The sequence below is a fragment of the Stegodyphus dumicola genome, chromosome 3 (genome assembly GCF_044657685.1).
Source record: "Stegodyphus dumicola isolate Sdum_Otavi_A_Nest chromosome 3, ASM4465768v1".
NCBI lineage: Eukaryota > Metazoa > Arthropoda > Arachnida > Araneae > Eresidae > Stegodyphus > Stegodyphus dumicola.
This window is the reverse complement of record NC_140770.1, coordinates 4,227,102-4,359,149: the sequence shown is the minus strand read 5'-3', so window position 1 is coordinate 4,359,149 and position 132,048 is coordinate 4,227,102. Positions and strand designations below refer to the sequence as shown.

Genomic DNA, 132,048 nt, shown 5'->3' with positions numbered 1-132,048 from the left:
GATGTGAAGTATTAGCAACATCTTTGGCCAACTGCATATAATGAAGAAATTTATTTCTTAACCTCTTTGATAATGCAAAGTTTTCCCTTGTAGAAAACATTTGGAAGTAGTCCACTTTTAATTTTATTTTCTGTCGACAATGTCTCTTTGAACTTTTTGACAACACTTCTAACAGTTCTAACACTTCTCACGTCCAGTTGTATTCTTGGTGAATCTTTACATTATGGTAACTTGGCGATTTTTTGGCGAAAATTTTGCGACCAACCCTGCTACAGCATTTTTCTAGTTTTTTTGACGCCATTTTGTTTTCACAAAGTAAAGGCATTTTTTTTAACTCAACATTTTTATCCAACAATCTACTAGCCGAATTACGCTTATACTAGAACTTTTATGGAACAAAAATGCTTAATCATGACGAAGATTAGGTGCGAAATTGAGAGATAGTGAAGAATAGCAAACTGCTTGCCGCGTATTTAAGAATTGCACATACACAGTATCCATGTACACGTCGACCTATTTTCACTTAAAAAAATCCCAGAATCGCACAAAAATGGCATTGCGCACACACTTGACTTTATCTATCGTCCTATTTTCACTTAAAAAGTCAAAGAAAATTGACAAAAATCCAATTCTTACTCTTGTAAAAAGCGCCAAACAAATAAGTGGGCGATCCTGCACTTTAGCAGCAAAATTGTTTCTAAGTATTATTAGCTAAGAAATCACGACCGGAATTTTCCGGAAAAAGTCACGTTACATGTCTCATGATCTTTCATTTCTCTGAGACAAAATAATTTGTGATTCGAACTGTGTAATCCTCAGATTATTGCTAAACTCCTAGCTAGTAAGCTTTATCGCCTTACCAAAATATAGCCAAACTACCTGTTACCATATTCTTAAGATTAGCCAAAAAATTGCCCCAACAGGATTGGGAATGGTAAAAAAATAGCCCCAACTGGGGTGGGAAAAAATTGACCCAACTGGGGTGGGAAGAAATTTGATCCAACTCACGTGGGAAAAAATTGCCACAACTGGGGTGGGAAAAAAATTGCCCCAACTAGGGTGGGAACAAATTGCCCCAAATAAGGTGGAAAAAAATTCCCCTAACTGGGGTGGGAAAAAAATTGCCCCAACTAGGGTGGGAAAAAATTGCCCCAACTAGGGTGGGAAAAAATAGGCCCAACTGGGGTGGGGAAAAAATTGAACCAAATGGGGTGGGAAAAAATTGCCCTAACCGGGGTGGGAAAAAATTGCCCCAACTGGGGTGGGAAAAAATTGCCCCAACTAGGATGGGAAAAATTGCCCCAACTAGGGTGGGAAAAAATAGCCCCAACTAGGGTGGGAAAAAATAGCCCTAACTGGGGTGGGAAAAAAAGTGCCCCAACTAAGGTGGGAAAAAAATTGCCACAACTACTTTTCCCCCTTCGCAATAAAGGAAATGCTTAATAATTTTAGCTGGTCATAAGGAACACAAGAGATAATAAACATGCAAATCTAGTCAAACTTTCGTTTTAATATGCCTTTCACAAAATATACAACAAAATCGTAAATTTGGATGTCAAAAATGTATTGCCAAAGATCATACAACAAAATGAGGAAACAAAATTTAATATTTTGTGTTTATACCTTTTGCACTCATAACTTTCTCATAGAGAAAACCGAAGTTCTGCTTGTTGAGAAGGTTCTATTGGGAAAAAACCAAATTCCTGATGGAAATTCTGTGACACTCGTGCAGGAGTACCACTCCTCATTATACAAGTTCATTATTACGAAATTTATGATTACTGACTTCTAGGTCCAATTTGTGCCATAAATTTTAAATAGAATTTATGTCGGACGATTCAGGTGGTATCTTTAACTCGCGAGTAACGATTGCCAAGTTAAGTTCACTATACCTTTAGGGTCCCCCCGGGGGTCGACGTAAAGAACTCTGCGAAGCTACTGGCTAGGATCTGTACCTAGGCAGTCTCGGCCACGGGGGTATATCATTTTTGAACTTGGCGGTTCCAGAACCCCTGAGGGAAGACTGTTTGTACGGTTGGACCAAAGGGGGGAAAGGCTATAGGCCACTGGGCAGGTGGCGTCGCTTGCGAGCCATGGTATTGGTAGCGGTAATGTGGTGGCTATTCGACTACGACTCTGGTATTCCATGTCAAACCTTCTGCTTAGTGGACTGCCAGGTAGTACTGGTAGGGGCGCAACCGACCGGTAGAGCGGCCAAGATTATAGGACCACACCTCATGGTGGTCTCGGTTCGCGGGAGTGGTGACCCCCGTTGACCCGTTCAGACGTGAGAAATGAGAGCAACTTTTTGATCCGTCGCCCGTAAGTGTGGGACGAGGGGGCGGTGTATCGTTACATTTCTAAGCTCTTCCTGGGCACTTTAGTCTGTTAAACCACCTCCCGCCTGATACGGAGACATTGAGGGTGACAGACCCGGTAGTACGCTTGGAAGGCGACTGTGGAACCGGTAAATTTAAATACCTTTAGGGTCACCATCCAAAATTCGTCTGATAAATTAACATGAATGAGGTTTAACAAAATCTAATCACTTTCTCCTATTTATTTCTGAAATGAAAGGTTTCTTTCTAGCTGCCCTTACGTAATAACTTCCTCCATGTCAGCCATTCCGTAGAGTCTGTACACTAAAAGTGTGATGTGAAGTATTAGCAACATCTTTGGCCAACTGCATATAATGAAGAAATTTATTTCTTAACCTCTTTGATAATGCAAAGTTTTCCCTTGTAGAAAACATTTGGAAGTAGTCCACTTTTAATTTTATTTTCTGTCGACAATGTCCCTTTGAACTTTTTGACAACACTTCTAACAGTTCTAACACTTCTCACGTCCAGTTGTATTCTTGGTGAATCTTTACATTATGGTAACTTGGCGATTTTTTGGCGAAAATTTTGCGACCAACCCTGCTACAGCAATTTTCTAGTTTTTTTGACGCCATTTTGTTTTCACGAAGTAAAGGCATTTTTTTTAACTCAACATTTTTTTCCAACAATCTACTAGCCGAATTACGCTTATACTAGAACTTTTATGGAACAAAAATGCTTAATCATGACGAAGATTAGGTGCGAAATTGGGAGATAGTGAAGAATAGCAAACTGCTTGCCGCGTATTTAAGAATTGCACATACACAGTATCCATGTACACGTCGACCTAATTTCACTTAAAAAAACATCCCAGAATCGCACAAAAATGGCATTGCGCACACACTTGACTTTATCTATCGACCTATTTTCACTTAAAAAGTCAAAGAAAATTGACAAAAATCCAATTCTTCTTACTCTTGTAAAAAGCGCCAAACAAATAAGTGGGCGATCCTGCACTTTAGCAGCAAAATTGTTTCTAAGTATTATTAGCTATAAAATCACGACCGGAATTTTCCGGAAAAAGTCACGTTACATGTCTCATGATCTTTCATTTCTCTGAGACAAAATAATCTGTGATTCGAACTGTGTAATCCTCAGATTATTGCTAAACTCCTAGCTAGTAAGCTTTATCGCCTTACCAAAATATAGCCAAACTACCTGTTACCATATTCTTAAGATTAGCCAAAAAATTGCCCCAACAGGATTGGGAATGGGAAAAAAATTGCACCAACTGGGGTGGGAAAAAATTGACCCAACTGGGGTGGGAAAAAATTGATCCAACTCACGTGGGAAAAATTGCCACAACTGCGGTGGGAAAAAAATTGCCCCAAATAGGGTGGGAAAAATTGCCCCAACTAAGGTGGGGAAAAAATTGCCCTAACTGGGGTGGGAAAAAAATTGCCCCAACTAGGGTGGGGAAAAATTGCCGCAACTAGTGTGGGAAAAATTGCCCCAACTGGGGTGGGAAAAATTGCCCCAACTGGGGTTGGGAAAAAGTGCCCCAACTAGGGTGGGAAAAAATTGCCCTAACTGGGGTGGGAAAAAAATTGCCCCAACTAGGGTGGGAAAAAATTGCCCCAACTGGGGTGGGAAAAGAATTGCCCCAACTGGGGTGGGAAAAAATTGCCCCAACTAGGGTGGGAAAAATAGCCCCAACTAGGGTGGGAAAAAATAGCCCCAACTAGGGTGGGAAAAAATAGCCCTAACTGGGGTGGGAAAAAAGTGCCCCAACTAAGGTGGGAAAAAAATTGCCACAACTACTTTTCCCCCTTCGCAATAAAGGAAATGCTTAATAATTTTAGCTGGTCATAAGGAACACAAGAGATAATAAACATGCAAATCTAGTCAAACTTTCGTTTTAATATGCCTTTCACAAAATGTACAACAAAATCGTAAATTTGGATGTCAAAAATGTATTGCCAAAGATCATACAACAAAATGAGGAAACAAAATTTAATATTTTGTGTTTATACCTTTTGCACTCATAACTTTCTCATAGAGAAAACCGAAGTTCTGCTTGTTGAGAAGGTTCTATTGGGAAAAAACCAAATTCCTGATGGAAATTCTGTGACACTCGTGCAGGAGTACCACTCCTCATTATACAAGTTCATTATTACGAAATTTATGATTACTGACTTCTAGGTCCAATTTGTGCCATAAATTTTAAATAGAATTTATATCGGACGATTCAGGTGGTATCTTTAACTCGCGAGTAACGATTGCCAGGTTAAGTTCACTATACCTTTAGGGTCCCTCCGGGGGTCGACGTAAAGAACTCTGCGAAGCTACTGGCTAGGATCTGTACCTAGGCAGTCTCGGCCACGGGGGTATATCATTTTTGAACTTGGCGGTTCCAGAACCCCTGACGGAAGACTGTTTGTACGGTTGGACAAAAGGGGGGAAAGGCTATAGGCCACTGGGCAGGTGGCGTCGCTTGCGAGCCATGGTATTGGTAGCGGTAATGTGGTGGCTATTCGACAACGACTCTGGTATTCCATGTCAAACCTTCTGCTTAGTGGACTGCCAGGTAGTACTGGTAGGGGCGCAACCGACCGGTAGAGCGGCCAAGATTATAGGACCACACCTCATGGTGGTCTCGGTTCGCGGGGAGTGGTGACCCCCGTTGACCCGTTCAGACGTGAGAAATGAGTGCAACTTTTTGATCCGTCGCCCGTAAGTGTGGGACGAGGGGGCGGTGTATCGTTACATTTCTAAGCTCTTCCTGGGCACTTTAGTCTGTTAAACCACCTCCCGCCTGATACGGAGACATTGAGGGTGACAGACCCGGTAGTACGGTTGGAAGGCGACTGTGGAACCGGTAAATTTAAATACCTTTAAGGTCACCATCCAAAATTCGTCTGATAAATTAACATGAATGAGGTTTAACAAAATCTAATCACTTTCTCCTATTTATTTCTGAAATGAAAGGTTTCTTTCTAGCTGCCCTTACGTAATAACTTCCTCCATGTCAGCCATTCCGTAGAGTCTGTACACTAAAAGTGTGATGTGAAGTATTAGCAACATCTTTGGCCAACTGCATATAATGAAGAAATTTATTTCTTAACCTCTTTGATAATGCAAAGTTTTCCCTTGTAGAAAACATTTGGAAGTAGTCCACTTTTAATTTTATTTTCTGTCGACAATGTCCCTTTGAACTTTTTGACAACACTTCTAACAGTTCTAACACTTCTCACGTCCAGTTGTATTCTTGGTGAATCTTTACATTATGGTAACTTGGCGATTTTTTGGCGAAAATTTTGCGACCAACCCTGCTACAGCAATTTTCTAGTTTTTTTGACGCCATTTTGTTTTCACGAAGTAAAGGCATTTTTTTTAACTCAACATTTTTTTCCAACAATCTACTAGCCGAATTACGCTTATACTAGAACTTTTATGGAACAAAAATGCTTAATCATGACGAAGATTAGGTGCGAAATTGGGAGATAGTGAAGAATAGCAAACTGCTTGCCGCGTATTTAAGAATTGCACATACACAGTATCCATGTACACGTCGACCTAATTTCACTTAAAAAAACATCCCAGAATCGCACAAAAATGGCATTGCGCACACACTTGACTTTATCTATCGACCTATTTTCACTTAAAAAGTCAAAGAAAATTGACAAAAATCCAATTCTTCTTACTCTTGTAAAAAGCGCCAAACAAATAAGTGGGCGATCCTGCACTTTAGCAGCAAAATTGTTTCTAAGTATTATTAGCTAAAAAATCACGACCGGAATTTTGCGGAAAAAGTCATGTTACATGTCTCATGATCTTTCATTTCTATGAGACAAAATAATCTGTGATTCGAACTGTGTAATCCTCAGATTATTGCTAAACTCCTAGCTAGTAAGCTTTATCGCCTTACCAAAATATAGCCAAACTACCTGTTACCATATTCTTAAGATTAGCCAAAAAATTGCCCCAACAGGATTGGGAATGGGAAAAAAATTGCCCCAACTGGGGTGGGAAAAAATTGATCCAACTCACGTGGGAAAAATTGCCACAACTGCGGTGGGAAAAAAATTGCCCTAACTGGGGTGGGAAAAAAATTGCCCCAACTAGGGTGGGGAAAAATTGCCCCAACTGGGGTGGGAAAAATTGCCCCAACTGGGGTTGGGAAAAAGTGCCCCAACTAGGGTGGGAAAAAATTGCCCTAACTGGGGTGGGAAAAAATTGCCCCAACTGGGGTGGGAAAAAATTGCCCCAACTGGGGTGGGAAAAGAATTGCCCCAACTAGGGTGGGAAAAATAGCCCCAACTGCGGTGGGAAAAAAATTGCCCCAAATGGGGTGGGAAAAAATTCCCCAACTGGCGTGGGGAAAAATTGCCCCAACTAAGGTGGGAAAAAATTGCCCTAACTGGGGTGGGAAAAAATTTCCCCAAATACTTTTTCCCCTTCGCAATAAAGGAAATGCTTGATAATTTTATCTGGTCATAACGAACACAAGAGATAATAAACATGCAAATCTAATAAAACTTTCGTTTTAATATGCCTTTCACAAAATATACAACAAAATCGTAAATTTGGATGTCAAAAATGTATTGCCAAAGATCATACAACAAAATGAGGAAACAAAATTTAATATTTTGTGTTTATACCTTTTGCACTCATAACGGCTTGTATTCTATTTCTCATTGAGAAAACCGAAGTTCTGGTTGTTCTGAAGGTTCTATTGGGAAAAACCAAAGTCCTGATGGAAATTCTGTGACACTCCTCATTATACAAGTTCACTATTACGAAATTTTATGTTTACTGACTTCTACCCAGGCAGCATGCATTCGTAAATTGCACGAGAAAAATACGTGCAATTTACGAATGGCCTTTCGTATAAAAAACGTTCAAGTTGAACGTAAAAATATCATAAAAAGTGTCCAGTGGCAATTACTAAATATTTACGTATATTTTTACGTTTTACTATACGTAACTTTTACGTAAAATTTAGGTATATTTACGCGAGAGACTACTGTTCATTCGCATCTTTTACGTATAATATACGTAAATTTCAGGGATTTACGTATATTTTTAGTAAAAATTTACGTATATTTATCGAATATACGTAAATCTCAAATTTTTGCTTCACGTATGCGTATATATTTAGTAAAAATTTACGTAAATTTCCCCGATTTTTTACTGTATATAAACGTATATATTAGGTAAAAATTAAGGTAGATATTCCCCGTATTTTACGGTACAAAAACGTATATATTTGATAGAAATTAACGTACATATTTCCCGTAATTTACGGTACAAAAACGCATATATTTGATAGTAATTGACCTAAATCTTCCCTGTTTTCTTTGCATATGCGAATGACTGGTAAAAATTTAATCCGATGTATTCTCCACTTTACTGTGTATAAATGCACATTTTTTGGCAAAAAATTTGCATAAATCTCGAATTACCTTTTCACTGCATTTTTCATAAAATGTACTTATTTTAATCTCATATTTTTTATATAAATCTAGGAAAAATTTTCTGTATGCTATGATTAAAAGGTAAAATAATTTTTATATCAAATTCTTACATATCTGCCTTTTAGTTATGTACAGCTATACGGAATATATATAACTGGAAAATTTAAATGCACTAGTAAATGCAAAAAAAAAAATAAATAAATAAATAAATTTCTATTAAAAAATTACGTAACACTTAAAGGCTGAAAATGACTTTTAATATTTCATTTCAAAGTGACTACAAAATATGCAATAAATTTAGTAAACATCAATTCTGTGTTTTAAATCAATTAATGCCATCGTTCATTTGCATTCAAAAATGTATTGCCAAAGATCATACAACAAAATGAGGAAACAAAATTTAATATTTTGTGTTTATACCTTTTGCACTCATAACGGCTTGTAATCTATTTCTCATAGAGAAAACCGAAGTTCTGGTTGTTCTGAAGGTTCTATTGGGAAAAACCAAAGTCCTGATGGAAATTCTGTGACACTCCTCATTATACAAGTTCATTATTACGAAATTTTATGTTTACTGACTTCTACCCAGGCAGCATGCATTCGTAAATTGCACGAGAAAAATACGTGCAATTTACGAATGGCCTTTCGTATAAAAAACGTTCAAGTTGAACGTAAAAATATCATAAAAAGTGTCCAGTGGCAATTACTAAATATTTACGTATATTTTTACGTTTTACTATACGTAAAATTTAGGTATATTTACGCGAGAGACTACTGTTCATTCGCAACTTTTACGTATAATATACGTAAATTTCAGGGATTTACGTATATTTTTAGTAAAAATTTACGTATATTTATCGAATATACGTAAATCTCAAATTTTTGCTTCACGTATGCGTATATATTTAGTAAAAATTTACGTAAATTTCCCCGATTTTTTACTGTATATAAACGTATATATTAGGTAAAAATTAAGGTAGATATTCCCCGTAATTTCATAATTTTAAATTTAGTAAAAAACTGTAGCAAACAGTTGTTTACTAAATAACACTTTAAATAAATTATTTGCTTTTCTGAAGGACATTTTCTTATGCCATGTAAATGAACAATAGCATTAATTGATTTAAAACATAGAACTCAGGTTTACAAAATTTATTGCATATTTTGTAGTCACTTTAAAATGAAATATTAAAAGTGATTTTCAGCCTTTTAGTGTTATGTAATTTTTGAATAGAAATTAATTTTTTTGCATTTAAATTTTCCAGTTATATATATTCCATATTGCTGTACATACCTAAAAGGTGGATATGTAAAAATTTGATATTAATTTTATCTTTTAATCATAATATGCAGAACATTTTTGCATAGATTTATATAAAAAAATAAGAGATTAAAATAAGCACATTTTACGAAAAATGCAGTAAATAGGTAATTGGAGATTTATGCAAATTTTTTACCAAAAATGTGCACTTATACACAGTAAAGAGGAGAAGACATCGGACTAAATTTTTACCAAAGTCATTCGTATATGCAAAGAAAACAGGGAAGATTTAGGTCAATTATTATCAAATATATAAGTTTTTGTACCGTAAAATACAGGGAATATCTACGTTAATTTCTATCTAAAGTACAATATAGTTAATTAACAAATTCAGTAAACGAATGTAGCACAAAAGAAAACATCATACGTTTAGATTATTTGAATGAGTGTGCTAAATTTTAAAATTGTTAAATATAGACCAGGAAATTGTAGAAAACTTACCTTTTCCAATAGTTTACCAAGTTGACTTTGTTATTTTCCTTGAAGATGAATGTTTAATGTCACAAATATTTCATTCATATCTTCAGATAATACACAAATCTATACATATTTATTTATGAAAATTCAGTTTATCCCAAACATGTTAAAGAAAATATTAATTTGCATGCAAGTTAATCGAGTAACTTCTGTTTTAATTACACACATAATTATGATATGTAAAAATTTTGCATTTATCAGTCAATCTTGCAATGTATTGTAATCTATTATTGTTGTCTTTTTCAGTTTAAAATCTTATAAATATATTAGATCAGTACTAAAAGTTCACCTCTACAAAAGAAATGCTTTACTGAGGTATTTTTAAAAAGTTCCCTTTTACAATGTATCTGTTAATTTCATAAATAAGTTCATAAAATTATGCAAATTCAAAATTACCTAAATATGTTCTTTATTTTATCTTATATACCAGATAAAATTTTAAAAAGTTAATTTGTTTAAGAATATTTAAGTTTTTAAATATTTATCTCGTGACTTTTTCTATAACATCTTTATAAATATACATGTTGATGTGCACATACCAATTATTTTTTTTTCATCAAATAACTTTATGGTATTAAATGATTTAAAAAGAGGTAACTGGATAAAAGAAAGCAATTAGAAGTTGGCTAATTTTTTATTAATTTGTTGTCAAATGCTGTGCATTTTAGATTATGCTCATATGATGACAATGAGTTATTTAAATTATAAATTTATTATGAACATATCCCACATAAATTAACAAGTCTAAAATTTCAAGTTGTTTGAAGTATTATGAACTGTAATACTTGCAAAAGAAATACACATGAAATTAATTTAAGAATTAGGTTTATTTTACAGGTATTCGAAAACTGCAATTACTGTTAAACAATAAAAACTAACATTAAATCTGAAGAGCATATTTTTTTCAATAATAAAATTCCACATAGACTTCATGTAGCTTCGCCATATTTTTTCTATAGTTCGCTGTCTTTAATATCCTGCTCGATTTTTGTAAAAGTGAATTCTTTGTCACCCAATGTTTTGAGAACAGCTCCTAAACAAGAAAAAGAAAAATCTGTAATAATTTCACACTTCAGATGTTTTCAGTTTTTAAATATAGTTGAAGTATTAAAAGATGCATATAAAATGCACTGAGTATTTCATATTTAAAAATTTACATTTCAGTAATTAAAAATTTAATTTCATACTATCACACAGTAAGCTTCAATTATATACCTTACACAATGCCTATAATTTCAAGTAAAAAATACTTAAGATTTGTTTAGAACTGCAAGGTTGAGAAAGTCTTTAGTATTTAAGTACATGACTTACTTAATTTTGTATTAATTATATTGCATTAGCCTTTTCAATTTTACTCCTACATATAGTAAAGAATATTCGTTTTCTTACAGATAACTTTTTCTTAAATAAAGAGTAAGCAGAAAACTAATCACAACACTATATACATATAACAGAATACTTCATAAACATATACATGTCATTAACATACGTATATGCATTAACAGGCTATTTTACACATTTCAATAAACCGGAAACCAATACGCAATCAAAAGTATTATCAGTAAATTCCTCCAAAATCAGAGCAAAAATCTTTATGATAACAATGGCATCTCAGTTTGCAATATAAAATATTTCAAGTCTACATTCATGTGCATTCTAAGCAAACAGAAAGCTGAATAACAATAAAATTATAAATACCATAAAAAAGTTAAGAGCCACGTAGAATGATAGCAAGACTAAATGAAGTCTTCCTTCAAAAATCAATTTAAATTCAAAAATTTGCTTTCCTGTTTAACATCTCAAAATAGAGTTACTGCTTACACTAACTAAATTTTGTCACTTCTGTTGCAGGAAATATTTGCTGCAAACTTTGTATGCAAATAATCCAGTGAAAAACTTTTAACTGTGGCTTGAATATTTTCTTTATTAAATAAATGAAAAATTCCCACATAATATTAATTTATGATCCACATGAAGCTTTTTACCTCTACCATATCATGCAGCTATTTTAAGATATATACTCTCATATAAAAGCCACAGAATTTTTTTACCAATATTAATATAGTATAAATCATTAATAAATCTTCTAAAAACAGCCCCAAAATTTCTGAATTTGATACCCAAAACATAATTCTACGTAACTGTTAATGTATGCATTTGCTTGCACATACTTAAAATGAATTATACACACAAAAACTTAACATATTAACTTTAAATTCTTAATTAGCAGGATGACTCAATTAAGGCAAAATATGAAAGAAATCTACCTGATGGAATAGTTGTAAAAGATATATTAAAAAAAAGCTAATATTGTTTACCTTACACATGGCAGAAATTGAGTAAACTGTATGCAGATGGATTATTTATTAGGAATAGAAGTTAGATCAAAGTACCAAAGTCACAATAGGGCTTTAACCATTTGGGTGCAAAGAAGCATCTCAATTTAAAAAAGAATAATTTTAAAAAGCTAATAGAATTTTATAACTTTTACAATCTAGTACAAATATTAGACACATAAACCACACTAAATGCCATTATTTACTTGCATATTTTCCTTCTTTGTGTACTTTACTCCTTAATTTTTCAGGATATGATTTAGAAACAGAGTTATGGTAAAAATGTATACTGGTAAAAAAAAATATTGCTGAAACTGATAAGTCCTTTGAATTATATACTATAGTGCAAAGAGGGATGGAATATGTGACTAAATATGATAAATCAGATTACAATAACATTAAACAAATAACATGAAAAACTGAAAAAAGAAATTTTATTTGAAATTATTTTTTAACTCATGGAAAGACAGACAGTATTTCCAACTTATTAAATTCAATTATATTTTACCTTCGTCAAACCAATATTGGTAAGAGAGTTGTACTTAAAATCGGTGCTAAGCTAAAGCTGCTTTCTTGCCTAATTTTATACTATTGAAAATACCGGTAATTGTCAAAGTTATTCGTACTCAATATGTGTAAGATTATTAATGAGCTGCCAAACCGCAGTTAACCATCTAATATACTACATTCAACGTTATTATTTTTCTTTTTGAATGTCAGGTTTTCATTATTTCTGCCAATATATCTGTAACAGGACATAAAGATTGAGTTAATGTAGAATAGAAAATTACCTTGCAAGTTAGCACCTTTACCTTAGTGGCAGTACTTCATTCTCTAGAAAAAACATTTTAAATTATTATACTTAAACAAAAAATTCATATTTGTTACAGCAAAACATCATTAACACAATAAACCAGAGTTGAATGCAAATCTAGTTTAACTTCATTCTTGAAAACTAGTTTATTACTTTCAATTTAATTTAAAAATAATAAAAAGTAAGGTACGTATTATGATGACTACCTAGATATCTCACCTAAACTGGCAATCCTTGTAGGTTATACAGGTTAACCCTAACATAGGTTATAGAGGGCACTAAGATAGAGAGTATTAATCCCACACTAGGGACTCTAACATTTGGTAGGAACAGTTTGAACAGTTATACGTGTTTGTGCACTTGTAAGTTAATTGTTTTGACATTTAACGTGAAAATAATTATTTCAAGATGCCTCGCAAGAAGATTGTTGCCTCAGATAGTGCTGCAAAGAAAAATAAGGAGGCCATGACCGCTGATATCAAGAAAGAAATCATAGATAAACATAAGCATGGTGACGGAATTGGCAAAGACTTGCGGCCTTTCAACATCGAAAATCTATACTATTCTGAAGAAGCAGGAAGAAATTAAGAAACCTGATGCAGCCAAAGGAATTATCGTTTCTTCCAAGCACTATAAAAGTACTACTAGATGTTGAGAAGCTGTTGTTGGTGTGGATTAATGAGAAGGAGTTAAAATGTTGGTAACAAAGTTAAACTATTGTTATATTATTTACCAGTGTTATTTATTAGGAAAAATTGACTTGATTTTAAAATGTTGATATTTTTTGGGGTGTGGAACGGGTTAACTGAATTTCCATTATTTTCAATGGGGAAGCTTGTTTCTAGATACGAGAAATTCGCCATACCAGTTGAATGCTGGAACGAATTAAACTCATATCTCGGGGTTCCACTGTAGATATGTAAGCATGTGTATATGCATGTATGCGCATATATGTGTAAAGTATACACATACATACATAAAGAATATATACATGCACACACGAGCACCTACATTTAAAAATGCATGCATATAAACACACATTTCTGAATCTGGTCCTGATAACAGAAGAATACCTACATGAATCATAGGATTTACATTAATCAGTTTTATTAGAATTCTTAAATGCAGAGGATTTACATTAATCAGTTTTATTAGAATTTTTAAATGCAGAGGATTTACATTAATCAGTTTTATTAAAATTCTTAAATGAAATCTTCACTATCCGAAAATTCAGTTTCATTTCCGGCTGAAACTGTATCAGGACAATCTCATTTATATTATTTCCCTCTAATAACTGAACATTTTGAAAACCTTTTCTATTCCATGGAAAACTAATGCTAAATTAAACATACATTTTCTAAATCTGAAAATTTTAAGTTAGCTTAGAAACTGTAATCATTCTTTAAAAAGTTTGATTTATGCAGATGTTAGATCAATAAAATTACTTTCCTGTGGAAAAGTAATATGGCATTGAACAACACGATTTTACACATCAAGATATACTGAGTGAAAATACCTGAAATGTTTTATTTCTTGGTATCTCTGCAAGAATTGTATAAATAAGACTACCTCCCTTTTAACAAAAAATTTTTTAGTAAATACTATGAAGAAAATTGGTTACATTATTTACAGTTCATAATTAATAGAAAATAAATCATTTCTTAGCTTATCAGAATTTATTTTTATCACATTCATAAACAGTACTAATTTAAACAAACATACCATTATGATTTCAATAACTATGAAATAGAAAATCCAAATCTGCATCTTTGATGGTCTAGTAGATTGGACGTCCCGTTTACTACAATTCAGCAGGGTGCTGACTCCCCAGACTGTAATATATATATATAATTAATTTACAAGGGAAAAAGCAACAAAAATATAAACAATTTCTTGGTTTTATATAAGCATTTCTGCACATTTACAATTTTAATTTTTTTAACTAGCTAGTTATATCAAAATACATGATTTAGTAAAATATAATTCAAATAATTTAAGGTATTTTAGATCAAATACTAATTTTTTCATGCAAGTCTAATAATCAACATAACTATCAAGTTTTTACTTCGAAAATTATGTTTAGAGCACCTTGAAGCTGCAGTAAATAGTAATAAATTTATTCAAAACTGAAAGTAAAGCATTCCTCCTACTTGATCGGAGCGTAGGTAAATAAATAATAGTGTTAAATGCGAATTAAAACCGATAATTATAAATAAATAATAATGTTAAATGCGAATTAAAACCGATAATTATAAATAAATAATAATGTTAAATGCGAATTAAAACTGATAATTATAAATAAATAATAATGTTAAATGCGAATTAAAACCGATAATTATAAATAAATAATAATGCATAAATGCGAATTAATGCGAATTAAAACCGATAATTATAAATAAATAATAATGTTAAATGCGAATTAAAACCGATAATTATAAATAAATAATAATGTTAAATGCGAATTAAAACCGATAATTATAAATAAATAATAATGCATAAATGCGAATTAATGCGAATTAAAACTGATAATTATAAATAAATAATAATGGTAAATATGAATTAAAACCGATAATTATAAATAAATAATAATGTTAAATGCGAATTAAAACCGATAATAATGTTAAATGCGAATTAAAACCGATAATAATGTTAAATGGGAATTAAAACCGATAATTATAAATAAATAATAATGTAATTAATTATTATTTTTATATGTTTTTTTCCCTTTTGCTTTTCATTTCTTACATATATACGGATAATTAAATATAATAAGAAGATTAATTATTATTTTTATGTTTTTCCCTTTTGCTTTTCATTTTTTACATATATTGTTCGTAATTGGAGTTTCAATAAAAAAAATTTAAATTCCCTTTTGCTTTTCATTTTTATTTTTAGAATTAAAACGGATAATTAAATAAATGATAAATTATTAATGTAAATAATAAATTAATGTATGTAAATTCGGTGTCTCCTACTTGATCGGAGCGTACGCAAATAAAAAGGCGACCCACCCTTTAAGGAAATGTTCCTCTTTTTGCAATCACAACTCGAAAATTATAAATCAGAGAAGTAACTAGGCAGGATTCTGATACTTAATTTGGAATGAACTTTGCAAGTCATTCCGTAGCGTTTAATTTTTTTCATATCTTGAATCTCTTACTATCATTAAATAAGGAAGAAATTGCAGGTTTAAATGTATAGTTCTCACAATGTAATAAACGACAGTACTTGCAACCTGTGCAGTCGCACGAAGAGGCATGGTTAGGGACAGAAAAAGTTTGGATTTAGAAGTACGATTGACATTACCAAACGGCAAAGTTAAAGGCAGATAGATTTTTTCTCTGTTATTTACACTAATAAGCGGGAGGGCAAGAACGCCTTTCTAATTGTTATTTGAAATTAAATTTTACAATTTACTTTACTTTTGCTTTTAATTTACTTTCTACAGCATTCAGTACGTGAAACCGTCAATAATAATATAATAATGATAATAAAAATGGTATCACACAACTAAAAGTATATACTACTTCGTAAATTTCGATAAATTAATTACTGAAAATATTAAGCATATCAATGGCAGCGTTGGACCTAATAGTTTTAAGTTGCATTTCAACATTTGAAAGAACGCGAATTACATTGCTATTTTCACCACACAAACGAATGGAATATTTCAGAAAAGAATTCTCCCCCGTTATTACAATATTTCAATAATTTTCGCAAATTAAAAAATTTATTTAATACGTTTTAATAATAAATGAAGTGATTTTCACTCATATAATCCCTTTGTACATTACTATCTTTCATTTCAGAACCACTGCATAACTTTTCTAAGACATAAATAGCTTCCGTTAATATATGTTCCCATACATTATATTTATTTTTTTTATATTTTTGTCTTTAATAAATTAATGATAGATAGATAAAAAAATTGATACTGCTTAATTTATAAGCAGCGTAAAAACTGGAAATCTGAGGTCATTAATTTCCAAGACATTAACAGTTTTTCAAGATGCAAATAAAGCAGATAACAATAATCATAAATATTAATGCTCCTAAAATATATCCGCATTTCCTAACTGATTTTTGCTTTTTGATCCACCACAAACCTATTTTCATTAAATGAAGTTTTGCGCATTTCTCTGCAAAGTACGCAAAACTTGTTTCATACAACTTTATTTTAACTAAACGTTATACTTGTTTAGGAAAGTATAAAACAAGTATTTATGTGTACTACTTTTAAAATCCATGTGACAGAGTGTGAGTTCTCATCTTGAAATATACGTTGTGTCGATGAGCTTAACTACAAATTATTAAACATTTCTGGCAAAATGCCAAAAATTAAAAACAAAATTTTTTAAACACGTCCTGCGCTCTATCTGCAGGATCTATCAATCAATCAATCGACACGACAATCGAAAATCAATCGACTTGAATGGAGCTCACCAACATGTAAAAAGCCGTTCTATTAATATGCAAGATATGAGAAAGAAGTTTGAAGACATTATGAAAGAAGCAGAGTTTTGAATATACAATTCTTGTATATTCACAAAAATACAAATATACAAATTTTTGTGTATAAAATAAATGGGACATAGAAACTAAATTTGAAAAATAGAAGAAAATATTGATGAGTTATGTGAGGATAACAGGCTTGAAAATTCCGAAATGTCTTTTAAAGTAACAGTTTTTTATGCTGCTCTCGACATTTTAAATACTCAGTTAAAATACAGAATGACTGGAATAACAAAAATCGCAATGATGTTTTCATTTTTGGAACTTAAATTTCCGTATTTGTCATTGTTAACAAATACGGAAATTATTAATAACTAGCGGGCAAGCCCGCTTTTAATTGTTGACGTGTATAAGAGTTCCTATGTTAAATATCACCGTTATGCCATAGTTGGACCGAACTACCAGGGTTCAGCGGTTTTGCGCGGGTTCCCCCTGCTTTATTCCCGTGCGCATCCAGAAGATACTGCATACACGTCACACATGCGTAAAATCACGAAAACACCTAAGCAGGCAGCCCGCTCGCCGGGATTCGAACTTTGGACCGAACTACCTGTGTTCAGCGGATTTGCGCGCGCTTTATTCACTTGTGCATCCAGAAGATACTGCATTCCCAATACACATGCGGAAAATCACTGAAACACATATAGAGTCAGCCTGTTGGCCGGGATTCAAAAGTTGGACCGAACTACCAGCGTTTAACGGTTTTGACCGGGTTACGCCTGCTTTATTCACGTATTCACCCAGAAGATACTCCGCACACAATACACATGCGTAAAATCACGAAAACACCCATGCAGCCAACCCGCTAGCCGGTATTCGTAAGTTGGACCGAATAACCAGCGTTCAACGGTTTTTCGCGGGATTCATCCGCTTTATTCACCTATGCATCCAGAAGATACTGCATACACGGTACACATACGTAAAATCACCCAAACACCCATGGACCCAGTCTGTTTTCCGGGATTCGAAAGTTGGACCGAACTACCAGCGTTAAACGGTTTTGCGCGAGCTGCACCCGCTTTATTCACGCATGCATCCAGAAGATACTGCAAACATCATACACATGCGGAAAATCAAGAAAACACGCATTCAGCCAGCCCGTTAGCCGGGATTTGAACGTTGGACCGAATTACCAGTGTTCAGCGGTATAAGCGGGCTGTGCCCGCTTTATTCACATATGCATCCACAACATACTTCATAAACGTTACACATGCGGAAAATCACGAATATTTGTCATTGTTAACAAATACGGAAATTATTAATAATGTTTCAAAAATACAGAAAAAAATATAAAGAAGACTTTGCTAATGTACTGGAAGTACAACTTTTATTATTTATAAATACTTTCAGAACAGATATCCAAAATTTGAAATCCGTTAAGGATTTAGCTAAATTAGCAATGGTAAAATACTATGACATGACAAGCAGTTAATCGGGAGTGCAATTAACTTATATTGTATTTATCATTCATTATCTGTAACCAAAGCCACGAGCGAGAGGTCATTTTCAATAATAAAAACATATTTAAGAAACACTATGATACAAGATCGGTTGTTAAACCTATCACTATTGAGCGTTGAAGTTGACATGGCTGTGAAAATGGACGTCCAGGTATTGATAAATAATTTTGCGGAAATGAAGGTTAGGAGACGCAAATTTTAATAAAAAAGATTTTTGTCTTTATGATGAATTTCGGTCACCAGTGTTATAATTACACTTATTGAGGGGGGGGAATTAGAGAAGAACAGCAGTACGGGCTGAGGGAAAATTAAAAAGAAACAGGAAAAATCTTTAGCATTCATGTTTTTTTATAAAAATGTATTCAAGTAATTAAGTGTACCAAAAGGATTTTTAAAAGGACAGCAAAAATATTACATATTTTCTACTAAAATTGTATATTCAAATAGTTCTCTTTATGAAGTTTATGATAAATATGTTTTATATTTAACAAATGTACTTGTATATTATTGCATAAATTATGTTCGTAAGTTGAGTAAAATCACAGAGTACTATCTATTGATGTAATATTTTTTCTGTAAGTTTATCAATTATCTTGTCTGTCAATATCAATTATCTATCACTCACACGCACGCACACAAAAAGTCTTAAATTACAGAATTAAAATCATCTGACGTCAAATACCCAGACTAAAGCAAATTTGCATTTCACCAGTTAGCAAAGGGGAAATATTTTCCTTTTTATTCTTTCTTCATATTACATAACTTTCAAATGGTTCCCTGAGAACGTGCTTTTATTTTTTAACAATTAATCCAGATGTGATAAAAATCATGAAAACATTGGCTCCAGGAATCCTTGATTTTTTTTTTTTTTTTTTACTTTTCACGTTTTTTTTCTTTAGTTTAATTTTTATTTTTAAGCACATTAAATTTATTGGTTTAGGGACCCAGGAAATTATTTTGCATACGGGACCAAGAATTCTAGTTACACCACTGTCTATAATGTATATATGCGTAGCTAGTATATGTGTAATGAGATGAACTACAAGTGCTCACACACTTTACCGCCAGGCCGCTGCTGAACCCTTCATTAATTAATGACATAATCACACAAAGCCACGCATTTACACACAATTCGTGAACATAACAAGCAACCAGCGCATTAGCGGGATTCGAACTTCGGATAGAACTACCAGTGCTCACACACTTTACCGCCAGGCCGCTGCTGAAATCTTCATTAATTAATTACATAATCACACAAAGCCACGCATTTACACACAACTCGTGAACATAACAACCAACCCAATTATTCTACACTTATATAATAATTATATAATTATTCACATTATTTAAGTGATATGATTCATTAGTGTAATTGTACTGGCTCGTATACACACGAGGAAAACCACGAAATTTCCAATGCAGCCAGGGCAATATGAAAGACAAAAAAATGTAACAAATAACCAACAATTAAAGGTTACCAATAATAGTGTACAACAGAGATGTATACCTCTCGCCAACTGAAAACAATTGTTAAATTCAATGGAAATGAATTTTCAAAATCAACAGACATGCGGTCTTTAAATTTTGTACATCCGAATTGTCTTCTCTCTTAAGCAGCAATATGACAAAACATTTAAAAGAAGAGCATATCTTTAGAATTTCCGATAGACAGTCTTGCGCCGAACAGTGTTGCCATTGCTCGCTTAGAAATCATCGAGTTTCTTAATCAAAAACACATAAATGCTTTACAAAATGTTAAATAGTTAATAAAACAAATTACAAATTTGAGCTTTCAGATGCCCATATTCGGGTGGTGACGTACATATTCAAAATTTCATAGCTGTAGGTACCGTTGTTTTATCACAGTATCTGCATAAATGTTATGTACGTTAAACATACGTATTTTTATGCTGATTCTTTATTATTAAATATCTTTAAATATAACACACAGCGATAATATTCGGTAGAAACAGTTCAACGCAAAATGCGAAAACGAAATTAATAGCCCTTCTGGGCTAACGCGCTTTGGGATAAAAACGCAAAAATAGAACATAACAGCTTTCATTGTCAGTGCTTTAAAAAAAAAAAAAAAAAAAAAAAAAAAATCGATAGGCCTTATTTAATTTAATAAAATCGAAAAGTTGAGCAAGTTGCATATTTTTGAGAGGATAAATATGCCACGAAACCTTCAAAATCATTTTTTAGTTCATCACGCACGCATATCTGCACACAAAAATAACAATACCTATTATTCTTCTGCATCTCTGTTTAAAAATGTTTTAAAAAAACATATGTACCGAAAAACATTTATTTGTAAAGTAAAATATTTTTTTTTCCGAAAATATTTTAAATAAATTTAAAAAAGAAGATTTTTCGCGATCATATTTTGCCGCGGTTAAGCCCGTGCAGCTGTCTGTCTGGTACTGATTACTTACGTGAAAACGTGGTTTGGACTTTGCCAAAGTTAAGTTTACTTTTAATCTATTTTCATCCATTACATTTTTTAATATTATTTTTCACTTGAAATTTGTTTTAATACTTTGTTTTCATAGATACATATCATTACTATTATTTTTATTTTCCTTTTTTTTTTTTTTTTTTTTTTGTAACAGTACTTTCTAGTTTGAACTTTTCACTTCTCTATCTTCCTATAATGAACTAATATTGTTTAATTAAACTTATAATTACTTTTCATCTTTATTAAACTTTTTTATTTCTGATAATTTTGACTTTTGCATAATTGCCAAGTTTCTGAAATTTCTAACAATAAATTTCATTAAACTATTTCTGTCACTGTACTGACTTTTTTGAATATGGCTTCTTTGCATGAAAAACTGAAATATTTCTGTTTAATTACTGACATGCATTTAATTAATACAGAGGCAGCTGCACTCGAGTTTGCCACCGATGCTGGACTTCTTCCCAGAGAGGATGAGGCACCACCTTGCCCCAAGTGCCAGGCACCAATGAGAAGCAACAAGAGAAAGGAATCAAAGCTGGGATGGCGTTGGGTCTGCAGCCTGAGAAATCGCAACAACTGCTCTGGCATGATTAACCCCATTGAAAACACCTTTTTTGAAGGTACAAAAATCCCAATAAGGGAAGCTTTAGTCATAACTGTGTACTTTGTTCTAGATCACAGTTTTAGCTACATAAATCAGCAGCTAAAGCTATGGAGGGAAAAGCAAAAATTACCAGTAATTGCAAATGAGACTATTGTTGACTTTTTATCATATTGTCCTGAGGTATGCGAAATGAAAATCTATATTAATTGATGAAACATTTTTGACCCGCCGCAAGTACAACCGCGGCAGGGTAACCAAAAATATGACCATCGTAGTTTTAGGCATCTACTGTCGAGAAGACAAAGAAGGATTATTTTTCAAGGTTAAAGGAAAAAGCAAAAGGCATTTGTGGCCTTACATTAAACGTCATGTTCACCCAGAAACCACCTTCATATACACTGACTCTGCTCCACAATATAAAAGGATAGAAAATTTATTTCCGGCAGCAACACATAAAACTACCAATCACAAGAAAGGTAAATATGTGTCTTTTTTTTTAATGAGTGACATTTTGTTTTTCATCCTTAACATTCATTAATCCTTTATTTACAGGCGTATTCGTAGATCCCGATGATAAACAGAACACTATAAATGATCTTGAGGGTGAAAACAAACTTTTTAAGAGGTCTATAAAGAGCAAGAGAACAGATGATATTTGCACGCAGTACATGGCTGTACATTATTACAGGCGGTTCCGCTTGAAGCCCTTTACTTATGATGGAGAAAGACTTGCTCAGTTTCTACAGGACATTAAAGCTGTGTATCCAGGCCATGGAAAAGTCGGCCTTGAACTTAAAATGTTGGACGAACCAACATCAGAAAGCGAAGGAATTGAGGACCTGATTGATGCCTCCAAAGAAATCAGCCCGACAAGATGATGATATACCATTCATTCAGGAAGATGATGATAAATGGGGTAAAACCAACAAATATAACTTTATTTTTGACATTATTTATTTACATATATATACATACAAAAATTGCATTTAAATATTAAATTACATACCATTATAATCTATATGCTTATTTTTCAGAGTAAGGGAACACAGACCAAGTTTTAAAACTGGAATAAATGATAAGAAAAGCATACAAGTAAATTGTTTACTATAATTTGTGTAAATGTTCAGATGGTCCACAAATTTTGATTTAATACCTTTTTGTTTTTCACTACATGAAATTGTTATTTTTTATTTCCTTTTAGAATTCAACCAAAAAACAGAGCCCAGAAAACAAAAGGATGGAAATGTTGCGAATGTTGCATATCTTTTACAGAAAGAGGTAAATGTGTATTTCAGTTATTCTCAACTTTTATTTTGACGTGAGAGCTATTCTTTATATATTTTGTTATTCCTTCATTAAAATAAACTTTCTTTCACAGCTGCAGATCCAAAATGTCATGAAATACTATGACAGAGGTAAGACAAAATTTTAACCATTCACAGCTTATGTTTCAAATTAGTGCTTCACTTTATTTTAATACTACTTCTTCAGTAAAAGCAACTGTAAAATTTATTTAGTTATTATTAGTATAAGTTTACCTACTTATTTTTCAGTAAAAAAAACTTTATTGCAAATTAGGTAATCCAAAAAAATAAATAAAAGAAAGAAGAAAATTAATTTTGACAGATAAATTGACAAACATAGAGGTGAGTTGATTAATTTAAAGGTTTCCAGCCTACTTCTTACCAGAAAACATTTTATTGTTAAGGATAATTTATCACCCCTTTCAGGTAAAGAATATTGCAGAAATGAGAAATGAATCATGGAAAGAAATGAATCTTCAGTCAGAAAATATACAGGTGAATTCATTACTTTTAATGTTTCCAGCCTGTTTATTTTAATTATGTATTTTCATACTACGTTTATTATTTTAAATTTACCGTTTATTTATTATTTTAAATATAAGGATTCAATCTTACATTATTAACTTCTTAAACTTGCCACCCTTTTGTGGTAATTCTGTATTTTTGTACTATGTTCAATTATTATTTTCTAGTTAAAAAGAGTATGTAGTTAACAAAAGATTAAAACTAAACAACAGAAAGAACACTTTTAGAAAAAATATTAAAACATTTAATAAAAGTGTTTATATATACGCTAACTTATGTTTTCATTATCGTAACCTTGTTTAGTTATCTTTTATTATGAATATGCATAATATGGATATTTTGTTTAGGGACTTCAAAAATAACATTTTGCTGCCACTTAGACGAGGGAAGAAGCAAATGGAGAAATCAACTCGGATGACAAACCCAGTGCCTGGGGGTATAGCCAGGTTTTTCTTTCAAGAAACACATCCGAGTTGAAACGACTGATGCGGGCCACACCTGAAAGCGAAGGAACTGAGCAACTGCTGCCACCGCAGGAAATCTCGACGATCATGAAATTTAAAATCTTGTTTACTTATCTTGTATTTTGAATATGCATAATATGGATATTTTGTTTAGGGACTTCAAAAATAACATTTTGCTGCTACTTAGACGAGGGAAGAAGCAGATGGAGAAATCAACTCGGATGACAAACCCAGTGCCTGGGGGTATAGCCAGGTTTTTCTTTCAAGAAACACATCCGAGTTGAAACGACTGATGCGGGCCACACCTGAAAGCGAAGGAACTGAGCAACTGCTGCCACCGCAGGAAATCTCGACGATCATGAAATTTAAAATCTTGTTTACTTATCTTGTATTTTGAATATGCATAATATGGATATTTTGTTTAGGGACTTCAAAAATAACATTTTGCTGCTACTTAGACGAGGGAAGAAGCAGATGGAGAAATCAACTCGGATGACAAACCCAGTGCCTGGGGGTATAGCCAGGTTTTTCTTTCAAGAAACACATCCGAGTTGAAACGACTGATGCGGGCCACACCTGAAAGCGAAGGAACTGAGCAACTGCTGCCACCACAGGAAATCTCGACGATCATGAAATTTAAAATCTTGTTTATTTATTTTGTATTCTGAACATATACAACATGGATATTTTCTCTACAAAAAACTCCAAATAGTGAACTGCCAAGTAATACTGCTGAAAACTGCAAAATGTGGTGCTGAATGGTAAGTAATATAAAATATATGTGTGCACATTAAAATTAGAGGATTATGGCTCCTGGCGAAACCTCGTAAAAAAAAACGCATCAGGATTCCTACCTCCTAGTCTTACACGTACTAGCTTAAAAATTGGGATTATTTGTAACTATTTTGTTTCACTAATATCATTAATCACATTTCTTACTGTTTCTATTTTTTTTATCAAATTTATATTTAATTAAAAATCACTTTAACCTGCATGTAACGTCATGTAATGTGAAAATAGTGCCTATTTTTTAAATGAAATTATATGATAATACCCGCATAAATATTTTTTATAAATAATTGATTTAAATATAATTATAAAAACTCTAATTTACAAAATTTGGTAATGATTCAATTAAAATGAATAGTCAAAAAGCAGAAGAAAAGATTTTTCTTTTTTTAAGTACGTGTAAGTTTTAAGGTGATGTGGAAATGGAATCATTTCTAATTTCAAAATGCAAAATGCTTGTAAAAATTGTTCTTTTTCAGATCTGATGAACAGGCCTCGATCTATAAGAGTGGAGTTCAGTGAAACGAAGTATTGGATTTTAACAAGGAATGAATCAATAACAGTTTTTCTTGTGAAAAAATGAAATTTTATAAGTTATCAGCAGAGTCATAGTTACTGTTTTCAGCGCCCAGGGAAAACTGAAGATTTTGTGCCCCTCCCGACTACTGGCCAAAAATGGAAAACATTCAACTCTAAAAATTCGTAACATCATTTTGGCCTTCCTTGGATGATGTGCCCACGGACATATGCCCCCTTTCTAGCCCTGGTTATCATATACACAGTTTCTTGTGAACTTGTTGACTGTGAGAACCTGGATACATATTTTCTTGCAAAACTGTGAGAAACTAGATAAAAATTTTCTTGTGAAAAGATGAAACTGTGAGAACCTGGATAAAAATATTCTTGTGAAAAGGTGAAACTGTGAGAACCTGGATAAAAATTTTCTTGTGAAAAAGTGAAATTTTTATATAAATATAAATAACATAATTTTAGAAGACAAAGATTGTACAAGCAATGTCATCTAGGGGTAAGTACCTTCATTTTGCAATATATGTTTACATTGATAAATTAAAAAATATGAAATTCTAGCATATTGAAACATAAGTTAAGAAATATTTGTTTAAATTTATTAATTAAAAAAGGTGAAATTCTTACATATTGAAACAAAAGTTAAGAAATATATGTTTAAATTGATTAATTAAAAAGAGTTGAAATTCTTGCATATTGAAAAATAAGTTAAGAAATGTATGTTTAAATTGATTAATTAAAAAAAAGTTGAAATTCTAACATAGGGAAAAATAGAAAATATATGTTCAAATTGATTAATTAATAAAAAAAAATGAGTGCTATATACTGAAAAATAAGTTTCTTAAAAAGAACTTAGCATATATTACAAATACCTTAATAAATGTTCTAATTTTTCATTTCTCATCCATATATATCATGTTTAACTATCATACACTTACCTGCATAACATAATTAATTTAAATATAAATTCATTATTAATTTAAATGTCAAATAATATAATGCCGAAATTACATGCAAGTCAAATTTTTAGGTTGGAAGCTTTCTTTTAAATCGATTGTTTACAGTTTGAGCGTAAGTACTTCTTCGCCCTATAGCGTTTCATGCAAAACATTTCACTCGTTAAAGTACACGTTAATTAAAATTTCTTGTTCTATTACTTTAGACTGAATTACAATTAGTAAGTTATCATATCATGCTTAGTAATATAACATTAACTATGTTGTACAACATTGAAGAAATAGGGAATGTCAGGCGTCATCATGTCAACATGAACAAGGGTAAGTTCAATTTTTCCTTTTGGCAGTTCAGAATTGTTTTCCCTGTCCACTTCACTCGGATAGGGAAAACAATATTTGGCCGCCATCTTGGATTTCGAAATGCGCTTTTTGGCGCATTTCTGAAATCCAAGATGGCGGCCAAAAACTCGCCAAATTCAGCCAAGAGCCGGGTATCCGAAATGAGCCGCAAATCTTTTAAAACAACAAAATCAAACAAACAAAAAAGAAATGCATTCATGAAAGGACTTCGGACTTATTTATTATTCATGAAAGGATATATTTCAGTAATTACAAGTGCATAAAAATTCAGTATATATATAAAAAAAAAATGAACACAGATTTGGAACAAAGTACCTGTGTTTCTATGGCATAAAATTTCCTTTTTTAATAGCACAATATCTTTGAGTTAAAGATTATATATTAAAGCAAATTTATAAAACTAAATTCAAAAATAAGAAATTAAATTATTTTTAGGGAAAACACTAAGCAAATAAAAAATTTTGAATTTCATAAATAAATGAAAGTTACATGCTTTATTTTTTGGCATAAGGTAGATAACATTTCCATAACAGATTTCTGAACAATTAGTCATGTTAATATTGCCTTTCTTTTTCCATTAAAAGCTATTTCCTGCTTAATTACAATATGCTTTAAGATAAAAATTAAAACGTTGGAGTATAAATAATATAACTATAAAAAGGTGAGACACATACAAAAAGGAGTGACACAAACAGTAAGAAACAGACTAGTGCAAAATTTAACAGTACCAAATCCTGAAAATGAATCATTAGGCACGTACACAAAAGAACAACACATGGAAAATCACATTTCCTACACAGACGTTATTTATAAAATTTTATATAGGTGAAGAAAGTACAAGTATTAAACACTGAAAATATAAAATATTCACTTACTTTCTTCAAATAATTAGTAACTTCGATGGATTCAGTCACAAACGCCAATCCACGAACAAACAGTATTCTTTGCGACTTTACCATTCTTTTCGACCGCCATTGCTGAGTGCTGACTTCACAAATATCCCGCCACAACCGGAAGTAGAAAGTGTCTGCTTTGCCATTGGTCAGTGAACAAGAATTGCAACGCTTTTTTTTTTTCTTTATAATTAAACATATTAAGAAAGTCTCTAAATTAGCATATGAAATAAACTTACTTTTGCATTATATAAATTTATATTCACAGCATCTCTGTATTAAGGTAATAATTAAATTTTTCTACGAAAAATAGAAATGTCTGTGTATGCGCATGCTCAGTGTATAATCGTAAATCCGGTTAATTTTTAAAAGTTAGCGTAAAATTAACTATGCAAATTTTGAGTTCATTTAACTGGACCCTTGTACTTATTCTGTAGATCTCCATATTAAGAATGTCTTTAACTGTTTCAGGAAAAATATAAAATATAATATAATTATTTATTTACATTATTTATTAATTTTTTCCTCATATAAAAATTACTAAAATCGCTATATCATTTTTTCCGTACATTAAACAAAATAAAAAAAAATTAGCCTCATATGATTTTTATAACAAAGATTAAAGGAACTGAAATATATGTAAAATATCAGGATTCAGCTTGCAATTTCGTAGAGTTATTATTATTATTATTAAATAAAAATATTAGTATATCTTTGATTATAATTAATAATCCTTTGGTCTACATTAAACTATTGTTCAAGAAGTTAAACGTTTTCGAGCATCTTCTGCTGTATTTATTATTCTATTCCTCGACATGAAAGATTTGCTAGTCTTATTCCAATTTAATTGCCCACATTTGCTAAATAAAATAAGGCGAGTATTATACCAAACTCAGTAAGTACACAAATTTAATATACAGCTTATTCCAGTTAAATGGTTAATAGGATTTTCATAAAAGAAATTAAATTGTGTAAATTAATGTAAGTGTTGATATGAAGAAAAATAACAAATTTGATATAAGAAAATAAATAAGTTATTTTGAAGATGTTTGAATTAAGAAAATATAATTTTTTGTAAAAATGCACGTAAAGATTTAGCTCACATGTTAAAATTTATAGAAAAATTTTAGCCTCATATATGAATGCCCCTTTTTTCATGTTCGTGGACAAGGAAAACAAAGTGAAATGCCAGAAATACACTAAATATTTTGAATTAATAAACTTCATTTTCAATCTTTTTAGACTTCGTATAATATCCGTAAAAGTGGCGAATGAAATATACCATAAAGGCAGTAGTTTCTTTCAGAACATTCGGATTCGTATAATATGCGTAAAAGTGAAGAATAAAATATACCATCATGGCGGTAGTTTTATCAGTACATTCGGATTCGTATAATTTTCGTAAAAATAACGTGTGGAAAATAACGATCAAGAGTCAACAGTAACTTCAGCCTTTTTCATTCGTATAAATTTCGTAAAAGTAACGTGCAAAAAATACCATACCCTTATTTCACCAAAATTATACGTATATTTTTGGAGACGTGCTGCCTGGGTAGGTCCAATTTGTGCCATAAATTTTAAATTGAATTTATGTCGGTCGATTCAAGTAGTATCTTTAACTCGCGAGTAACGATTGCCAGGTGAAGTTCACTATACCTTTAGATACACCATCCAAAATTCGTCTGATAAATTAAAATGAATGAGGTTTAACAAAATCGAATCTCTTTCTCCTATTTATTTCTGAAATGAAAGGTTTCTTTCTAGCTGCCCTTACGTAATAACTTCCTCCATGTCAGCCATTCCGTAGAGTCTGTACACTAAAAGTTTGATGTGAAGTATTAGCAACATCTTTGGCCAACTGCATATAATGAAGAAATTAATTTCTTAACTTCTTTGATAATGTAACGTTTTCCCTTGGAGAAAACATTTGGAAGTCGTCCACTTTTAATTTTATTTTCTGTCGATAATGTCTCTCTGAACTTTTTGACAACACTTCTAACAGTTCTAACACTTCTCACGTCCAGTTGTATTCCTGGTGAATCTTTCCATGATGGTAACTTGGCGATTTTTTGGCGAAAATTTGGCGATTAACCCTGCTACGGCAACCTCCTAGTTTTTCTTTGGACGGCATTTTGTTTTCACGAAGTAAAGGCATTTTTTTTAACTCAACATTTTTTCCAACAATCTACTAGCCGAATTACGCTTATACTAGAACTTTTATGGAACAAAAATGCTTAATCATGATAAAGATTACTACCTAGGAGTTTAGCAATAATCTGAGAAGTGCACAATTCGAATCACAGATTATTTTGTCTCAGAGAAATGAAAGATCATGAGACATGTAATGTGACATTTTCCGGAAAATTCCGGTCGTGATTTTTTAACTAATAATACTTAGAAACAATTTTGCTGCTAAAGTGCAGGATCGCCCACATATTTGTTTGGCGCTTTTTAGAAGAGTAAGAAGAATTGGATTTTTGTCAATTTTCTTTGACTTTTTAAGTGAAAATAGGTCGATAGATAAAGTCAAGTGTGTGCGCAATGCCATTTTTGTGCGATTCTGGGATGTTTTTTTAAGTGAAAATAGATCGACGTGTACATGGATACTGTGTATGTGCAATTCTTAAAAACGCCGCAAGCAGTTTGCGATTCTTCACTATCTCCCAATTTCGCACCTAATCTTCGTCATGATTAAGCATTTTTGTTCCATAAAAGTTTAAAAAGTCAAAGAAACTTGACAAAAATTCAGTTCTTTATACTCTTGTAAAAAGCGCCAAACAAATAAGTGGGCGATACTGCACTTTAGCAGCAAAATTGTTTCTAAGTATTATTAGCTAAAAAATCACGACCGGAATTTTCCTCAAAAAGTCACGTTACATGTCTCATGATCTTTCGTTTCTCTGAGAGAAAATAATCTGTGATTCGAACTCTGTAATCCTCAGATTATTGCTAAAATCCTAGCTAGTAAGCTTTATCGCCTTACCAAAATATAGCCAAACTACCTGTTACCATATTCTTAAGATTAGCCAAAAAATTGCCGCAACAGAATTGGGAATGGTATAAAAATTGCCCCAACTGGGATGGGAAAAAAATGATCGAACCCACGTGGGGAAAAATTGCCACAACTGGGGTGGGAAAAAAATTGCTCCAACTAGGGTGGGGAAAAATTGCCCCAACTAAGGTGGGAAAAAATTGCCTTAACTGGGTTGGGAAAAGTAGCCCTAAGTGGGGTGGGAAAAAATTGCCCCAAATGGGGTGGGAAAAAAATTGCCCCAACTAGGGTGGGAAAAACCCAACTGGGGTGGGAAAAAAATTGACCCAACTAAGGTGGGAAAAAATTGACCCAACTACGGTGGGAAAAAATTGCCCCTACTAAGGTGGGAAAAAAATTGCCCCAAATGGAGTGGGAAAAAATTGCCCTAACTGGGGAGGGAACTGGGGTGGCCCTAACTGGAGTGGTGGCTATTCGACTACGACTCTGGTATTCCATGTCAAACCTTCTGCTTAGTGGACTGCCCGGTAGTACTGGTAGGGGCGCAACCGACCGGTAGAGCGGCCAAGATTATAGGACCACACCTCATGGTGGTCTCGGTTCGCGGGGAGTGGTGACCCCCGTTGACCCGTTCAGACGTGAGGAATGAGAGCAACTTTTTGATCCGTCGCCCGTAAGTGTGGGACGAGGAAGCGGTGTATCGTTACATTTCTAAGCTCTTCGTGGGCACTTTAGTCGGTTAAACCATTTCCCGCCTGATACGGAGACATTGAGGGTGACAGACCCGGTAGTACGGTTGGAAGGCGACTGTGGAACCGGTAAATTTAAATACCTTTAGGGTCACCATCCAAAATTCGTCTGATAAATTAACATGAATGAGGTTTAACAAAATCTAATCACTTTCTCCTATTTATTTCTGTAATGAAAGGTTTCTTTCTAGCTGCCCTTACGTAATAACTTCCTTCATGTCAGCCATTCCGTAGAGTCTGTACACTAAAAGTTTGATGTGAAGTATTAGCAACATCTTTGGCCAACTGCATATAATGAAAGAATTTCTTTCTTAACCTCTTTGATAATGCAAAGTTTTCCCTTGTAGAAAATATTTGGAAGTCGTCCACTTTTAATTTTATTTTCTGTCGATAATGTCTCTTTGAACTTTTTGACAACACTTCTAACAGTTCTAACACTTCTCACGTCCAGTTTTATTCTCGGTGAATCTTTACATTATGGTAACTTGGCGGTTTTTTGGCGAAAATTTGGCGACCAACCCTGCTACAGCAACCTTCTAGTTTATTGACGCCATTTTGTTTTCACGAAGTAAAGGCATTTTTTTAACTCAACATTTTTTTCCAACAATCTACTAACCGAATTACGCTTATACTAGAAGTTTTATGGAACAAAAATGCTTAATCATGACGAAGATTAGGTGCGAAATTGGGAGATAGTGAAGAATAGCAAACTACTTGCCGCGTATTTAAGAATTGCACATACACAGTATCCATGTACACGTCGACCTATTTTCACTTAAAAAAACATCCCAGAATCGCACAAAAATGGCATTGCGCACACACTTGACTTTATCTATCGACATATTTTCACTTAAAAAGTCAAAGAAAATTGACAAAAATCCAATTCTTCTTACTCTTGTAAAAAGCGCCAAACAAATAAGTTGGCGATCCTGCACTTTAGCAGAAAAATTGTTTCTAAGTACTATTAGCTAAAAAATCACGACCGGAATTTTCCGGAAAAAGTCACGTTACATGTCTCATGATCTTTCATTTCTCTGAGACAAAATAATCTGTGATTCGAACTGTGTAATCCTCAGATTATTGCTAAACTCCAACTAGTAAGCTTTATCGCCTTACCAAAATATAGCCAAACTACCTGTTCCCATATTCTTAAGATTAGCCAAAAAATTGCCCCAAGAGAATTGGGAATGGTATAAAAATTGCCCCAACTGTGGTGGGAAAAAATTGACCCAAATGGGGTGGGAAAAATTGATCCAACTCACGTGGAAAAGAATTGCCACAACTGGGGTGGGAAAAAATTGCCACAACTGGGGTGGGAAAAAATTGCCACAACTGGGGTGGGAAAAAATTGCCACAACTGGGGTGGGAAAAAAATTGCCCCAACTAGGGTGGGGAAAAATTGCCCCAACTAGGGTGGGAAAAAATTGCCCCAACTAGGGTGGGAAAAAATTGCCCTAACTGGGGTGGAAAAAATTGCCCAACTGGGGTGGGAAAAAATTGCCCCAACTGGGGTGGGAGAAAAATTGCCCCAACTGGGGTGGGAGAAAAATTGCCCTAACTGGGGTGGGAGAAAAATTGCCCTAACTGGGGTGGGAAAAAATTGCCCCAACTGGGGTGGGAAAAAAATAGCCCCAACTGGGGTGGGAAAAATTGTTCCAACTGGGGTGGGAAAAAATTGCCCCAAATGGATTGGGAAAAAAATTGCCCCAACTGGGGTGAGAAAAAAATTGCCCCAACTAAGGTGGGAAAAAAATTGCCCCAACTAGGGTGGGAAAAAATTGCCCCAAATAGGGTGGGAAAAAATTGCCCCAAATGGAGTGGGAAAAAATTGCCCTAACTGGGGTGGGAACTGGGGTGGCCCTAACTGGCGTGGTGGCTATTCGACAACGACTCTGGTATTCTATGTCAAACCTTCTGCTTAGTGGACTGCCCGGTAGTACTGGTAGGGGCGCAACCGACCGGTAGAGCGGCCAAGATTATAGGACCACACCTCATGGTGGTCTCGGTTCGCGGGGAGTGGTGACCCCCGTTGACCCGTTCAGACGTGAGGAATGAGAGCAACTTTTTGATCCGTCGCCCGTAAGTGTGGGACGAGGGGGCGGTGTATCGTTACATTTCTAAGCTCTTCGTGGGCACTTTAGTCTGTTAAACCACCTCCCGCCTGATACGGAGACATTGAGGGTGACAGACCCGGTAGTACGGTTGGAATTCGACTATGGACCCGGTAAATTGAAATACCTTTAGGGTCACCATCCAAAATTCGTCTGGTAAATTAACATGAACGAGGTTTAACGAAATCTAATCACTTTCTCCTATTTATTTCTGAAATGAAAGGTGTCTTTCTAGCTGCCCTTACGTAATAACTTCCTCCATGTCAGCCATTCCGTAGAGTCTGTACACTAAAAGTTTGATGTGAAGTATTAGCAACATCTTTGGCCAACTGCATATAATGAAGGAATTTCTTTCTTAACCTCTTTGATAATGCAAAGTTTTCCCTTCTAGAAAACATTTGGAAGTCGTCCACTTTTAATTTTATTTTCTGTCGATAATGTCTCTTTGAACTTTTTGACAGCACTTCTAACAGTTCTAACACTTCTCACGTCGAGTTTTATTCTCGGTGAATCTTTACATTAAGGTAACTTGGCGATTTTTTCGCGAAAATTTGGCGACCAACCCTGCTACAGCAACCTTCTAGTTTTTTGACGCCATTTTGTTTTCACTAAGTAAAGGCATTTTTTTTAACTCAACATTTTTTTCCAACAATCTAATAACCGAATTACGCTTATACTAGAAATTTTATGGAACAAAAATGCTTAATCATGACGAAGATTAGGTGCGAAATTGGGAGATAGTGAAGAACAGCAAACTGCTTGCCGCGTATTTAGGAATTGCACATACACAGTATCGATGTACACGTCGACCTATTTTCACTTAAAGAAACATCCCAGAATCGCACAAAAATGGCATTGCGCACACACTTGACTCTATCTATCGACTATTTTCACTTAAAAAGTAAAAGAAAATTGACAAAAATCCAATTCTTCTTACTCTTGTAAAAAGCGCCAAACAAATAAGTGGGCGATCCTGCACTTTAGCAGCAAAATTGTTTCTAAGTATTATTAGCTAAAAAATCACGACCGGAATTTTCCGGAAAAAGTCACGTTACATGTCTCATGATCTTTCATTTCTCTGAGACAAAATAATCTGTGATTCGAACTGTGTAATCCTCAGATTATTGCTAAACTCCTAGCTAGTAAGCTTTATCGCCTTACCAAAATATAGCCAAACTACCTGTTACCATATTCTTAAGATTAGCATAAAATTGCCCCAACAGAATTGGGAATGGTATAAAAATTGCCCCAACTGGTGTGGGAAAAAATTGACCCAACTGGGGTGGGAAAAAATTGATCCAACTCACGTGGGAAAAATTGCCACAACTGGGGTGGGAAAAAAATTGCCCCAACTGTGGTGGGAAAAAAATTGATCCAACTCACGTGGGAAAAAATTGCCACAACTGGGGTGGGAAAAAATTGCCCCAACTAGGGTGGGAAAAAATTGCCCCAACTAGGGTGGGAAAAAATTGCGCTAACTGGGGTGGGAAAAAATTGCCCAACTGGGGTGGGAAAAATTGCCCTAACTGGGGTGGGAAAAAATTGCCCAACTGGGGTGGGACAAATTGCCCTAACTGGGGTGGGAAAAAATTGCCCCAACTGGGGTGGGAGAAAAATTGCCCCAACTGGGGTGGGAAAAATTGCCCCAACTGGGGTGGGAAAAATTGCCCCAAGTGGGGTGGGAAAAATTGCCCCAACTGGGGTGGGAAAAATTGCCCCTGTGGGGTGGAAAAAATTGCCCCAACTAGTGTGGAAAAAAATTGCCCCAACTGGGGTGGGAAAAAATTGCCCCAACTGGGGTGGGAAAAAATTGCCCCAAATGGATTGGGAAAAAAATTGCCCCAAATGGGGTGGGAAAAAATTGCCCCAAATGGAGTGGGAAAAAATTGCCCTAACTGGGGTGGGAACTGCGGTGGCCCTAACTGGCGTGGTGGCTATTCGTCAACGACTCTGTTATTCTATGTCAAACCTTCTGCTTAGTGGACTGCCCGGTAGTACTGGTAGGGGCGCAACCAAACGGTGGAGCGGCAAAGATTATAGGACCACACCTCATGGTGGTCTCGGTTCGCGGGGAGTGGTGACCCCCGTTGACCCGTTCAGACGTGAGGAATGAGAGCAACTTTTTGATCCGTCGCCCGTAAGTGTGGGACGAGGGGGCGGTGTATCGTTACATTTCTAAGCTCTTCGTGGGCACTTTAGTCTGTTAAACCACCTCCCGCCTGATACGGAGACATTGAGGGTGACAGACCCGGTAGTACGGTTGGAAGGCGACTGTGGACCCGGTAAATTTAAATACCTTTAGGGTCACCATCCAAAATTCGTCTGATAAAATTAACATGAATGAGGTTTAACAAAATCTAATCACTTTCTCCTATTTATTTCTGAAATGAAAGGTTTCTTTCTAGCTGCCCTTACGTAATAACTTCCTCCATGTCAGCCATTCCGTAGAGTCTGTACACTAAAAGTTTGATGTGAAGTATTAGCAACATCTTTGCCCAACTGCATATAATGAAGAAATTTATTTCTTAACCTCTTTGATAATAATTAATGCAAAGTTTTCCCTTGTAGAAAACATTTGGAAGTCGTCCACTTTTAATTTTATTTTCTGTCGATAATGTCACTTTGAACTTTTTCACAACACTTCTAACAGTTCTAACACTTCTCACGTCCAGTTGTATTCTTGGTGAATCTTTACATTATGGTAACTTGGCGATTTTTTGGCGAAAATTTGGCGACCAACCCTGCTACAGCAACCTTTTAGTTTTTTGACGCCATTTTGTTTTCACGAGGTAAAGGCATTTTTTTTAACTCAACATTTTTTTCCGACAATCTACTAGCCGAATTACGCTTATACTAGAACTTTTATGGAACAAAAATGCTTAATCATGACGAAGATTAGGTGCGAAATTGGGAGATAGTGAAGAATAGCAAACTCCTTGCCGCGTATTTAAGAAGTGCACATACACAGTATCCATGTACACGTCGACCTATTTTCACTTAAAAAACATCCCAGAATAGCACAAAAATGGCATTGCGCACACACTTGACTTTATCTATCGACCTATTTTCACTTAAAAAGTCAAAGAAAATTGACAAAAATCCAATTCTTCTTACTCTTGTAAAAAGCGCCAAACAAATAAGTGGGCGATCCTGCACTTTAGCAGCAAAATTGTTTCTAAGTATTATTAGCTAAAAAATCACGACCGGAATTTTCCGGAAAAAGTCACGTTACATGTCTCATGATCTTTCATTTCTCTGAGACAAAATAATCTGTGATTCGAATTGTGCACTTCTCAGATTATTGCTAAACTCCTAGCTAGTAAGCTTTATCGCCTCTTGTAAAAAGCGCCAAACAAATAAGTGGGCGATACTGCACTTTAGCAGCAAAATTGTTTCTAAGTATTATTAGCTAAAAAATCACGACCGGAATTTTCCGGAAAATGTCACATTACATGTCTTATGATCTTTCATTTCTCTGAGACAAAATAATCTGTGATTCGAACTGTGTAATTCTCAGATTATTGCTAAACTCCTAGCTAGTAAGCTTTATAGCCTTACCAAAATATAGCCAAGCTACCTGTTACCATATTCTTAAGATTAGCCAAAAAATTGCCCCAACTGGATTGGGAATGGGAAAAAAATTGCCCCAACTGGGGGTGGGAAAAAAATTGCCCCAACTCACGTGGGAAAAATATTGCACCAACTAGGGTGGGAAAAAATTGCCCCAACTAAGGTGGGAAAAAATTTGCCCTAACTGGGGTGGGAAAAAAATTGCCCAAATACTTTTCCTCCTTCGCAATAAAGGAATGCTTGATAATTTTAGCTGGTCATAACGAACACAAGAGATACATGCAAATCTAATAAAACTTTCGTTTTAATATGCTTTTCACAAAATATACAACAAAATCGTAAATTTGGATGTCAAAAATGTATTGCCAAAGATCATACAACAAAATGAGGAAACGAAATTTAATATTTTGTGTTTATACCTTTTGCACTCATAACGGCTTGTAATCTATTTCTCATAGAGAAAACCGAAGTTCTGGTGGTTGTGAAGGTTCTATTGGGAAAAACCAAAGTCCAGATGGAAATTCTGTGACACTGGTGCAGGAGTACCACTCCTCATTCTACAAGTTCATTATTACGAAATTTTATGTTTACTGACTTCTAGGTCCAATTGGTGCCATAAATTTTAAATTGAATTTATGTCGGACGATTCAGGTAAGTATCTTTAACTCGCGAGTAACGACTGCCAGGTGAAGTTCACTATACCTTTAGGGTCACCATCCAAAATTCGTCTGATAAATTAACATGAATGAGGTTTAACAAAATCGAATCTCTTTCTCCTATTTATTTCTGAAATGAAAGGTTTCTTTCTAGCTGCCCTTACGTAATAACTTCCTCCATGTCAGCCATTCCGTAGAGTCTGTACACTAAAAGTTTGATGTGAAGTATTAGCAACATCTTTGGCCAACTGCATATAATGAAGAAATTAATTTCTGAACCCATCAACGAGCGCGCCTCTCGGAACGACATGCTTCGAAAACGGTCGCGTTGTCAGACAACAAACGCATCCAAAAAAAATCGCTTTCGTTTTCTGAAATCTCTCTAAGATGGCCCAGCCTAAGGCAGTATGTTTGCTTCCCCTTAGTGTGATGGATAAGCCATAAAATTGCCTCCCCGCTATTGAATGCCAAGAAGAAGTTGTTCCGTTTAGTTTCGTCTCCCTCCTCTTTCTTTGTACTAGTAGCCTGTAGACTTGTTTCTTTTAACATGTGACTGCCGAATTTTCCGAAATCTTTTTAGAATTTTAGCTTCCAAGCTTGTGAACATTCAATTATTCGAGATGTTTTATTGGGCACTATTTTAAGAAAGATCATTATTTATTTTGTTACACAATTTTTTTTACTATTTACTTATCTATTTTATTTAGTTTTAGTAAACCAATTTATTTTGAGAAATTAAATTTTAACCCCCCGAGCGTTACGGGTTTTTTCAGGAAACGACGTAAAATAATCGTGTTTTCTTACCAGGTCTGTCGCAAAAGCGGCAAGCATTTTTACTCAAACTGCTTCAAAAGCGGGCCCCCCTTACCGTGTGGATATAATTAAGCTAATTCTCCCCTCCGTTGAATTTAGCGAGTGAAATTAGTTTTTCTCCCTATGGTATCTTCGTCACGAGACTGGTTGCTAAAATACTATTTTATCTCCTATTTGGCTACTTTATAATTTGCGCACTAACACATATTACTCTACATTACTCGTACCTTAAAACCAAGATATGTGCCGAATACAGAAAGTTAGTCAATATACATCAGTAAGAGAAACTACGTAAAAGGCTTTAAATTTCCAGTTTCTTTAAGGAATTGCTTCGATAATGGTGAAAAATTAATCTTGCATTTTTTTATCCTTATTTTCTGAGGAAATATTTTTTAATATACAAAGGGAATTTGTGAGAATTTTTTTCTCTCGTGTTCCAATTTTTCGAATACAAATTATTCGCAACTTATTTTAGTATTATGTTTGTAATTAATTTTTAAATATTATAAGTTTATTCCAATTTAAAGTGTTAGATTTAAACAATTCTTTAGATTGCACCATAAATTTATTAGTAGTTAATTATTTATGACACCGTTTTGACTTGTGAAAAATAAATATTGTAATCGCGAAACATTTCGATTTTCATATTTCAAAGGAAATTTCCATTTTGAATAGTTCCATCATGATGTTTACACGTACGTATGTCGCATAACTAGCATCCGCTATCTATTTTTCTCAGTTCTTTCATTTTGTTAACTATGACGAGAAATGGAGCTGCCGAAAATTCTAAATTTATTGCTTCTTCCAAAAACTCTGATTTCAAGTTGTGTATTTGTCGTCTGTTAGTAATTTAAGGCTTTAAATTCAGAAACATCCTTTCATCAGTAATTACAGTACATATAAACACAATATCATTATTTAAATTCAGACTTTAAAAACTTCATTTATGTTAAACTATGGAAAGCGCAATATATATATATATATATATAAATTTAAGCAGTTTATTTCGTGAAAATTTATCACATTTTTCGTAGGAATTATTAAAACTGTTTTGCATGTAAACTATATATATATATATATATGTAAACACACAATACAAAACACTGTGTATACATATGGTGATGTATGCTTGTGAGCATGTGTGCGCATGTATGTTATATTTCCCTATTATATATCATATCAGTATTTTATTGAAAGTAGTTGTAGACAACATTTAATAAAAAAAACTGAAAAGTATAGTAAATCTCAAAATGATAGTGCAATTATGAAACTGAATATTACATGAAATCGAAAATTTATGTGAAGCAACTATGGAATGAAAATAAATTCTAGTTAGGTTTCACAGCATACAAAATAACACTTTAATCTAACCACTTGAGTAAAACGAATGCCAAGAAAATATCCTGAAAATGTATATCGGGAAAAAAAAATCTGAATGAATGGAAAATGCCTCACGGAAAATATGCACCTGGTTAAAAATATCGCTAGAATAATAAACAATGTAAATATTTTTATCAGGTACATATACACATGCACCTTGAAAAATGTTTGTAATTTTTATACTTTGTAGAGATATATAGAGGATTCTTTAGTATTAAATATATTTTTCATTTATTTATTACAAAATATTCTTTCTTACTAAAAATATGCTTAATGATTAAATCGTTTATATATCCTAATTAATTATGAATATTTTTTTAGTTTTTTGTTATTTGTGTTTCGTTTCTGAGAATTATTAAAATTCAAGCAATCTGAATTTTACACAAAAATAAATTTCTTCCTTAGTGACAAGTATAACTTTTGCATTAGAAATTATTCATGATAAATGCAATCTTGCTTTTTCGCCAACAGAATGTTTTGGCTTATTTGACTACATCAAAGCATACTAGAGCTGTCTGCCTAAGAGGAGGGTCTCTTCGTGGAGGACTTTTTAAAGGTTAGGTTATTTAATTACGGCAAAGCCTCGAGGGCTATCTGCCTAAGGGGAGGGATGGCGTCGTGGAGGACTTTCTAAGGGAAACTGGCTCGTATACACGTTACACATGATGAAAACCACGAAAACACCCATGCAGCCAGCCCGTTCGCGGGATTCGAACCTCGGACCGAACTACCAGTGTTCAGCGACTTTACCGCTCGGCCGCTGGTGGGCCCCAGGACTTTTTAAAGAAACTGCTCGTATATATGTTATATATGCGGAAAACTATGAAAACGCCCATGCAGCCAGCCCGTTCTCTTAGAATCGAACTTAAGTAGGAACACGGTATTCTGCGACTATTCAGCGACTTTACCGCTCGGCTGACAGTGACAGAATGTCTGCTACCTATACATTAATATACTACATAGGTAGATTTGTTTCCGAGAAAGAGATGCGAAACAGAAAAGATATGCGAATCATATCCATCTCACTGAGATGAATATGATCATTTTCAATGTGCCATTTGGTAGTGCTCTATTTAAATGGTCAACTTGTAAGTTAAGTGGGTGGCCAAATACCAGACAAGACATTTTTTAAAGCATAAAGATAATTAAATGTATTTTAAAAATTGAGTTTGTAATCAAGCTTTGCTATCTAGGAATAAGACATAGCTTGCAGTTAAGTTATATTCTTTCTTAAAAAAAATATTTCTTTTGTTCACCTATTAAAAATAACAATCAGCAGCGTGTGTTTTTGAAAATATCCCTAAATGCAACATAAATACACGGCAGATTTCTTTAGGGAATTCTTTACGAAGACATTTTACCACTTAGGTGGAAAACGTTTTGCTAAATTAAACTCTAAATTTACAAAGGCGATTTTATGAGAAAACAGAAGGAGGACTCTACATTGGACTAATAATTAGCCAGTTGCTCATCAGTGAAACATGATGACAATCTTGTATAAAATGAAAATCAGAACGATATTATTGCAAATTCTTCAATAAAGCATCTAACGTATTGCAAATTAAAAATTTAAAAAAGCGTTCTTTATTTTGTGAGTTTATTTGTGAAACTATTTGAGAAATAACCTCATTTTATCTTGTAATATTGGAAAATATTTTCAGCTGTCATTATCTATCACAAATTAAATACTTTGAAAGTAGATTCATTTTAAGCTGTTTAAAATATTATTTGTGTTCGTGCTTAGGGTGAAGAAATGTTTGTGTACAGTGTTCATTCATAAGTATATGTATTTCGCCAGGATTTTGATTTTGCACTTCCCAGTTTTTATCAAATAACATAAAATTAGCATTTCAAGGGGAAAAAAACAACATTTTTTGTTTATCTTTAATTTAAACGACAAAGGGATTAGAATTTTTGTTACTTTGCAAAAAGTACTTAATGAAAAGATGGATTTCGAATTTGAAATGTTTTTGCTATTTGGTTAGTAAATTAATTAATATAATGTAGTATACTACTTAGTTAACTATGTTTTTATTGGGGGAACCATTTAAGGACATATTATAACGGTGGAAATTACTTTTTTTCTTTTTGAAGTTCGTCTATATATTATAAAATTAACCAATTGATCAAAATTTGCATTATACAATAAAATAAATACTGTAACACAACAACAACGATAAATAGCCTTCTTATATAACAGCTCCAATTAAAATTGCTAACTAACTAAAAACAACGAACGTGGAGACATTTCTATTATGTAGTAAAGTAAGCTTTAAAATATTTTGGAAGAACTGGTCAGAAATTATGTGAAAGAAAGTGAATCCAATTTTCATTTAAAAAAATTTTCTTATAATGTGTGAGCTTATTTTAAGCCATTTTACCTAGTAATAACAACTTGATATTGTTTTAGATTAAAAATAATGAATGCAATATCATCCATATTTCGAAATGGGCTTATTTAGTTATGCTGTTATAACTACTAATAACTGTTGATGAAACATTTCCACAGCAACATAATTTTGATCTGCTATGCAAGTTTATTTATGTGTTTATTTTTTAAACAAATATTGAATCGTCGAATGTAAAAAAAAAAAGCATTAATAAAATCTTTAAATGCCCGTCTTTGAATTTGAGTTCGAATACAGCATATTTAAAACAAGAGACTATTACAAGACTTTGCTAGGATCCTGCTAACCGCCCAAGACGCTTTGTTAGAAGGAAACAACTGATTGAAAGCATGTGTTCAAATTATCACATCTGTCATTTATCTGTCGAACAAAAGGTAGGACTTTTGTATGAGTACGTTTCAAAACTTGTTTTTCCGTTCCGTAAGTACGCCAATCCCCAGGGGTGTAATTAGTCTTTTACGACAAATCTGAACTACTGCAGTTCTTCCGAAACGTGAAGAGAATATACTTACGATGACCTTACTGAATGATCTGAAAACCATCTGCTATTCTGAACTATTTTGTACTTTCTTTAAAAATGCAGAAGGTTATAAGTACAGGTTTTTTGCGCATCACCCGCACTTGAAATACGAGGGCAAACAAGATAGTTTGCAGCATTTTATATTTTATCCTGTTCTTGATGTTGTAGTCAACTTTTAATACATTGTATAATATATGGTTTATTAAAAAGTACGTCTTACGTTACAATTGTTACTTTTTCCTGTTTCTTCTAAATTTAGGTAATGTATTATAACAACGAGCGATTCTGTTTAACTTTCATTTGTATAAATAACCACAAGGCAAACTTGTAAAACGATTTATCTTCATTCACAAGCTTGCAGGCGTTGGAAAAATAATGCACACCTGCTCTCTGACAATGATTCTTCATTCTCAGGACCCAACCGTAAAGTGTTCTTTTCAAACAGACTTCACACCCTATTAAGACTTTTGTGTCAACTGACAGCCACCTGCAGAAAGGTACGGGAAGGAAGACCAGATCGCGTCGTCTAAACACGTCTTAACCAATCTTCGCGACATTCGGGTTTCGTGTATACACGTCTTAAGCATTTTTCGTGCGATTTGAAATTCGTGTAAAGACGTCTTAAGTATTTTTAAAGAAACTCCAAAAACATTTAAACACGTCTTATGCAGTTAAAGGGTTAATATGCCTTTCAAAAAATATACAACAAAATCGTAAATTTGGATGTCAAAAATGTATTGCCGAAAATCATACAACAAAATGAGGAAACAAAATTTACTATTTTGTGTTTATACCTTTTGCACTCATAACGGCTTTTCTCATAGAGAAAACCGAAGTTCTAGTTGTTGAGAAGGTTCTATTTGGAAAAACCAAAGTCCTGATGGAAATTCTGTGACACTCGTGCAGGAGTACCACTCCTCATTATACAAGTTCATTATTACGAAATTTATGATTACTGACTTCTAGGTCCAATTTGTGCCATAAATTTTAAATTGAATTTATGTCGGACGATTCAGGTGGTATCTTTAACTCGCGAGTAACGATTGCCAGGTGAACTTCACTATAACTTTAGGGTCACTATCCAAAATTCGTCTGATAAATTAACATGAATGAGGTTTAACAAAATCTAATCACTTTCTCCTATTTATTTCTGAAATGAAAGGTTTCTTTCTAGCTGCCCTTACGTAATAACTTCCTCCATGTCAGCCATTCCGTAGAGTCTGTACACTAAAAGTTTGATGTGAAGTATTAGCAACACCTTTGGCCAACTGCATATAATGAAGAAATTTATTTCGTAACCTCTTTGATAATGCAACGTTTTCCCTTGTAGAAAACATTTGGAAGTCGTCCACTTTTAATTTTATTTTCTGTCGATAATGTCTCTTTGAACTTTTTGACAACACTTCTAACAGTTCTAACACTTCTCACGTCCAGTTGTATTCCTGGTGAATCTTTACATTATGGTAACTTGGCGATTTTTTGGCGAAAATTTGGTGACCAACCCTACTACAGCAACCTTCCAGTTTTTTCGACGCAATTTTTTTCACGAAGTAAAGGCATTTTTTTTAACTCAACATTTTTTTCCACCAATCTAGTAGCCGAATTACGCTTATACTAGAACTTTTATGGTACAAAAATGCTTAATCATGACGAAGATTAGGTGCGAAATTGGGAGATAGTGAAGAATCGCAAACTGCTTGTCGCGTTTTTAAGAATTGCACATACACAGTATCCATGTACACGTCGACCTATTTTCACTTAAAAAAAATCCCAGAATCGCACAAAAATGGCATTGCGCACACTCTTGACTCTATCTATCGACCTATTTTCACTTAAAAAGACAAAGCAAATTGACAAAAATCCAATTCTTCTTACTCTTGTAAAAAGCGCCAAACAAATAAGTGGGCGATCCTGCACTTTAGCAGCAAAATTGTTTCTTAGTTAAAAAATCACGACCGGAATTTTCCGGAAAATGTCACATTACATGTCTCATGATCTTTCATTTCTCTGAGACAAAAAATCTGTGATTAAAACTGTGTAATTCTCAGATTATTGCTAAACTCCTAGCTTGTAAGCTTTATCGCCTTACCAAAATATAGCCAAACTACCTGTTACCATATTCTTAAGATTAGCCAAAAAATTGCCCCAACTGGATTGGGAATGGGAAAAAAATTGCCCCAACAAACGTGGGAAAAAATTGCCCCAACTGGGGTGGGAAAAAATTGCCCCAACTAGGGTGGGGAAAAATTGCCCCAACTAGGGTGGGGAAAAAAGTGCCAAAAACTAAGGAAGGGAAAATAATTGCCCCAACTAAGGAAGGAAAAAAATTGCCCCAACTGGGGTGGGAAAAAATTGCCCCAACAGGGGTGGGAAAAAATTGGCCCAACTAAGGTGGGAAGAAAATTGCCCCAACTGGGGTGGGAAAAAATTGCCCCAAATGGATTGGGAAAAAATTGCCCCAAATGGATTGGGAAAAAATTGCCCCAACTGGGGTGGGAAAAAATTGCCCCAACTAAGGTGGGAAAAAAATTGCCCCAACTAGGGTGGGAAAAAATTGCCCCAACTGGGGTGGGAAAAAATTGCCCCAAATGGAGTGGGAAAAAATTGCCCTAACTGGGGTGGGAACTCGGGTGGCCCTAACTGGCGTGGTGGCTATTCGACAACGACTCTGGTATTCTATGTCAAACCTTCTGCTTAGTGGACTGCCCGGTAGTACTGGTAGGGGCGCAACCGAACGGTAGAGCGGCCAAGATTATAGGACCACACCTCATGGTGGTCTCGGTTCGCGGGGAGTGGTGACCCCCGTTGACCCGTTCAGACGTGAGGAATGAGAGCAACTTTTTGATTCGTCGCCCGTAAGTGTGGGACGAGGGGCGGTGTATCGTTACATTTCTAAGCTCTTCGTGGGCACTTTAGTCTGTTAAACCACCTCCCGCCTGATACGGAGACATTGAGGGTGACAGACCCGGTAGTACGGTTGGAAGGCGACTGTGGACCCGGTAAATTGAAATACCTTTAGGGTCACCATCCAAAATTCGTCTGATAAATTAACATGAATAAGGTTTAACAAAATCTAATCACTTTCTCCTATTTATTTCTGAAATGAAAGGTTTCTTTCTAGCTGCCCTTACGTAATAACTTCCTCCATGTCAGCCATTCCGTAGAGTCTGTACACTAAAAGTTTGATGTGAAGTATTAGCAACATCTTTGGCCAACTGCATATAATGAAGGAATTTCTTTCTTAACCTCTTTGATAATGCAAAGTTTTCCCTTGTAGAAAACATTTGGAAGTCGTCCACTTTTTATTTTCTGTCGATAATGTCTCTTTGAACTTTTTGACAACACTTCTAACAGTTCTAACACTTCTCATGTCCAGTTGTATTCTTGGTGAATCTTTACATTATGGTAACTTGGCGATTTCTTTGCGAAAATTTGGCGACCAACCCTGCTACAGCAACCTTCTAGTTTTTTGACGCGATTTTGTTTTCACGAAGTAAAGGCATTTTTTTTAACTCAACATTTTTTTCCGACAATCTACTAGCCGAATTACGCTTATACTAGAACTTTTATGGAACAAAAATGCTTAATCATGACGAAGATTAGGTGCGAAATTGGGAGATAGTGAAGAATAGCAAACTGCTTGCCGCGTATTTAAGAATTGCACATACACAGTATCCATGTACACGTCGACCTATTTTCACTTAAAAACATCCCAGAATAGCACAAAAATGGCATTGCGCACACACTTGACTTTATCTATCGACCTATTTTCACTTAAAAAGTCAAAGAAAATTGACAAAAATCCAACTCTTCTTACTCTTGTAAAAAGTGCCAAACAAATAAGTGGGCGATCCTGCACTTTAGCAGCAAAATTGTTTCTAAGTATTATTAGCTAAGAAATCACGACCGGAATTTTCCGGAAAAAGTCACGTTACATGTCTCATGATCTTTCATTTCTCTGAGACAAAATAATCTGTGATTCGAACTGTGTAATCCTCAGATTATTGCTAAACTCCTAGCTAGTAAGCTTTATCGCCTTACCAAAATATAACCCAACTACCTGTTACCATATTCTTAAGATTAGCCAAAAAATTGCCCCAACTGGATTGGGAATGGGAAAAAATTTGCCCCAACTGGGGTGGGAAAAAATTGCCCTAACTGGGGTGGGAAAAAATTGCTCCAACTAGGGTGGGAAAAAAGTAGCCCCAACTAGAGTGGGAAAAAAATAGCCCCAACTGGGGTGGGAAAAATTGCCCCAACTAAGGTGGGAAAAAATTGCCCTAACTGGGGTGGGAAAAAATTGCCCCAACTAAGGTGGGAAAAAATTGCCCTAACTGGGGTGGCAAAAAATTGCCCCAAATACTTTTCCCCCTTCGCAATAAAGGAAATGCTTGATAATTTTAGCTGGTCATAACGAACACAAGAGATAATAAACATGCAAATCTAATAAAACTTTCGTTTTAATATGCCTTTCACAAAATATACAACAAAATCGTAAATTTGGATGTCAAAAATGTATCGCCAAAGATCATACAACAAAATGAGGAAACAAAATTTAATATTTTGTGTTTATACCTTTTGCACTCATAACGGCTTGTAATCTATTTCTCATAGAGAAAACCGAAGTTCTGGTTGTTGTGAAGGTTCTATTGGGAAAAACCAAAGTCCTGATGGAAATTCTGTGACACTCCTCATTATACAAGTTCATTATTACGAAATTTTATGTTTACTGACTTCTAGGTCCAATTTGTGCCATAAATTTTAGATTGAATTTATGTCGGACGATTCAGGTGGTATCTTTAACTCGCGAGTAGCGATTGCCAGGTGAAGTTCACTATACCTTTAGAGTCACCATCCAAAATTCGTCTGATAAATTAACATGAATGAGGTTTAACAAAATCTAATCACTTTCTCCTATTTATTTCTGAAATGAAAGGTTTCTTTCTAGCTGCCCTTACGTAATAACTTCCTCCATGTCAGCCATTCCGTAGAGTCTGTACACTAAAAGTTTGATGTGAAGTATTAGCAACATCTTTGGCCAAGTGCATATAATGAAGAAATTTATTTCTTAACCTCTTTGATAATGCAAAGTTTTCCCTTGTAGAAAATATTTGGAAGTCGTCCACTTTTAATTTTATTTTCTGTCGATAATGTCTCTTTGAACTTTTTGACAACACTTCTAACAGTTCTAACACTTCTCACGTCCAGTTTTATTCTCGGTGAATCTTTACATTAAGGTAACTTGGCGATTTTTTGGCGAAAATTTGGCGACCAACCCTGCTATAGGAACCTTCTAGTTTTTTGACGCCATTTTGTTTTCACTAAGTAAAGGCATTTTTTTTAACTTAACATTTTTTTCCAACAATCTATTAACCGAATTACGCTTATACTAGAACTTTTATGGAACAAAAATGCTTAATCATGACGAAGATTAGGTGCGAAATTGGGAGATAGTGAAGAATAGCAAACTGCTTGCCGCGTATTTAAGAATTGCACATACACAGTATCCATGTACACGTCGACCTATTTTCACTTAAAAAAACCCAGAATCGCACAAAAATGGCATTGCGCACACACTTGACTTTATCTATCGACCTATTTTCACTTAAAAAGTCAAAGAAAATTGACAAAAATCCAATTCTTCTTAGCCAAACTACCTGTTACCATATTCTTAAGATTAGCCAAAAAATTGCCCCAACAGAATTGGGAATGGTATAAAAATTGCCCCAACTGTGGTGGGAAAAAATTGACCCAACTGGGGTGGGAAAAAATTGATCCAACTCACGTGGGAAAAAATTGATCCAACTCACGTGGGAAAAAATTGCCACAACTGGGGTGGGAAAAAATGGCCCCAACTGTGGTGGGAAAAAAATTGACCCAACTGGGGTGGGAAAAAATTGATCCAACTCACGTGGGAAAAAATTGCCCCAACTAGGGTGGGGAAAAATTGCGCCAACTAGGGTGGGAAAAAATTGCCCCAACTAAGGTGGGAAAAATTGCCCAACTGGGGTGGGAAAAAATTGCCCTAACTGGGGTGGGAAAAAATTGGCCCAATTGGCGTGGGAAAAAGTTGCCCCAACTGGGGTGGAAAAAATTGCCCCAACTGGGGTGGAAAAAATTGCCCCAACTAGTGTGGAAAAAAATTGCCCCAACTGGGGTGGGAAAAATTGCCCCAACTAAGGTGGGAAAAAATTGCTCCAACTAGGGTGGGAAAAAATTGCCCTAACTGGGGTGGGAACTGGGGTGGCCCTAACTGGCGTGGTGGCTATTCGACAAGGACTCTGGTATTCTATGTCAAACCTTCTGCTTAGTGGACTGCCCGGTAGTACTGGTAGGGGCGCAACCGAACGGTGGAGCGGCCAAGATTATAGGACCACACCTCATGGTGGTCTCGGTTCGCGGGGAGTGGTGAACCCCGTTGACCCGTTCAGACGTGAGGAATGAGAGCAACTTTTTGATCCGTCGCCCGTAAGTGTGGGACGAGGGGGCGGTGTATCGTTACATTTCTAAGCTCTTCGTGGGCACTTTAGTCTGTTAAACCACCTCCCGCCTGATACGGAGACATTGAGGGTGACAAACCCGGTAGTACGGTTGGAAGGCGACTGTGGACCCGGTAAATTGAAATACCTTTAGGGTCACCATCCAAAATTCGTCTGATAAATTAACATGAATAAGGTTTAACAAAATCTAATCACTTTCTCCTATTTATTTCTGAAATGAAAGGTTTCTTTCTAGCTGCCCTTACGTAATAACTTCCTCCATGTCAGCCATTCCGTAGAGTCTGTACACTAAAAGTTTGATGTGAAGTATTAGCAACATCTTTGCCCAACTGCATATAATGAAGAAATTTATTTCTTAACCTCTTTGATAATGCAAAGTTTTCCCTTGTAGAAAACATTTGGAAGTCGTCCACTTTTAATTTTATTTTCTGTCGATAATGTCTCTTTGAACTTTTTGACAACACTTCTAACAGTTCTAACACTTCTCACGTCCAGTTGTTTTCTTGGTGAATCTTTACATTATGGTAACTTGGCGATTTTTTGGCGAAAATTTGGCGACCAACCCTGCTACAGCCACCTTCTAGTTTTTTGACGCGATTTTGTTTTCACGAAGTAAAGGCATTTTTTTTAACTCAACATTTTTTTCCGACAATCTACTAGCCGAATTACGCTTATACTAGAACTTTTATGGAACAAAAATGCTTAATCATGACGAAGATTAGGTGCGAAATTGGGAGATAGTGAAGAATAGCAAACTGCTTGCCGCGTATTTAAGAAGTGCACATACACAGTATCCATGTACACGTCGACCTATTTTCACTTAAAAACATCCCAGAATAGCACAAAAATGGCATTGCGCACACACTTGACTTTATCTATCGACCTATTTTCACTTAAAAAGTCAAAGAAAATTGACAAAAATCCAATTCTTCTTACTCTTGTAAAAAGCGCCAAACAAATAAGTGAGCGATCCTGCACTTTAGCAGCAAAATTGTTTCTAAGTATTATTAGCTAAAAAATCACGACAGGAATTTTCCGGAAAAAGTCACGTTACATGTCTCATGATCTTTCATTTCTCTGAGACAAAATAATTTGTGATTCGAACTGTGTAATCCTCAGATTATTGCTAAACTCCTAGCTAGTAAGCTTTATCGCCTTACCAAAATATATCCCAACTACCTGTTACCATATTCTTAAGATTAGCCAAAAAATTGCCCCAACTGGATTGGGAATGGGAAAAAATTTGCCCCAACTGGGGTGGGAAAAAATTGACCCAACTGGGGTGGGAAAAAATTGATCCAACTCACGTGGGAAAAAATTTGCCACAACTGGGGTGACAAAAAAATTGCCCCAACTAGGGAGGGGTAAACTTGCCCCGACTAGGGTGGGAAAAAATTGCCCCAACTGGGGTGGGAAAAAAATTGCCCCAACTAGGGTGGGAAAAAATTGCCCCAACTGGGGTGGGAAAAAATTGCCCCAAATGGAGTGGGAAAAAATTGCCCTAACTGGGGTGGGAACTGGGGTGGCCCTAACTGGCGTGGTGGCTATTCGACAACGACTCTGGTATTCTATGTCAAACCTTCTGCTTAGTGGACTGCCCGGTAGTACTGGTAGGGGCGCAACCGAACGGTAGAGCGGCCAAGATTATAGGACCACACCTCATGGTGGTCTCGGTTCGCGGGGAGTGGTGACCCCCGTTGACCCGTTCAGACGTGAGGAATGAGAGCAACTTTTTGATCCGTCGCCCGTAAGTGTGGGACGAGGGGCGGTGTATCGTTACATTTCTAAGCTCTTCTCACGTCCAGTTGTATTCTTGGTGAATCTTTACATTATGGTAACTTGGCGATTTCTTTGCGAAAATTTGGCGACCAACCCTGCTACAGCAACCTTCTAGTTTTTTGACGCGATTTTGTTTTCACGAAGTAAAGGCATTTTTTTTAACTCAACATTTTTTTCCGACAATCTACTAGCCGAATTACGCTTATACTAGAACTTTTATGGAACAAAAATGCTTAATCATGACGAAGATTAGGTGCGAAATTGGGAGATAGTGAAGAATAGCAAACTGCTTGCCGCGTATTTAAGAATTGCACATACACAGTATCCATGTACACGTCGACCTAGTTTCACTTAAAAACATCCCAGAATAGCACAAAAATGGCATTGCGCACACACTTGACTTTATCTAACGACCTATTTTCACTTAAAAAGTCAAAGAAAATTGACAAAAATCCAACTCTTCTTACTCTTGTAAAAAGTGCCAAACAAATAAGTGGGCGATCCTGCACTTTAGCAGCAAAATTGTTTCTAAGTATTATTAGCTAAGAAATCACGACCGGAATTTTCCGGAAAAAGTCACGTTACATGTCTCATGATCTTTCATTTCTCTGAGACAAAATAATCTGTGATTCGAACTGTGTAATCCTCAGATTATTGCTAAACTCCTAGCTAGTAAGCTTTATCGCCTTACCAAAATATAACCCAACTACCTGTTACCATATTCTTAAGATTAGCCAAAAAATTGCCCCAACTGGATTGGGAATGGGAAAAAATTTGCCCCAACTGGGGTGGGAAAAAATTGCCCTAACTGGGGTGGGAAAAAATTGCTCCAACTAGGGTGGGAAAAAAGTAGCCCCAACTAGAGTGGGATAAAAATAGCCCCAACTGGGTTGGGAAAAATTGCCCCAACTAAGGTGGGAAAAAATTGCCCTAACTGGGGTGGGAAAAAATTCCCCAACTAAGGTGGGAAAAAATTGCCCTAACTGGGGTGGCAAAACATTGCCCCAAATACTTTTCCCCCTTCGCAATAAAGGAAATGCTTGATAATTTTAGCTGGTCATAACGAACACAAGAGATAATAAACATGCAAATCTAATAAAACTTTCGTTTTAATATGCCTTTCACAAAATATACAACAAAATCGTAAATTTGGATGTCAAAAATGTATTGCCAAAGATCATACAACAAAATGAGGAAACAAAATTTAATATTTTGTGTTTATACCTTTTGCACTCATAACGGCTTGTAATCTATTTCTCATAGAGAAAACCGAAGTTCTGGTTGTTGTGAAGGTTCTATTGGGAAAAACCAAAGTCCTGATGGAAATTCTGTGACACTCCTCATTATACAAGTTCATTATTACGAAATTTTATGTTTACTGACTTCTAGGTCCAATTTGTGCCATAAATTTTAGATTGAATTTATGTCGGACGATTCAGGTGGTATCTTTAACTCGCGAGTAACGATTGCCAGGTGAAGTTCACTATACCTTTAGAGTCACCATCCAAAATTCGTCTAATAAATTAACATGAATGAGGTTTAACAAAATCTAATCACTTTCTCCTATTTATTTCTGAAATGAAAGGTTTCTTTCTAGCTGCCCTTACGTAATAACTTCCTCCATGTCAGCCATTCCGTAGGGTCTGTACACTAAAAGTTTAATGTGAAGTATTAGCAACATCTTTGCCCAACTGCATATAATGAAGAAATTTATTTCTTAACCTCTTTGATAATGCAAAGTTTTCCCTTGTAGAAAACATTTGGAAGTCGTCCACTTTTAATTTTATTTTCTGTCGATAATGTCTCTTTGAACTTTTTGACAACACTTCTAACAGTTCTAACACTTCTCACGTCGAGTTTTATTCTCGGTGAATCTTTACATTAAGGTAACTTGGCGATTTTTTGGCGAAAATTTGGCGACCAACCCTGCTACAGGAACCTTCTAGTTTTTTGACGCCATTTTGTTTTCACGAGATAAAGGCATTTTTTTTAACTTAACATTTTTTTCCAACAATCTACTAACCGAATTACGCTTATACTAGAACTTTTATGGAACAAAAATGCTTAATCATGACGAAGACTAGGTGCGAAATTGGGAGATAGTGAAGAATAGCAAACTGCTTGCCGCGTATTTAAGAATTGCACATACACAGTATCCATGTACACGTCGACCTATTTTCACTTAAAAAAACCCAGAATCGCACAAAAATGGCATTGCGCACACACTTGACTTTATCTATCGACCTATTTTCACTTAAAAAGTCAAAGAAAATTGACAAAAATCCAATTCTTCTTACTCTTGTAAAAAGCGCCAAACAAATAAGTGGGCGATCATGCACTTTAGCAGCAAAATTGTTTCTTAGTTAAAAAATCACGACCGGAATTTTCCGGAAAATGTCACATTACATGTCTCATGATCTTTCATTTCTCTGAGACAAAATAATCTGTGATTAAAACTGTGTAATTCTCAGATTATTGCTAAACTCCTAGCTTGTAAGCTTTATCGCCTTACCAAAATATAGCCAAACTACCTGTTACCATATTCTTAAGATTAGATAAAAAATTGCCCCAACTGGATTGGGAATGGGAAAAAAATTGCCCCAACAAACGTGGGAAAAAATTGCCCCAACTGGGGTGGGAAAAAATTGCCCCAACTAGGGTGGGGAAAAAAGTGCCAAAAACTAAGGAAGGGAAAATAATTGCCCCAACTAAGGAAGGAAAAAAATTGCCCCAACTGGGGTGGGAAAAAATTGGCCCAACTAAGGTGGGAAGAAAATTGCCCCAACTGGGGTGGGAAAAAAATTGCCCCAACTGGGGTGGGAAAAAATGGCCCCAAATGGATTGGGAAAAAATGGCCCCAACTGGGGTGGGAAAAAATTGCCCCAACTAAGGTGGGAAAAAAATTGCCCCAACTAGGGTGGGAAAAAATTGCCCCAACTGGGGTGGGAAAAATTGCCCCAAATGGAGTGGGAAAAAATTGCCCTAACTGGGGTGGGAACTGGGGTGGCCCTAACTGGCGTGGTGGCTATTCGACAACGACTCTGGTATTCTATGTCAAACCTTCTGCTTAGTGGACTGCCCGGTAGTACTGGTAGGGGCGCAACCGAACGGTAGAGCGGCCAAGATTATAGGACCACACCTCATGGTGGTCTCGGTTCGCGGGGAGTGGTGAACCCCGTTGACCCGTTCAGACGTGAGGAATGAGAGCAACTTTTTGATCCGTCGCCCGTAAGTGTGGGACGAGGGGGCGGTGTATCGTTACATTTCTAAGCTCTTCGTGGGCACTTTAGTCTGTTAAACCACCTCCCGCCTGATACGGAGACATTGAGGGTGACAGACCCGGTAGTACGGTTGGAAGGCGACTGTGGACCCGGTAAATTGAAATACCTTTAGGGTCACCATCCAAAATTCGTCTGATAAATTAACATGAATAAGGTTTAACAAAATCTAATCACTTTCTCCTATTTATTTCTGAAATGAAAGGTTTCTTTCTAGCTGCCCTTACGTAATAACTTCCTCCATGTCAGCCATTCCGTAGAGTCTGTACACTAAAAGTTTGATGTGAAGTATTAGCAACATCTTTGCCCAACTGCATATAATGAAGAAATTTATTTCTTAACCTCTTTGATAATGCAAAGTTTTCCCTTGTAGAAAACATTTGGAAGTCGTCCACTTTTAATTTTATTTTCTGTCGATAATGTCTCTTTGAACTTTTTGACAACACTTCTAACAGTTCTAACACTTCTCACGTCCAGTTGTATTCTTGGTGAATCTTTACATTATGGTAACTTGGCGATTTTTTGGCGAAAATTTGGCGACCAACCCTGCTACAGCAACCTTCTAGTTTTTTGACGCGATTTTGTTTTCACGAAGTAAAGGCATTTTTTTTAACTCAACATTTTTTTCCGACAATCTACTAGCCGAATTACGCTTATACTAGAACTTTTATGGAACAAAAATGCTTAATCATGACGAAGATTAGGTGCGAAATTGGGAGATAGTGAAGAATAGCAAACTGCTTGCCGCGTATTTAAGAATTGCACATACACAGTATCCATGTACACGTCGACCTATTTTCACTTAAAAACATCGCAGAATAGCACAAAAATGGCATTGCGCACACACTTGACTTTATCTATCGACCTATTTTCACTTAAAAAGTCAAAGAAAATTGACAAAAATCCAACTCTTCTTTCTCTTGTAAAAAGTGCCAAACAAATAAGTGGGCGATCCTGCACTTTAGCAGCAAAATTGTTTCTAAGTATTATTAGCTAAGAAATCACGACCGGAATTTTCCGGAAAAAGTCACGTTACATGTCTCATGATCTTTCATTTCTCTGAGACAAAATAATCTGTGATTCGAACTGTGTAATCCTCAGATTATTGCTAAACTCCTAGCTAGTAAGCTTTATCGCCTTACCAAAATATAACCCAACTACCTGTTACCATATTCTTAAGATTAGCCAAAAAATTGCCCCAACTGGATTGAGAATGGGAAAAAATTTGCCCCAACTGGGATGGGAAAAAAATTGCCCTAACTGGGGTGGGAAAAAATTGCTCCAACTCACGTGGGAAAAAATTGCCACAACTGGGGTGAGAAAAAAATTGCCCCAACTAGGGTGGGGTAAACTTGCCCCGACTAGGGTGGGAAAAAATTGCCCCAACAGGAGTGGGAACAAATTGCCCCAACTGGGTGCAAAAAAAATTGCCCATTCGCGATTATGGTGAAGAGTCGCTAATCGTAAAAATAGTTTAATCCTAATGAAGCATCAAAGTAAGCACACGGATATAAAATGTACAGTAATTTTAAAAAGTCTTTAAATTTATGTTTTTTCAGTTTTTTCATGTCATCCAATATTTCGACGAGAATAGAAATAGCAATTTTTTAAAAATTAAAGATATTCGATATGGTTGCTCTGTACAAGCATTAGTTCTTTTGAAGCAGAATTGAAAATGCTTTTAGTCTTCTAAGCAATTTTGAGACTGGGCTCAAAAATACATGCAGAACTCGACTTATTGTTGCTTGAGTCATTTTCTCGATGTCAAAAGCGATAATATGCCGTGAAATTCAATCCAAATATTAATGCGTGATAAAAATGGCGAAAGTGAAATGTCAGCCATTCATTGAACTCAGAAAATGAAAGCACTACCAGATTTTCTGCTATTACTCAATATATTTATAACTGCGAAATAAATGCAAATTAAAATATAAGCAACATCTACGCTCACATGCACGAATATTTAGTGTCACAAATTAGCTCAATAGAATCTCATTGGTCCATTTTCGAAACCCCTCCCTCAGTGGCTACGCTGATGTGCACTTGGGAAATATGCTAACGGTTATCACACGGCGCTTATTCGAGAGGTCCAGGTGCGAACCCCGGCGACGGCATTTCTCATCGTTCATGTACGTCGTTCATTGCAAAATATTTCATGTACGTACTCTTGCTTCAAAAACACCTGATTTCCCTACAAGCTTAATAATAAATTTAAAAGTACAAAAATAAATGGATTAGCAGGAGTGAGTAGGACACAGATTGGAAGACTGCAAGCTCAAAGATAGCGTAGAAAAACCTTAACAAACCCTTTGGGCAAGATTTCTTCTGCCTTTCTTTCATGTTAAGAAAGAAGAAATTCCATTTATTAAGGAGTGAATGAAACAGTTAAAAAGGTGAGAAATATGTGTTGATTTGAGTAGTTCTGCTGCCTGCGGCATAGCCGAAATTTCTCCTATTTGAGATATCAAAACCGGTACAGGTCAGTTCGACGCCAACGTTTCGACGCCAGCGGTTCGACGCCAGCGTTTCGACGCGTGGTCAATTCGACACGAGGTCGTTTCGACGCGGGGTCAGTTCGACGCCATACTTTTTTTGCTTTTGTTTGACGCCATACTTTTCGTATTTTTATTTATTTTTAGAATAAGTTTGCATCATCATTCAAATAAACTTGCTGTCATCACCATTTGGTGTTTCACACCCCACATTATGGGAATTCATAGATGGTCTCAGGCGTGTTCAAAAATCAATTGATCAATGTTATGAACAATTTGTACGTGGAGATGAACCGCCGCACAAGCGGAATAGGTATCTGCGAGCTGATATGAGAATTAAAGTATAGTTGAAGATTTTGAAAATCGAGAAATAATGGAATACCTGAAAGGTGTGGCGCATAATTTTGCAATGGATTAGTATAATAACAGTTCTATGATGTAATCTTATTTATCTCTAATCTTATTTATGTGTAATCTTATTTATCTGTAATTATATTTGTCTGCAATATAATATAACTACTTTGTAACCATATGTTTATTTACCATTTGTGTATTTTGCCTTTTTGATGCTGTTTTGTGAAATAAATTAAAAAAAAACCCTCCCACATATCCGGGAGCCTTGACGTTGGCGAGGGGGCTTCTCACTAATCTGGGACACAAACAAAAATCTAGAACACTTTCACACATATATTTATTTCAAATATGCATGCAAACAATCGCTAATTCAATAAATAAAAATCAGTCATATTACTTATTTATATTACTTCATATTTATTCTAAAAATAAATAAAAATACAAAAAAAAAAATATGGCGTCGAACTGCCCCTGCGTCGAAACGTACGGCGTCGAACTGCGCCGGTGTCCAAACGTTAGAGTCGAACCGTTGGCGTCGAAACGACCTGCTTCGATCAAAACATCCATATCTCAACTAGATCAGGTAAGACTAAACACTATGACCATCCCCAAACAATATTGTCAAATTTTAAATTTAAAATTACAAATCAGAATTGCACGTTCGTTAAATAATTTAACGTTAATTACGAAATTTTTTTAAAATATTTTATATAAAGTACTTACGAAAGGTATTCTTGAAGTTAGTTAGAAATCATTTAATGTGGAAATTTCCAAGTACCGCGTAATTATAGCTCTGGAGATTTTTTGAATACCTCGTAAATTATAAGTCACTTTAATAGATGCTTAAAAACGCGATGTATTTTTTAATTACAAACTATTGTCGTGTAAAGAATGTAGAGCAGTGAAAATTTGCTAGACTTATGCTAAAACACATTTAAATTTCTTTATCTTATTCTGCATCGAAGTTAGTAGAACCTAGGAATTTAAATCTTTTGATTCATAGACTTCTTTCGCGTTGTAAAGTGGAAACACAGACATATTTATCTTTATTGTTGTGAGAATACTGTAAAGTAGTTTCGTTTGCAACAACGTCAATACTGCAGAAAACACTACAAACTTCTAATGTTCTCAATTCATATTTGGTATACAACAGTAAATTTATCTCGAATTTCTGTGATAATTTTTTATTATATTTTGTTTATTTAATTATACCTGGTTATAAATAAAATTTCTTTGTTAATTTTTTAATTGAATAAAATTTATTTTTATTTTGTTTATTTTATTTTTGGTTGCATTTGGTTTTGTATACAGCAGTAAATTTGTTTCGAATTTCTGCGATTATTTTTTCAAAATTGAGTCCATTTTTTCCACGTTTACGCGGATATCAAACAAGCCAACTGTTTTTATTCATTTATTTTTCCAATTATTTTTATACCTTTTTTAATTACTTTTTTTTAACCAATTTGTGCTACATTTCTTCAGAATTCTCGCAAAAACGCACGAACTGCAACTATCCGAATCGCTTTCAGAATTTCAGTTCTTTTCAGAATCAACTGAAGAAGAGCAGAAAAAGGAGAAAAAAGGAAAAGGAAGCTGAAGAAAAGGAAAGGGAAGAGACAGGAGGAGAGTGAGGATGACGTGTCACCTTGAGAAATTAAAAAACATTCTTTTGCAAATTCCTCGATGTTCAGAAGTGAATGCTGAGGATACGGCAGAATGGATGGTATGCGATGCGACAGTCCCTAATTCTAAGTGATGAACTTATTGAAAGTGTGAGAGAAGAAATTGTCGAGAAGATAACCTTGATGAAGTTGAAGCAGACACGGGACCTTCAGCTAGTGAAGCGTTTGCCGGCCCTGAAACTGCACTGAAATGGATGGAGGGTCAGCCTGAGTGTGACCCCATGCAACTTCTCATTGTCAAGCTCGACTTGGCTGCCGGAAAACCGATGAAATCAGTGAAACAGTTTACTTAGAACAAGATGTTCAGCAAGCAATGACTTTCAAGCACTTGCACGTACTGTACGGGAATCCTCCCGTTTGAACCAGTGCTAGCAGAATCTCCTTTCTCAGAAAAGTCGCGTCTAGCAGAGACTGTGATAACCTTAACCTCTTTAGCCGCAACAGAGCTTTTATCTCGAAGCTTTACAGCCCTACTGGTAAACCCATGGAGGTAGGAAGTAAGATGGAGTGGCCCTAAAGAGGTTTCTCCCGTAGTCTGATCTGAAGCACCGGCGATCCCTACGTGGTGACCAAAACATTGGGTCATTTACCATTCAGATCAATGGGTTTCGACGCGATCGGATATAAATATTTTGTAATTACGTCGTAAATATACATATAAATGTATATATTTTCTTTTTCTACAACACTTTAGAGTCTTAAGTATATGAAAACAACATATTTTTAAACAGCATTTCATTCTGAACGGAATTAAATGCTGTACTTTTCACAGAATAGTTTTGTCAGAATGGTTTAATTTGAATAAAATATTTTCACAAGTTTTCGTTTATTACATTAGAAAAAAAATTTAAGGTAATTCGATTTGATTCGGCTAAGGTACAAAAATTAAGATGAAAGTTTATTGTATTATTAATATTAAAATTATGCATTATTTCTTTTCTATTTACAGAGCTTCTTCCTAAAATACTTTCTTAAATATGACATGATTTTTTGGCTTCTGAGGCATCTTTTAAATCGAAAAATGTATTCGCTACTTTTATTGTACTTGCATTAATTTATAATTACATTGCACTTGCATTAATTTATAATTAATGCTCTATTCGGTTCATTTTAAATTAGAGAATTATTAGAAATTAGCGAAATAATTTAAATAGTACTTAATTTTCTCTGAACATTTCTGGAAAGGAATAAAATAAGGATTTTATTTTTAATTAACCCAAATAAGTAAAACGTGTAAGCCCAAAGTGATTATTTTTCAGATATATAAAATTAAAACGATAAGTTTAAAATGAGCAGCAGTAAAGCCTCTCCTCTAAAAAATTTTAAAAGGTACACGTTACAATAATATATGGATGTGAAAAAAATTATTTTATTTAAAACAGTTTGGCATTTGGAACATACAATAAAAGTATCAAATACTCTATCAAGGGTATCTAAAGGTACCGTAAGGTATTTTTCATTCTTTAAGCATAACATTTTTGTTAAAATCTATAGTTTTGTAGTTTAACAGCTTAGAATTTTATAAAAACAAATTCATAATCAAAATCGCTGTTGTTAGTTATCGAAAAATAACCAAGATGTGATATTTTACGTAAATGGGACTAAACTATACATATCCATCTCACTATGAATGTTTCTTTCATGCGAAAGTGTCCCTTTTCCGATTTGTATGGAATTGTCGTGTGTCGAAATACTATCAGAACACTGTCAAGCGAGCTTCTGAATGTAAACAAAGAACACCCATCTGGTGACCGAAACTTCGAAGTAGTGCTTCACTTCTAGTGCCGGTTGGCCACTCCTTCCTTCCTTACCTCCATGGGTAAACCTAGCGTCTGCTCATCCATCTTCTTGGTGGGCAGACTCTTTTCTTCCGCGCAGCCATAGGCGTAAGAAAGTAGCGGGAATAAACATGACGACAACATCCAATCCTGCATTCGGCGTTTCATTCCCTGTTATTTCACTCTTACGAGTATATGTTAGACTTGTACAAGTAGAGATAGACCCCCGAAGTACGAGACAACAACACGGAAGTGAGCGGCACTTAACCCCAATTTAAGCGAATCGAAATATCATTAATGGAACATTCGTTGAGACGAATTTCACTGAGAAGCATTTCGATATAAAACTATCATTATTATTTACTTGGCAATAGTGGAATTGTATGCATTCCTACCTTACAATCTTACATTGTTTGATATTGCACTGAATTTCTAGTCATAGTAAGAGAAAAGAGGTAAAATCCTTACCTGAAATCGCCGCATGTGTCTGGGATTCCCTGCGTTTTTTAGACAGTTCTGATTGCACTTCCAGAAGAACTTCAGAAAAAACCTGAAAAATATGGCAGGGTATATTATTTCTTAGATTTAAGTTTTACACTCATTATACAAATGACATTCTTCAATTTGTCTTTATTGAATGAATGCGAGATAAGTTTGTCACTAGCGTTAATAAATAATTTTAGTTCACTAAAAAACAATTGCTCAAAATAAAGTAATTTTACAAGACATAGTGGAAAAAGTCAGCGTACGAACGATAAAAACATTTACCATAAATAAAAAAATCTAATGTGTACACCACATGACTTCTTTGTACGGAATATTAAATTATACGCATTTTTTCTTGCATTTTATTTAAACTTATTAGATTGAATTAAACCTACTTCGCCGACAGCGCATAAACCACAATAGAATAAATGCATTCTTTAAAATTCACTTTTTATCATAGCGACACTCTGGCGCTAGGTTTACTTAACAGTCTTATATTTCATTCATATTATACACCAGAGGCCGAGCGGTAAAGTCGCTGAACACTGGTAATTCGGTCTGAGGTTCGAATCCCGCGAACGGGCTGGCTGCATGGGCGTTTTCGTGGTTTTCCCCATGTGTAACGTGTATACGAGCCAGTTTGCCTTAGAAAGTCCTCCACGAAGGCATCCCTCCCCTTAGGCAGATAGCCCTCGAGGCTTTGCCATAATCACACACACACACATTCATATTATAACTCAGAATGCACAAAATTCATTCATATTATAACTCTGTAGGGTTTATATTTATTTTAACTAACATTTATTTTAAGTTTAAACTATCTTTCCTGTCAAGCCTTACTTTCCCCTGGAACTGCCAATGCCAGAATATGTAAATTTTAGTAGAACGCGCAAGGATTCAAATTATCAGCGGAAGTATTATGATTTAAATAGAAAGGAAACAGATTCGTTCGGAAGGTGATATTCTTACTTCACGAGCGCGGAGGTAGTTAGCGAAAAATTGAAGAACCCCGCGTTTCGGCCTATGTGCTTGGCGGGAAGTAGTGTTAATCGTCCAAGTGAGCTTCAAGTCTGCTGAATTAGCAGCGGTATTGTAAAACGCGGTGAGTTAGTTATTTTAGAGAGCCTCGTAGTTAGAGTCTTGTCTTTAGTTTCTTTTCAGGTTATTATTTTTATTTGACCGCCGAGTTGGCGCAGTCTGTGAGCGTCAAGAGCACGTAATTGTAATTTTTACGTTGAATAAAAAGGGATTTAAACCCTTCACAAGGCTCTGTGTTTTATCCAGTTTTCACAGTCACCCCTTGGTTGCGTGCAAGTTGGAGGCGCGCAACGTTACATTGGCGCCCGAACACTTATCGAACTGAAATGGCCGAAAATTGGATGGAAGCCGCTGGACAACACCAAGAAATGACAACTCAGTTAGAAGGATTTGGATACCTGGTCCAGACGTTGAGAGCGTCAATCAAGCCAAACGTCCATTTCGACGGAAAAAATTCGGTGGCGGTATTTCTAGAAGGTCTAGAAAACCACTTTCAGCTCTACCCTGTTCCTGAAAGACAAAAAGTTGCCATCGCCACATCAGCACTAAGAGGACAGGCCGCGCTATGGTGGAAAAATATAGGCAAATTTTTATTAGGGGAATTTGGAAGCCAGACATATACATTTGAAAATTTCAAAAAATCACTAGTAAAGGCCTTCCCCATAGTGAAAGATCGCGCACGGCTGGAAGCCGAACTATATAGTTTCTATCAACGGGATATAGCAGAATTGACGGACTTTATTCTACGAAAAATCAAGCTAACGGATATGCTGTATGGAAAGAAACCCGATGCGGAGATTATTGAAATAATATTACCAAGATTGTTACCCGCTGTTCAAGACTACTTTTAAATTAGAAACCCAAGCACATTGCAGGAACTCTTCGAATTGGCGGTGAAGTTTCAAAATCGCAGAATAGCGGAAAAAGCGAGAGGAGAAACATATTCTCAAAGTACCCGAAGGAAATCTTCAAAGGAGGAAACCAGAAATGGAAATCGCTCTTATGGGGGAAAAAGCTATCAAGCTAACGCATCGAAACTCGAAGGTCAAGGCCCAAAAAGAAAATTTGAAAATAAACATCTGCGTACCCAGAAGACACAGATTGAAAGGAAAGCTTTAAACGAGTAGAGGGGCCTGTGAAAGGGAGGGTCTAGACCCCGGAAGTTTTAAAAAAAACCCTCAAATAGACATTTAAATACGGTCATCGTAAAAAACTCACAGCTACCAATTATACAAGTCCTGGTTGGCGATGTACCAGTAGAAGCCCTCATCGATACAGGAGCAGAAGGAAATTTTATGAGTGAAAATTTCTTCAAAAAGAATTTTTATAGGGTACGATTATTTAAAACCAAAAATACGGAAATTATAGCGGCGCAAGGAAAAACATGTCACTGCATCGGGAAATTATCATTAAATTTACAGGTAAAAGAGGAAAGTCTCAAAGTATTAATTTTTGTGGTGAAAGATCTGCAACATTCTCTTATTTTAGGTATGGAGTTTTTAAGGGTCGCGAGGGCCAAATTAAATTTTCAAGATAGTTCCGTGGTGTTGGAGATGGACCAGAGGGTGGTGGAACCTGTGGAGACACCGCAAGTGGACCTTAGCCATCTGAATGACCATGAAAGGAAAGCAATACAGCAAGTGGTGAGTAATTTTTCTCGTTTGTTTTCAGAAAAACCAGGAAACTGCGAAATAGTGACGCACAAGATTCAATTAAATGCCGAAAAACCTTGTAGGACTAAACCTTATCGGTATGACAAACAAAAAGACGTAATCATCGAAGAACATATTCAGGAGATGTTAAAGAATAAAATAATAACGCCCATAAATAGTGAGTACGCGAGTCCAGTCGTACTATGTAGGAAAAAGAACGAGTTTCCTCCTTCGGATAAAAGGGCTTGGAGGTTTGCTATCGATTACAGAAAACTAAATATTATTACTAAATTTCCAGTTTACCCTTTGCCGGTTATAGACGAGATCATTATAAATCAAATCGACAAGATATATGTCTACTTTGGACTTAACGTCTGGCTACTATCAAATAGCTATGAGACCCGAAGATATACATAAAACCGCGTTTATAACAAAATCGGGCACTTATGCATTTTTACGCATGCCTTTTGGGTTGTGTGGGGCCCCATCAACATTCCAGAGAGCTATGGACATTGTTCTAAAGCCTGTCCTAGGAAAGTCAACTTTAATTTATCTAGATGATATAATTATAACGAGTAGTACGTTGGAACAACACATTAATGATCTAGAACAAGTTTTTAAATTATTAAAAGAGGCCGGTCTTACAATTAACGCCTCAAAATGCAAGTTCGCAACTAAAGAACTTAAATATCTCGGTTATAAAATTTCGCAAAAGGGAATAGAAACGCAAGATTCAAAAATAAAAGCTATTAAGAATTTCCCACCGCCCAACACCGCCAAGAAACTTTCTTCTTTCCTTGGGTTATGTTCTTACTATCGATCTTTCATAAAAGATTTCGCTAATATTGTTGAACCACTCTTAGTAATCAAAAGAAAAAGGGCTAAATTTACGTGGACAGCGGAAGCTAACACAGCATTTGAAAGATTAAAAGAAGCGCTCATTAATGCCCCTGTTTTAAAATTCCCGGAGCGGGACGAAAACCTGGAAATTGCAGCAGATGCGTCAGACTATGCGGTGGGTGCGGTTCTTATGCAAAATAACCATCCTCTGGCATTTTTTAGTAAAACGTTGAATCAGACACAAAGGAATTATACAGCTACAGAAAGAGAAACATTAGCCGTATTAATGGCTGTACACAAATTTCGAGTTTATTTCGGCAAATCGCCAGTAACACTCTTTTCGGATCATGCGGCTGTTGGTAGACTTTACTCGGGGAAAAACCTAACGCCCAGGTTAATAAGGTGGGCTTTAAAACTCCAAGAATATAATATCACAATAAAATATAAACCGGGTAAGGAAAACAATGTAGCTGACGCACTTTCTCGTATAAAACTGGACGATGAAGGAAATGAACTTAAATGCGCTGTGTTGACTTCAAAAATTTTAGATTCTAGAGATACGGTTATTACTGAACTGAAAGCTGATCCTGAATTTGGAAATATCTATGCTTATTTGAAAGACCCCGAAAGCTTTGAGCATACAGATATCGATGCGATAAGAAATAGAGCAAAAAACTATGAAATAATAGATAATTTATTATTTTATACGAAAACAACAAACGAAAATCTTGAGTATAAACCAGTCATCCCAGCCTCGCTTAGATTAAGCATTTTGAAGGAGTTGCACGAAGCAAAAACAGCGGGCCATCTAGGGGTCAGAAAGGTTTAAAAAGGGTACGCGAGGCGGTATATTTCCCGCAATTATACAAAATAGTAACGGCGTATGTCAGGTGCTGCAATCAATGTCAGTTAATAAATGATATTAATTACAGCCCGGCCGGGTACTTAAATAGCATTCGCGGTACATTTCCGAATGAAATTTTAGGCATAGATCTCCTTGGTCCCTTTCCCCAGAGCGAGTTAAATAAAAATCGTTTTCTTTTAGTAATAGTAGATCATTTTTCAAAATGGACAGAAATTGTTCCACTTAAACGCGCGTCAGCCAAAACAGTCGCAGATGCATTCTTACACAGATACATTTTAAAATACGGTGCACCGATAAAAGTCATTAGCGATAACGGAAAACAATTCATTAGTCAAATATTTGAAAACATATGCAATGGACTTGGCATACGCCATATCAAAATGGTTCCATATAGACCACAGGCTAACATAGCAGAAAGAGTTAATAAAAACATAGTAAAAATAATTCGCAGTTACGTGAGCACACATCACAAGCGCTGGGATGGCTACATAAATGAATTAGCTTATGCTTTAAGAACGGCAAATCATGATACTACGGGAAATACCCCAGCAGAATTATTCTTAGGCCGAAAATTAATTACGCCTTTAGATAAATTATTCTTTGTGCAACAAAGAGAGCAGGAGTTTAAACAAAAAGATGTGCAAAAGCTGATTGATCAGGCGCTTAAAAGCTCGGATACGGCAAGAAATAGGCAGAAAATATATTATGATAGAAAACGCCGTGAAGCAGATTTTAAAGTTGGGGATAAAGTATTGAAGCGGAAATTTTCTTTATCAAGTGCCCCAGACAATTTTACTGCAAAGCTAGCTCCAAAGCTTGAAGGCCCCTATGTAATTCAGGAAATCAAAGGAGTAGTATTATATCTTAAGAACGAGAGAGGGGAAATCTGTAAAGCAAGTCCCGACCAGGTGAAAAAATACTATAATCCAAATGATTTTGAAATCCTTAAAAGTTTCTTGCAGGACTCAAGTCTAAACGAAATAGAAGGTCCAGAGATAACAACTATTCCACCACCCAAGAAAGAGAGAACTGAAGAGAGACCTAGCCCTTCTACAACCCGGACGTCGGTATCAAAAAGAAAAAATAATTTTCAAACTCCAGCGTTTAAGAAAAACAAAAATACAGATGCACCGGGTAAAGAAACCGTGGTAAAGAGAAAATCACCACCTACAAAAGATTGCAGGAGAAATTATATATCAAGGAGAACGCGCACACGGCCACAGAGTCAGGTGCCAGCAAGGCCGCCGTTCCGGAAACTGAAACGGCAACAGGAGGCACAAAAATACGACGAACAGAAGAAATTCAAGAAGGACTCCAGACCGGAGTACGTCAAGACCAGTCGTCCCAGGGAAAAACGGAAATGCCAACAACCAGACGATTACTCCGCCAAGAGGCCAGCATATAGAGGACGCAAAAGAAAAAGCAATGTGGACGACACTCGGAGATCAATAAGGAGAAGATTGACATCCATGAAACCTCTAACTTGGGAGCAATATTGCCAAAAACGAATGACGGAGTTTCAAGCATCGAAAACTCAAAGATAAGTTAAAACCTTCTATAAATTGTTTTTCTCTTTTGTTCCGAAATGTTATGCATAAGTACGAAGTTCTATGTTTTGACGAAAGTCAGTATGTCTCGGTTGAGACTTAGTTTTGTTTTACTTTATTTAGCTAAGGCAAAAGTATTATTTTCTTTAAGTGTAAAAGCTAAAAACAAGCATTTTCTGTTGGTCGAAAGACTAATTCTGTTATGTTAAAGCCAAAATTTGGCAGAAGATAAAAATAACTTCGTATTCTTGTACTAATAAGAATTTTAGTTTCAGTGCCGCCAGCTTGGCGAAGAATGAGTAAAGTAAAAATTTATTTTCTCTTATTCATTTTATGGTAAATTGTAAAAATCATATGTATTAAAATTTTGTAAATGTACGTAAATACTTGAATGTTATGTAAAAGTAGAATTTAGTCTAGAAGCATAAAATTGTAGATGCTAAAAGTGAATGCTTAAAAGCAATGAAGTCAAAATTTAAGTATTAAATTGTAGATAAAGTCATGCTTTAGAGCGAAAGCCTGCATGTTTAAAGATGAATGAGGGGGAAGTTAGAATGAATGTGTTTTGTAGGGTTCTCCACCTACATTTGAATTTTTAAGAATATTAAAGTAGCTCATTGAGTTGTAGAATGTCGAGTAAGGTGTGTCTATTTGGTCGTTGAATTCTAACAAATCATGGTGGTTAGGGGAAGTGTTGTAAGACTAAAACACGAATATTCCCGTTTGACACCACACACGGTGGAGAGCCAGGGTAAAGTTAAATTAATGCTTGAAAAATTGAATGAATGTGAAGTAAGCAATAACTAAGAAAAACGAATCGTTAAAAACAAAAATTTATTGTGTCAAGAAAGTGTAAATTATAATGTATTTAGAAAGATACTGATACTTATTCCTTCCAGATGCTGGAAGGAAAGACCAAGATTGATTGATGAAGTCCAGGAAAAATTGCTGTAAGAAGAGAGCTTTATAACGATCAACAGAATTTTAGTATACAATTTGTTACATAAGATTTTTGTTGTGTAAACTAGGTTCTCGCCAGTTAGTTCAGAATTAGAGAAACTTACAACAGGTCGTTTGTAGGACCTGCTTCCAAGTTTTCCAAATTCTGGCAGCGGCAAATGTAGGGTTTATATTTATTTTAACTAACATTTATTTTAAGTTTAAACTATCTTTCCTGTCAAGCCTTACTTTCCCCTGGAACTGCCAATGCCAGAATATGTAAATTTTAGTAGAACGCGCAAGGATTCAAATTATCAGCGGAAGTATTATGATTTAAATAGAAAGGAAACAGATTCGTTCGGGAGGTGATATTCTTACTTCACGAGCGCGGAGGTAGTTAGCGAAAAATTGAAGAACCCCGCGTTTCGGCCTATGTGCTTGGCGGGAAGTAGTGTTAATCGTCCAAGTGAGCTTCAAGTCTGCTGAATTAGCAGCGGTATTGTAAAACGCGGTGAGTTAGTTATTTTAGAGAGCCTCGTAGTTAGAGTCTTGTCTTTAGTTTCTTTTCAGGTTATTATTTTTATTTGACCGCCGAGTTGGCGCAGTCTGTGAGCGTCAAGAGCACGCAATTGTAATTTTTACGTTGAATAAAAAGGGACTTAAACCCTTTACAAGACTCTGTGTTTTATCCAGTTTTCACAGTCACCCCTTGGTTGCGTGCAAGTTGGAGGCGCGCAACGTTACAACTCAGAATGCACAAAATAAACCTAGAACTATGTATAAAAGAAATTAAGCAAACAAAAGAAAAGAGAACAGTTTTTCACAGACGATTGAGTATTTCTCATTCAATTAATTCAGTTCTCACTTCGCGACAAGGCAAAAATGCATAAAAACTCAAAATATCTATATTAAAAATTACGAAGTAAATGTCAAACGCTTATTTTCTCGAAAAAATTCCAGAAAGAACTAAGCATGATTTAATTGGCAATAATAAATGAATGCGTTATCTTTGTTGTTGCGCTGCTAAGTTTCTCTAGATTGGCAACAAATCCACTAGTCTCCTGTTTCAAATGTAAACATCAATGGCCGCCATTAAAAACAGGCTTAGCGGCAATTAAAAAACTTTAAAATTGCTGATAATTCTAAACGTATTGCACACAGATTTACCAAAGGCATAAAATACTAATCCTTAAAAACAACATAATTCAATCATATTTAAATCAAAAAATGTACAATTTACAAACATGTAAGAGTAAAGAAACTGAGATCACTGAGCCGGGTAATAGAGTGGATATATATATAAATATATTTATATACGTTTGGTGCGGCCGGTTGCAACCAAAATACGAGGTGCATATCTACATGTTATAGCAGTTCTATATACAAAATTTCAACGTTCTGAGGATACTCGTTTTTGAGTTATGCGAGATACGTACGTACGCACGCACGTACGTACATACGTTCGTACAGACGCCACGAAAAATTCTCTTCAGAATTAATTTTAAAGCAGTTTTATAATTTTTTTTGAAGGAAGAGTCTTTTATTCTGTCCTTACGTACAGACATCTCGCAAAAACATCGTTAAATTGCATTCGATAGCGGTCAAAATGGATATTTTCGTTGAAATATGCTGCCTGAAATTTTTCGCGATTACAATACTTCCTTTTTACTTCGTACAAGGAAGTCAAAATAAATACACAGAGAGAGAAGTATAGTCATTTAATCAATATTAGTCTTGCGCTCTTAATATCAAGATTATCATTTCCAGAAGCATAGCCTAAAATAAGTAAAATTATAGCAAAATATGCAGTTTTTATTGCTAATGTAGTCTAGAGTTGTTTGTCATTAGTTAAACAGTCATTAAACTAATTTTAATGTTATTGTATTATCACTGGGGACCCTTTCACTTTCTTAATTAACCTCCTCATTAATAAAGCCTCCCCCCACACATACACACATACTTGATGGAGCAACTGAAGCTACCCAGCACTTGCTACCATGTCCTAGTGTCAAATTCCGATTACAGAAAAAGCAGTGGGTTGCATCTGGAGCTTACAACTCGGGTTTGCCGTGGGTAAACGTATATTCGAGTTTCTTTTGTAAGAAACTTCTAGAAAACTCTCAACGCAGGCTGGCAGCATGAAAGTTTGCGTGATTTTCCTCACAAGTGACGTATCAAAAAATCTTCCATGAAGGCATATTCTTCCTCTAGGGAGCATATTTTGCCGCAATTCTAATAATAATTTTTTTATTGCACTGTGTTTACATTTTTAGCCTTCTGTACAATTAAATCTGATGATGAAAGCATCTTTTTAAATTAAGGCATAACAGCTCTAATTAAACTAAATTTTATTTTTGAATTTAAAATTTCATACAAAGATCCTTTTTCGGATCTCTATCGTTAAATGTCTGTACATGCATCAACTTCATTATTTCCGAGCGGAAACATTCTTTTGAACTTAGTAAGGAACGAAAAACTAAAATGGCACATCTTCTAAAAACTTCTTATTCAAAGTAAGCTATCCTAAGCAATAAGAACAATGCATTTAATTTAATGTGGCCACTAGACTACGCTGGGGCATATACAAGATGATCCACAGGTCGCGCATTTATCTTTACATATAATAAAAGAAAGAGTCTGTCTGTGTGTGTGTGTGTCTTTCGTTCGCGCTGCGCGTAAGCTAATAGACCCACGGCTACGACATTTGGTACATAGGTGCATCTAGACAAGAGCCAGTGCACCTCGAAGCGATTTTTTTCGAAATTCGAATTAGAATTTTTTTATTTTATGTTTTGTGACGAAATCGCATCATTTTGAGACATAATGGGCTATAGGGAAGCGAGATTTTATTCTACGCACACCATTTTCACATGGTCATGAAACGTAAGCACTTAGCTATTTTACGAGCTTAAAATAAATTTCGTGTTTCAGTAAATCGATTCAATACGAATTTATTTAACAAAGGGAGCTTAATACCTTTCGAACGGGATTTTTTCTAAAAAAGGCTTATTTTTAAAAATGTATAGTTTATTTTTCTTTGATTTTTGGACACGTTAAACTTTCAAACTTTCATCCTTGCGACTGCTTTTACAAAAAGAATTTTGGAAAAATGATAATATTTATATTTTAAAAAAATGTTTTAAATGAAGCCTCCGAGTACACTTCTCACACCTCACATCTTTAAAACTGTGATTTTGGCAACAATTTTCCCGTCTTATTGTTGTTGATAGATTTTTGATGAAATCGCGTCATTTTGAATAGTTTCATTCTTTTAGAAATATGGGTTTGGCAACAATTTTTCATCGTATTTCTTATGTCACTGTTTTTAAGAGATTGGCATATTTCATTGTCATTTATATATATATATAATACATTTGTATTTTTTTTTTTTTTTTTTTTTTTTTTTTTTGATAAAGTAGTTCTGCAGAGTAAAGTTCTGCGCGGAATTTTATGTTTTTTGAGTTGCTTTCATGTTATTTTTTGCTTATTTCACTGTTTGTAAGATATTGAAAAGTTTTGCATGATTTTTGTTCTGCAACGGAAAGTTGGTCAATTTTTTTATTAGGATAATTAATATTTGTATTAAGGGATATAGCTTAATTCAGTATGGGTTTCGGCTTCCCTGTTCCGAGTAACTAAATCTCACTACAGGTCGACTCTGCCTTCGGGCACGTCGTGGAGGTTCAACCTCCACTATTACCCTCCAGCAGAGCCGCGCACCACCTGGATACGTCACCAGGGAGCACCGGTCGTCAATTGCTCCTGCCAGTCGCTCGGACGAGCCCGTCGCAGCGGGACATTACCCAGCGACCCCGGGGGAAAACCCCACGGGTTACTAGCACCACGCCGCGCTAGGACGTGCCAGACTCCGAGGCCGGCCAATAAGTGACCTTTCCCAGAGCCTTCAGAACCACCAAGTTCATAAATTTTATACCCCCGTGGCCGAGACTGCCTAGGTACAGATCCTAGCCAGTAGCTTCGCAGAGTTCTCTACGGCGACCTCCGGGGGGGAGCTTAATTCACTGTAATTTTGTTATACGTAAGAACTTTTTTTTTATGAAGTTGTTCTGCAGAGTAAAATTCTACGCAGTTTTTAAATTTAACGTTTGGTGTTCCCTTCAGCCATTTTTCCGATACAATTAAAAAAGCCAGACGAAGGCTGGCAGCGAAACTGCTAGTAATTTCAAAAATTTCTAAACTCCGAAATGGCTATTAAAGGCAAAACGTTTCAATGAATGAAACTTCTGTATTCTTAAAAGTAACAAATCACATGAAACTTCAGTTGTACATTATGCCATTACTTTGTAGAGATAATGAGGTTGTTTCGAAGCAGATGTCGTGAACGATGTGCAATGCAATGCCTTCGCTGGGAATCGAACTTCGGACCCCTCGAATACTCGCCGAACGTGCTGACGAAGTGTGAACGTACCACGAAGGCATGCTAAGAAGGTGGAAGAAATACCTTATAATCTTTAAAAATCCAGTGATTTGCTGCAAGACAAATTTTTATGATTGAGCTTTACTTCAACAACGCATTCCTAGAGAAAAACTGTTGAAGCTTTTAAAGATTACCTCCCCAAATGTTCGTCAACTTAACAAGACAATAAGTTTCCGATTGGTAACTTGATTTCGAGAAACTAAAGTAAGCGTTCACCATAAGAAACGAAGTAGCCGCTAGTCTCCTCTGAGTTCAGACAAAATGGACTCTCAATCAAATCTATGCGTTGCGAAATAATGCTCAATCATAAAAATTCTTCGGTAAATCTTGGGCATCTGATACCAAATAAAACAGTTATAGGGGGTCATTGAATGAAATGATTTGCCATTTATATCCATTTTGTAATTTGACAATTTTTGAGAGTTTGATGACAGCGAATTTTGGAACACCCTGTACCTTTCTACAGAAAACAAGGGTAAAGATTCTATAATGTATTTTAAGCAACATCGTAAAACTCAAGAATAAAATAATTTTAATAATAAAGAAGAGTAAATACATTTTTTGACACCATTTGCCGTCACTAATGATACATCAAGAATTTTTCTTCCCCTTTTTAGCTCAAAAGCAGTTAGCCCAGAAGTGTTGGTTCACTATAAAAGTCCGAATCTCTTTTCAAATTGTTGCCACCCAATATTAGAGCCCTGCATTATATTAAAAAAATAAAGAATGAAGAATCTGCACTAATGTATGTATGTTTCTGGCAACGCAAAATTCTGTTTTGATTCAAAATTGGATGACTCTGGGTACCGTCGTTTTTTCACAAAGCGAGAAACATACATACGTTCATGTAGGGCGATAATATTGGGTGGCAACAATTTAAATAGTAATTCAGTCTTTTGCTATGATTCAACAGAAAAACCTGTTTTGAGACTGATAGCCCTTCTTAGCTAAGGCCATTTGGGCTAATATTTCATATTTTTTAAAGAAAAGTGTAAAATATAAGAGAAAAAGACCATTTTAAAATGCTTTCTTTTATATTTTCAGAGAAATCGGCATGGAACAGAGCAGTTATAAGCAAATGAACCTTAAAATATCTTTTGAAGATTATTTCAGCCGCGAAGTATCTTCATCATTTTGTCTCTTCCACCACGATTCTCGAGATTCGTATCTAGTTAGCTATAGGGCATTTTCTCCCTGCTTCCTGCATGCCTTCGTGGTGTAGCGCTACGAGGTCCTGGTTCGAGTCCTGGCGAGGGCACTGCTTATTTTTCATGTCTTCTGATTCTAAACAACCTAATGTCTCTACAGTGGCGCCCGAACTAAAAGGTGGAGGATGACGATTCTTTACCAACAGAATTTGGCGATTGAGTACGCTAATCACCAGTCACTCTTTAAAAGGAGATTATATAAGTTATTTTCTTCCTCGTTCCTGTATGCCTTTGTTGTGTAACTGTAGCATACTCGGCGCTTATTGGAGAGAGTCCAGGTACCAGTATGTTGCTAAAGAAATCATATTTTGAATAACATTCTCCTCCACCCGAGTATGAGCACTTGAAAGCACAGATCAGGATTTTTTTTTTGTTTATGTCATATTTTGCGAAGCTTTAACGAATTTTTGATTAAAAAAACTCAACGATTCCTAAGTGAGCAGTGGTAACACTGTACGAAAAAAAAAAAAAAAAAAAAAAATCTGATGTGTACACCACATGACTTCCTTGTACGGAATATTAAATTATACGCATTTGTTTCTCGCACTTCTTTTAAACTTATTGGATTTAATTAAATCTACTTCGCCAACAGCGCATAAACCACAATAGAATAAAGGCATTCTTTAAAATTCACTCTATTTGTTTAACATAGCGACACTCTGGCACTAGGTTCACTTAACAGTATTATATTTCACTCATATTATAACTCAGAATGCACAAAATGTATATCATTTAAAGAATTATCTAATCGATGCGACATGTTCTTTTCAAATACTATAATAAAGCTAGAACGATGTAAAAAAGAAATTAAGCAAAAAAAGTAAAAAAAGAAACCATTTTTCACAGACGATTGAGTATTTCTCATTCAATTAATTCAGTTTTCACTTCCCGACAAGACAAAAATACATAAAAGCTCAAAATATCTGTATTACTAATTATTAAAAATTAAGTAAATCTTAAACACTCAATCTTATTTCCTTGAAAAAATTCCAGAAAGGATTAAGCATGATTTAACTCGCTATAATAAATGAAGGCGTTATTTTTGTTGTTGCGAAGCTTAGTGTCTCTAGATTGGCAACAAATCTACAATTCTGCTGTTTCAAATGTAAACAACTATGTCCGCCATGTTATTTAAAACTTAACCGCACTTAAACAGCTTTTAAATTGTTGATAATTGTACAAATATTGCTTCCACAATTACGAAAGGTATAAAAACCTCAACCGGAAGATAAGAACAACATAATGCAATCATTTTTAAAGCAAAAAATGTACAATTTACAAACATATAAGAGTAAAGAACCTGAGATCACCGTGCCAAGTAACAGAGTGTATATATATATAAATATAGTATTTATATACGTTCGGTGCGGCCGATTGCAACCAAAATACGAGGTGCACATCTACATGTTATAGCAGTCCTATATACAAAATTTCAACGTTCTGAGGCTACTCGTTTTTCAGTTATGCGAGATACGTACGTACATACGTTCGTACAGACGCCACGAAAAATTCTCTTCAGAATTAATTTTAAAGCAGTTTTATAATTTTTTTGAAGGAAAAGATTATTTTATTCTGTCCTTACGTACAGATATCATGGAAAAACATCGTTAAATTGCATTCGATAGCGGTCAAAATGGATATTTTCGTTGAAATATGCTGCCTGAACCTTTTCGAGATTACAATACTTCCTTTTTACTTCGTACAAGGAAGTAACAAAAGAAATATATCTCTAGTGTGAGAGACCATCTATCGGAAATTATCAAGATATGCTGTTTTTAAACATTTTCAACCCAAACGGACATTACCGCAAATGCTCTCGATGTTATGTATGAGAGTGTAAATGAAAGACATGCCTAAATACCACTAACAAATTACGAAAATGATCATGTAAAATCACGCAAAAAAAAAAAAAAAAAAAAAAAAATCACTAAAAGCGTTTTGTCACTTTTAAAACAGCTGTCACCATGTTTTTCTCTCATTATGAAAAACCAACAGTACCTCTAAAGCCAGCAAATGTTCAAAAAAATAGTCCTCCACCCGAATATGAGCAATTGAAAGCCCGAATTTACAATTTGATTTATAGTCCATTTAATATTTGGAAAGCTGAAAGTAAATGAGTTTGAAAATTTTGGAAGTGGGGCATAACTTGGAAAAAAAAAAACAATTACAATCTAGCCTGTTTCTGTTAACTATTAAAATTTGTTCGAAGCATAAATAAAAATACAAATGTTTGTATGCAGACGTCTATATCTTCAGATCTTTGGTTTGGGATCTATTTATGCCTTTGGTGACACTGGAAAAAGTAAACCTTAATAATTTCGCTAACGCATCTAAACTTTTCATCTAGCATGCTGCGGCCCAGTAGCAACCCCTTTTCTCCACTGAGATTTTTTCGCAACCCCAGAACCCCATAAGCATTACGCAAATCCTATTGCACTTTTAGGTCATTAACTTTATTTCTAATTTTAAGACGCAGAACAATGTGAACATTTTAAACAAGTAACAGACGAAATGACAGCGTCACGTGCAAAGCAAGTAAAATGAAAGTTTATATTGTAAAAAGAATGCGTCAAAACGTTTTCGTTTTTCGATTTTGTCTGAATGGTCTTATCTTTATCCATCTTCAGATATATTGTGTAAAAATATTTGTTAATTGTAAAATTATTTTTACAAGTTAAAGCAATATTAAAACTGTTACTGCAGGTTGCAACCTACAGTTCAAAAGACACTGCTCTAAATACACTGAAAATGCGGCTAATCTTTGGAATATGGTAACAGGTAGTTTGGCGACATTTTGGTAAGGCGATAAAGGTTACTAGCTAGGACATTAGCAGTGTACATGGATAAAGTCAAGAGTGTGCGCAATGCTATTTTTGTGCAATTCTAGGATGTGTTAAGTGAATATAGGTCGAAGGGTATATGGATGATACCGTGTATGTGCAATTCTTAAAAACGAGGCAAGCAGTGAGCGATTCTGCACTTTCTCCCAATTTCGTACCTAATCTTCGTCATGATTAAGCACTTTTGTTCCATAAAAGTTCTAGCATAAGCGTAATTCGGCTAGCAGATTGTTCGAAAAAAATTTTGAGTAAAAAAAAAAAAAAAAAAAAAAAAAATGCCTTTACTTCGTGAAAACAAAATGGCGTCAAAAAAATAAATAAATAAAAGTTTCTGTAGCAGTATTGGTCGCCAAATTTCGCCAAAAAATCGCCAAGTTACCATAATCCGAAGATTAACCGAAAATGCTCGTAGAAAGTGTATGCCAATTACACAGTATTCTAATTCAGCTCTGCCTCACAATTTCAATGCAGTATATATAAGTAATATTCAATATATAAATCCGTGCATAGGATGTGAAAATACTCCAACACATATCTGTTTCTAAATTTCAAAACAATATAAAATAATATAATAACAAAACAATATAACAATACACAGTGTAAATCTGTGTATAGGGTGTAAAAATAAGTTTAAGCACTGTTAAAACACAAATAAATATTCGTTCTTTAAAAGCACGGTAATAATTTCAGTACTCAATCGTACTCAGGTATACATATCAGATATAAGCAATTATCATGTTTTCCTCTAAATAACGCACATAAATAGACAGAAAGTTGTTCAAGAAAGATTTGCCAATACAGTTTACACACGCATTCATCGATATCACTTCAAAGTATTGAGTAATGTGCAATTTCTCACTATCATATGCTAGGAAACAAAATGATTCCCAAATTCCTGTAAAATTTATATAAATCAGTTTAATGTGTAAAATAACGAAGCAAAACCAAATACATACCGAATCGCTTCGAGGTGAACGAACACTTACATCTTTTAGTCCAAATAACTTCAAATCAAAACTTAAACAATCCATTCCGCTTATGCTAAACCCGCTGAATATGCTTATAGCTCTCCAAATAAGTGTTATAAATACACACTACATCTCTGAAACAACTTCAGATCGCATTTTAATGTAAAATATAACGCAAAATTTCAGATACACTATGTATTTACCAAAAAATAATGATAAATTGAAGAGCTCGCAGAACCAGAGACAGCAATGGCGCCGAGCATGCACAGAACCAAACATTAATGCGGTAATCCAGTACCCAATGACTCGCCAGTGGCCGAGTGGTAAAGTCACCGAACGCTGGTAGTTCGGTCCGAGGTTCGAATCCCGAGAACGGGCTGTTTGCATGAGCGTTTTCGTGGTGTTCCCAATGTGTAACGTGTATACGAGTCGGTTTGCCTTAGAAGTTTCTGTCTGATTGCTGTCTCATCTAGAAGGCTTCCCTCTAGAAGGCAGACAGCACTGGAGGCTTTGCCGTAATCATATAAGCAAACAAACGAACGAATACTTCATGCTCTTGTAGGGACGAGTCGAAAATAAAAAACAAATTCGAGATTGATTATGTTATTCTAATTTCAGAACAGGAAGAGAAAATATTGAAAAGCCACCTGTATGAATATAACAGTGTGTTTGGAGGCGAGCTTATGCTATAAAACGAGCAATTAGCTGGGCAACATAGCGAAAAGAGAACCTAATCAGCATTTACTCAAAGAATGAGGCATCAATTTAAGCAACTACAGATTTCAGAAATAAATCTCCAATTGTACAAAAGATTCCCGAACTTTTTGTCTTGTTTCTGTTTGCTACTTATAAGAAAAGCTTCTCATCGTGTTACAATGATAAAATAATGATGATTGATAAAATTGAATAAAAATAAAATAAATAATCGCAGATTACTTTTTCTTTTTAGATTCTGCAATCTAACGGTTTAAGAGAATAGAGTTAAAAAAGTGCAGTAAGTGTTTTCTAAAGGAAGGTAAATAAAATTAAATAAAAAAAATCGCTAATTTTTAAAATACAGTCCACTATATTTCTTGTAAAAAGCGTCTATAATCGCTAACAAAATTATTCCAAAGGGGTAATTTCCCAGAAGAAATATTAATTTTGTTTTGGAATTTTACTTTGATTCACTATGTCCTTTCACTTTTCAAATTGTAACCATCCAATATTAGAGCCCTGCACACCTAATGACTCTACAAGCGGTCATTAATTTGGTCTCATTATTAAGCCAAGCGGTCTAATTATTTTGCCTTTATTTGTTCTTGGAAAAATTCCTTTGGTATACACACAAAGTTTTTTTTTGTTTGGTTTATTAGGTTGCAGCAAAGAACTGGAGGGCTATCTGCCTCAGGGAAAGGATGCCTTCGTGGAGGACTTTCCAAAGGAAAATGGCTCGTTTACACGTTACGCAAGGTGAAAACCCCGAAAACGACCATGCAGTTAGCATGTTCACGGGATTCAGACCTGAGACCAAACTACCAGTGTTCAGCGACTTCACCGGTCAGCCGCTAGTTGGCCGTATACACCCCAAATTGAATAATGAAGTATACCGAGGTACTACTGTATGAGGATAATGTGACCAGCTTGTGTTTCTCGCATTGTGAAAATACAACGATTGCTAAAGTCATCAAATTTTGAATATTGTATATCGCCGTCCAGCTCGGCTGTGCAATTTGATTTATTGTGTATTTCATATTTTGTAAAGCTTTAACGAATTTTTGATTGACAGACTCAAGGATTCAAAAGCGGGCGGAGTATCTCTATCCGAAATTGTGAATATATGCTGTTTTTGAATGTTTTTAGCCTAAAGGGACGTTAGCCCAAATGCTCTGAAATGCTTATGTTTGCGTAAATTAAAAACACGCCTAAAAATTCACTAAAAAATGTAAAATCGCTAAAACAGTTTGTTTAGTATTTTTTGTTAGCACACAAATTTCTAGTGTATCTTGGCAACAATAGTTCACTACCTCTCATGATTCAATTACGGTTGCTGTGGTAGCCCGAATTTGGAATTTGTTTTACAATCTATTTAATATTTTGTAAAAGTTTAATGAATTTTGGATTAAGAAACTCAATGCTTCCAAAGCGAGCAGTGGTAACACTGTACGAAAAACAAATCTCCAACTGGGTGGCTGTCTATCGAATATTTTAAAGATATGCTGTTTTTAAATGTCTCAACACAAAGGAACATTTGCCCAAATGCTCTCAGAACATGTATGTGTCTGTAAATTAAATAAAAAGGGCTTAAAATTCGCGTAAAATCACGAACAAAATCACTAAATGTGTTTTACATTTTTAAAATTGTTTCCACCACGTGTTTCTGGCATTCAGAAAAAACAACGGTATCTAAAGGCATCAAATTTTGAATAACGTAGTCCTCCACCGGAAGCTTATCACCTGAAAGCCCGGATGTGGAATTTGGTTTATTGGAAACTGATGGTAAATACGTGAGTTTATATTTATATGTAAAAACTAAAGGCTTACCTGAGTGCAGGCCATTTTAGCCAGTTTCAAATACTGCAAATTGCCATTCAAATTTCTCTACGAAGAGAATACATAAAAACAGCATATCTAAGTTTTCTGACAGAGTGTTAGCACTATATTATATTCGCACTATGCAGTTTATTATATTCGCTAGATCATTTCTTTAAAAACTAACCACTCATGTAACCAGCAGCCTAAAACAGTAATCATAAAAAAGTATATGATGATTGAATCGGTGAAGTGTAATTTTATAAAAATATTGAATATTTCTAATTAGAAATGTCGATTTTTACACGTGTTTATTTAATTCAATCACATTAAAAAGTACACAAAAATATTCTTAAGAACTCAGTTCATTGTTTTTTAAACCGCTTAATTTATTACTCGACAACCTTCCTGAACAAATTTGAAAGTATCTTAAGCTTTAGTGAATGGCAACACGCTGGCACGTGGAAGATAAAAATATTTAATTCCGGCCGCTGCAACACTTTGCTTTCATAGAGTCGAATTTGTTAGCACAGATCGAAAGATAATTATCTTAAAAATCTTTATTTGGAATAGTGTTGCGCTGAGTGTGTTAATCAAATCAATCTTTACGTGTGTTAATCAAAAATCCATTAAAGTGTTAAATTATAAATAAATTATCAGTTGTTGCCTAGCAATTAAAAGCGAGAGAGCGGTAAAGTCGTTTTCACCGAGGAATTCGCCCACAAGCTCCTTCTGGGGTTCTCCCGGCTGAATGTCTTTCAGGACCCTGGAAATTTATAGCCATGGGGGGGGGATAAACATGTGTTGCATCGTTTGTGAGAGGGCGGAAGGCTTCATTGGTAAAAGAAAGGTTTCCGAGTAGAGGATAGGGGTCTGAAATGTTAAACTTGTTCCATTTCGTGCTAGAAATACTGATAAAATTTACACTTTTTTTTTTTTTTCCCCCAAATTTTTCATAGTTTATTCGCAAGAAAATAATGCGCAGATGCAAAAATTTATAAAACGTATGCACGATTTTTGCTTATTCGAACTTCCCCTTGATTAAGGAGTCCACACCAATTTTAGCATCAAGTGATATGTCTCTTTTTATAACATAAATATTAATAGTAAAAAATTCAGCATGTTTTAGACTATCAGTTGTAAAACAGGCTATCGGCCTTAATTTCTCAATATCGAATTACTTCGCAATACACTTTATGTATGAGAATGTTTTGTTAAGTAACTTAATAATAATCATAGCTTTAAACAGTAAATAGTACCATAAAAGATGCCATATCATTAATTTGAATTACTTTATGCATTCAATTTGGTACGTCACACACAGTGTCAATATTTTCAGCGTTGGTCTAATGTCTTGTTACCATATATTATCGCCCTGTGTTATATTTAAAGAAATTAAATAATAAGGTACCGACATGAACGCATGTATGTTTCTCGCACTATGAAAAAAACGACGGTACCCAGAGCCATCCAATTTTGAATAACGTAATTCTCGAACCGAACAATGGGCACTTGGAAGCTTAATTCGGAATTTGTTTTATCGTCTATTTCTTATTTTTTAAAACTTAACAAATTTTGATTAACAAACTCAATGATTTCAATACGAGCAATGGCAGCACTATAAAGAATAAAACATTTTTATCTTCAGCGTGCGAGACTGTGTATCGGAAATTTTAAAGTAGGCCGTTAGCCTAAATGCTCTCGAAACATGTATGCGTCTGTAAACTAAACATATAAAAACCTGAAATCTTTCAGATTTTTTTTGTTACTTCTGGCAATGTTTATTATTCTTTCATTTCAAATTTACCTCAAGTAGTACCTTTTCATTCTACATACTTTTTTGGGGAGGCTACCAGCGGACGAGCTGCAAAATCGCTGAACGCTGGTAGTTCGGTCCGGAGTACGAATGTCGGCTAACGGGCTGGCTGCCTGTTTGTTTTTTGTGGTTTTCCCCATGTGTAACTTGTATAAGAGCAAGTTTTCCTTAGAAAGACCTCCCTCATGCAGACAGCCCTTGTATATTTTGCAGTAACCAAACAAACCAAATTATTCTACATTTTATTAATACTGTATTATAAGAGGCATATAATTGTGGCAACGGTTTTATAGATAGGTAGATTGTTTTGTCTTTAGAATTTTATATATATATATGTCATAATAAAAGCAAAGGAAATAACGGAGCAGTGTAGATGCGTGATTAGATCCATATTGAAGAAGAATTTTGATTGCGTAGTATTTAAAGAACTTGGCAGTCGAGGCAGTTTTAATTCCATTTTTATTTGCAACTGATATTTGTGGCCACAATCACTTGGCACTCTAGTCGTGCAGAGATTTACATTTTTGATATTGTTGGGATAGAAAGCAAGCCAGCGAAATTACATCTTAGGACAGCAGAGAGCAAAAGCTGAAGTGCGTCGTTATGAAAGATGGAAGCACGCGAAGAGAAAAGTTTTGGTTTACAATTCCGTGATTGGTCGTCAAGAGGCATCTGGTATTAACGGTTACGTAAGATCGCATGATTAATTTGAATGAAGCAATGCAGATAAGTTATTACGATTTTAGAATAGAGAGGAAGAATTAATGTTTATAGTTATATTATAATTCTGATTCATACATTGTTATCTTACATATATATATATATATGGATGTTGACCATTTTTGTTGCAAAGAAATATATCATTCTCTGCTAACCCAGGCTTTAAAGTCTGAACTAAAAATGTACCGATGTTCTAGAGGGCAGTAAACCACAAGAATGATAGAAATGTGATAGGCAAACAAAATACGCTTTGGCCCAAAATTATATCTCATACATAAAACTAATACTATTTATGATTCATACAGAAAACTAATACTATTTATGAAATCAATATGAATAATGTTTCATGCAATTAAAAGAAAGCTAAAGTAAAAATTCGTATACAGTAGAACTTGGTCAATCTGTTCCGAAGAGTCTGAATAAAATGATGAGGTATTGAGAAATGGAATGACAAATGCTCTAAGCCAAGCTTAAAGTTTCAGAGTTTAACTTCAGTGTTCGTTCAGTCAAAACGTTTTCTGGTAGCAAATTAAACCCTTGTTTAGAAGAAGATATCTGTGTGCCATTATGGCAAAGCCTAGAAGGCTATCTGCCTAAAAGGAGGGATGCCTTCGTGGAGGAATTTCTAAGGGAAACTGGCTCGTATACACGTTACACATGGAAATAACCTCGAAAACGCTCATGCAGCCAGCCCGTTCGCGGGATTCGAACCTCGGATCGAACTACCAGTGTTCAGCGATTTTACCGCTCAGCCGCTGGTGGGCTAGAAGATATGAAACTGAGAAATGTCGGCCGTGAAATGGAACACCGTATTTCCTTACGCACTTCCCCCCCCCCTTTTTGTAGTAAATGTTTCGTAAGTAAATCGAGAGGGAAAAATTATGCGAATACCTTAATTTCCAAAGGACGTGGTTACAGCAAGAACATGAGAAATGAAAAGTATTCTTTGAATGACCTACATGTAACTATTACAATATTACTTTTTTTAAGTAATCTTTATTCCAACAAGAATGAGTAGTAATATTAACATTAGTTTAACTAATATGTCTTCATGTCTACATCCCTGTAACATGGATCTCGCCGTTGTTATTCCTCAAAATATCTATGCAGCTGGCTCAGCGAAATGGTAAACTGAATGTCAGTTGGTGTTTGCTTCGCTCTGACTTGTCGGTTATTGAATTAGACTAACATAAAATTCAACAGTTAGATAGGAACGTTTCGGAGGTATCTTCGCAAGTATTTTGCGAGAGTTTGTCTGTTAGTAAGATGAAAACAATCACCTATATGAACAAATTCATTTTAGAATTTAAGGGAGTTCGTTTTCTGAACGCATTGAGAAAGGAGAAAAATCACGCGAATATTTTTAAAACTTTCAGAACCTGGCGCTTAAGATCAAAGAGGAAATACGCAAGGGAGAAAAGGGATTTACGCGAGGAAATACGCTAATTGTTTTGCATGCAAGACGTAAGAAAAAATGGTATTATAAGCTGAATATATAAAAGCAGGTTGTCTTACATTATAACTCTTTTATTGTACATTTTATAAGAGATCTAAATTGTATAGTTTAAACAGTGTGGGATTTTTATTTTCCTGGGAAACTGACATTCCGTCTACAACTTCGCCGTGGGAGATGCACATTCACCTTCTCTAATTATTTATGATTGAATTGAGGTTTAAGGAGTACCATGGACAACAATAAAACTGTCAAGATTCATTTGCAGGGAACTAGAAATGAAGACATAACAAAGATGTGTGGTTTAAGAATCTGTATTTTTAAAGTATGGAATAAAATATATTTATTCCCAGCCATTGAGACTGTATACAGGGAATTCTAAACATGTGCTACTTTTAACTGTTTAGCTATTTTGCTGTTCAAATGGGTTTCCCAACTAGTCCGTTTGTGAATCCCAGCTAGCCCGTTTGCCTGCAATAGAATCCAGTCTAAATCGAACTACGAGTTTTCACCCGAGTCTACACTAATTATACCATCAAGTGATGTGTCTCTTTTTATAACATAAATATTAGTGGTAAAAAATTCAGCATGAGTTAGAATATGAGTTATAAAACAGGCTGTTGGCCTTAATTTCTCATTATCAAAACTAGTCGAATTACACTTAATGAGTGAGAATTCTTTGATAAGTAAGTTAATAATAATCATAGTTTTAAATAGTAAATAGGGCCGTAAACGGCGCCATATCATTAATTTGAATTACTTTATGCATTCAGTTCGGTACGTTACACTTAATTATGCACTGATATTTTCATCATAAGTCTGAGTTATTGCCACCAAATATTATCGCCCTGTATTATATTTAAAGAAATTAATGCATGTTTACTGCATGTTTCTCGCATTGTGAAAAAACAACGGTACCTAGAACCATCCCCTTTTGAGTAACGTAGTCCTCCATCCGAATATGGACACCTGGAGGCCCAAAATCTAAATGTCTTAATTTGTTTCATTATCTAGTATTTCATACTGTGTAAAACTTTAATAATAAATTATTTATTAACAATGACCATTCTGTTTTGCCCAATAAAGTGGGGTCCAACCACAATTGTTTATTGTATTTGCCTGAATATTGGAATCATCATAGTTTAACTATTCCTGCATGACTCTTACTTACCTCGTTGGCATCAAACGGATTCATTCTTAGACTTATTACAAGCAAAAGTAATGAACACAATATAAAAACATATTATTGAAATTGAATGCTATACAGAGTTCGTACACACGGAAATTAAGTACTTTTAAGGACCATTCATGAAAAAAATTAAGGATCTGTAAGCAAATGGGAACAGAATAAATTCAATTAAAAATATTATTCTATGCCTAAATTTCATTCTTGTAATATCATCCTAAAGATAAAATAGATTCCTAAGTAATATGCATTATTACTAAACATGAATTAATTAACATAATTATTAATAAGTTTGAGAATAAAATAAACTTCAGTAAATATTTTAGCATTAAATATTTTACACTTATAATAGGTAGGACATATTTGAAAAAAGATGAGTGACATTTACGTTTTACTAATAGTTAGCTTTTTGTAAATTTTTTTTGTCTCATTTTGTCACATACTTGGTCAGTCTAGAGCAGAGTTTCTCAACCGGTAGTATGCGTACCACTGGTGGTACGTAACAAGAAAATAGGTCGTACACAAAGAAGCAAAGTATTTTTAACTATTTATTTCAAAAATTAAAACCCCAACATCCTCATTGAGTTTTTTCTCTAACACTCGTAAATTTATGCGATCTGAGCTTTGTTCGAGAGTGGTGGTAGTAGTAGTAGTACTTTGTGGTGGTGGTACTAAAGGGTTTTCAATTTTTGTTTAGATGGTACACGTTAGTCAAAAGGTTGAGAATCGCTGGTCCAGAGGTTTAGTAAATAGCCAGAAGATTTTATGTCAAACGGCATAGGTTAAAATGAGAAGTAAAATCATAATCAGCATGATTCATAACAAAAGACTGATGTTATCACCGCAGCTGCTTGTTTAGAGAGAGACCTGCTGATTAGAACAAACCTGAAAGGCATGATGCAGGCACGGTTGGCAAGTTTAAAAGTTAGTCAAGCTCTGTTTGATGCAGTTAGTGTCATAGCTTTGTGTAGAGTTCCAGGGGTTGTAACCCAGTTAATATACTTTCAGGTTCCAATTGCCATTAAAGCACCAGAGATGTAAGTTGTTTTCTACTATTTTAAGTCTCAGTAGATGCAAATAATATGTTTTACTTGAATTTCTACATTTTTGTGTTTTAACTTGCGACTACAGTGAGTATAAATGAAAGGCAATAACTCGCTTTAATATGTAGAGATAATTTTTAAGGGTAAGCAGTTACTTATAAATTATTAAATTAGGTGAATAGGTAACCTTAGTCATTATGGATCCTATTAAAATCTAAATCTAATAAAATTTCACAGTTTAAAATACATGTAATTTATGACACTGATTCTTAAAGGATATTAGAATAATTACATATTAAAAGCTACAAAACATTTATGTTTTGTAACAACAACACTCAACAAAATATTTATCCGTCATTTTAATTTGAAGCCTTACAAAACATTTTGGCTAGTTTATATCGATTTCCTTCTCTTTAAGCATCTTTCCTAACAATAATTAGAGATTTGTCTCAATATGCAAACCAATGCTCTCGCTAGTTTCTGCGTGCTTTATCTCCTAACTTGTAAACTTCTCCACAATGTACCTATGAGGGTTTACTTGATCTTGTAAAAGTTAAATAGTTAAATAACTGGTTTTTAATAGTCCAAAACCCCCAACAGACGTGAAGCAAATTATCACTATGTCTGAAAGTAACTACAATATCAGACAAAGGTTTAAATAAACCTTTTATTTAAAAAGAACTGGGAACAAACATAAAGGCATGTTCTGATGCTAACAAAGTCAATTACATCTCAGGGTGGCGTAATTAAACAAGAACATTCAAATTCAAACTAAAAATGTGGACGAGTGGTCAAAGATTATACAATTTAATTTTAATTTAATCTGGCTCAGTAACTCTATCATATGAGGAAACAGAAATGAAAAATTATAGTAATGGCTAAAATCATAAACAATTGGGTAATTTACATAATAATAACTGCACATATCTTTGACATAAAAAGATTTTTAATTAATTACCTGTTTAATTAAATGTTTTAATTAACATTTTAACATAGAAAGATTTTTAATTAACTACCTGTTTAACTAACTGTTTTAATTAACATTTTAACACAGAAAGATTTTTAATTAACTACCTGTTTAATTAACAGTTTTAATTAACTGATTTTTAACTAAAATTTTAACATAAAAAGATTTTTAATTAACTGAGAGTTGGTAAAGAACTTAGTGGGTATAAAATGTCAGCCATTAACTTGAAATTATTTTTAAATTTTTTGAAATTATTTTAAACTTGAAATTATTTTAATAAATAAATTTAAACTGGCTCAGTAACTCTTATCATATTAGGAAACAGAAATGGAAAATTATAGTAAAGGCTGAAATCATAAACAATTGGGTACAACAATATAATAATAACTGCACATATCTTTGAAGAATAATTTTCTTTATTTATTCAGTTTCTTTCTTCAGCACGTTTCCTTTTCATTTTAGAATTTTTGGATTTAATTAAGGATTTCCGTTTATCTAAAAAACACTAAATGCATTTAGAATGTATAGAAAAAGTGACTAATTTAATTTATTTACTAATATGGAATTCAAAAGAAATATGAAATATGTATAGTAAAGGCCGGTTACAGAGCTGGTGTGGCAGAGTTTTTAGAATTTAGTGACACACCAAACAATAACATCTAGAAATGCCAAAACCTTTAGAATTTAGACAGGCACTGCAAGCAGAATTTAGATAGGCACCATGCAGTCGAATTTAGGATCCACAGAGATTTCATCAGATGTCAAAATGCCTCTGTGTATGATGCATTAAGACATATTAGATGGATCTTTTAAATTGTAAGTTTTCAATTTCTTTCTTAATAAAAAAAAATCCCTTTCTATAATGCCTGCCCAAGTAATAAGATTAGAAGCATTTTTGATATTTTCCATGCTTGTATATAGTGAAAAGTAGAGAATATAAAGGGAAGATAAACATGTTAAAAAAAAAAGATTCTAGTATCAGGAGTAAAACATTCAAATATTATGTCTTCATTGTTCTTCCAGACGTTCTCCAAAAACTACGAAATTCATCGCAAACTTTCTGTAAAGTACATCCATTACGCGCTGATACCATGGAGACATTTTTCATTTTGTCACATATTTCTCGAATCTTCTAGAATCGTGGGTCTATAAATCTTGCCTTCAAATCCTTCTAAATTTTCCAAGCTGAAATGTCAAAAATTCTAAAGAAAAATTATCTCAACCAAATCTGTAACAGCAAAACAACAGAAATATTTTGGAAAAAAAAAAGGGAGAGAAAAGTGTAAAATTAATTTTATAGAGAAAACTGATGCATATTCTCAGAATTTTGAATATTTTGAGACTATTACATGGACTGCAATGTCAAAAATACTAAAGAAAAATTACCCTTACCAATTCTGTAGCAGCAAAAAGTCAGAAATATTTTTGGGGGAAAAAAGGGAGGGATAAAATTAATTTTATAGAGAAAACTGACACATATTCTGAGACAATTACACGGGAAAAACTCTTACTATGAAAAAATTAAAAAGACATTTTTAATTAATTGCAAAGCTAATTTTGCTTTTAACGTTTAACTGTTACAGCACAAAATAGCCTCTTTTGTAGGATTAAAAATTTGCTTTACAAAGTCCAAAATCTCCCCAAGAAATATAATTTTACAATGTAAAACCAATAGACTTCTATAAACATAAACTAGTCTTTAAAAGAAGAAAATTGCCTTTTATTTATGAAAAGAATTTTATATTTAAACCTTATCTTCGAACAGTCATAAAGGACCTTTAAATTTATTGCAAACGTTTAACTGTTACAGGACAAAATAGCCTCTTTTGTAGGAATAAAAATTTGCTTTACAAAGTCCAAAATCACCCCAAGAAATATAATTTTACAATGTAAAACCCAATAGATTTCTATAAATATAAACTAGTTTTTAAAAGAAGAAAATTACCTTTTATTTATGAAAAGGATTTTATATTTAAAGGTCGAAAACTCCTTTTTGTCTGATATGAAACTTTAATTTTAAACGAGAAAAACTGCATCTATATTTATATTTAAAACTTAAATTTCATAAAATGAAAAATGACCTTATATTTTACTTGATATCGTTGTGCAATTCATACATGTCAGGACGATCTTTTTTCTCTTAAACAAAGTTGTAACCAATATATATGTTATCGAACAAGATTTTGGAAATCATAATTTTTAATTAATGAATCAGATATGCAGATATTATTATGCAGAAATGCAGTTTATCAGGAATGCAGATATTCATAATGAACTTAAAGTTCTAGAAATTAAAACGTTTATGGCCAAAATTGCCAGAAAATTCTTTAAGAACATCCGCAAGGTTGAGAATGAAAGGATTCCTTTACTTAGCTACGATTATAATGAAATTAATAACGCCAGAAGGCCAGGAGCAATTATAACGGCATTAAACTAATGATTATGAAGAATTTTATTTAATTTTACTTTATTTAACATTCTCTGGAAACATATTTTCATAATATGCCTTACAGCTTTCATTTTTTAACAGTAATTTCTTATTATTGATTCTATTTTAAACTCTTAGTTAGAAAAAATTGTAATTCCTAGCAGTAGAAAATCATGGACCTTATAAGAAATAGACTAACCCAAACGGGTTTTCTTCCTGGTCTGAGGCGTTGCCGGCTGTCACTTTGATCACATCCGGAGGAGTAGGGACGACTTGCAGAAATTTAACATTGGTTGCCTATTGCAGCCTGTATAATTGTCAAGAAAAAGCTGGTTGTAGCGCCTCATTTCACAAATTAGAATTTCTACATATTTTTATTTTTTAAATTGAGATTGATTTTTAAAAATCTAGCATATTTATCAAGAATAATAACCGTTCCAAATAATTATAAAGCTATTGCACGCTTTCAGGGCTGGATATTTTTTTACCTATAAGGAAATTTGTAACTACTTCTTTTAGAAAATAATATTTTTAATCTGAACTAATAGAAAATTTCAAACAAGCCTTTTTCTCTTGCAATTTTTATGCTTTTTATTGGTGTAAATAAGTAAAAATTACTAAAATATTTAAAAACGAAATTTGAAAGTTTTGTTTAAAATTCTAAATTGTGCTGCTTTTTTTAAATTATAGATGAGTATTATAGCACAATTTCTATAAAGGAATTTTATTTCAATTATATTTCATACTACGTCATTAGTGATAAACACTTTTGACTCCTTAAAAATGTTTATACATTTAATTCTAATATTAAAATTGTATTTAACCGTAATAATTAATTTTGCTTATATTTTACAGTGATTATTTCTTTTAATTTACCTTTAGCTCTGCATAAGACTTTTTTTATTTACTGTTAAATTAATTTATTAGCCCAAAGCGGCAGTAGCCTAGAAAGGCTGTTAGTTTCGAAGCGGCATTTTGCACTGTTTTACCATAAATGTCCGTGTCTCCTTGCAAATTGTTAATATTATCGCCCTGTATTATATGTAAAGAAATTAAATAATGAAGAATCTGCATGAATACATGTATGTTTCTCGCACTGTGACGAAAACGACAGTATCTAGAGCCATCAGATTTTGAATAATGTAATCCTCCACCCAAACATGGGCATCTGGACGGCCGAATTTCGTTTTAATCTATTTCATATTTTGTAAAACTTTAACGAATTTTTGATTAACAAACTCAACGAGTTCAGAGCGAGCACTGTACGGAAAAGAACAGTTTTATCTCCAGTGCGGAAATTCTAAACATATGCTGTTTTCAAATGTATGTGGTTTACGGGCGAAGAACATGATATTCAATAATTATAGGTAATACTCAAATCTTTAAAAAAAGGTTCCTTTTGGGCGTAATATAAAATGTGAGTGCTTCTAGATTTTATTTTTTTTTTTCTCTTCATTACGCTCAGAAAATTTTGAAGCTCGCGAGGGGTATTTTCCTAAGGGGAAGGATGCCTTCATGAAGGACTTTTTAAGGGTTGGTTGGGTTATTTTGGCACAAAGCCCATGGGGGTTATGTTGTAAGGATCTTAAGTTTTACTAACGTTTATTTTATTTTAAATCTTTACTATCACTTCTTATTTTCTACTTCCGGCCAGAATTAAAAGCTTTAACTTATTTATGCAAATTTGTCTTGCGAACGCCAAGTACTTAAGTTGTGGCTTTTTGCCAAGCAAGAGAGAGGAAGGAGTGATTAGGAGCAGGCCGCTTGCCATAGCAGTTTTACTCGGTTGCTGGTTGCCTTCAAGGCCAGAGGTTTAATCCTCTTGATAATTTTAAACGTATCGTAGTGTTAACAGTTCTCTGTACTACATACGGCCTTTCTGTTAATATTCGGCCAATCTTCAAGAAGAGAGAAAAATAAAGGGTTTCGTATACCCTTCCTGTGTATCTTGTCTACTTCCCACATTTATTGAACATAGCTTTAGTAAGCTCCCTGTTCCGAGTCAGGTCATTTAATGTTCCCAAAGCAAGTAAGGAGGAACACTGAACCTGATAATGTTGCGCCAAACAAAAGGTTGTGTATTTCCAAAACTTAAAAATAAAGACAAGAAACCATGCACTATTCAATGCACACTGCATGGAAATTTAAGACAACGTTACATTCAAGTATAAAATAGCAAGTGTATAATAAAACCCGCAACAACATCAAACACATAAAATTCTTTTACAAAGAACTAGGATATGAAAGCACTAAGACCATGAAATGCAAATAGAAAAACTCTATAGTCAAAGGATAAATTTTCATTATACGAATATAACTAGATCCCGGTGGACTTTCGAAGGAAAACTGGCTCTTATACAAGTTACACATTGGGGAAGCCACGAAGACGTCCCTGCAGCCAGCCGATTTGACTGGAATGGAACACAGGTCAAAGCTACCAGTGTTCAGCAACTTTACCGCTCAGCCGCTAATGAAACTTTCAAATCATATCCATTGCACTTAGGTCAATGCAGATATTGGAAGTTCTGACCGTGGAAATCCATGCAGATATCGGAATTTCTGACTATTTAGTAAATATAATGCTACTTATATAGACGTTACTCACAGACAGGAAAGAACGAAACACATGAGAGATTTTTCTCTGCATTAAGTAAGAAAATACAATCATGACAGCAAAAAACATTTATAATTGAAGTTAAACTATTACGAGAAAACTATTAATTATGTCTATTATAAGAACGCTTTCTCTTCCGCAGAAGTGAAGGGCTGCAGCACCCGATCAATGCTTGAAAAAGATGGTGCAATACTAAGGTTATTGTTAGAAAAGAGTGTTAAAAATATTGTTAGAAAAGAGTGTTTACTGTTAGAAAAGAGTGTTAAATTGTTAAAAACTAAGGCTATGGTGTAGAACTGGGTGCCCCTTCGATTAGCGATAAATTTTGGGTATGAAATCTCATTTCTGGTTACCACTGGCAAAAAATGTGCCCCAATTCGGGTGGGAAAAAATTGCCCCAACTGGGGTGGGGGAAAATTGCCCCAACTGGGGTGGAAAAAAAATTGCCCCAACTGGGGTGGGAAAAAATTGCTCCAACTGGGGTGGGAAAAAATTGCTCCAACTGGGGTGGGGAAAATTGCCCCAACTGGGGTGGGTAAAAAATTGCTCCAATTGGGGTGGGGGAAAATTGCCACAACTAGGGTGGGAAAAAAATTGCCACAACTGGGGTGAGAAAAAATTGCCCCAAGCTGTGAACGTCCAAGCCTCTAGCAATAAAACGGTCAATCAAACGGGATGCAGATGGCCGTTTAGATAATTTTATAAAGAACTACCGTATTTTTCTCATTAAATTCATCCTTCTTCTTTAATAATTACTTTATACTAAATGCGATAAAATGTTTCATCATCAAATTTTTTAATGTATCTCAGGTTTCTAGCAGCGAGGTTCAAAATTAAACTCTCGACCATCACTTTACTGAATGACGGTTATGTTATGAAATTCTGCACAAATAGGTAATCTAAAATTTTTATTTCCCTAACAGGACAAAATTCTATCCATGCTTCGTGTTATAGTTATAAACTAACTTCTGCTGTGCCACTAATTGCTATTGTAATCTACTTTACAAGTATTATTTAATTTGCTATTTTTTAATTTATTAAGATGAATATGATTCCCTCGCAGTGTAGAGACATTAGGATATTTGGAAGCAGGAAACGTGAAACATGAGCAATGCCCTTGCTGGGACTCGAACCTCAGACCTCTTAATACGCACCGAGTGTGTTGACCATTATACCACGAAAGCACGGTAGGAAGGCGAGAGAAATACTTTCTCCATCAATTGTGGCAACAGTTTGAAAAGTGAAACGAACATTACTGAACCAACGCAAAATCGCAAAGCAAAAACAATAGTCCTTCAAGGACAAAACCCCTTTGGACTAAAACGTAATTGGGAATAGGACATTTAGTAATTAAATATTCAATTATTACTTTACTCTGTAGATAAATACTGTAATAAATCTATTACGGTGGATGAAATTAAATAAAAGGAACTGCAAACCTACGTATTCATCTGATATATATCCCCTAGATACGAACAGCATTTATATGCTTATCTTATATTTAAAATGTATCCTTTTTACCCAAACTCATTACATGCGAGGATGACATCTTATAAAAGTTGCATGTTACCTTCCAGTAGAGAAAATATAGTAAAGTAACATATATGCTTTGCTTTGTTTCTTTCATTGGCGAGTTGACGCGCTTGCTTTAGTGTTTCTGTGCAAATCGTGTGTGAAAATACTCCAGAACACTCTAAATCAGGGCTTCTTAGACTTCTTTCAGTCGCGACCCCTTTTTTCCACTGAGATTTTTTCGCGGCACCATAAGCATTGCCCAAACTTTTGCAATTTTAAGTCATTAATTTTATTTCTAATTTTAAAACATAGAACAATGTGAACATTTTCAACGAGTAACAGACGAAATGACAGCGTCACGTGCAAAGCAAGTAAAATGAACGTTTATATTGTAAAAAGAATGCGTCAAAACGTTTTCGTTTTTCGATTTTGTCTGTATGGTCTTATCTTTATCCATCTTCAGATATATTGTGTAAAACTATTTGTTAATTGTAAAATTATTATTATAAGTCAAAGAAATATCAAAGCTCATAAAATGTTTGGCGACACTCTGCTGCAGGTGACCTACAGTTTAAGAGACTCTGCTCTAAATACACTGAGAATACTCGTAGAAAGTCTATGTACAATGACACAGTATTCATATCCAGCTTCGCCTCACTATTTCAGTGAAGTATATATAAGTAATATTCAATACAAAAATCCGTGCAAAAGATGTGAAAATACTCCAATACATTCCTAATATACAGAAACTACTCATAAAAAGCTTACCCACAATGAAGCACAGTTTTCAGATGTATGTCTGTTTCTTAATTTCAAAACAATATAATAAGGTAATAACAGAATAGGGTGTGCATACGGTGTGAAAATAAGTTTAAGCACTGATAAAACACAAATAAATATTTGTTCTTTAAAAGTACGGTAATAATTTCAGTACTCAATCGTACTCATGTATACATATCAGATATAAATAATTATCACGTTTTCCTCCAAATAACACAAATAAATAGACAGAAAGTTATTCAAGAAAGATTTGCCAATACAGTTTACACACGCATTCATCGATATCACTTCAAAGTATTGAGTAATGTGCAATTTCTCACTATCATATGCTACGAAACAAAATGATTCCCAAATTCCTGTAAAATTTATAAAAATCTGTTTAATGTGTAAAATAACGAAGCAAAACGAAATACATACCGAATCGCTTCGAGGTGAACCAACTCGCACAGCTTTTAGGCCAAACGACTTCAAATCAAAATTCAGCAAACATAAACAATCCATTCTGCTACCCGCTGAATATGCTTGTAGCTCTCCAAATAAATGTTATAAATGTACACTACATCTCAAACAACTTCAGATCACATTTTAATGTAAAATAAAACGCGAAATTTCATATACACGATGTAATTACCAAAAAATAATGATAAATTGAAGAGCTCGCATAACCACAGACAGCAATGGCGCCGAGCATGCGCAGAACCAAACATTAATGCCGTAATCGAGTACCCAATGACTCGCCAGCGGCCAAGCGGTAAAGTCGCCGAACGCTGGTAGTTCGGTTCGAGGTTCGAATCCCGAGAACGGGCTGTCTGCATGAGCGTTTTCGCGGTGTTCCCAAAGTATTCCATTAATAAATCTTAAATGTGTCCATCCTTAATACGAAGTTTTCGTTTTCAAACTGCTAATTTTAATGCGGAAAATTGTATTTTAAAAATGGTTAAACAAACTGTATTATGAAAGAGTTGAGTTTCAAGACATAATCAGCAGTGTTTTCTTACGCACAATTGTAGTACAGGTTAGCACACTGGGCGCGTATTCGAGAAATCCGGGTTCGGGTCCCGGCGAGAGCATTGCTCATTTTTCATGTACTGTTGCTTCAGAAATATACAATATCTTTATGAGAGAACTAATCTTTATTTGTCTTATGCACGATCGATAAAGAAAAACAAATTGAAATTTATGTCAAATATATTCTTATTTTAATTTTCAGTCCCTCTTCCAGAGAAAGGCAATCTAAATAAAATATATTACTTTGTAGAAAAGACATTAGGAATTTTTCGAAAGCAGGAGAAGCGAAAAATGAGCAGTGCCCTCACCAGGACTCGAACCACGGACATCTCGAAAACGCGTCGAGCGTGGTGACCACTACACATGGCATGCTAAGACGGAAGAAATACTTTATATACTCCCCCTTTTAAAGTGCGACTACGGATTAGGGGACCCAATTGTTGTTACACATATAATGCATGCATGAACACATGTATCTGTCCATACATACATTTCTGGATCGGGTCCTGGTAACAGAACAGTACACTCGTTTAAAAATTAAATTTACGCCCAAAATTCAAAAGAAAAAAAAAGCAGCATTTTATCTCATATTTTTGTCACCAGTCTAGTATACAACTGTATGAAAACCTGTTACCAAAACTACATTTCTAAAAGAATGAAACTATTCAAAATAATGCGATAAAATCAAAAAGATAAAAAAATCCGATTCGAATTTCGAAAAGAAATCGCTTTCAAGGTACACTGTTCTAGATGCACCTATGTACCAAAGTTCGTAGCCCTGGGTCTATTATTTTAAGCGCAGCACGAACAAAAGACACACAGACACTTTCTTTTATTATATGTAGAGATTAGTTAAAAAATTAAATCTATTTTAGAATTTTTTATTTCGTAACCTTGCATTAGCAACAGAAGTTCAATTTAAAAAGGTTATATAATTGCCTATGTTAAGTTTCGCTTAAGTGTTCGTTTAGAAAGTCCTCCACGAAGGCGTCCCTCCCCTTAGGCAGATAGCCCTCGTGTGCTTTGCCATAATTAAATTAAATACACCAGCTTAAGTGTTCGAAATGGCTTTTTGTCTATTAAAATCATGTTACTCATCATTAACTCCGTTCTACTTCCTATGCTATGTTATGCTTGCTTTCCTTCGACGCAGAACTAATCGGAAAGTCTTGCAGACTGTACAGAAATGTGTAGTTGGTGTTCTTGCAAACTGCACACAAATCTAAGTGCAAAACTCCCCTTCCTATATACGAAATTAAGAGGATTCCTGAAGAATTAAATATTGTGCAGCTCTGAACCTTTTATTTTCACTCATTTTAAACGTTTCACAACAATCCACACACTGTCAGCAGTAAAACAAAAAAAATATACAACTGTGATGTTATTTAACGGTAAAAGACCTAAATATATTTTTAGTGCCACTTGCTCCATCAATTACTATAATTATTATCTGAAAAATGCATATATATATGCATATATATAAAATATAAAATACCTACCATTTTAATAATAAATTACAAATAGCCTTTTACATTTGATATGCATTGGGCTGTGGACAGTTCACGGGAGGGTGACTCCCACGTGACTACCACTGTCCAATCTGTGTTTTACAGAAAGGATGAATTTGAATATTTTGTTTAGCTAATCTGTTGCACTTAGTTGTGCCATTTGTCTTCATTTAGATCGCGATATTAGTTTAATTATTCCAATCTAGGTAACCTGTTTCAAAACTTGATAATTATTAATATTTCCAATATTTCTCATTGTACGCGTAAGCTGGTGACCACCCACGTGACAGGCTCCTGCCAATCATCTCCCTTACTCCACCTACATTTCACAAAATTTGACAAGTTTCGCCTAGTTGGCGCGGCGTAAATCGCCTTAATTAAAAACTTAAGTACCAACGCCTTAGGGCAATTTACCAACAGAGAAGGTTAAAGTAGCGGTTGGCTACTAATTGCCGCCTAGCCATTGACTCGATTTCGATTTCGATTTCATTTGATCATGCTTAGCCGGATGATCATGTCACACACACAGCCACGCCCACAAGATATAACTATTATACTTTTTGGAATCGTATTTTATTTTCTGCATTTATGACTGCAACACACACCTTTTATGAACTGATTTAGTACTATTTTATGTATAACTATTGCAAAACTTCAGATTTACAGCGCTACGATGGCTGGATACCTCATCGCCAACCAGATATCTTATCGCTCATCAAGTGACATTCGTCACACCCCCTGCATCTGCTATCCTGTCTCCACGAGAACTACGTTCGGCATTTCCTTACCTGCAGCGCTCCTAGAAGCACCAAAGTTCGATAGCCGGAACACAACCTGCAATTTCGCAGGTTAATCGCGGCAAATAAAGCAAGTTGGAGTTTTGATCATGTTCCCCTTTTCACGCCAAAAATAGCAAAGCAATAACTTTTCTGATATAATCTCTACTTCTTGTAATTCTGAAAAAAGATGCGTCATTTGACCTCAGTCGCGAAATGACTCCTGGAATGCGATGAAATCTTAACCCATCATCCTAATATTAAACTGTTACGTGTCTGAAATTTAATTTGCTTAATGTAAACATTCTTGCAATAGGATCCCGAACTATCATCTGTTTAATGTATTCGTACTTTGGCTCGCTTGTCATTCGCTCTTCTTTTGTTCCACTAGAATAATTTACTCGCTTACAAAACTAACATCCTCTGTCCTTGTTTTTAGTCCAAAGGGATTTGAATCCCGAAGGACTATTAGTTTCGTTTTGGCATTTTGCGTCGGACTCATAAATGTCGGTTCACTTTTCAAACTGTTGCCACAAAATGTTAGTATATTTGAAGAAATTAAATAATGAAAAATCTGCATAAATGTATGTATATTTCTCGTATTGTGATAAAACAACGGTACATAGAGTCATCGAATTTTGAATAACGTAATCCTCCAACGAATATGAGCATGTGGAAGACCAAATTTGAAATTTGAAATTTGTTTTAGGATCGATTTCCTATTTTTTAAAACTTTGACGAATTTTTGATTAACAAACTCAAGGATTTCAAAGCGAGCAATGGCAACGTTGTGCAGAAAAAACATTTTTATCTCCAGCGCGTGAGTCTCTGTATTGGAAATTCTAAAGATACGCTCGTTTTAAAACTATTTTGCGATATTGCTGTTGCACTGGATCTTATGGTTTAAGTGCGAGGAACATGATATTTAATAAAGAAAGGTAACACACAAAATGTTAAAAAACGCCCCTTTGGACGTAATTTAAAATCTGAAACATTTCAGATTTTTTTTTTTTTTTTTTTTTTTTTTTTTTTTTTGTATTGTATTGTTTCAGAAATGTATTACGTCGTAGATAAATTCCGGTTTGCTTATTCGAGTCCGTAATGTAGCGATGTGGAAAACCTTTGAAGAATGTTTAAAAATAAATTACATGTTTTTCTTTTAAAATAATATAGAGTGATAACACTTGGTCGCTACAGTTTCAAAAGTGATTCAGTGTTTTACAGTGATTGAACGCAAAATCCAGTTTCGAGACTAATAACACTTCTGAGCAAACTCTCCTGTGGTCTAATAAAGAAAATAAGGTACAAAAAAAATCAGAGAGGTTTCAGATTTTATATTACGCCCAAAGGGGCGTTTTCTTAACGTTTTGTGAGTTACCTTTTTTATTTCACGTTCTTCGCTCTTAAACCTGTAGGGTTTATATTTATTTTAACTAACATTTATCTTTCCTGTCAAGCCTTACTTTCCCCTGGAACTGCCAATGCCAGAACATGTAAATTTTAGTAGAACGCGCAAGGATTCAAATTATCAGCGGAAGTATTCTGAGTTAAATAGAAAGGAGACGAGTTCGAAGTGTGCTTTCTTGCTTCACGAGTGTGGAGGTGGCTAGTTAGAAATTGAAGAACCACGCGTTTCGGCCTGTGTGCTTGCCTCGGCAAATTGTTAATCTTTCAACGCAATATTCAGAGTTTACTTTAGAACGCGGTGAGGTTGAGGTTTAGAGAGCCTCGTAGTTAGTCTCTTGTTATTATCTCTTTTTTAGTTTCGTATTTTTATTTTACCGCCGGGTCGGCGTAGTTTGTGAGCGTCAAGAGCACGCATTTGTAACTTCTAAAGTTGAATAAAAAGGGACTTAAACCCTTCTCAAGACTCTGTCTACTTTCCAGTTTCAGCAGTCACCAGTTGTTGCGTGCAGGTTGGAGGCGCGCAACTTTACAAACCATAAAATTAAATTCAAGAGCAATATCTAAAAATAATTTTAACAAAAAGAGCATATCTTTAGAATTTCTGATACACAGTCTCGAGCGCTAAAGATTACTCAACGATTTCAAAGCGAGTCGAGGCAACACTGTACAGAATAAAATATTTCAATCTCCACCTCGTAGGGTAGTCGATTTCTAAACTATGCTGTTTTTAAATATTTTAGCCCAAACGGCTTTAGCCAGAATGCTCTTGAAAGGACTGTCATATAAATTTCAAAAGCACCATAGTTGTACATGCTTGAATTCACGATGCGCCGTAAGTATTGGCATACATTTTTTTTTGTTCTTTTCAGTCTTTTCTCAGTTAATCGTATGAATTCGGCTTCACGAAACACTTTTTTGTATTTTAATTATTAACGTTCTGTGTGTTCATTTTATTTATTAAATCTCACGCACCTAGCGGTCAAGCCGCATAAAATTCCATTCAACACTAAATTCACAAAATATTTAAAAACAGCACATCTTTATTATTTTCGATAGACAGACTAGTGAGTTGCAGATAAAAATGTTGTATTCCATACAGTGTTGCACAGCTCGCTTTGAAATCGTTGAGTTTGTAAATGAAAAATTCATTATTCAAGGTTTACACAACATGAAATAGATCATAAAACAAATTGGACATTCAAAGTTTGTGCTTCCAGGTGTCCATGTTCGGATGGAGGCCTACGTTACTCAGAATTGGATGGCTCTAGGTACCGTTGTTTTCTCACAATGCGAGAAACATGCAGATTCTTTCTTAATTAATTTCTTTAAATATAATACTTTAAATAGTATCGGGTGACAACAGCTCAGATGAATGCTGAAAATATTGGCAATGTCAGTTATCAGTCAATTAAGTGTAACGTACCGAATTGAATGCATAAAGTAATTAAAATTAATGATATGCCGTCTTTTATGACACTATTTACTAATTAAAGATATGATTATTAAAATTCACATTCATTAAGTGTATTTCATTAAGTAATTCGACTGGTTTAGATAATGAGAAATTAAGGTCAATAGCCTGTTTTACAATTTGAAAAGTGAGCCGACATTTATAGTTAATCGGCTCAAAATGCTGAAACGAAAGTATTAGTTCTTGTGGGCAAATTGTTCCTTTGGACTGAAAATAAAATGTCGTCTGCAATTTCCATGGCAACTGATATCGTTTTCTTTTTCTCGGTAGCGCTGCCACAACAGAAAAGTACAACTAAAATATGTCACAAAATGGCATATTTTTGCGAAAATGTGTTTGTTTGTTTTCCTATTTATATACGACTTTCGTTGCAAATTTTCGACTTAATTCTATCATCACCGATACCTATTTAGAGCAGAAACCGAGCTTTTAGTTGTTCGTTAAAAGACTTGAGAGATCAACGTAGTTCCCTTGCTAGATAATTACAATTATCCTGCCCCAATTGAATAATTTCCCATTATTGTCTGCAATAATGAACTCTGTACTATTCCGGCACTAATGAAATTATGTTCTACAATTCGTTAAAATGTTTTGCGCGAGAAAACCTGGGGAAAGTGCAGAATCGCCGACTGCTTGACGCGTTTTTAAGAATTGCACATACTCGGCATCCACATCGGTATCACATCGACCTATTTTCACTTTAAAAAAAATCATCCCAGAATTGCACAAAAATGGCATCCCGCACTCTCTTGACTTTATCCATGTACACATCGACCTATTTTCACTTAAAAAGTCAAAGAAAATTGACAAAACTCCAATTCTTCTTACTCTTAAAGAAGCGCCAAACGAACGCCAATCAATTAAGTGGGCGATTCTGCACTTTAGCCGAAAAATTTTTTTTTCCAACATCCACCATTTCTTAAAATATTCTTATATCCGTGATTCTACTCAAGCAATAGTTTTCACTTTTTTTTCCCCGCCCTGCACCGTCTGCCTACCAGCGGCCGAGCGGTAAAATCGCGGAACACTGGTAGTTCGGTCCGAGGTTCGAATCCTGCGAACGGGCTGTCTGCATTGACGTTTTTGTGGTTTTCCCCATGTGTAACGTGTATACGAGGTAGTTTCCATTAGAAAGTCCTCTGCGAAGGCGTATAGATAGACCTAGGCAGATGGCCCTGAGGCGTTGCCGTTATCACATATGCCAAATACCCAATGCGCCTCTTTCACCAATACTAGACGATTTCCCTTTCCCATCCTTTCATAAACTCGAAAAATACATAAATTTAGATTCTTTTTATTGTGTTTTATAAACTAAACAAAGAAAAGTGGAAAAGTCTTCATAAATATCAAAACTTGAATAAAAGTAATTTTTTTATATTTATAAATTAAAATAGGTAATTAAAAAGCTCACCGCATTCCCCCTGAAACTATCAAACTTATCTCCCCCAAGGAATATTTCCTTTGTGGTTGAGAACCCCTACATTGAAGTTTTAAACTCATTACCAGAATACAGGTAGAAATAAAAGAAACATAAAGAGCTTCGTAAAATTCTTTGAGAGATATAAGTATATTTTAAAGCAGGGTTTCTTAAACTGCGAGTCGCCAAAAATTTTAGCAGTTTTGATATTTCTTTAACTTATAATAATTTTAGTTACCAAATACTTTTAAGCAATGTAACTGAAAATAGATAAAGATAAGACAATACAGACAAAGAAGAAAAAACGAAAACGTTTCGACGTATTCTTTAAACTGCTTTAAAATATACCCTGCTTTAAAATATAGTTTCATAATATAAATATTCATTTTCTTTGCTTTGCACGTGACGCTGTCATTTCGTCTGTTACTTATTTAAAATTTTCACATTGTTTTATGTCTTAAAGTTAATGACCTGAAACTGCAATAGTATATTACAGTGCAAGTGAAAAAATTCACAGTTTCACTCACGCGCGTGTCGGATTTGTGCAGTACTTATGGGGTCCCACAAAACTATTGTGAATATTATGGGGTCCTGGGGGTCGCGAAGAAATCTCAGTGATAAAAGGGAGGTCGCAACTGCAAAAAGTTTAAGAAACCCTGTTTTAATGTAAAGGTAAAGAAGTAGTTTTCTACAAATTATTGCAAAATTCAAAGAACAAATGTAGATGTTTTAAGTTACCTATTTATTCTTTTTTTGTGTAAAACACAAGTAATTGGTAAACTATCATATTAACGAGTAAAAATGACGGTGAATCTTCGGATTATGGTAACTTGGCAAATTTTCGGCGAAACTTTGGCGACCAGCCCTGCTACAGCAACCTGCTAGTTTTTTTTTTTTTTTTTTTTTTTTTTTTAATGAATATTTTTTTCCAACAATCTGCTAGCCGAATGACGCTTATGCTAGAACTTTTATTGAACATAAGTGCTTAAACATGACGAAGATTAGGTGCGAAATTGGGAGAAAGTGTAGAATCTCCCACTGCATGCCGCGTTTTTAAGAATTGCATATACACGGTATCCATGTACACGTCGACCTATTTTCACTTAAACAACATCCCAGAATTGCACAAAAATGGCATTGCGCACACTCTTGACTTTATCCATGTACACATCGACCTATTTTCACTTAAAAAGTCAAAGAAAATTGACAAAAATCCAATTCTTCTTACTCTTGTAAAAAGCGCCAAACAAATAAGTGGGCGATTCTGCACTTTAGCAGCGAAATTGTTTTTAAGTGCTTATTAGCTAAAATCCCGGTTGGAATTTTCCGTAAAATGTCACATTACATGTCTCATGATCCCTCATTTCTCTGAGATAAAATAATCTGTGTTTCGAACTGCGTACTTCTCAGATTATTGTTAAAGTCCTAGCTAGTAACGTTTATCGCCTTACTAAAATATTGACAAACTACCTGTTACCATATTCCAAAGATTATCCAAAATGACTTTCAGTGAAAAGAGGACACGCTGTGGAACGAAACACAATTAAATCTCGCACATTCAAATCTATGCGTACATGGGGAGAGGGGGTGATCCAGAGCATTATCTCTTCACACGCATCATAGCAACACGTCTGCACCTGAGAAAACCAAGACTAGAACAAGATGCGATTTCGTGCGTCCAATGCGCAATCAGTAATAACCATGTGAAGAAGCGCATAGCCCAAATAATGGATATTCTGGCACCAAAGGGTCTAAAAACTCTGCAACGAGTGATACTACTCAAATCATTTTGCAAACAGCAGCATCTCCGCACCAGAATGGTACCATGGGCCCTAGGAAGGCGTTGCAACTCTGGATAACTAGTATAAGGGGCATACTTAGTGTAAGTAATAATAGGTGGTCCTTACTCTTATACTTAACCTAACATCGAGTTTCAAGTATCCTATAGTTATCTATCAATCTATAAAAGAAAGTAAGAATTCACTTCCTAAATTCCGGTTTAAAGATTCTAAATCAGCTGTCAGGGTAATTTGCCCTGAAATTAATAACTCTGGATAACTAGTATAAGGGGCATACTTAGTGTAAGTAATAACAGGTGGTCCTTACTCTTATACTTAACCTAACATCGAGTTTCAAGTATCCTATAGTTATCTATCAATCTATAAAAGAAAATAAGAATTCACTTCCTAAATTCCGGTTTAAAGATTCTAAATCAGCTGTCAGGGTAATTTGCCCTGAAATTAATAACTCTGGATAACTAGTATAAGCGGTATACTTAGTGTAAGTAATAACAGGTGGTCCTTACTCTTATACTTAACCTAACATCGAGTTTCAAGTATCCTATAGTTATCTATCAATCTATAAAAGAAAGTAAGAATTCACTTCCTAAATTCCGGTTTAAAGATTCTAAATCAGCTGTCAGGGTAATTTGCCCTGAAATTAATAACTCTGGATAACTAGTATAAGGGGCATACTTAGTGTAAGTAATAACAGGTGGTCCTTACTCTTATACTTAACCTAACATCGAGTTTCAAGTATCCTATAGTTATCTATCAATCTATAAAAGAAAATAAGAATTCACTTCCTAAATTCCGGTTTAAAGATTCTAAATCAGCTGTCAGGGTAATTTGCCCTGAAATTAATAACTCTGGATAACTAGTATAAGGGGTATACTTAGTGTAAGTAATAACAGGTGGTCCTTACTCTTATACTTAACCTAACATCGAGTTTCAAGTATCCTATAGTTATCTATCAATCTATAAAAGAAAATAAGAATTCACTTCCTAAATTCCGGTTTAAAGATTCTAAATCAGCTGTCAGGGTAATTTGCCCTGAAATTAATAACTCTGGATAACTAGTATAAGGGGCATACTTAGTGTAAGTAATAACAGGTGGTCCTTACTCTTATACTTAACCTAACATCGAGTTTCAAGTATCCTATAGTTATCTATCAATCTATAAAAGAAAGTAAGAATTCACTTCCTAAATTCCGGTTTAAAGATTCTAAATCAGCTGTCAGGGTAATTTGCCCTGAAATTAATAACTCTGGATAACTAGTATAAGGGGCATACTTAGTGTAAGTAATAACAGGTGGTCCTTACTCTTATACTTAACCTAACATCGAGTTTCAAGTATCCTATAGTTATCTATCAATCTATAAAAGAAAATAAGAATTCACTTCCTAAATTCCGGTTTAAAGATTCTAAATCAGCTGTCAGGGTAATTTGCCCTGAAATTAATAACTCTGGATAACTAGTATAAGGGGTATACTTAGTGTAAGTAATAACAGGTGGTCCTTACTCTTATACTTAACCTAACATCGAGTTTCAAGTATCCTATAGTTATCTATCAATCTATAAAAGAAAATAAGAATTCACTTCCTAAATTCCGGTTTAAAGATTCTAAATCAGCTGTCAGGGTAATTTGCCCTGAAATTAATAACTCTGGATAACTAGTATAAGGGGCATACTTAGTGTAAGTAATAACAGGTGGTCCTTACTCTTATACTTAACCTAACATCGAGTTTCAAGTATCCTATAGTTATCTATCAATCTATAAAAGAAAGTAAGAATTCACTTCCTAAATTCCGGTTTAAAGATTCTAAATCAGCTGTCAGGGTAATTTGCCCTGAAATTAATAACTCTGGATAACTAGTATAAGGGGCATACTTAGTGTAAGTAATAACAGGTGGTCCTTACTCTTATACTTAACCTAACATCGAGTTTCAAGTATCCTATAGTTATCTATCAATCTATAAAAGAAAATAAGAATTCACTTCCTAAATTCCGGTTTAAAGATTCTAAATCAGCTGTCAGCGTAATTTGCCTTGAAATTACTCTTGACGTAGCCTAAAGGAAAGAGGCACTCATAAAGCTTCTCAGCAACAAGGATTTTAATAGCGTGGCTGAAATACTTACGCATTAGAGTATGTGGGCTCACCAGCGACCGAGCGATAAAGTCTCTGAACACTGGTAGTTCGGTTCGAGATTAGGCCTATGGAATTACACCCTCAGTTCGTGTAGCAAAGCAATCACGCAATTCATATTACCCATTCTTCGCATCTGACATATCTTAGACACCAATTTGTAGTAGCAACTGTTCCCCCTCTCTTTATTTTTTAGCTTGTAATAGCTACAGTATTTTCGTTAAGAGTTCTTTCAACTATGTCTTGGAGAAAAGGAGTACCTAAAAATCTTGAAGGGCTAAAGTAGCCTAAGGTATGAAGACAGACCTTTTAGACTGAAACATAACTATAAAAAGGAAATAAGCAGTATGTTTGATGATGAAACGGTTCCAGGGAAAATATTCTTCCAGAAAAATCCCCTGATTCTTTCATAATGATGAGAACTGTAAATAAATGTACAGGACAGGACTAAGTGTGGGAAGCACCAACACATCGCCATTGGCAGAACTGGTGTCGCTCCTTCACACTAACCGTCTTAAGAAGAACACCTCCACAGGGTATACTTACGCCACGCATCGGTGTTAATTGAAACGTTATCATTAAGGCATAGAGAACTTGTGGGCCGAAAGATACAGTTGCTGGTGGCAATAACATTGCAATACCATACCTTACAGTCTTTGATGGTGAAATATAACTATCAGTATACGTTCACAAATAAACAAATAGAACTGAATGGAAAAACATTAAACATAATTAACTTGGTTAAGTTATTGTGATATTAATGGGATGTTTTGGGGACATTGTAGCAGTTCATAGATGGTTCACAGTTCATTGGCAGTTCATGAAAAGTTCATGGATTGAGTCAGAGTTCATATATACAGTATAGTACACCAGTTCCAGTTATGCGATTTTTGATGTGCATAACTGTGGTCGTATTGTCTAGGTACTAAATCCTTGCTACACTAAGATAATCTATCGCGACAGAGAACGCGACGAATAGATACGAAAACAGAATGTGATTTGATGATGGAACTTTTCAAGTTTGGTTTATTTAACAATGGCAAAGCTCGCGAGGGGTATTTTCCTAAGGGGAGGGATGTCTTCATGAAGGACTTTTTAAGTGTTGGTTGGGTTATTTTGGCACAAAGCCCATGAGAGTTATGTTGCGCCAAACAAAAGGTTGTGTATTTCCAAAACTTATAAATAAAGACAAGAAACCATGCACTATTCAATGCACACTGCATGGAAATTTAAGACAACATTACATGCAAGTATAAAATAGCAAGTGTATAATAAAACCTGCAAAAACATCAAACACATAAAATTCTTTTACAAAGAACTAGGATATGAAAGAACTAAGACCATGAAATGCAAATAGAAAAACTCTATAGTCAAAGGATAAATTTTCATTATATGAATATAACTAGATCCCGGTGGACTTTCGAAGGAAAACTGGTTCTTATACAAGTTACACATTGGGGAAGCCACGAAGACGTCCCTGCAGCCAGCCGATTTGACTGGAATGGAACACAGGTCAAAGCTACCAGTGTTCAGCAACTTTACCGCTCAGCCGCTAATGAAACTTTCAAATCATATCCATTGCACTTAGGTCAATGCAGATATTGGAAGTTCTGACCGTGGAAATCCATGCAGATATCGGAATTTCTGACTATTTAGTAAATATAATGCTACTTATATAGACGTTACTCACAGACAGGAAAGAACGAAACACAGGAGAGATTTTTCTCTGCATTAAGTAAGAAAATACAATCGTGACAGCAAAAATCATTTATAGTTGAAGTTAAACTATTAAGAGAAAACTATTAATTATGTCTATTATAAGAACGCTTTCTCTTCCGCAGAAGTGAAGGGCTGCAGCACCCGATCAATGCTTGAAAAAGATGGTGCAATACTAAGGTTATTGTTAGAAAAGAGTGTTAAAAATATTGTTAGAAAAGAGTGTTTACTGTTAGAAAAGAGTGTTAAATTGTTAAAAACTAAGGCTATGGTGTAGAACTGGGTGCCCCTTCGATTAGCGATAAATTTTGGGTATGAAATCTCATTTCTGGTTACCACTGGCAAAAAATGTGCCCCAATTCGGGTGGGAAAAAATTGCCCCAACTGGGGTGGGGGAAAATTGCGCCAACTGGGATGGGAAAAAATTGCCCCAACTAGGGTGGGGAAAAAATTGCCCCAACCGGGGTGGGAAATAATTGCCACAATTGGGCTGGGGAAAATGCCCCAACTGGGGTGGGGAAAAATTGCCCCAACTGGGGTGGGGAAAAATTGCCCCAACTAGGGTGGGGAAAAAATTGCCCGAACTAGGGTGGGGAAAAAATTGCCCCAACCGGGGTGGGAAATAATTGCCACAATTGGGCTGGGGAAAATGCCCCAACTGGGGTGGGGAAAAATTGCCCCAACTGGGGTGGGGAAAAATTGCCCCAACTAGGGTGGGGAAAAAATTGCCCCAACTGGGGTGGGGAAAAATTGCCCCAACTGGGGTGGGAAAAAATTGCCCCAATTGGGGGTGGGGAAAAAATTCCCGCTGCCAGTTCCTATTAAAACATTTATCAGAACTACTATTTCGGCTAATTGATTTGGCATACATGTGAGTGTTCCGAGTAGAACAATGAGTTTACTTTAAACTATGTTCTTTGAAATTGTAGAAGATATGACACAGATAGGAAGGGTATAATTACCCTTTATTTTCCCCAGTTCACTGCTATTCCGGCATTTCGGGATACACATAATTGACTGCAATGCCTATTCCAGGAGACCAAGCGAGTTTAGTTGTTATAATACTTAATTTTATGGTTTAAATGCGAAGAACATGATATTTAATAAATAAAGGTAACATACAAAACGTTAAAAGAGCGCCTCTTTAAGCGTGATGTAAAATCTGAAAGACTTCAGATTTTTTTTTTAATATTTATTTGATTTTTTTTCTTTTACAATTATTATTTGAAAATTGTGCTACTAGTTAGTAATTTTCTTTCAAATAATAAACAAAAGCAAAAGATCAGATTTTCACTTTGAAGGTAGGCAGTTAAAAATATGACACACAAATGTTGCAATCGGCCTTTTTTACAGCTTGCTAGAAAGAAACCTTCCTTAGGAATGATACTCATAGGATAAAATAACACTCACTATAAATGTTAAATGATAGTACACAGATAAAATGAATTTTAAACCATCAATTTACGCTAACACACTTTTTTAATAGCACATATAAGTAAAAGATATTTTTTTGCCGTTATAACATAGAAAAGAGATTTTTCTTCAAGATTTTTTTAATGTTTTCCAATTTGATTCTTTATAGCGAAAGCGTATGAACCGTATCCTAAATGATCTAGTTTTCGAAAGATTTCTGTTAATTCCCAACAAATCAAGTGAACTGTTGATTAAACGTAATCGCCTTGAATGAGAAGGAATTAATACATTTCAGTCGAACATATCAAAGAATTATTTGCAATTTCTAATTAACCTCGAGGCATCAAATTTTGAATATTGAACATTTCCACCCGAATATGGACATTTGGAAGCCCAAATTTGAAATTTGATTTATTATCGATTTTACATTTTGTAAAACTTTAACGAATTTTTGATTAACAAAGTCAACGATTTCAAAGCGAGCAATGGCAAGACTGTACGGAAGAAACAATGACACTCCACACCGTGAGACTGGGTTTTAAAATTTTTAGCCCAAAATGAAATTAATAGCCATTTTTGTCATTTTGCGTTGATTTACTATAAACGGCGAATCACTTTTTAAATTGTTGCCACCCAATATTAGAGCCCTGTATTATATTTAAAATATTAAATAATGAAGAATCTGCATATAAATGTATGCATGTTTCTCGCGTTGTAATAAAACAACGGTATCTAGAGCCATCCAATTCTGAATAACGTAAGTCACCACCCGAACATCGGCATCTATCTGAAAACCCAAATTTGGAATTTCTTTTATTATCTATTTCATACTTCGTAAAACTGTAACGAATTTTTGATTAAGAAACTCAACGATTTCAAAGCGAAGAATGGCAAAACTGTACAGAAAAAATCTCCAGCGCGCGAGGCTGTATATCGGAAATTCTAAAGATATGCTCTTTTTAATAATAACCTTATCAGGAACTTTTTTTTTTTCAAACTTTGCCTAAAAAGCATTTGTCATTCTATAGAATGCCTAGATATTATACGCAATGCCTAGGGAAAGTACGTAATTATTCTCATATTTCATACTTTGCCTAAAAACGTCTTGCATTATATACAGTGCCTAAGCATTCTATAGAACACCGGCGTTTCATACTTTGCCAGTAACATATATAATACGAAAATGTAAGAATCGAGTTTCATTTTCGTGTTACTATGGAATTTATATTTCATCAATCATCTTCAAGAATTAGATATAAAATATACAAACTAAAATAATATGTATTTGTAAGCCAATGCACATGCGTAATATGATGCGATATAAGGTTTACGTAAAAAGATACTGAATAATTTTTTCGAACAACTTTAAAAGAAAACTAATAGAATATAAAAAAAATCTGATGTGTGCACGACATGACTTGCTTGTACGGAATATTAAATTATACGCAGTTTTCTTGCATTTCATTTAAACTTATTGGATTAAATTAAATCTACTTCGTCGATAGCGCATAAACCACAATAGAATAATAGCCTTTTAAAATTCAGTGCATTTGTTTACTACAGAGACACTCTGTCCCTAGGTTCACTTAACAGCGTTACATTTCGTTCATTCTTTAACTCAGAATGCACAAAATTCATATCATCTTAAGAATTATCTAATCGCTTCCACATGTTCTATTCAAATACCATAATAAATCTAAAACGATGTATAAAAGAAATTAAGCAAAGAACAGCAGCAACAAAAAGAAACAGTTTTTCACAGATGATTCAGTATTTCTCATTCAATTAATTCAGTTCTCACTTCGCGACAAGGCAAAAATACATTAAAACTCAAAATGTCTATTGAAAATTATTAAGCAAATTTTAAACACTTATTTCCTCGAATAAATTTCAGAATGGATTAAGCATGATTTAATTCGCAATAATAAAAGAAAGCGTTATCTTTGTTATTGCGAAGGTTACTTTCTCTAGATTGGCAACAAATCTACTATTCTGCTGTTTCAAATGTAAACAAGCAATGGCCGCCATGGAAAAATTATTAGGCTTAGCGGCACTTAAGCAACTTTTAAATTGTTGATAATTCTAAACATATTGCATACAGATATACTAAATGCATAAAAAACCTTAACCCGAAGATAAGAACAACATAATTCAATCATTTTTAAAGCAAAAAATGCACAATTTACAAACATATAAGAGTAAAAACCTGAGATCACTGAGCCGAGTAACAGAGTGGATATATATATACATATATTTATATACTTCGGGTGCGGCCGATTGCAACCAAAATACGAGGTGCACATCTACATGTTATAGTAGTCCTATATACAAAATTTCAACGTTCTGAGGCTACTCGTTTTTGAGTTATGCGATATACGTACGCACAGACGCCGCGAAAAATTCTCTTCAGAATTAATTTTAAAATAGTTTTACAGTTTTTTTGGAGGAAAAAGAGTCCTTTATCCTGCCCTTACGTGCAGATTTCACGCAAAAACATCGTTAAACTGCATTGGATAGCGGTGAAAATGGATATTTGCCTTGAAATATGATGCCTGAAATTTTTCGCGATTACAATACTTCCTTTTTACTTAAAGGTGCTGTGGCATTCACTTGAGTGGCTCTACATTCAAAGAAGCATTAGTCTGCTGCAAATAACAAGAAATATTAAACGTTCAACAATACAATTGAGATAATCAATTCAACAATACATTAATAATAGTGAGCAGGGTACGTGCACAATTGCTTACTCATCTAATGGAGGCAAGCCTCCAGATACATTGCTCACTCCTGAATGATGCACAAAAAGATGAGAAGTGAAGAAACATATTAAGAAAGCAGGCATATTACGATTAGCAGAATGAATGCAAATTACATAGCTTAGCACAAGAATATGCAATAAGAGGTACCTTTTCTGTTAGTATTTCTATTGGGAATAAGTAAAATTGGTGTGTAATGTACTGAACAAAAATTTTTAAAGTTAAATGTATCTATGACATGTAAAGATAGATTGCAATAACTGATAGCGCTTAATTCGTGGAAATGAATGTAAATTTATTTTATGTTATGAGAAAAATTTGAACTTGATAAAGAAGTACTGACAACGTAAAACAAGTATGTCGTGTGTGATTATGGCAAAGCCTCGAGGGATATTTGCCTAAGGGTAGGGATGCCTTCGTGGAGGACTTTCTAAGGGAAACTGGCTCGTATAGACGTTACACATGGGGAAAACCACGAAAACACCCTTGCAGCCAGCCCGTTCGCGAGATTCGAACCTCCGACCGAACTACCAGTGTATAGCGACTTTTACCGCTCGGCGCTGATGGGCCCGAAGTTTAAATAAAACCAAAGAGAATCATTATTGGACAGCAGAGATATTTCAACAGTAATCTAAAACACAGAGTAAACATTTGTGTGTTTAATAATTGCTTAAAATTTAAAATGGGAAAATTAACTGACACTACATCTCTGAGAAAACGGAAGATCAGTGCCAGTTTTGATGGAGAACACCCAATTTTTCTTTCTCTACCATCCTCCCCTCGACTGGACATTCGGCTTGCCAGTAATATAAGTGCCACATTTCGGAGAGACACTATCCACTTACAAACATTTAAGTTTCCTCCGGGTTTTGAGCCCAAGAGATTCCCAAATTAAGAAGGCACTGGATAATGCAGTACTTTGTTAAAGGTTTGCAATGAATCCTTTAAAGGTAAATAATTTATTTTTTGCTTATCTCATGCAATGGTCTTTCTTTCCTCTATTTCGTTTTTAATATTTCATCATTTATTTATCCATAATAACAGACTAAGGACTGCCATTGAAACCTTGGCAATAGGCAAATCCGTGCCGATTTTCTCTATAGTAAGTCCGCCCTTTATTAGAAATAATAGAAACTCAGGTCACAAACATTATCTGAGCAAAAGACGCCTCCATGATGAACGGTGTCTCAAGTTACGAACACTCAAGTTATGATCTTCAAAGGTGTTTTAATGAATGCATGCTGCTTAATGCTTAAATATTTTTTTTTTTTTTTAGTCCAAAGGGATTTGAATCCCGAAGGACTATTAGTTTCGTTTTGGCATTTTGCGTCGGACGGATAAATGTCGGTTCACTTTTCAAACTGTTGCCATAAAATGTTAGAGTCCTGCATTATATTTGAAGAAATTAAATAATGAAAATCTGTGTAAATGTATGTATATTTCTCACATTGTCATAAAATAACGGTACATAGAGTCATCGAATTTTGAATAACGTAATCCTCCAACGAATATGAGCATGTGGAAGACCAAATTTGAAATTTGAAATTTATTTTATGATCGATTTCCTATTTCTTAAAACTTTGACGAACTTTTGATTAACAAACTCAAGGATTTCAAAGCGAGCAATGGCAACGTTGTGCAGAAAAAACATTTTTATCTCCAGCGCGTGAGTCTCTGTATCGGAAATTCTAAAGATATGCTCGTTTTAAAACTATTTTGCGATATTGCTGTTGCACTGGATTTTATGGTTTAAGTGCGAGGAACATGATGTAACACACAAAATGTTAAAAAACGCCCCTTTGGACGTAATTTAAAATCTGAAACATTTCATATTTTTTTTTTTTTTTTTTTTTTTTTTCAGGCAGACACTGACGCTTGGGTCTTTCCTGTGATCAACGATATTATGTTAATGTATTATGTGAAGGCGAAATGGCAAATGACATTAAAGATTTAAAAGTTTATTTGATCCAGTTTAAAATAGTCTTCCCGGGTCGTAGAAGTTCGAATGCACCAGAGAGTTCCCCTACAGTGTTGCCACTGTTTGCTTTGAAATTGTAGTGTTTTTTTTTAACAAAAATTCGTTAAAGGTTTGCAAAATATGAAATAGACAATAAAACAAATTCTAAATTCGGGTTTCCAGATGCCCATATTCGAGTGGAGGACTACGTAATTCAAAATTGGATGACTCTAGGTATCGATGTTTCTTCACAATGCGAAAAACATGCATACATTCATGCAAATTCTGCATTATTTATTTTCTTTAAATATAATACAAGGCGATAATATTTTGTGGCAACAATCTTAAAAGCCATATATCGCATAAGTGATACAACTGAAAATGCCGTTTCGGGACTATTAATCTGGGCTAACTCCCATTTGGACTAAACATTCTCTAGAATTTAGTGTGATAATTAAGTGAATCAAATATTTTAAAATTCTATTTAATAAAAGAACTTAAAGGAAAGCAGAAAACTTTAAATTATGTACGATTATGTAAAAATGGGAAATTTTCCTTTATGAAGCATTCTCTCTATTAAGATATAAGCGCCAACTAGACACTTCCAGCGAAAAAATATACTCCAATCCTCACTTCGATTGAAGTAAAAGTTTTGTAGAAGTAAGAAATATAGGACTGTTATTTCAATAAATAGAGATGAAACTGAATGACATATCTAAAAACTCTTTTTATACACTTATTTGAAATCAAGAACACTGTTATAAGAGGTTAAAAACAACGTATTTCGTTTAACGTTGGCTTATGAACAGCGTTGCTGCCGCAGGTGTCTTGTTGTAGATAATTGTTTGGTAAGTGTTGTGCTTTAATGTATAGATACAAAAGTTTAACTAAAACAGATTTTTAAATGGTAAATAACCTTTAAAGATAGGTGAATTAAAAAACTTAGTTTGGAACAAAGTATATATAGGAAACCTATTTAAAATCTCTATACACAAAGGCGTCCCTTTCCTTAGACAGATGGTTCTCATGTGCTTTGCTGTGTTTAAATAACCTCACCATTAGAATTTAACGATTCGTTTATTTATTTTACAAGTATCTGTACTGCACTTCCTCCCTCCTCCCCATTTCAGACAGTATTAAAAAAATTCAATTGCGGACTTATAGCCCCCCCCCCTCAATGGCAAAGTGATTAAAACCGGCGAATGTTGAGAGTTGGACCTGACTTGATTTCAGGGGAGAGAGTTGGTTGCATGTTTACTTTCCACATGAGTAACGTTAATACCAGTTAGTTTCCTCTTGGTAGGTCCTCCACAAAGGCGTCCCTTCCCTTAGACAGATGACTCTCGTGTGCTTTGCTGTATTTAAATAACCTCACCATTAGAATTTAACGATTCGTTTATTTATTTTGCAAGTTGTGTCCTGCACTTGCTCCCTCCCCCCTATTTCAGACTTGGGAAAATAGTAAAAAAAAATTGTATCTCATTTAAGAAATTCAAATAATAATAATAATAATAATAATAATTAAGGTAGGTTATTTGTGGACGTCAGAGTTACAAGAGCTATCTGCCTAAGAGGTGGAATGCCTTCGTGGAAGATATTCGGAGGGAAACCGGCTCATATTCACCCTACACATGACGAAAACCCACAAAAAATTGAAATCCAGGATCAAATCGAAACCAAGTCGAAACCAACTACCAGTATTCAGAATCCTTAACCACTCTGTACCTGGTGAGGAAACTTACGAGTTAAGAAGAATAAAACAGCACAGCTTACTGCGACCGGCAATGAGAGTTCTTTAAGATGCCAGTCTGGCATTTCAGTACTTCAGAAATCAGATCAAAAGTGGACCAAAGTCAGAACCTACATTTCGCGTAATGCTGCGAGATTATTTCAATATACAATTTTAGTTAGTTTAACAAATTGTGCCAAAGCATACTAGGGCTATCTGCTTAAGGAAAGAAATGTCTCCGTGGAGGACTTTCTAAGGAAAATTGGCTCGTAAGCACATTACACATGGGGAAAACCACGAAAACGCCCATGCAGCTCGCCGGAATCGAAGCAGAGTAGAACTACCAGTGTTCACCAGCGGTTTTTCCCAGGACTTAGAAGAGAAGGGCTAGCTCATAGAGCTTTTCCCCCTGAAGCAGAAAGTGAGAAGTGATGACGTAGCCATGATGACACTGAGCGCGCCAATATAATTCACAGCTTGGAAATTAGCGTTTTTGAACCAGCGTTTAAAATGAGCTGTGTGTGAAAGATAGCTATAATTTGGAAGAGGCAATGTTACTGCTTTATGCATTTTAGACTGAACGATTAAAAAATTTAATAATGCTTACTCAATTTTAAAATGATAGATAAAATGTGCTACTCTTTTAACATAAAGTTCCGTGGTTTTTTTTTTAATTTTTATTTGCAGGTTTTTTTATTTAATGCACATTTATTTCTAATCATTTCTTTATTTGCATGCTAACTGAGAGAATTTTTATACTGCTTCTAAGATAACTATAATAGCAGCTATTTAAATTTACTCAAAAAACAACTTTACATTGACATAGGTTTAAACATATATGACATATATGGCAACATTTCTGCTAACCTACGTTTGATTTTTTGCCTAATTGTAAATTTTACATTGTTATAATTCTCTTCCGATTCAATATAATAGATATTTTTTAAATAATTTTGTAATTTATACTTATATCTATATTACAATTAAATAAATGTATATAAGATTGTTACCTTAATTTTGACAAAATAGCTTTATTCAGAGTACCTAAAACAGAATTTAATTTTTCAAAAGTGTGAGTAAAGGAAGCAGGTCTTTTTATACCAATTACTTTGATGTTTTATACTATTATATTTTATCTAGAATGCTAATCTAGCACAAAATCTAATCAATAATTAGTTACAAAGGATACAATAAGAATAACTTTAACAAGTACTTAGCAAAAATTAGTTTGTTAAATACTTGTTATTCTTGTTGGTACTATTTTAGTACTATTCATAATACCGAAGATATTATCGATTAACTCATAGAAGTCAGATGCTTTCTGATTTCCTGTGGGGGTAGAGTATAACTTTTGCGGTATTTTTTGAAAATAATGTTTTCTCTGGAGCGACTTTTTGTTTTTCGTTTCCCTTGACCATTAAATAATTTGGTTTTAGTTTGTGACACAATTTGATTTCTTCTCAATCTCTATTTAAAACCTCTTTAATAATATCAAAATTTAAAACAGTTACATCTTCTAAAACAAATCCTCTATCTAAAACGCGGTTTCTCAGTAATTTGAGGCAGAGCGCGAAATGAGACCTCTGATTAAAACAAACTGCACATTTTGAAAAGAACCAACTTAGTCCAGTTTAGAGTCATAGCAGAGTTTTCAATCTATATGCATTTCGTAGAAACTGAGAACGCATATTTTTTCTACAGAATACAAATATTCGCCTCTTTCCTTCTTTAGAGTAAGAACATTACTTTGAATTCTTGGACTACACTAAAATTTAGAAAACACTAAAAAATAAAATAAACACCATTTCTTTAATTTGATAATACTAGGTAAAGATATTCCAATTTTTTTTTTAATTTTTTTTATTTCCAAATATCATAGCTTTAAGATGACAGAGCTCTTATGACAATGCAACGTGAAATATTTTCACTAGTCCACCTGATTTTTTTCTTCTTTTTCAGTAATGCATTAATCTGCGTCTTTATAAAAATATGCTTTAGACATTTTTCCAAATTCTCCGATTTGTGAGTTTTATTTCAAAATCATTAAAATTTGATTTATTATTGTCATCATCAATTTCGATTTATCATTGTCATCATAATTTACTTTCGGCACAGCATTCCATTTCAACAGTTTCTTTTTGTGGCTATCCAATCAAGCGATTTTTCATATCATCTTCATAAACAATGCATAGAAAATGTTCGCTGCAGATTTTTCCGCTCTTCACATTAATAGAATCTTCTCTTTGACATTTGTGTATCCATTCTTTCGTCAAAAGCAAACTCTCATTTGGATCCTTTGGTTCCATGAAATAAAATATATCATCCTTTCATACTTTTGTAAGTGCTACGGCACGTTACTGTTGCTCAAAAAGACATATTACGTAAACGATACTTTACAATATAGAATTTAAAATAAAACTGACTAAAATTGCATATATATAAATTATTTTACATATATACATTATTAAAAAACAGATATATATATTATTAAAATTAATTTGGGATATGTAACCTCTAGAAAATCGTCTCGCAGCTCAATGAAACTACTGTTTTAAACGCGGGAAATCAGGACAGGTGGCATCACAGCGACGTCAGATTATTGCCTGTTACGTCCCCCCATCAGGCTCGCGTCGGCGAGGAGTCAAACAAAGAAATGGAGCTAGCCCTTCTATTTATCCCTGGGTTTTTCCGTCCGTCGGCTTGTAGTCCCCTGCTTTCAAAGCGAAGCTGTCTTATAGTAATCCAACCATGCAGCCCATTCGCCTCTGTTCGAATCGCATTCCCTTGTTACTCTAAGTATATTTGTTACCGTGAAAGACCGAAATTGGAGAATGTCGACTTTCACCGGAGAATATCAACATTCACCAAATACGTCGGTGAAAGACCGAATATTTCACTACATTCTTGTATATTCGGACCCTCATTGGTGTATGTCGACAATCACAGATATGTTCTGGTGAAAGTCGAAAAGAGAGGTCATAAAGTGCCATAATAGTTTAAGTTGTTGCAATATATAAGATTTGAATCACATAATTTAGTAAGTTTTTTATTACCGTTATTTTATTTTCTCATTTAGAACGCACTGTATAATTAAGTAAGTTTTTAACTTCTATTATTTTCCTTTCTCATTTTGAATGTATTGTGTGTTTTAGGTTCTCATGTTCTTAAGTTCTTATTTCAAGTCTCAAGTGCTTTTATTCGCGACTGAATTGCGGAGAAGAAAATATAATATTGTTATATATTCAACATTCACCATTAGTACATGGTGAATATCGACATTGACCGGTGTAAGTCAGAAATAAGAGTATTTGGAAAATATTTCGGACGTACACCAAGAGACTGTGTGAATGTTGACATTCACCGGTGAAAGTCAACATTCTCCAGATTTCGGTGTTTCACCGTAACATATTCATCAGACGCATGTAGATAGCCGCATTCAGATAGAAGTATGTAACTACGGCAAAATTCAGCAGGGCAATTAATAATGCTAATATTATTTCAACTATACATTTCCCACACGGTCACATGGTACGCTTCATATTGAGGACTTTGGCGTCTTCCTGTGCAGAGCTAATGCTCTCAAGACACTGTATTAACGTCTTAGTTGTATGTACGAAATATGTTTTTGTAACTCAACGTGTATTTTAGTGTATCATCATGAGTGATATAACTTAGGGCTTCGACTACTCTCATGTATATAATGTTTTTAAATGCAGGTATATTTCTGTTTACCTGAGGGCATCAACACCTCTCCAAACGAACGGTTTGGTTTGGTTTTATGAGATTACGGCTAGTCTCGAGGGCTAGCTGCCTAAGGGATGGGATGCCTTCGTGGAGGATTTTCTAAGGGAAACTGGCTCGTGTACACGTTACACATGGGGGAAAAACACGAAAACGCCCATATAGCCGTTTTGTCCAACAGAACGAATCAGTATAATTCAGTGAATCAACTCTTGGAGAATCAGGAGTTGCTTATGCTAGACACTTGTTGGCTCCGGAAAATACCCGAATAGTCTACGAAAGCCGCCCGGGTCTCCGGACCCGCATTCACCTGTCACCTGTGTTTGAATCCGGAAAAACTACCAGTATTCAGCAGGCTTTAACCACTTGCGCTACGATTAAACTTCACGGTTGCGGTGCCGTGCGCTACGATATAACAAGCGGTAAAGTGTCTCATTTACGCCGCTCCGCGTCTGCGAGGGCAATCCAGAGCTGTAACTCGAGAAATAAACTGTTTGAAATTATTCATTTCTTGACTTATTTAATAACTTCGGACGAATGGTAATATGTTTCGCAGAGAAAACCTTTTTAACTAACAATGAACTTATTTACTTAGCATTCTAAACATTACAAAAAGAATAACATTCCGTGATTTATCAACCTCAAAGCAATATATAAAAAAATAACTGTTGCCACAAAAATCTACATTATAATGCCCCAAAAAATCTACATTATTAAATTATTGTGTATTAACCGAGTTCGTGCACGTTCCTAAACATAAACAATCTCGTTGTTAGGCGACGTGTGCACCACAAAAAAAAAAAAAAAAAAAAAAAAATGAATAACGCAAATACTAATTTATAAATGCTTTGCATATTGATTTAAAAATAGTAATAAATCTCCCGGATTAAGACATTTAGAGGTGCTTAAAACATTCTGGTGTCCCCTTATATATTTACGCTTGTGGTCTTAATTTAAATGTACTTGCTCATTTCGTGATAAAACTGGCAATGAAAAATTTTACGAAAATATGAATACAGTACATTTTTGTTGGTCTAATAAAAAAGCGAAGCACAATTTTAGCAGCTCCAAGAGATTCAGGCGCATAACTTTGTCAAGTCCGTCAAAGATGAAATATTTTGGTGTTCTCGAGTCCTTTTTGGAATGCCCCTTTTGCTCGATGTTCTAAGCACCTACTTATTTTGCTTAATGGTTAATCGATCAAGAAACCATCTAATAAAAATTTTTGCTTGAAAATACAATGCTGAAAAAAATAGGCAGAGAAAATTTATGTAATTTTAAATGTTACAATTACTTCTAAAGGTTTACCTATTCGTTTCACTTGCCCCAGTGTGACTACTTTGTTAAAATATATTAAAATTCTCTTCTGCATCTCTTGTACATTCGTATTTCAAGGACTAGGCATTCAATCTGCATAACTGCATTTTAATTCATTTCACTTCCACTTTCTTGTTGGCCCACCAGCGGCCGAGCGGTAAAATCGCTGAACACAGAAGTTCGGTCCGAGGTTCGAATCCCGCAACCGGGCTGGCTGCATGGCGTTAACGTGTATGCGAGCTAGTTCCCTTAGGAAGTCTCCACGAAGGCTTCCCTCCTCTTAGGCATATAGCTCTCGAGTGCTTTGCCATAAGCAAAAGCATCCTCTTCCTCTTAAGCTTTCTTAACATCTCTCTTCCTTTGGTCCTTTATTTCAGATTGAAAACCAGTTCCCTGCACACTCTAGGAGGATCTTGTAGATTTTCCGAACCGATTTTCAGTCGCAACCGTTGGAATTCACATTCTGAGTCGAATTCTAAACAGCCTTCTGTATTAGTTTCTAATGAGCATTTCTGATGTTCACTTCCCCGGTCAACTCGTGGTTAAGTTTTCATTAATTCACTTTACGAGTTCTTGTCAAGCTTCGTTTTCTGCACCGACAATATCGAGACAATTTCTTTAAAATTTATTCTTTAACTGCTCACCGTACTGAACTGTGTTGAAGACTGGAAGAAAAGAAATGCTTAATCTTTCAAAATTAAGCATTTTCATGACTTTAAATGAGTCGTTTTTAAGTAATGAATTTTTAAGTAAGAAGTAAGATTTTTTTTAAGTCATTAGAATTTTTAAGTAATTAAAGTGCGTCATTCATTAGCGAACCCACACTTGCCTAGTCTTTTTCTGCTTTTACTTGAAATTCTAGTTTTTATTATTAATTGTTCACATTTCCTATAAAACTGTACTGAAATATCAGGCAATTTTAAGCAATTCGCATTAAACAATTTTTCGTAGAAATACAAGGGTGGATCCAAAAAAAAAAAAATGTTACAAGGGTAATAAAAATTATTTATTAAAAATAGATACAAAATACAAAAGGAAATTAAGAGGCACACTTGTCTATCATTTTCCCACATAATCACCAAACCTATTTAGGCATTTATATGACCACAGCACCACTTGTTTAACCCGGATTTGCAGAAATCATGTACCTGCCCATTGGTGTATTTGGTGTATATAATTATGGCAAAGCACACGAGGGCTATATGCCTAAGGGTATGGATGCCTTCGTGGAGGACTTTCTAAGGAAAACTGGCTCGTATACACGTTACACATGGTGAAAACCACGAAAACACCCATGCAGCCAGCCCGTTCGCGGGATTCGAGCCTCGGACCGAACTACCAGTGTTTAGCGACTTTACCGCTCTGCCGCTGGTGGGCCCCTGCCCATTGAGCCACTTCAGGGTGGTTATTTTCACATCACTGAAGAGAATCTCATTTCAGATAGATGCTTCTTCTATTATAAGGAAAGAAACTAACTTGGGCTAAACCTAGGCTATATGGAGGCAGACTCCCGACTTCCCATTTAAACTTTTGCAGCAATTCTTGAGTATGGGGTATCGAGATTGGCGAGCATTGTTCTACAGGTTTGGTTTGGTTTATTAGATTATGGCAAAGCACTCGAGCTGCCTTAAGGGAACTGATACACCTTATAACCCATAAGATCTTCGAATATGTGACTGTTGCAAGAATTGGGATAACTTATTTATTTTAAGAGCAATTACTTCCAACTTTTTACCGGATGACAACATAATATAGCTGCTTTCTGAAATAGTAATCATAAAAATATTTGTGGCATAATGATCTTTCTAATTTAATCCGCTTTGTAACAAACGTTTTCGTCGTGTTTCCACCTTGCTCGCACAGTTTAAAACATTGTGTTGCATAATTTAATTCCATACTTAATATATAGCTCTTATAACATTTGGAAACTACTGTGAACCAAAAATTCTAAGAATTTCATGTTAAATTTTTATTTTATTTGGAGTTCAGTTTATAAAATGTATTTTATTAAAAAAATCTGTAATGTTTTTGTGCGTAAAATTTTTAATATTAAAATATTCGTCAAATTTTGGGTTCAGTTAGAAAATAGTGCCCATATAAAGAATTCCAACAAATTTCAAGTATGTACCATTAGCCATTTTTAAAATATCATGCGCGGCAAAACATGACGAAAAATTTTGTCACAAAGTGGATTAAATTACAATAATATGTGTGGCAACACAAACTTTCTGGTTACTAGTTCCCAAAGCAGCTATATTATGCAGTCATCTGTAAAAAGTTGGAAGTAATTGCTTTAAAAATAAATGAAATATCTCAATTCTTCCAACAATCACATATTTGAATATCATAAGGAGTTTAAGGTGTATGAGACCCCCTTAACGAAGGGATGCCTTCATGGAGGATTTTTTAAGGGAAACTGGCTCGTATACATGTTACACATGTGGAAAACCACGAAAACACCCATGCAGCCAGTCCGTTCGCGGGATTCGAGCCTCGGACCGAACTACCAGTGTTCAACGACGTTACCGCTCGGCCGCTATTGGGCCCATTGTTCTACAGGATGCGTTTACGTTGGATGACTTTACGTAATCTTGTCTGAGAGGCACAGTAACGATCGACAGTCATAATATGTCCACCCTCCAGATACTGAATCAGAACAACGAATTGCGGCTAGCACCTGCAAGCGAAATCACTTTTCTAAAAGTCTTGCGATTTAAATTGCTCTGAAGCTTCTGCGAACTTACTTCACCTACCCCAACAACCGCTGCTAAACAACTAGTTCCATCTGTCTACACTCTGGAAAAAAGTAATAGCTCAAATGCTAGTATTTCAAATGCTGAATGAAAGAAAAGAAAATGCTGAATGAAAAAAAGAAATGTAGCATTTCAAATGCTGACACTCGGCCCACCAGCGGCAAAAGCCGCTGAACACTGGTAGTTTGGTCCGGGGTTCGAGTTCCGAAGAGCGGGCTGGCTACATGGGCGTTTTCGGGGTTTTCCCCTTGTAATGTGCATACTTTGATACATTCGTCTGTATACTGGCTAACAGCAAGAGATATTTTGCCCTACCCTTACCAGTACCTTAGAGATTCCAGTTTAGGGCCTGCATCTGTGAAATCTGTAATTAAATATATCCTTTAAATGAGGTGAATTTGTCGGGGAAGAAGTTTTGAACGCTTTGTTTCTTGAAAGCATACTGAAGGCTCGAGAGCTAGTCAGGTAAGTTTTGTAACTTGGATAGGAGGCGGTTTTCCTTAAAAAGGCCTCCACGGGGCATTCCTCCCTTTTCGTGTAGTGTATTCCTAACGGCGGAGCACGTAATAAGTAAAAAAAAAATGCCGATGATTGTAACCTCTTTTTTTGGGGGGGGGCTGATTCATATGCGTCTATAAGTAGCGAAGTCATCACAACGTATTACTCTTATCTCTCACAAGCGTATTCTTGTTTTCTAATTAATATTTTTAATAGTGCCATTCTGTTTCACCCCATTTTATTGAAACAATACCCTAAAAAGTGTGTTTGTCATGCTTATGAAAATTATATCACAATCCAAATGAGCTAATGACGAAATTATACTTAATCAGAGAAATGGTGATCTCAGGGCCTATATTTTTCTGGAGGAAATTGTTTGGTATGTGTTCGATAAAGGTGATACATTTACAATTCCTTATCTCAATAAACAAAATTGAAATAAAATGATACATTTGCAAACTTTTATATGTACATTCTGAAAACAAAAACGTTGTTGTTCCCCTTGGAAACTGTTAAGAATTAAAAATATTCAGTTTAAAAGATGCGAGCAAGATATGCAATTTAAAATCCTATTTTTTTCACTCATGGTTATAACTGCAGTCAGTCCTATACTGTTAAATTCGCAGTACGTAACTGAATGTATTGTCAAAAATACAGCCAATCTTTGCTTAAACATTTTAGAATTTTTATATCAAAAACCCAAATATAGTTGTTGAATTATATTGAACTACTGAATTGTAATTAATTGCAGAAGCTGAAAATAGTGTTATTGAGCATTAAGTTAAAACATTTAAACAGTCAGTTAGTTCAGTGTGTAACTCTACCAAATAGTTCAAGACTAATCTTGCATCGAATCTCCGAGAACGCATCGACTGCAGAATTGTTCTCATGATTTTCCCCTTGCATAACGAAATTTTTGGCTCGATTGCCTTAAAATGTTCTACACGGAGTTTTCCATAACATGAATCCTCTCGCAAATTCCCCATAGTTATATAACATATTTTGAGTATTGGACAAACACAAACGTTCAGATAAAGAACATTAAGCAGGTTTATTTATATAACGATGGATTCTTAATATACTGTTCGGTGGGTTATGCATTAGGATTATTCAGATCATGGTACCATTTTTTTTTTTTTTTAAATTTAAAGAAAAAGAAATCCTCGTGCACCACAAAGTATCGCACGAGACTTACAAATCGTAAGTGAAAAAGGCAGAATAGTAAGTAATATCATCAGTTTTCAACAATACAATGAAATCATAACAAGGAAAAAAAAACACAAGTAAATACAAAAGTATAAAAATGTATAAAGAAATCATTAATAGTGTTTACAATAAAAGTCAACAAAATCATTGAAAGCTCGGTAGGCCGAAATCGAGGATACAAAATCATAACATTTCGGCGGCCAATGAATTTCAATCTACATTTCAAAAGATTTCTTGCTTTATCAAGCAGTGGGCAATCAAAAAGGAAGTGGAAAACACTCTGCTCAACGCTAAGATTGCAATTACACAAATTGAAAGATATCAGCTTAAATCGTTCAAGATAAACATTAAACTTACCATGTCCAGACAAAAATTGCGTAACTTTAAAATTGAGCAACAAGTCCTTACTTTTCAGTCTTTCAAAAATAGTTGGGAAGAATGCTTTTGTAACAGATCCCTTATCAGAAGAGATATAATCACAGTTCCACCGCTCAATCGTTTTAGCTTTGAATGTTTTTTTAAATAAGATTTTGGAATATTTACATCAACGTTAATATCATTTTTAGTTGCATTCTTAGCAAGCCAATCAGCTCTCTCGTTTCCATAATTACCCGAATGACCACGGACAAATGTAAAAAACACTGAAATACCCCTCTTCTCCAGATCTCCGAGAGACTGCTGTATATTGACAATAATATCATTACATAAAGAGGTATTTTTAAGAGATTCCAGGGAAGAGAGTGAATCCGTACAGATTAAGTAGATGGAACCACTTCCATTCTGGCTAATTATCCACTTGATTGCAAAATTAATACACAGAAGTTCAGAAATATATACAGTACATTCATTTCTAATGCGAAATTGGTGACACTCAATTTCAATATCATCTTCAAAAATAACATAAGCAAAACCAACTTTATCATCAATCCTACTACCATCCGTATACAGCACAAATGAGAATGAATTAACATCAGTGTCCGTACTATCCAGAATCTGTACTGGTTGTCTTACAGAAGGATGTGGTAGAACAGACAAGGGCAATAAACGATCAAAGTGAGAATTGGAGTAATTTGCAAGACTATTCTTATAATCTATAAAAGTCAGAATAAACAAATCCAGTGGTGGAAATCCGGCAAGAGAGAAAACAGCATTGTAACTAATAGTTCGGTAACCGCTTATAACTCGCAGCAAAATTCGTCTTTGAACTCGAAGCAGGCGTTTAGAGTTAATTTTCTTTTTTAGAGACAATCCCCAAGCTCTACATCCATATGAAATAAGGGGTACGATGCCTTGTTTATAAATAATTGCGCTAACATTCGATTTAACACCAAAACTATTACAAGCAATTCGATTCAGCCCACGCTGAAGTCTCTCACATTTATTAGAAATGGTACCATAAAAGCCATGTTTGCTATGGTACCAGTTTTAAAATGTGCATAAACGTATGTATGAAAATGTATATAGATTTACACTTAATATCGTTTGTTAAAAAGAATCTGTAATAAGTAAATAACCGCAGATAATCAAATTGTAAGAAAACTAATGTGCTTATATTCGATACAATTTTAAATGTATTTAAAAACCTTGCTTGCTATACTTATCTTGAGGTATAAAAGCCTTGCTTGCTATAATTATCTTGAGGTATATGTGCAAGAATGGTATTAGAAAAGTGAGATATCCAAGAATATCCTGACATCAGATTGAAAGGTTTCGTTTGATAAGGTACAGCAAAACCTCGAGGACTAAGCTAACCCTGAGGGCTAAACCAAGTTAAGCTTAAGGAAAGTGTTGCTTTCGTGCATGTAATGCCGGGAAAGATTGGTTTGGTTTCTGTGATTACGGCAAAGTCTCGACTGTATCTGCCTGAGGGGCGGGAAGCCTTCGTGGTGGACTTTCTAAGGGTTAGGTTAGGTTATTTAATTATGGCAAAGCCTCGAGGGCTATCTGCCTAAGGGGAGGAATGCCTTCGTGGAGGGTTTTCTAAGGGAAACTGGCTCGTTACACATAGAGAAACCACGAAAACGCCCATACAGTCAGCCCGTAGGCGGATTGGATCCTTGGACGAACTACGAGTGTTCAGCGATTTTAAAGCGCTGCTGAGCACAAATTGGAAGGAATGACATAATTTTAAAGGACTTGAATATGCAACATTTATACTTTAGTCACATAGGCTAACTAGGATCATTATGTAGGTTTAATTAGCGGTGTTGAGCACGGTGGCTGATGGAATGATTCTGATGACAGGAATAGAAGAAATTCACAGTTCGTTTCACGATTACCTTTTCCAAATGAACACTATTTCGATACTGATGATCACTAAAATATGTTCAAATGCGCAACAAATATTTGAGTTCATTATTACTGCAAACATTATTTCTAGATACAAGAAATAAATTTTTCTCAAAATAAGAATATTTTATCTGCTACTAAGTATTTCAGACTTCGGCTTAATACCCAGAATAAAATTAAGATTGCAAGATTTATAGGTAGTGGATGTTATTTTATGGTTAATTAATGCCAAGAATTCTAATTTTCGAGCTTGGCATATAATCGACCAACTAAATGTTTTACATCAGAACATCAGGTACATCTAAATCCATTTAAATTGGATTAAGGTGATAGATTTTTGCTAAAGTTCTATTTCTGTATGAAACTGCGAACTGTTTTTAAACCCATCAGGAACTGAAATTTCTTATTCAGCGAAAATTTTGCAAGTTGAGGTTACTTGAAAAATACTTACCAACTTTATTATTGCAAACATTATTTCTAGTTAAAAGAAATATATTTTCCTGAAAATATTTCATCTGCTACTAAGCATTTCAGACTTCGGTTAATGACCAGAAAATTAAGATTGCAAAATTTAGAGGCAGTGGTTGCTATTTTATGGTTATTTAATGAAAGGAATTATAATTTTCGAGTATGGTATATAATCTACCAACTAAATGTTTTACATCAGAACATCGGGCACGTCAAAATCCATTTAAATTGGATAAAGGTGATAGATTTTTGCTAGAGAAGTTCTGTTTCTGTATGAAACTGCAAAGTATAACTTTTTTTTAACCCTATCAGGAACTGAAATTTCTTATTCAACGAAATTATTTGAGATTATTTGAAAACATGTACAATCTTTTTGCTAGAGGTTTTATTATTGTATGAAACTGCCATGTATAATCTTTCAAAGCTATTGAAAAGTGAAATTTCTTATTCAGCGAAAATATTTGAAAGTCGAGGTTACTTAAAAATGCTTATAAACTTAAAACAATTGAATAAACGAGAAACAAATTACAAGTTGTTCAAAGGAAAATGTGTCCCAGATCTTTTGAATTTATAATTGCTTATTTTTACAGGACTTAACAGTGTTCTTTACTGAATTTACTTACTTTCTTACTGTTCCAAAAGCAATACCTAGCCACATAGACACTGTTTAGTTAATAAAGGAAGTGTTTTTAACTAAGCAAATTATCTGATGAAAATATGTTTATTTTATATTTTCATCAGATAATTATTTTTGTTCATTTCATTCGAATGGTTTTATCACATTATTGGTATATTATTTCCGACTATTAAATCAAATAATTTATTTGTTTAAATTACGTCCATAGGGACTCTTTTAACATTTTGTGCGTTACTTTAAAACTACATTATAATTTTCACCTACCTGTAATTTTAAAGATCTTGGATTAATTAAATGGGTAAAATCCTAGTATACGGTGCAGCCTTGGCGCGACTTTGAAAATTATCGCCAACACCAAAAATGATCCAAAAAAAGTCTGTATATATATATATATATATATATACTATACACTATATGCTATGTGTGTATATACATAGTATATATACTATATACCTAGTATATACTATGTTTAACTATATATTTTCTTTGAATGACCCGTTAACTACTCATCGTGTATGTCCCGTTTTTACTGATCATAAAGTAGCCAAATCCCGTGTGCACCGGATACTAGGATTAAACCATTAAATGCTAACTTAAAATATCTTGCATGTATTTTTTAAATGATAATGCTGTCCACAAGTACACCGCTAAACACTTAAAATGTTAATATATACCAGGTCTAAATGGTTTAAAAGAAACTCTAAAAAGTGAAGTTATAAGGTTAAAACTTAAAAACATTCAAAAATCATACATCAAAATTTCACTTAAAAATACAATGTTAAGAAAAATGGTAAAAATTAATATGGATTTAATGATTGCAGTCTTTCATTAAGATATGGCCATTAGTTTCTGTTAGTTTCACCGCTATTGAACATACCTCTTTAAACATTAAAGTTCCACGAGCTGGTCACATTGCTTCAGAACTGTAATTAAGTTTCACCATCATTCAGCCTTTTGTAGACTTTCAGAGTCAGCTTTTAGTTGCTTTTGTTTTTCGCCAAAGTCAATTTTTGATTCTGCTGCACTTCACTTTGCCAAGTGTACTTCTGTGACTGACTTTCCGAATTGGTCTTTTTTTCGGTTCCACTTTACTTTCTTGAGCGAACTTTTGACTGGCTTTACGAATCGGTCTTTCTTTCTGCTGAAATTTACATTCCTAGTCAAGTTTCAGTAGCTTCTGCGGTGTTTCGCTTTCAGAGTCCTCATCTGATCAAGATTGTGGTTCAGACTTTAGTACCTCTTGCTGCAATTCACTTTCTGCGTCATCTTCTAATCGAGATTCACACCCAGACCATCAGTTTTTGCTCCGATTCACTTTCAGAGTCCTCTTCTGACTGATTTTTCGGTCCAGGCTTCGTTTCTTCTTGCTGCGATTCACTTTCTGAGTCATCTTCTGACGATTTCTTGATTCGGACCTTAGTTGTTCTTGTTACGATTCACTTTCCGAGACATCCTTTGATTGATTTTCTGATGCAGGCGTCCCTTTTTGAGCCAGTTCACTTTCCGAGTCAGCTTCTAATTGACTTTCTGAGTCGGTTTGCTGAGAACTTTCCTGCAGATTCATTTCTAATTGAGTTTTCTGCACCGAAAATACTCTACATCGTTTGAGCCCGAAATCTTTATTCTGAAATTGCTTACCGTGCATAGACCTTATTAAAGAGTTGTTCAAATTAGTAGATTTGCCGTCGCTTTCAGGATTAAGCATTCTCGTGAATTCAGCTTGATTCACTTTATAAGGATATTTAAGTAGGGAAAGTGATCTAGTTTCACGTACCAATTTGCGAACTCATTTTTTGCTCTTCTTTGGAACTCCTCAAAGCCTTCCTTTTCGTTAAAGGATTTGCTAAAATGTTCAACGAAGAATTTAGACCACAAACTTGGTGCTAAACGCAGAACTTGCTTTTGGTTCACATCGCAGTGACTGTACTGATACAAAGTTAATTCAGCGTAAAAGGCTCACGAAGCCGCAATTTGATGAAAAATATCTCGTTTGTTTATAAGAAAATTTACCGAAAATTCATCGTAAACCTTAGCGAAATTGACTCCACCCCCCCCCCGATTTAAGCGATTCTTCAAATCGCAATTTGGCACCTTTCCTGGCAGCTAGCTGAAAGATGACAACCCACCTTCCAATAGGTTCGGTAAATTTAGATTTTGTGGTTTTTATCTCTATGATATATTTCCTGAAGCTGCACTTCCGGTACCTTGAATTTTCTCCACACAAAATCGAATAGATCTTCAGCGCAACAACACTCAACATTTCGCGACGCCATTCTAATGCAGATCAGGATATCGCCGACTGCACAGTTGACCAAAATACTTGTAGTGCTTCCCTTTTAAAAGGTTAGACACTATTTAAAATACCCGGATATGCTTAATTCACTGGTCAAACAGAATGTTCCAAATGGTGTCATGTTCAAATTGCTGGCCTTCATTGATACATTTCTCAGTACGAATCAAGACTCATTCCGTACTTGTCACCAAAATGTGCAATGGGATTTCTTCGCCCTCCGCTTTAATCTGATCCCAAAATGTATCATGGTGACGTGGTTTACGAACGGTACATCTTATCTTCTATCCACCTTATCTCCTATCACCTATCCTCATAAGAAACAAGTAGTATTAAAAAAAAAAAAAAAAATTCCTACTTAGGTCAACAAAGAAAGATTTTTTAAATACAAAAATAATAATAATAGGTGAAAAAACTGTATTAACATCAAGTGTCATCCACTACAAGCAGAGTCGTAGCTAGGGTTTTCAGCGCCCAGGGACAACTGAAGATTTCGCGCGCCCTACTGCTTGCCAAGGATGGAAAACATTTAATTCTAAAATGTGGTAACATCAGTTTGGCGCCCCTTGGATTCTGCGCCCGGGGACAGATGCCCCCTTGCCCCCCCCTCTAGCTACGCCCCTGACTACAAGTCTAAAAAAATGTATTTGAACTTGTGTGGATAAACAAGAAGTATTTTATTAACGATTGAAAATTAATTAATTAATAATTAATTAAATAAAAAGATTTTTAAAGTCAATTCCTACTTAGGTCAACAAAGAAAAATTTTAAAAATACAAAAAAAAAAAAAAAAATAAAAATAAAAATAAAAATAAAATAAAATAAAATAAAATAAAATAAAATAAAATAAAATAAATAAATAAATAAATAAAGTAAAAATTTTTAATATATGAAAAAAAAAAACCGTGTATTAACATCAAGTATCATCATTCACTACAAGTTTAAAAAAATGTATTTGAACTTGAGTAGACGAATAAAATGTATTTTATTAACGACTGAAAATTTGAACAAGATATAGGGAAAGTGTGAGTAGGCATTTAAAAATCGAACGGCGTAAGAAGCATGGGAAACTCGATTGGTCCCCTGCGTCCTATCCACTGTCCTGGTACCTTATCACTCACCACTAGCACTTACAATACATTCATATGACATTGCCTTTAATATTTTTGTGGTGAACATTGAAACGCTTAGAGCATTGGAGCTGAGGATTCACCACATGCAACCGCGTAAGGTCGGCCTTACTGTAAATCA

At 34.7% G+C, this 132,048-nt stretch overlaps 1 long non-coding RNA gene across 5 annotated transcripts; it reads right to left on the bottom strand.

Moving 5' to 3' along the window:
• Window positions 1–10,401: 10,401 nt before the first annotated feature.
• Window positions 10,402–95,167, bottom strand: LOC118205975 (uncharacterized). 5 transcript variants are annotated; one of them, XR_015040114.1, is made up of 5 exons: window positions 94,933–95,167; window positions 61,130–61,211; window positions 14,466–14,575; window positions 12,721–12,763; window positions 10,402–10,626 (listed from the first exon to the last, which is right to left on the bottom strand). It is a non-coding gene; the product is annotated as an uncharacterized LOC118205975 (long non-coding RNA). The 5 variants fall into 5 exon arrangements; XR_015040115.1 differs by lacking the exons at window positions 61,130–61,211; window positions 94,933–95,167 and adding an exon at window positions 27,582–27,727; XR_015040118.1 differs by lacking the exons at window positions 61,130–61,211; window positions 94,933–95,167 and adding an exon at window positions 27,582–27,709 and having other exon boundaries at window positions 14,466–14,562.
• Between the last annotated feature and the right edge of the window lie 36,881 nt (window positions 95,168–132,048).